This window comes from Solanum lycopersicum, chromosome 9 (genome assembly GCF_036512215.1).
Source record: "Solanum lycopersicum chromosome 9, SLM_r2.1".
NCBI classification, from domain to species: Eukaryota; Viridiplantae; Streptophyta; class Magnoliopsida; order Solanales; family Solanaceae; genus Solanum; species Solanum lycopersicum.
The window spans coordinates 29,213,446-29,357,624 of NC_090808.1; the positions used below are offsets into that span (position 1 = coordinate 29,213,446).

The window sequence follows — 144,179 nt, forward strand, 5'->3', positions numbered from 1 at the left end:
TGAGTTCCCATTGAAAGAGAGAATACATTATATGCCTTTAAAATAAAAAAAAGACTGCAAAAAAGAGATAGCTCCTTTCTTTTCTAGTTTTGGTGGAAGGAATGAAAATCCTATCTTATACGAAGGCCTTTATAAAAAAGAACTTTTCATATAATCCCAAGTTTCCTCCTATCTCCTCGGAGGCTGATTGCATCCCTTTTTGGAGCCCCTTACCTTTGAGTACAGCAATAGCCTAGACTAGATCTAATTAGGGGCCTAAACTGTAGAGTAGATTATCCATGTAATGGAGCTCACTCAAAGATAAGACTTCCCTCAACCCCCGTGTAGAAGTTCTACAAGGTAGAAGTAAATGAAGAGCGGTAGAAGAGAATAAAGTGTTGCACCCATGTTTTACTTTCATAGTTGGAGGAAATGGAAGGAGACATTGTGCAAGCCGAAGACTTTTACAGGTGTCAGTAGGCACGCCTCTGATAAGGGCTCGATCCTCAGAATAAATACCAATCGAATTTATGAAAGGGAGACCCTCTTTCCTCTTAATATTTAGAGTAGATATTATATGCAGGATAATAAGTCCACCGCGGTGTCAAAGAGAAGGCAAGATGAATAGGAATGTTTAAGGGACATAAGGCTCACCAATCTTATTTATTTGGGATTCTGAGATGATCGAAGAGGCAGAAAAATAGGAAGTTCAACAAAGTTGAGATATATATCATGGATATCCCAAGGAATATCGAAGAAGATGAATAAACGTTTGTACCAACCCCTAACTGGCACTATGAATCCAATCCCATCTACATAGATGTTTCTAAAAACGAGATGAGGGGGTTCTCTTTTACTGTTAAGTCATCTACATTTCTTCTTTCTTCACTTGTTTCTGCATAAGGTACGATAATTAGATAGAATCTCCTTAAATAATGAAAGGTGGCGCATAAATTGGTTTTTTTGTGTCGCAATAAACCTAAGGTCCTGATCGAGCAATTAGCAGTCTTATCTATCCACGTCTCCAAAAACAATATCTTGAGTGACTATGATGGTGACCACATGTGCTACCATATTATGTTTTTACATAGTATCAAGTCCTTGGAAATAGGAAAAGCTAGGTACTGTTATTACACTACGATATTGATGATTGCTTCCATAACTAACAAGAAACACACCAAATTCTCCTTTAGGTGCTTCAACTCTGGTATAGGTAGCAGGACCATGTACGGAAAAACATTTTGTACAAGGTTCGAAATGGTGATTTAAGGTAGAGTAGACCCATGATCCTATAGTCACTTTGCCGATTATTGAAATAAAAAGCCTGCATCTGCTTCCTCTATTATGTAGCAACTCTCATGTCTCTCCAAACCTAACACGGTAGTTTCCCATCATAGGGTTTCCTATCTATAGATTAAGCCATAACCAAGGACCTAATGCGTTCAGAACTCAGTTGACTTCTTCAATAGAAAAGGCAGAGCATCCTTGTCTCAACATTTTTGCTCATAGGTATTCAAATCTACTACAAACCATTGCTAACTCGAAGCGCTTCAATATGAGAATCTAGATTCTCTAGCGCTCAACTAATTCTTGAACCTTCGCACTAAAAGTTCACTTTCTCAGTAGAAAAAACGCTTCTCTTTGCTCTTAACCTTAAGTAGAAGGACAAGAAAGTGATCATTGGGTTACTTTATCCCGCTTCCTTATCTGCACTAATCAAGCCAACTTTGCTATTCAGGAGGTAAAAGAGATGTTAAAGAGGACATTTATAAATGACAACGTCGAAGATATATTTCATTATATAAACGTTTACGGTTATCTCATACTGAATTCTAGAAAAAGCACCCTACTTTGGGGCAGTGTATACTTATAGTCTATACAATAAGCAAGTGAATCTGGCACGTGCATGGGGAATGGTTCATAAAGCAATTTATTGCATCAACTCCCTATATAAGAATAAGGGTAGTTTGAAAATTTTGTATAAAATTCGCTCCTGATTGTGATAGCCCCCTCAATTCCTTATTGGAGCATTGTAACTTGTGGAAAAGTTCCCATCCTATCTGACTTTCTAAAGTGCGCGGAGCCCCAACGAGGAAGGTGTTAGTGCTTTTCATTGGGTCAATAAGGCTAATCCTCTTTTTGTGCTACTTCTTAGGGCGGGAAGCAGATCAGAAAACACGAAGCGTTCTCTTACTTTCCCAAGAAATTGTTTCTAAAGAATGCCCTCTCTCATCTTGATCTTGGTTAAGACTACAATGAGGATCCCGTATGCAACAACCAAACCTATACAAAGGGCATCAAAGGCCTTTGACTAGGTTGGAGCTTTAGAGCGTACCTTATTATTTATTATTATTAAAAAGGGAGAGGGATTTTCCGCTTGTGCACAGGAACACACTTTCATTTTCCCTTAACTAGTACGGGGTCCTGTGGTTCCTATTTCACGCGTTTCCTTGTCCTTTTCTTTTAGTGCTTTGACCAACAGCAATAAATTCTAGATAGTTCAGTGGATAAGATGGTTCCGTCCATATCACTCAAGAATGGGACATCAGTGGCCATAGATAAGCTCATTTTGATCTTGCACGCAATACATTTGAATCTTTATGCACCACCATGAACGCTATCGTGCGTCCATATGTAGTGCGGTAAGCCACCACACTTTTATGCAAGCAGCCAACTCCGATGTGTTAGCTTAGTTATCCTCATCAAAACACTTACGTAGAGTCTAGCTTCCCAATTGGTAGATACTCCCCTTTCCCTTAAATCAATGAAGAAGCGAGACATAACTCAATTCTTCAAAAGAATCGGAAGCGAAGAGCTACTTCGCGTGGGGGGACTAAAAAATTAATGGCTTTGAAGAAAAAAATTGGTGTTCCCAATTTCTTCTCCACAGTTAACAAGATGTGCAAACCTTAGGATTATTTACTCCTAACTCCACAAGGTTTCGAGATGGATCTTAACATGAGTCTCAGTTAAGGAATGCGATGATATACGTTACACACGTCATATGATTCTATGGATAGTTTCATTCGAGATCGTGATGGAGGACATATCTTAAGATCATCGGCTTTGATCATTCCAGTAGGCATTTGATTATTATATTGCACAATGATTTAAACACTTTATCGCATCTCTTTGACACAAACATAGTAACCATCATAGCGATCTCTTCTTGTACCTACTGGTATGTCCAGATCCAATTGTCCATGAACATCGTAAGGTCCTGCTTTTTGCAAATCCCAGCATACCCAAGAACCTCTTAGAATTAAACTACAAAATCCTCAATCCTTTGCTTTTTTTGCAGTGACAGTACCAATATTTAGTAATCGTTGTTTCCAAATACGATTGCCGATTCACATCTCCTCTAATTTGTCGATACGAAAAGAAAATTGTTGCGTTAATGAATTAATATATATATATATATATACATATGCTAAGAGGCTGATCTTGTGCAACTCTACCTGTTCGTATGAAACTAGCATGTATCCTAACTACCGAGACCCTTTCATAAGAGTTGATGCGCATACATCAATAACATGAGTAGTTAATGCAAGTGAATGAATTTAAATTCGAGATTCAAGATTTGGTTGCTTACCATGACATAAGTCTATCCTCTGCCAGGTTATCACAAAGGTGAGGTCTTGAGAGGCATTACATCTAGATACAATATTAGAGGCAGTTTTTTGAATGCCTTATAATATTCACCTAAAACAAGTTCTTGCTAACGTAAAAAATTGGGGTTGAACATAGGGTCTTGTTCTAATTTTATCGATGTGTGTTGAATGAGCTCCTCCTAATAGTATCGGTTGTGAAAATGTTTGCTCTTTTTTCCATATTAAGGTTGGTATGATCAATTAGATAGAAACGAGAAAATAATATTTATCTTTTGTTGGGGATTTCCGAGAAAAAAACATTGCATATTCCTTAAATTTGACAAGCGTCGGTGAAGATTATAATCAAGGTTGGTGATATGGCAGTAGGTTTCTAAGAATATGCGTTAGTGTAGCTAATATTTTGTATGCGCATATATTTTGTTGCTCCATTTCCTTGGTAACCGAATCAGAGAACTCTTCAAAGCAAGTTGGAATGTTTCAATTCAATGTTGCAGTTAATCAATTCCCATGTGGCCGACATATATCTACACAGAGCACTACACTTTGTCAAGCTTAATAGTGATGGTGGCTATAGATATGGTATCCGTGGAGGTGGTAGTGTTGTTAGAGATAGTATTGGTGCTCTTATAATTGCTTACTCCATTCTATTGGGTGACGGAAGAAGGTTGGGATAACACCCGATTGAGTGAGCGTTGTGGTTATGGCTTCCCCCCTAAGTATAGTGACCGGTTCCGTGTTTTCCCTTAATTTCATCAATTCCATTCACTAACATTGATATTCATCAAAACATAATATCAAATTTTCAATAATTATAAATGTCAATGGACTGATTTCGACCATATACCAGAAGAAAAGAGATTCCTGGTATGGCTTCAAAAAATGTATTCATTATATAGATATCGTTTAATGAATTGCCCGATAGCCAATTCACTGCACCCACATTGGAGTAATCCAATATGTGGTTCCGTGCTTTTAACTTCACAACACTCAAAGAAGAATATATACCTGACACTATAGATTTGTCAGTCCCTGGGCTTGGAAAAAGACATACCCAGCATACTAAGACTACAATAATTATCTTAGTTCTTGATCCTTTGTATTTTGATCTTTTTAGTAAACTGATAGGGCTTGCGGAGCAATTAATCTAATTATTATATAAATAAAATTTGTAAACTATAGGACTTTCACATCCTCTTTAAAATAATATGATCCTTTTAGTTTTTATAGTGGCCCTTACAACTTTCCCTAATAGCGGTTTAATAGATAAAAAATGCTGGCGTAATAAGGGACGGGAAAACCATGCCAATGCAAGCAAAGTAAAAGTGTGCACACTATACCTTTCATTATTTACCCCAGACTGTGTTCTATGAAAGAAAGTAGGAGAACCCACAGGTTCCCGTAATACATGATGGATTTTTCTAGGGTGTGTGAACTACTTAATATATTCAGCCGAGTGAGCCATGAATTACTTAATAACGAAGTTCAAAATTAAAGGTTACGATCCTCGTTGCAAGAAGTATCATATATACTAGCATGCATCTTTGTTGCAATCATCAATTTTCCCGAGAAAGGCTTTTTTGTTATGCTACTAATATTTGCTCTGCTATTCTACCCAAGCCTGGATAAGGAAGAGTTACGGGGTGTGATCCTTAGTAATGATGACCCTCTCACTCTTCCACAGACTAATACATGTATCGAATGCTCATACATGAAAGTTAACTCTTTGGACTGCAACCTGGGGGGTTTGAAGAATAGTGACAGTGACACATATTTCATTTTTTTTTAAAATAAGGAAAGGAAATCGTAATAATCAGGTAAGACGGTATGAAGACATTTAGAGTGCAGGTTTGTCAAAGTCAATGGATTAATACAACATGAACACAGGACACATTAATATTCTAAAACATAGACGATACTAAATAGGCTCCTGTGTTTCGCCATAATACTTTGTTTGAAACCTATTCATATGGCACTAGATACAATAAATTTCTTGTTGAAGGTTAAGGAGAGGGGAGAATCATTTTTCTTATAATTCTCTTCCATTCGATCTGCGAGTGGCCCATCTTTTTCTTACTCGAATGAAGAAAGACAAAACCTCTCTTTTCAGCCACAACAAGTAGTTCTCTTTCCAATAAGATTTCTTGTTCCACTACGAATGTTTTCATTTTTCTCGTTCATTCTCTTTGATAAGAATATGAATATGAAATAATACAAACTCCTCTTCGATAATCCCGCCTTTTTATGTTCTATAGAGTTTTATGTAAGTATTTATAGCTAATATATTCTACATAATGTGACTATTCCACCAAAAACTTTGCTTTTAGTTCAAAACGATCTCAATATTGGAAGAGCACACCCTCGTTTCTTCGAGAAACAACATCCGAAACTCTCTTAATCAGGAGACTTTTTTTTATTTTTAATGGATCCTTATTGTCAAGCAAAGTTATCTCAACCCTATTAAATACTTGTATAAAACGAATTGAAAAAAATTTGTAGTCTGAACAATAAGGATCTTAGATGGAGAACGAAGAGAAGAAAGAAAATAAGAATTACCAGTCATCTTCTTCGATGCACCCTATCTCCGTATTTCATTGTTTGTCTATTCTAATATATTGTCCAAGAGCTTTCAATTTTCCATTCGTTCTATTAGTTCCTTTTTTATTCGTTCTTCTGTTGAATGCAATCTTCTTGATCAGAAGCCCCTTTGCTCCTCACTGATAGACTCCCAACCATAGGAAATAGTGGTTGATAATAGGGTTACTCTAGGGGTTCGGCTACATGTCACTTCCTTAATGAGATAGTCAATTTTAGCATATTTGAAAAATAATATTATATTAAATCAAGAATCCGATCATTGAATTGATTAAATTAAGATTAGAAATCTATCATGTCCGAGTTCTACGATTCAATTTCAGAGTGAGTTTCAAGTAAATAAAGAAGTGGTGCTTCTTTCATGTACTCCAACTTAGTAGATTATTCCAGATAAGCGAGTGCATTTACCCCAAGGAACCCAGAATTTTTATGTTGTATTTCATTCTATGATATATATACAATCCATATATATAGAAATGATCATCTAAATAAAAAAAAGTCGTAGGTTTTTGAAGAAGCTTGTATAGTTATGGAAGGGGTTTTTATTGATAAAAAGAAGAATTTACTCTTCTACCCCGAGCACACGTAATGGAACAGTTGACAGTCAAGTAAAGTTTGAATAAACGCTTATTATTTTATTTTATTTTATAGTAAACCGAGCTTAAGATGTCACAACATCTTGTTGATATTGATTGAAGAGTTTTGACGGAGTTTAGCTCACTAAATCTATAAACGTAGAATGTTTCCATCATTGGTACTTTTTTTTTTTGAATTTTACTCTTAGGTAGGTATCGGTGGGTGTGTCCATAAATTATGAGATAAGAAAATATTTTTGCTTTCAAAAGAATATAAAGAAGATATTAATCGTATAGAAAATGGAATTTACGCAATATATGGAAATCCATATGAGATTAATTTAGAATACATGGTCCCTGATGATTAGTTTAGCTAGTTGGCAATTGTATTTTCCTAGATTAAATATAAGAATCCAATTATGCCTTTCTTTGGATTGATTCATTCATTAGTGTCCACTTTTGATTTGACCTACGACTGATGTAAGGATATATCACAAACAACTACTTTCATTTACTTAAGTGTTCCTACTCGAGAATAGAACTGTCTTTTTTGCATACTTTCCTCGGTTACGTTGCTACCGCGGGATTTACGCAATATCACAACATGAGTTAGGTCATACGTTCATTCTAATGGAGTGGTCCGTATGCCCCTCCCCCTCTCCAACCCTGAAGAAAGGAGAAACTTAGATACCTCTTTGTTAACTATATTCCTTGTTTGCTAAAAGGGTCCTTGGTCCCAATCAATCTCTATACTGTTGATGCATTGGATTCCCCAAAGCCACTAAATCGCTCTCTTCCACCTAATTTTAAATGAACCTTGTTGTAGTGGTATTTTCTCCCATTTGAAACTGAAGGAGAGATAAAAAGAGTATTATGAAAGGCAGAGACTCTTTCTTCCTTTGTTGAACTGCCTTGACCTGCTTTTCTTCGCTTACTGGAGAGCCTGCGGCATTTGCAGCTAAACTTACGGAGGAAGGAGGAGGGGAAGGGTGGTACAAAGAGGAGTTTTGCGAAAGATCTCCTGAAAAGAATAAATAAACTTCAATTATTTTATTACACTAAAGGAAAGAACATTCCCTTTTAACTCTCCTCCATAAAGGAGAAAGGAAGACTCTTTTCTATTCTCTGGTAATACGAGGCAAACCTAAAAACTTTGCTTTTCGAAGTAGACAAATCTTCCGTTCAACCCCTCTTACTCTCTCTCTATATAAAAGAGTTGTTTGTAGCGGGAAAAGTTAAGTCACTAATGTCGTCGGCCGAAATAGGTACGCGCACGGGTAGAGAGTCTGCTTAAGTCGTGATCCACCAGGTAGCGCCTAATTTAGTGCAATACCTGAGTTCCGCCTTCTCTTTGTTGAGTTTTGCTTCGGTAACACACAATAACGAATCCTGAAAGACAACTCTTTGTACCTTATTACAGGGTTATTGCTTCATTGATATATAAACACATATACTCTTTACCTGCTTATGCATTCATAAAACAAGACATTACTACTCAAGATAAGTCAAGTGGCTTTCAACTCCTTTCCGACTCATCCCTGCTATCAAAAAAAAATTTGTTTTTCTACGCTAGAGAAGATGTTTTCCCCTAAGGCACCAATGGACCATAGACTTTATATGTATATCACCCAATATTCCCTTCTTGTAGCAATTCCAGAGCGGCAATAGTGGAGCTTATTTCTGTTCTTCATTCACCTCTTCTTCTATCAGAATGTTTTCCTGTTGACATCTTTCTAAAAGAAATTTCTACCTCAAGCAGATGCAATTGAGACCCCACCAGGTAGATTATTTATGATATCCTTATCAAGATCAAACTCATAGAATATACAATTCATTTCTTCTTCACACTGCTGCTCGCTGATTTATATGAAGTTTCTTCTCTAAAAGATGCCCAATCAAGATGGATGCTCCACAATGAATAATAAGCAAGAATAAGATGATCTTTAAGCCATTTTCACTCCTTTTTTTCTTTTTTTTTGCTTCTACTCCTAATGATAGGAGTAGTAGTGCCAAAAAAACATTCGTTAGTAAAGAATGAGAAATATTGACCAATCTCATCATATTCCATTTTATATTCATATGCCCGATTATGAATCAAGAAAGATGGGATATAAAGGCACGCTATTCTTGATCTTTTTAGATTTTTGAAGGACATCGATCTTTCACCTTGCACAAAGATATATATCTTTTCTTACACAACATAAGGAGAGAATAGTCCACTTAGGGGGAATTGGAGGCCTTATAATATGATGATCAAGTCGATTCCACGAATATGAGTTCAGGTGCTATTGAATCTTCTTGTTGAAGGGAATTTTAAAAATTAGATGTTATGGGTCCGCGAAAGTCGTAGCCCATAAATTGCTTATGGAAATCGACATTATTTACTCATTGTTTTTCTATTCATTGGTTAACCTATTTATGTATCAGATTCCATTCACCCCACGATTGGGAATTAATGATTGTGTCTATCTTGCAAGAGCTTCTTCTGGTTTTCAGATAGAAACTCCAATTTATCTTTCTACAAAAAAATATAAAAGTAATGGAAAAGGCACGTACGGTAACGAGGGGGTTCGCGGCTATAGAAAAATTTTACATATTTAGAGGCAATTATAGATCCTGGAAGACAATTCTTATTGGTCAATAAGAATTGAGTTCAATGCAATTTTTTAATTTTTTTCATGGCAAGTATAGTAGACTTCATCCGCCCGTGAAGGTGAATGGAGGAAATTGTGAAGCTTGGAATTGTAATTACCATTTAGTGACTATAAAAATAGAAAGACTTCTAGCTCATAGTTCAATTGTATATGTACGTTATATTCGTACTTGTTATTCATGTGGAATCATAGAACAAATTCAATCAATACTACTTGGTATATTTATTTATTCACTGAAAGGAAGGTGCATAGTATTTTAGTGTAAGCACGCTCTACGTTTTAAACTTCAACAAAGTCATTCTTTGTAGCTACAACAATACTCCATCTTCATTGACCTTATTTTTCACGATGCTCCACCAAGAAATAAGCTTTCTCAACAAAACCGTGTTTGATCATCGCATACATACTCAGTTACAACTTCGTGTATGCATCAATAAATTGAAAAATCTTCTCGTGCTCTGCCTTAAGAACTTGGGGAAATCCAGACGTATTTCCAAAATATATGATCTTCTAGAGGTATGTAGATGCAACTAAAACACACCTACTTTATATAACCCTTCAATTTGAATTATCAAAACAAATGTCTTCTGTCCTAACAGCCAAGTGGTGGAACACCTTTTCTTGTTTGCACTTTGCTTTGCTTTTTTGGACAAAAAAGAGTCCAAATGAGAGTGAAAGTCCAGGGCAAGCAATAGAAAAGTCCCTCGCAGCTAGAAAGGAGGACAAAACGAGAAAACCCACATGTCCTGATAAGAAGAAGAAAGAAAGAGAATGGTGGCACGAATGAATTCTACTCTTTTTGCTTTCATGCTCCACCGAGGGCGAACTCTTTTCCATACTAAGACATGAATGTTTATGTCTATATTGTCTTGTACTCCTATTTAGAATACCAGACCACCTCCTGCTTGAACAATGCATATTTTTTTCACTAAAAGCGACTGAAGAATAGGCGTGCTTCTTTGGCCATCATATAAAATTATATAGGGTCCACGACGGAATGAAGAACAAAACATTACGACAACTTTTTCATAGACGTTCACTTGTATCACATAAATGACGGCTTTGTGAACCCTACGACATCTGTCTTTCATCGGAGAGCATTCTATTTAAAAGCAAATGACGGCCCAAGACAAGGTAAAACTATTGCGAATGGGACAATTAATTAAGAGCAAGGACCACTATTAATAAACAAAGGATATATTAAAGTGAATCCCACACTAATCTTAAACCTGGTGGCTCGTTACCGAATGGGATGTTTGAAGATGGAGACCCGGTTTGAACCTTTGCCTGCCCGCTACCAGTGAAAGCAAGCTAGTCCCATATGTTTGAAAGTAAGGGGAAGAGTGAATTTCCATCGCTAGATCAGCTAGGGGAGGCTAGGTCTTTTAAAAAAGATGGAAGGCTATTTGTGGAATGCCAACTCATCCGGGAAAAATGATTTCTGTATAATAACAAAACTACTTAAGCCTTGAACCATATATTACATAATACTATTCCCATTGATTGATATGTTGTGGGTGTGAGGAGGGCTTTCTAAGCAAGGCCTAATCATAGTCAAAAGCGGAAAAGAGATGGAAGCAGTCAACATGATAAGTAGATAAGTTGTATTTACAAAGGAAAACAATTATATAGGTTTTACACTTTTCTCAACTGAGGTCCTCCATATAGGTATAAAACTATATTTACCCTTCACTTATGATTTTTGCTACTTTTTTTGCAGACCAATTATCATATCGGTCGTATTCTTTAATTTTAAATAAAAAGAGAAGTAATGCTTCCTAGAATAGTTTCAACGAAACCCCACCTAGTATTGACATTGTGAGTCGTAAAGAGTTCGGAGATCTTTATTTGAATATGTGTCGTACCATTCAAATTTTATGTAGAAGGTGCGACTAAGTTAATCCTTCAATTAATAGTGTCCGTGAAATTCTTGGACAACTGAAAACTTCTTGAAAAAAGCTTCGAACAATTTGTCTTTTACATCTCCAATCCATACCTCTTGAAAATGGTATGAATTGGAAACCTAACTGGAAAAGTACTCCATTACTCGATAACTTTATCCGCGGGTTTCAATATTCGGTGGATAGTGTTATAGACAAAGGATACAAATTCAACACCCAATCAGAGTTAAATAAAAAGCTTAGGGATTTGTAGTCTTCTTCTTTACTCAAATAGAGTTAAAAGATAAATAAGGATGGGAAGTAGCACCGCAACTTTGGATTTATAGAACAAATGGCAAGCTGCGGTGTAACAAACAACTCAAGGCTATCAAGGGAAAAACTTGCAGGGCCGCTGTTCTATCTAGGATCTACATAATGACCTATTTCTTCCGCAAATACCGCTCTTAGTGCAGGTTGAACGTGAGTTTGGATATCGAAGGTTCATTTAAAGCATTTTGGATATGGAATCTGTATTGCCGGAGAGGTTCTCCTTGTCCCAACAACCCATTCTAGAATCTCCATCTACTCTCAGTGTAGGTTCAACAACTGTTAGTGCAGGTTCAACGTGGGGTTGGTTGTTTAAAAGATTGTCTCTTTACTCTTTGCATCTTCATATTTTTTAAAGACAAGACCATTCTCAAGAAGGATCGACCACTATTCTAAAAATAGTAAGATCGAGAATTGATGTTCAGTGGAGTGACAAAGTGCGAAGGTTGTTCCCATCATTGAAGTTAGTATGTGGGACTTAGCCTTCCAAATCTCTTCCTCCATAAAAAGGCTCTGAGCCAGCTACATAGAATGAATTTGTCCTTTTCGGCCTACTTTAGCCTTTATATGATAAACTAATTCATGAATCATAAAATTGCAATAGAAGGTTGCGGATGGGAACCGTTGTAGGAATGTTAGAGGGTTCTTGACAAGAGGGTTTGAGTCTAGTCTTCACACCATCATTCATTTTTTACCGATGTTGAGGATCGTTTGAAGACAATCAATCATTGAAGGGCTAGAGGCCGGATCTCTCACTCAACAATTTCTTGTTCTCCCAAGAGAATGAAAATTATAAGTTGAATGGTCTGGTTCTACCTAGTAACCCGAATCCGCCTACCCCCTTTAACACGCTAGTAGGCTTTTTATTTATCCACCAATTCATATATTATGTAAAGGGGTAGGTGTAGGATTTCTAATATATCAGGAATAATTTAAACCAAGGTAATTGAAGAGAAGGCAACGGACGAATAATTCATAACTAAAGCTATTGACTAGGTTCTCACTCTAAGCCAGTATAAGTAATTTGAAGAAAAAAAATGTATAGTAAAGTAATCTTAACATAAGGTTTCACTCTAAAATTATCTTACTATGGTTACTGAAGTGAGATTTGTGGAACTAATTTCCTTTCTCACCACCCCATATGCCTTTTTTGCTTATGCCACTGGTGATGAACTCACTATGTATATTCAACGCCAAAGCAACAGTAGTATTTATATCATTATTTGATGCTTCTATCTTCCCATGAGGTAATATTATGATTTTCTCTTTCTTCCCTAGCCAGGGATTAGTCATTTAAGGATTAGTTGATGCACTGGATGGAAGAATGTTTTTTGGTGCTCCTCCGGGATGAACAATAAAGGCACATGAAGGTATTGGCTCTTAATATCGATCGGATGAAGAGTACCGCAACACTTTACCTACTAATATCTAAAGGTGAATATCTGTGTTCAAATAGCAAGTTTACTTACCTAGGTCCTATGTTTTTCATTACTTGGTGAGGCCTTATTTTATCCCTAGTAAAACTAATCTCTCCGGCGGATGGATAATGGTCTCATATTAGCAATGTTTTGATTGTGCTACTCTATTATTGAAAATGAACCAATTCCCACGATAAGTTATCCCTCTTAATCTTAAGGTGAAGCACCTTTTATACGGTAGGAGGAAGGGTGCGTTAGCCCCCCTGCAATCAAAAACACTTTTCATAACCTTAGTACTAATAGAAATGGGAAAGATTAGTTCAATCTCTTGCTTTCTTGCTCCAACGTAGGAGTAGGGGTTGAAAAGATTTTTCCGCAGGCTGCTATGCGAGTTGTAGTGCAATAGTGCTTTAATAATAAAATCGAAAGGCAAGTTAGTGTTATGGTACAGCGGAACTATCCCTTTCCTTATAGTCTAGTGGCTGAACACCCATCGAATCTTTCTTGAGTTGACGTTGCTGGGACTTCTACCACTCGGATCCTGCCTTATTAGTCATCCATAGAGATAAAGGTAATTTTGGAAGCCATTCCCATTCCCAAACAGAAATACAAACCAGGGTGGCTATTTGTAAAGTCCTACCCCTAAAAGAAATGAGGAATTGCTTGCCCACTTCGCCAAGTAATAGAGAGGATCTTAGGCGAAATTCTCGAATTAAGCAATGAATGATAGCGCCTCTCTCATCGTAGTAGCAGTCCCCTTTCCATACAGTCAACTGGCTCTCCATACCATCCTGCTTTCTTTAGTCTCAAATAGTGTGAAAATTGTGGTTAATAGACTTGACCGAACCTACCTACATCAAGAAATTTTGGCTCTTCACAATGAGGATGTAAAAGGAGAGAAAGGGGCGTCTATCTAGGAGGAGTCCTTTAGGTTGTATGCCACAAAACCTAGTTTTCATGACATGGAGTGAAATCCACCCTTGCTTCTTGTATTATCCTACTTATTAATGCAAACTTTCTCGGTAGGAGCTCAACTTTTCAGTTAAATAGTATATTTAGAAGTAAGTAAAGACCCGCCCTATGTTTCAGTATGAATGAGTCCCCGAGACCCCAAGACATTGCCTTCCGTAAACAATGAAATATTAAGTATCGTATGCCGCGGTTATTGTACATTATAGCCTATAAGTGATTTAGCTTTCGCTTTTGGGAGATAAAATGTAGCTCAGCTTAGCTCCAAAAACTGATTGACAAGAATCACACTTTTGATCTCTTATGTATGGCGGGAGGTTTCTTTCATATCAAGCAGATCTCTAAGATAAAAATTATTGATTGAGCTTTCTATGTCTTAGGGAATCATCATTAATAGGATCAAACCTTATTCCATGGTTCTACCTGAGTTTCCTCTTTAACAATGTCCCTGAGAGTGCTAATATGATCTATCTTTTTTGTTTCATATTTCATTTCTATTTCATTTGTATTGAGAAATCTATCAGAAGTTTTAACTAATAAGAAGCCTAATAACATTAAAAAGGATCAAAACCTAGCATAAATCACATATTTTTAGATACACTTTCTCTTAGTGTCAGTGTCGACCCAGCAAAGTGCTTTTTCCATTAGTGTTCTTTTCGATCTCTATGCATTTCACTGCTCCAGACTCACTCCCTTAATCACTGTCTTATATTCACCTCGTTTGTTTTGGAAAAAGAGTCACAACTGATAGTCATCACCTTTCACATTAATTCCGCTTTAGTTGGTGTGAAATGAGCTGATTCTGGTATACTAAGTGTCTTTGTTATGTTTGTAGGTATCACTAGTAGTCTTCAATGCTTCCGTTGTTCACTTTGCAATGTTGTGTTTAGTTGTGTGGATCCTGATAGCCAGCAATCACTCAACAATGAACACTAAATGAAAGCGGCAGCGCCCTTGATGCTTTATCTCTTAATATTCTTCATTGTATGGTTTGTATGGACTTCACCATTGCTCATCTCAGAAGTGGATTCCTCTGCAAGGTTATTTTTTATCTTAGCCTTTTTTTGTCAAGTTGCTGTAAGGTTTTGATTAGATCCTTAATAATATCCTAAAAAATTCATGATTAATTCTAGAAAAAATTAGAAAATCAGCGCTGTTTGATAAGCCTGCATAGTATTAGTTAGGTTGTCAACTCGACCATCTCTCACCCTGATTACGATAATGGTGTATTGGGTCAATAAGGTGTATATCATAAGGGGCAAGATCGAACACCCATATACCGGGACCATACAAGCCCATTATCTTAGTGTTCGAAGTTGCAAACTGCTCGCCTTGTCTTTTTTTGACAGTCAAGCGACCCACCCTACTAAAGATGATCGATGCAAAGATTAGATTTCACAACCTCAATCAACTCAAATAATACTATTTGATCTAAGTACTTGTTCGTTCTATAAGATATCCTTCTTATTCTCGGAGAAGGAATCGGAGTTTCTATAGAATGAACATCTTACTATTTAATAGCAAGAGCCGCAATGAGAAGTTTTCCTCTGCTGGTGCATGTTCACTAGGGATGGGAGACTCTAAGGCTGGTTGGTTTAGACAAGCTTTGAAATTGGCTCCTGAAAGTGTCATTATATTCTCATGTAGGTTGGAAGATGGCGGGAAAAGGAGGGGGACACTGGGTGACACGTTTGGAACAAAATAAAAAATATCATCATTTTGAAATTCCATTGAACTTTATTGGAGTAATGTATTATAGGAATCAACTTCTTTAAATCAAAGATCTATTTCAACGATTCCACAAAGTTTCTTGCATTTTCTAATGTCGTTGGAGACAACTCGGAAAGATAGGGAACTACTTTCTATAAGTTAGTACCATTGCGAGTTGTGCTTCTTTAATCGGTCCACTAACTTGTTTGCGCTTTGGGAAATGAACTTGGTCGGAATTCCAATTTCAAAGAAAACACATGCGAAAGTAAAGACATTGAGAAGGTCTTTTTCTTGAAATAGATTGAACATTAGCAGGGAAAATGGAAATTCATATGGTATAGTCATCTAGGAAGCACTAGTGGCTTACTACTCAGTTGATACATAAAGTGAGCCAGCCATGATCACTAAACTCACATAAGTAGAAGCATATGCAAATTGGAAACGCTCCAAGCTGAGTTCGTGTTGGGGTTGGGTTGGTTGATTTCCCAAAAAATGATTCTTGTACCCACGCTCCTATTTAATATTTTCTAGAACCTGAGGAAGTGTCCTGTCCGGCTGCAAGAGAGGTTTTCCTCTTTGGCCGTCCAAAATTTTTTTTAGTAAAAAAAAAGGTAAAAAATAGGCAGAGTAGATTTGATGGCATGCCACAAGGTTATCCGAGTTCACATGTCTCCTTTCTTTCCCTTAATAGTCTAAGGGGAACAGAATGGCAGAAACGAAGTGAAACTATAAATAGACCACTCAGTCCTTGACCTCTTACTATAGTCTATAACAAAGGCTTTCAAAAAAATTCTTGTACAATCGAGAATTATATTTTCATTCTGTACATGCAAGATCATGAATTAGTAACTACTTCAAATTTCAAAAAAACATACCAATTATATTGAACTTTCGGTGGAGACAAAGTAAAAATACAACATCCTTTGCCCCATACTTTGAGATACTCTTCTCCTGTTTTACGAATCCTATAACTGTGTTTAATGAGCGAAACTCCGTCCATATATCTACTAGGGGTCACAGAAACTAAAAAACATAAATCCTAACAAGCGAGCCATGCTTCCTTGAAATTTACCTTAACTTTCATTACCTATGGTTGATTAAGATAAAAAACAAGAAACAAGATACCTTGTTTTTTTTTCAGTTTCTGATTCTAGAATGTTTGCATCTAATCTTCTTGCTATGATTCAACTTCCATGTATTTAGCTATTGCACCTCAAGGTTATGGGGATATGTTAAAATTTTTAATGATGTTGATTGGAAAGTCCAGACTTCTCTATCGACAATAATAATTTTGATCCGCATGGCTGTGACCAAAAGCGTTATACGGAATAGGGATTCGGTTATCAACTCATTTTGTTTCACATGGTTCAAGTTACAATAATAAATTATTAATTTTCAATTTAGGAGGACCCTTTCACGAGACACGAAAGACCTTATTGTTAGGACGGCCTTCCGCATCCGTGACTTACTTCCATTTACGGGTGGGATAAAAGTCATTTGGCTATCTTTCAACTGTGCTAGTAAATCATTAAATAGTAGGTAGCATGTTCTAGCAAAAGGGTATCTGCGGTTGAATACGTAAAGGCAATAAAGGACAACATAATTTGAATCTCGGCGTGGATTTCTGGTCCTTGACGAATAGCCAACCGCTTTATTCCTAAAGCCAAACTCTGGCCTCTGTAGGTGGCAAGCTGTTACATAGATACGATGCTTTGCCCGTAGAAGCTTTTCTAGATCTTGCAAGAATTATATGGGTGTCGCCCTTACTTGGGGACTGTGCCACCCTACCTTTCTATTCAGTCCAAACACAAGGACCAAATTTGATTATCTTCCTACATATGTATACTACTTTACCTAGTCAGAAGCGCCGAAAAAATATTAATGGACAAATTAACAGACCTTCATGCAAAAGAAGAGAGAGGATATCCTGAATTGTATTGAGATTGCATCAGCAAGAAAACGGCCAAAAAAGGATATCTACCCCCATTCTACAAGTTTTTGCCCTACTAAAAGGAACATCGACTCCCCTTTTTTTTTCATCTTCCTTATTCCTCAGGTGAGAATTGTCCCACGTCCAAAGAATTTTTTTCATCTTCTAGTCGCATGAGATTCACAAACCTGTTACATTCAATCATCCCCTTGCTTTAGACGATTCTTTCACGTATAATCTTTTTTGTGAATTCAACATCAGTGTTCGTAGACCATCCTTTCTTCTTTCCACTCAAAAAAGGAGCGAGTCATAGGCAGTGGCTTGGTTAAGGGATCTTACTGAAGCCGTAGAAAAAGCGAGTCCGTAATCGTCCCTGCTTATGGACCCAAATCTAGGTGATATATCGATGAAAAGGATGAATCTTGGGTGAAATAAGTTGCTGTCTGAACTGATTGATGTTGAAGAATCAGCGGATGACATGTAGTTACGGGTGAAATACGACTCGAACCCAGAGCTAGATGGTTCCCCCTGAAATGCATTGAAGCGAAGCACTTGATAATAAATCATGGGGTGCATCACTGTTTCAAAGCGGGCCGCGAGAGCAGAATAAAATCAAGGAAAACTTTGAATACAAGATATGACCACAAAAATCAGGGGCTCCCCATGAACCGCTTTTCTGTATTCGTTATTGTCTTTGCTAGATTTCGTGACCGCTTAGGCTTGGATTACTTTTGTTATTAAAGAATGGGGAGTGAATAAAATTCCGTCCGTGTTCTAGAGACGCCATAGCCCCTACTTTTTGCGGGATCGATGTGAAGTTCGAACAGAGAGCTTTGACGCAATTCAAATTTAACAGCAAGATTGAAAACATAATAAATGTCTGCAGGACACAATAAAATCTTCAATTCCTAGGTTTCATTTGCTAAAAAGACAAATCAGCGGTGCTCTATCAGAAGCAAGATTCAAATGCTAAAATCCCACGGTGCTCTATCATTTCATAGAAAAACAAAATCACAAATTCTAATTCACTGGTATTTTTTCTCTATCATAAATAGACATACCACTTAGTATTTTAAATACTAACAATAAGGACAAAAAGAAATTGTACAATTTATTTCTATATTACATTCAAGTTTATAGAAAATCAAAAGTACAACATTGACTTATTATGTGATGTTTTTATATTGTTCAAGTCCACTGAATTCACAGTGTCCCCTTAAGGAAATTATTCCCCTCTAGTATCCGAGGTTTGATTTGGAATATGACCTCCCAGCATAAAATGATCTCAATCACCGGAGTATAGATACCAAAAACTTTGGTGTCAGCGAACCACTCAACGGCAGTAAAGTACACTTAGAATACTAAATTTAGTAGTTGAAGAAGAAGTCCATGAATTCTTTTTTAAAATGAGAGGAAATCCCTCAATTTATAGAAGACAAAGAGTTGTGCGAAAAGGTTCTTATTATGCCTTACCGGAAAGGTCACAAACCTTTGGAAAAGTCATAATCTTTGAGAATGGTCGTCACCTTTCATAAAAATCACAACATTCCATAAAAGTAACAACTTTTCATAAAAATTGTAACTTTTCATAAAAGTCACAACTTTTCATCAAAGTCGCAACATTTCATAAAAGTCACAACAATTCATAAAAGTCGCAACTCTTAATTTTCCATTCACACCTTTTTTAATATCCAACATTGGGGTTGGACTATTTTAGTCCTTTATATGTATCACATAATAGAAAGTCTTTATTGCACATAAATATGATTATTTAATGGTAATTCCTATAACAATAAACAATTTATTCCAAAACACACAAATGAAAAAAAAAAGAGGCAACAACATATTAAACAATTGCTATTTTTTTATAAATCATATTTCAACCAAAAGTCACTTATACTGTGTAAAGCATATTAAGAATAGCATAATAAGAGCAATACTGTCTAAAATACTTGAAGAAGTCTTCAAAAAACAAGTGAAGCAAATCAGAACATCTGATTTATAAACAACTCATGTGGATTAAATGTGCCTTCATCATCAACAACGAGGGTCTAAACTGTGCCATACTCCACCACCAAAGTATGATGATGGGGCAAAGAGAGGTAACCGATCTTGAGCCTCCCCTGCAGCTGCATAAACTTACATTCCGGTTTGAGCAGCTGATGCTATCCCAGCATCACAAGTTCGTGCTATCCCAACATAAAAAATAAAATTGATATCATTCTATTCATCCATGAGGTGACTGAGTAATGCTTCAAGTTTACTCCCAGTTCTAGCGATAGAATGACCGCAACTTTTACTGTAGCATTAACATTCTCAAAAGAATTTTCGCCTGACAGCTCTCCTCCACTATTGCTATCATTTGCTCAGAATTGATGCCTTGTCGATGACACATGCTCTCAGTGCTAATGTCTGGCATTGCTGGTGATCCCTAGCAAGTGTGAAATTAGGTCTTAGGACTTACTCACACCCCAAAAACTAGCTTTTGGGGTGTCACTTAGTCCTAAGACCCAATTTCACATGATATCAAAGCAGGGTCAGTCTCATCTGTTGTTGGGGTACCCAAAATTAAAATTGTCACGCACCAGATACTAAGAACTTGGCGTGAGGTGGGGTGTTAAAGAATGAAAAAAGTCTCACATCGGTGGTGAATGAGATGGGTGGACACTTTATAAGGCTTGGACAATTTTCTTCCCTTTGAGATAGCTTTTGTCGTGTGGGTTAGGTCTAAGACCTAATTTCACATAGGAAATATGGAAGGAAAAATAATATCATTAGAAAATGCTCAAGTTTATTATAGGCTACTTAAGGCAATTTTAGATGATTACAATCATTAACTACATAATTATTTATACTACTTTAAATAAAAAATAAAAGGTCTTGCACAAATAACTAAATATATGTATCACAATTTACTAGATACATTTAGTACGAATTCTAAATAGACTTCTTGAAAAACTAAGAGACAATTTTAGAAGACTAAACATTTATGCATTAATTCCAATACTCCCCCTTAATGCATTTGCTTGATTACTCCAATGAATTTTCGAGGATAGCCAAATTTTTCTCTAAGAAGTGCTTTGGTGAAGATGTCATCAAGTTGTTCTCCTGTCTGACAATAATGCAACTGAATTTCACCTTTCTCTTGTGGTTCTCGGATAAAATGATACTTGATGGAAATATGCTTTGATCTTTCATGGCTGACTTGATTCTTGGATATCGCAATTGCTGATTTGTTATCACAATACAGAACAGTTCCTTTTTATTGTTTTTCACCAATATCTTCAAATATTCTTCTAAGCCAAATAGATTGAGAAGTCGCCTTGGATGCTGAAACATATTATACTTCGGCAGTGGATTGAGCAACAACACTTTGTTTTTTTGATAACCAAGAACAAATGCTTGATTAAAAATAAGAAAGCATAACCAAAATTACTCTTCATGTCATCTATACTTCCAGCCCAATCTTTATCAGAATAACCAATTAAGTTCAAATCTCCACCAAATTTGTATATTATCCCATAACCCGTTGTTCCTTGCAAGTAGCGTAGAACACGCTTTGAAGCTCCAAAATACACCAAGCTCGGTTCTTTCTTGAATCTGGATAATAAAGTAGCAACAAAATAAATATCTAGCCTTGTTGAAGTAAGATATACCAAACTTCCAATCAAACTCCTAAAGAGTGAGCTATTAACTTTCTTTTCTCCATCGTATTTTCTAAATATCTCATTTGCTGCTAATGGTATGGCCACATGAATTTTTGAAGAATACTTTTAGTATACTTATTTTGAAAAATGAAAATTCCTTCTCTCACTTGAGAAACTTTGATGTCCAAGAAATAATTTAGCAACCCAAGATCACTCATTATAAGCTTGCATCATATGTTTTTTGAAATTTTGCATCATCTTTACATCATTTGCTGTAAAGAGCAAATAATCCCCATAGAGACAAACAATGATATTGTTTTCATGTTCTTCCTTCACATACAAAGTGGTTTCACTTTACTTCTATGAAAATTATTTTTCAAAAAGTATGTATCAATTTCATTGTACCAGGCTCTTGGAGTTTGCTTCATCCCCTAAAGAGCTTTTTTTAGCCTATACACCTTTTCTTCTCCCCCTTGAACAAACAATCCTTGAGGTTGCTCATAATAAATCTCTTCATCATGTTTTCCATTAAGATATGTTGATTTAACATCATGTTGAAATATCTTCTATTTCTTTTTTGTAGCAACAACAATTACAGTTTTAATTGTCTCAAGACGAGCAAATGGAGAGAAAGTTTCATAAAAATCAATAGTTGAGTTTTGCGTGAAGCCTCTAGAAACTAACCTTGCTTTGTGATTTTGAATATCTCCTTCATGATTGAGTTTGATTTTGTAAATTCCTTTTAGTCTTCCAACTTCTCTTTCTCTAGGAATACCCATAAGTTCTCAAGTATTTTTTTTCAATCATTTGGATTTTTTGTTCCAAACATCATGCTTTATTGATTCTTCATAATTTTCTGGCTCAACACTGGCAAAATTACATCTTTGATAAGTCTCACTCAACATTTTTGTTCCTCTTGGAGGCGGTTCTTCATTAACTGAATCTGGAACCTCTCCCTGTTGAGAGACATCTTCATCTTTCTTATCCTCTTCTTGATTTGAAGATATGATAGTAGTATTTTCTATCTTTTTATCCTCCCAATTCCATGTTGTTTTTTCATCAAAAATGAAATCTCTACTAACAACAAGTTTGTTAGTTTTGACATCGAGAAGCCTATATCCTTTTGTCACATCACTATAATCAAGAAAGACACATTTTTGACTTTTTTCATCTAATTTTGTTCTTTTCTCAGTAGGTACATGAGCATAACAACACCAAAAAATTTAAAATGACTTGTAGAAGGTTTTATTCTACTCCAAGTTTCAACTTGTGTCTTGCCCTTTAGTGCCTTTGTAGGACAAGTGTTAAGAATGTGAACTGCTGTATACACTGCTTCTGCAGACACATATTTCGGCAGCCATTTCTCCTTCATCATAGTTCTATTTCTTCTTTCCGATACACCATTTTGTTGAGGAATATACCCTGCTCTAAGTTGCTTTTCTGAATGACTTCATTTTTTCAATATTCCTCAAATTATCGACTTGTGTACTCAACTCCTCGATCACTGCAAATGGTTTTGATGCTGAACCTTTTTGCTTCTCAGCAAGGGCTTTAAATTTCTAAAATGTAGCAAATGCTTCTAAATTTTGTTTCAAGAAATAAACCCAAGTCATACATGAGAAATCATCAATAAATATTAGAAAATACCTTTGACTTCCAAGAGATGGAGTCTTAATTATTCCACAAATGTCGGTATGAATTAGTTCCAAAAGTACATTTTCTCTCTAAGACACCTCTTTTTGAAAAGACTTCTTGTGTTGCTTTCCTATTATACAACTTTCACATGTATTCACCTCATTATGTATCTTAGGAAGGCCTTGCACCATGTCCATTTGCTTGAGAAACTTTAAACCATGAAAATTCAAGTGACAAAATCTTTTGTGCCAAAGTTGTAAATTATCTACAATTTCATTTTTTAATCCATTGTAATGAAATTGTAAAGGAAAGTTTTATTTTTATCATCTTTACTTCAACAATGACTTGATTTGGCTCAATTTTTTCATAAATCCTGCAATAAACATCAATAACCACAAGAGAATAACCATTTTCCATGAGTTGACCAACACTAAGCAAATTTTCCTCCAAGTCAGGAACATAAAGAACATCACGAATTTGCTTACCACATCCTTTCATGTTGATCGAAATAGTACCTTTACCTTTCGCATCAGCTAAGGCTCCATTCCCCGTCTTCACATTAGTAGTGATGCTATTATTAAATAAGAGGAAAGTCTTTTCATCTCCAATCATGTGATTACTACAACCATTATCAACATACAATTCATTGCTTTTTGTTGAAGCATCAGATTTAGAAGTAAAGAAAACCATTTCTTCCCTTTCTTCCTCCAGTTTTTCTCAAAAAGTTTCTTTCTCCTGTTTCTTGTGCCAATAATCCTTTTAAACATGGCCAAACTTTTTACAAAAGTTACATTGGGGCTTGCCTTTGTGCTAACATTTTTCGTCATTGCGATTAGTTTTTTTGCGAACTTTACAAAAAAGACTAGAGTTTTTCTCACCTTTTTCTTCAACCTTCTTGGAAAAACCATCATGATCCTGCTTCTTTTTGGGCTTGTGATTTTACTTCTAATGATTTTTTGAGAAATTTTGAGAATTCTAATTTATTTTAGACTGGAAAGTCATCTTTTTGGGTTGATCTTCACGAAAACATCTTCCCTTCCCGTGTGCACGAAATGATCCAACTAGCTCTTTGATGGAAAGTTTAGAAAGATCTTTTGTCTCCTCAGTGATAGCAACGATGTACTCATACTTTTCTGTTACACTAATTAGAATGTTTTCTACAATTTGTTGGCCTGAAATTGTATCACTATGATTTCTCATTTCATAAAAAATATTCATGACTCTTGTACAATATTCATCAATTTTTTCAGATTCTATCATCTTTAAATTTTGAAACTCTCTTCTAATCGTTTGAAGATTTATAGTGCATACCTTTTCGTCACCATACACCTCAGTTTCTAGAAAATCCCAAGCTTCCTTTACAGTCTCACAAGTAGCAATTTTTGCAAAATATTCTCTTGAGACTCCCATTTGGATGTTGCTCAAGGCTTTTGCATCTTGACAATAATTAGCCTCAAGATTTTTCATCTCTGCTACTGTAAGATCACCATCGTTTTCTGGTTCTTCAATGCCATTTGCAAGAATAGTCCACAAACCTTCAGCTTTCAAATGTGTTCTTATTCTTATCTTCTAGTATTCAAAATCAGTTCCATCAAAAAATAGAGTAAGAACAACTGAAGAATCAGCACATTCACTTGTTTTGGATGCCATTTTTTTCTTCACCTAACCACAAATTAAGAATGAAAACCTACTCTGGATACCAATTTGTAGGAAATTGGAAGGAAAAATAATATCTTTAGAAAATGATCACATTTATTATGCGCTACTTAAGGACACTTTAGATGATTACAATCATAAACTACATCACTATTTATACTTCACAAGATAGAAAAACAGAAAGTCTTGCACAAATAACTAAATACATGTATCACAATTTACTGCATACATGTACTACGAATTCTAAAGAGACTTCTTGAAAAACTAAGAGGCAATTTCGGAAGACTAAACATTGATGCATTAATTCCAATATCAAGAAGGTCCAAAGTGATTGGAACTTGGGAATTACCACATAATGGAGCATCCACGCCAGTGATATCAAGAACACTTGGTTTTGCTCTTCTTTTTTTGTTCTCTTTTTTGTTGGCTTCAACGCACTTGAAATACTTCCTGGCAGGGAAACGCCATGCATTGTGGTTCATGTAATCACACAGTGCCTAGATATACTTCTCCAGTAAACTTTTTCATATATATCTAAGACCTGGAGAAATGTTCTATAGCAGGAAATATAGATAAATAAGTTATTATCCAAAAAAAATATTAAAACCTAAAAATGACCACACCCCCCAAAAAGACAAGAAAATAAACCCTCAAAACTGTACCAGGAAACAGACATGTGTTCCTCTTCTGTCCAAGTAGTCCCTCGGCACCATTTAAAATCTTCTTTCGTATTTTGGTTTGCATTGCTTTCTATTTGTGGATAATTAGGTAATGGAGCGCGTCTAGAATCGATGGCATCAATATATTCTAAGAGTATATTGTAGTGATCCTGGATCTCATCAACTGATTTTTCGAGAAGTGATTCATCCATCTTCATGAATTGATTGTTATCGTTAAAGTATATTGCTAGGATATTCTCAAAGATCTTATCCTCCTCCCTATTCTAGAAGGAGATATTGCAGGTCCGATTGGTGCTCATTTTCTTTTAGATCTACAAGGAAAGATCAAGCATGAATAAGGAAAGAACTTGAAGGGGATTCAGAAAACAAATGAGTGTCAATCATGGAAGGAACAACCTTGTACGAAGGGGGTTCAGATGAACCCTGTTTGGCAGAAAATTATATTATTGGTATAAGGTTAACATAATTTTAAATGTATGTATAGTAGATGTCGAACCCCCTTAAACTTCATTATGTGTCTAATTGTATAGATTGTGGAACCCTTCATTGAAAATTCTAACTACGCCTCTAGTGTCAATATATGAAAAAAGAAACCATAAATATTAGACATCTAATTTTTTTTCGTAACCCCTGACATTTAGTAAAAAAAAAAGCAATAGCAGCAATACATGCACGTATTCTTTTAAATAGGCTATGGATACTAAATGAAGTAATATGTGACTTGTAAAACGAACAAACATGAAGATACAAGTGGTATGCTACCCAAATAGAATCGCAGAGATACTTGCTATTTGATATTGTTTAGTCTTAAAGACAATTTAGTTCATTCTGTTTCTTTGTTGACTTTGTATATTGCCTTAATGAGGCCAGTTATTGTAGTGAATTATAGGTTGAACCGAAGATGTTTTATTTGACCTAGATGATTTTATATGTGACGTATTCTACACTTCTTATAAATCTATATTGCTATATTATGTATGTGAAATAAAAGTAGAAGTCTATGTATTACTTCTTGTACGAGGAGTCTATGTATACTCGCTAATTATATAGTATGTCTAAGCGAGAGGTCTAAGTAAACCTCAATGTAGAAGTAGTTTAAAAAGCTTTAAATTTTTTTGCTAATTTAACCTATGAAGTGTAATCACGAATGATAAGAGGTTAATCTTAGTCCTCTTCGAGGACGACGATACCGGTTACTTCTAGGGATACTCCCCGGATGTGAAAAACTTTGTGTCAGAGCATGAGGTTGAATATATTACGAATTGATGTCTCATTATACCACATCTATGTTGTTTCTATTCATAATTGTTAAGCGCACCACACTTATTAGTGAGAAGCTATATGATATTTCATAAATTTTCTTTTTTGTTGGAAATCCAAAATCGAGCCTCTAGAGTGTACTTTATGTGTGCTTTCACTTAAACCTTGTATTGTGGTCATAGATATGAATACTCAAAGGGCAGCCGTACGAAACTTGATGAAGAGATTGCTAATGCGGGAGTTCCTCCCCGTGGCAACTAAGATCCCCCTCCTAAATAAGTTGCTAATGATGATCAAGTTTAGGCAACTCCTCCGGCATTGTCAGATGGGGACATAAGGGTAGCCTTCCCTTAATTGTCCCAAGACATTACTACTCAAGCGCAAGCCGTCACTACTCAAGCTCAAGCCATGACGACCCAAGCTAACCGGGAGGTGGTACCTCGAGGAAACTAACATGTTAGCACCATGACCTCCCTCTTGAGGGATTTCACAAGGATGAATCCCCCTACTTTCTATGGGTCCAAAGTGAAGGAAGACCCCCAAGAGTTCATAGACGAAGTATACAAAATCCTCTATGCTATGGCGTTGACTTCTAGTGAAAAGGCCGAGTTAGCCACCTACCAACTCAAAGACGTGGCCCAAACATGGTACATCCAATGGACTTACAATTGGCCTTTGAGGGTGGTCACGTTACATGGGATATTATTGAGAAAACTTTTCTTAATAGGTTCTTTCCCAGAAAAAGGAGGAAAGCTAAGGTGGAGGAATTCATCAACCTTCGTCAAGGAGGTATGAGTGTGCTGGACTACTCGTTGAAATTTTACTAAGTTGTCTAAATATGCTCATTCTTTGGCTTCCGACCCCAGGCATGAGATGAGCCTCTTTGCGAAGGGAGCGCCCAATGACTTGAAAGAAGAATGTCGTTTGGCTATGCTACATGATAATATGAAAATTTCTCATCTCATGTTGATGCTCAACAAGTGGACGAGGCAAGGGGTAAGAGGAAGAGTAGAGATGCCAATAGGGCAATGCCATTTGATGGTGGTTCTTCAAAGGGTAGGCTTAATCACATTAATTTGCCTACCCACTCATATATTATTTTGGAGCCTTAAATGTAAATTAAACATTTGAAATCATCCTAAAACTAGAATAGTACGTAATACCTCACCAAGAAGGTCAATGAATTGCTTAGACAAGACTCTTGATCTTAGCTTCATTTATTTTCTATTTAGAATCCTGTTTGTAGGTAACTAGATCATCGAATGGAATAAATACCTATGGATATTAATGAGTATGTAATTATTACTGGAAATGAATCCTTTCAAAAATTATATCATGCCAATGAAATTGGATTTTGAGAATCTTAAATTCAGGCAAGGGATATCCTCCAATGTGTCAATGTATTAGGCGTAGTTGGACTACATTGTTAAAAATTGTAGTCGGAGATTGTTGATCTAGGAATGCTTTACAAGATATCTTTTTACTGTGGAAACAAAACCACACGTTTGAAAACTAATTTCCTGACCTTTTATGGATGCTAATTTGCAATGGTGTTGTCATAAATGTCTCCCCTAGTAAATTTATTGCATGTTTTATGGATCGTAGTTCCATCCCCGGAGGGAGGGGGGATTAAAAAGTTGTACTATGTTGATGATAAGAATCATGGCTTGTGAACTTATACTTTTGGGTTTCAGTACTTAGTATACTAAGTTATGCAACTCATATTGCCCCAAATTGACAAATAAAAAGATGCATGGACATTAAACTGATCAAATTGATCCATAATGTTGGGGTTGGACTATCTTAGTCCTTTCATACATATCAAGTAGCATAAAGTTGTTAATGCACAGAAAAATGACTATTTTGTCCCTCAAACAATTGTAAAAAACAAAGCAATTGCATATGTTTTTATTTTTGAAATATTTAAACAAAAATCCTCATGTCTAAAGCAGATTAAGAGTAGATAAGGAAGAGCAGTAATAGCTAGAATTAGAACATCTATTAAAAACAAGTAACTAAGCTGGAGCCTTTATCATCAATGGCAACGGTATAGATTGCGCCATACTCCATCATAAAAGTACGATGAGGTAATTGTGCTGGCCTGCCCTGCAGTTTCATGACAGGACATTCCGATTTGAGCAGTTGGTGCTATCCCAGCATCAGAAGTTGGTGCCAGCCCAACATTATTTTCTTCATCCATGGGGTGACTGAGTAATGCTTCAATTTCACTCCCAATTCTAGGGATAGATAACCGGATGTTCCAGTGCTGGAATCAACATTTACAAAAGCATTTTCTCGTGAGATCTCTCGTACGAGTTCTTCAGTCATCTGCTCAGCATCGGTGATTTCTCAATGACACATGCTCTCGCTGCTAATTTTCGGTAATGTTTGTGATCCCTCGCAAGAAGGTCCAATCATGTCTACAATAATTGGAACAGTTGGTTATTTGGTCTTACTCTTCAGTTCTATTTCGTGTTTGCTTCAACGTGCTTGAAATAGTTGAGGGCATGGAAAGCCACTTGCTTTGCGATTGTTATTATCACACTGTGCCTAGATACACTACTTCTCCAGTAACCTTTTCCATATATATATCCAAGCACCGGATAAATAATCTATACAGGAAAGATAGAGGAATAAGTTATTGTTCCAAAAAAACATTACAACATAAAAATGACCTCTGTTCGTCTTCTGTACAAGTAGTGCCTCTTTGGCATTTAGGATCTGCTCTCATATTTTTGTTAGCAGTGCTTTGCAGCTATGGATATTAGGCAATGGATGGCGTCCATAATCAATGGCATCAATATCTTCTAAGATTGTATTGTAGTGATCCTTGATCTCATCAACTGATTTTTTAGAAAGTGCTTCTTCCATCGTCCTAAATAGATCGTAATAGTTAAAGTTTAACGCTAGGTTATTCTCAAAGACTTTATAGTCCTCCCTAGTCCAGAAGAAGTTATTGCAGGTCCAATGGGTTCTCATTTTTTTTAGATCCTCAAGGAAAGGTCAAGCATGAATACGGAAAGTACTTTAAGGGGATTCAGAAAACTTATGAGTGTCAATATATGACAAAAGCAACCATAAATATTGGCTATCTAACATAAATTTTTTTGTGACCCCTGACATTTAGTGATAAAAATCAAACGCAGTAGGACATGTATTATTATAATAGGTAAGGCTACTAAGTGAAGTAATAAATGTTGTAAAACGAACAAGCATGCCTACATACGTAGCAAGAGATAAAAAAACATATTATGAAAGCATCTGCGTTTTTACCTTTTCTACCAGATAGAAGGTCTTATAGTAAGAAATAAGGTAACTAATTGTCAGTTAGACTAGAAAAAATTATATCAGTGAAACATGTATTTCTATTCTTGTTAGCGACACAAATTAAAAGATCTATGGCCTTGTAGCACATAACGGGAATAAATACCCTCCATCAAACACATGTAATCAAAAGAAATCGATCCTCATTTGGTTAGCGTTTCAGGATAAAACATTATTGTAGAGTAAAACCTGAACAACTTTCTCTCATGAAAAAAAAGAATTTAACAATTCGAATGTAAACAATATAGAATAGGAAAGTGTTATTTTGCATTCCTTCATATTCTACCCCATAATCCAAGTGTAAGTCAATTATTATGATGCTTTCAATACCGTCTCTCCGGTATCATCTTGTTATATTTATAAAGTTTGAAATAACAAATCGAAAATGAAAAAGCCATATACCTTTGTCACACAATATAACTATTTAAAGCTAGTGAATGTGCTATGAAAAATTATATCCAAGACAACAAATAAAAAGGAAAGCTATACATATTCTTATTTTAGCTTTTTGAATAATATTCAAATCTCTAGACATTTACTATCTACAACATAAGGCATTTTAAAGAAGAGTAGAGGCCATGATATTCATCTCTTCAAAATCTACCTCAAAGCCAATACCCAAATTAATCATTTTCTGATTGTCTGCAAATTTGTCAATTTGAATGGAAGATCTATATAACCAACAACAACATATCTATTAATCCCACAAGTGAGGTATAGATGGGTATGGTATAGTGTACATAGACCTTCTCCCTAAATTTGGAGGAGTTAAAATTAGTACTATTATGGAAATATAGATTTTTTGGAGAAGGGGTCAAGTTTTTGCCCTTATTCTACTCTAATTTTACCTTTAAAAAAACTATGAGTTGTATCTATATATACCTCTATTATGAGAAAAATAGACGACGAGAAAGGAAATATATTATTATCTTACCCTAAAATCCTACATGGTATTAAAGCAATCAGATTCATAAAAATTGAATACCCAACCTCTTTTTTTCAAAGATGGGTGATACTACGCCTTTTTCTGGCAAAACATGAAACCCTATACACTCAAATGTAACCCTACCTCAATTGTAGTTCAACAATAAAACTCACCGTTTCCAAAAGGAGTTATCCTTGATGCAAAAAATTTATCATTATGGTCTCAATTGATGATATGTGTATAGAAGCTCGAATAAAGGTTGCTTACCTAACCGGTGAAGCAAAGAAATCCGAACAATGTGACTCAGGGTATGCAATATGCATTGAGGACAATTTGGTGAAGAATTAGTTGATTGACTCGATGAGTCCCACCTTGATGCGGTGATATATTAGTCTTTTAATGACAAAGGAAATTTGGGAAGTATTTGCCAAAACATTCTATGATGGTTCTCAAGAAACCTGAATATTTGAACTATAAAACAAATCATTCACCATTATGCAAAAGAGAAAACCCTTGTCCATGTACTATAACGAATTTGTTGCTATTTTTCATGAAATTGATCACTAAAAAAATATGCACGATGAATCTATTGAGGGTATTCTTCAGATGCATTCTATGATGGCTAGTCGACAAGTTCATATATTTCTTAATGGACTTGATGCAGAATTAATATTTTTAAAAGTAAATTACCACTAGACAGTGTTTAGAGACCTTGTATTAAACATATAAATTATCAATGGGGACAAGTACAAGAAAGGGGAGCCAGACTTCTCTTCACTAATCATAATAAAATACCTAACTTTTGGTACCTATCAAACATGAAGAAAATAAGAGCTAAAGATAACTAAGTATGTTTTTATCACCACAGAGTTTGTAATACACTTAGTGATAATATTACAAATGAGAATGTTTAAATAATGTACAAATATGTAAATAAAGAAGAAAGTTGAGTTATTAAACTTAATCTTTTTATTACAAAAGAATGAATTAAAAAAATTATTGCTCATCAAAAGTAACTTGAAGTATTTTTCTTTTGATATATTCTTCAAACATATCCAACGACACTTGATAATTCATACCTTCTTCATGGATTTATTGGGTTTGTGGTGAGATTTTAATAAAGCATCCAAAGCCTGACCTTGGAAGTACATATGTGTATGTCTTAATTGAAGCTCAACAGAGGCAGACTATGGGCAGTCTTCGAATAATTCAAAAGGGTTATGCCATCGTTGTTCATCGCAGCAATTTTCTTTAAGGTTGAACTAATCAATCATTTAGTAAACCTACTTGGATTATAGATAGTGCGGCATTTGATGACATGACCAAAGATCCAAGAGAATTACAATTATTTAAACCATCTTCTCAACTATTTATTTCTACGCTAATTATTGTACTTCTCCAGTTATTGGAGTAGGACCAGCTCTCTTAACAGATGCTTCAATACTTGACATTGTTATAGTTGTACCTACTGTCACGACCCAAATCGAGCCGCGAGTGGCACCCACACTTACCCTACTATGTGAGCGAACCAACCATTCTAAACCCCACCATTTCAAGCATAATGAACAAAATACAACGCGGAATACTTAAAACTCATTAACTAAATCAATCAAATAACTTCTAAAATTTATAAATCATTATCCCCAAATTATGGAAGTCATCATCACAAGAACATCTATCCTCAAATTACTAAATCTAAGAGTATCTAAGAAGCTAAAATAAATAAAAAGCTAGTCCATGCTGGAACTTCAAGGCATCAAGACACGAAGAAGAAGACCCAGTCCAAGCTAGAAGCATTAGCTCACCCTGAGATCCGGTATAATGAAGACTGGCTAGAGTTGTGGTTGAGTTGAAGACGACGATACATTTGCTGCATTCCACAAATAACAAAGAAAGAAACATACAAGTAGGGGTCAGTACAAAACACAAGTACTGAGTAGGTATAATCGGCCAACTCAAAATTGAAAACAATATATATCAGATAATATCAGAAAATCAACTAATATTCTTAGCATGCGGCATTTACAATTACCATAACCCTTGGTCACAGCACCAAGCACATCAATGAGGACTCACGTCTCCTCATCATACTCATTTGGGAATTAGTTCTTTAAATTAAGTATATTAGCATATTTCAAGATTCATTATCTTTATTCCTCTCGTGTTGGTACGTGACACTCCGCTCCATATACTATCCTTGTGTCGGAACGTGACACTCCGATTCTCATATACTATCCTGGTGTCGGAACGTGACACTCCGATCCTCATATACCCTCCTTGTGTCGGAACGTGACACTCCTGTCCTCATATACTATCCTGGTGTCGGAATGTGACACTCTGATCCTCATAACTCTCTTGGTGTCAGAATGTGACACCCGATCCATATTCTATCCTTTTGCCGGAATGTGACACTCCGATCCTCATCATTCTATCCTGGTGCCGGAACGTGACACCCGATACTCTATTACTATCCTGGTGTAGGAACGTGACAATCCGATCCTCATATACTATCCTGGTGCCGGAACGTGACACCCGATCCCATAATCTCACTACTTTCGTTCATTAAGCCTTCTTGTATACCTAGGCATCATCGTTAACAAAGTAGATTAGGGTTTTTTCAAGATTTAGGATTCAATAGCCTCATCATGTTTATTTTATCACCATTATATAATCACATTCATGCAAGCATACAATTAAGCATATAGAAGGATTTACAATACTACCCAATACATATCATTCGCTATTAAGAGTTTACTACGAATAGCATAAACCATAACCTACCTCCACCGAAGATTCGTGATCAAGCAAGCAAATTTCCCAAAGCATTGTTTCTCTCTTCGTTCCTCTCTCTCTCGATTGTTTCTCCCTCTCTTGTTCATTCTATTTTTCTTATTCCAACCCTCTTTCTTTTACCCTAATTAGCATATAATTAAGTATAAAAGATGATAAATTAACCCCCTATTTAACTCAAGGTTATCTCCTTTAACCCCCAAGTAATTGAATTATTAATATTAAACCACTAACTTTATAATTATAAGCAAGAATAGTACAAAATGCCCCTTAAAATATTTAACAGAAATCCGACCCAGTCAAGGCTTACGTAGCCTGTAACGGCCCGTCGTGCCTGCAACGGTCCGTCCCGCCGCTTCCGTCACAAAGTTCAGAGACTCAATTTTCACTAAGGGTCTGTGACGGCCCGTCGTGCCCACGACGATCCGTCCTGCCATGTCGTCACGAAGTTCAGAGAGTCAATCTCAGTACCCAAATTTCAGAATTCTAAGTGTTTTGGAACGACACCCCCTCGACCGTCCGTCGTGCCCATGACGGTCCCTCGTGGGATCCGTCGATTCAGACAGTTATTACCAGAAAATACTCTACTGCTCAAAACGACTAAATAGGTCGTTATAATAGATACCAATTTACCCATCGTTCGTCCTCGAATGATCACAAGAAGAAAAACAAAGGCGAAAAGGAGTACCTGAATCTGTAAACAGGTGTGGGTATCTTTTTTGCATATCTGCCTCCTTCTTCCAAGTGGCTTCTTCAACTGGTCTATTCTTCCATTAAACTTTGATGGATGCAATTTCCCTTGACCTCAGCTTGCGGACTTCTTTATCTTAAATAGCAACAGGCTCCTCCTCATAAGTCAAATTCTCATCAAGCAGAACTGAATGCCAACGAATAATGTAGTTTCCATCCCCATGGTATCTTTTCAACATAGACACGTGAAATACCGGATGTACTCCTAACAGTCGTGGGAGCAAGGCCAATTCATAAGCTACCTCCCCCACGTGCTTCAGAACTTCAAATGGACCAATATACCTTCTGCTTAGCTTACCTTTTTTACCAAACCGCATCACCCCTTTCATGGGCGAAACCTTTAGCAAGACTTGCTCACCCTCCATAAATTCCAAGTCTCTAACCTTTCGATCTGCATATTCTTTCTGCCTACATTGAGCCGCTAAAAGCTTTTCTTGAATACATTTCACTTTATCGAATGATTCCCTCAAAAGGTCAGTACCCCAAGGTCTAACCTCAAATGCATAAACCAACCAATGGGTGACCTATATCTCCTCCCATACAGTGCCTCAAATCCGGCCATACCAATACTTGAGTGATAGATATTATTGTATGAGAATTCTGCTAAGTGTAGGAAGCAATCCCAATGGCCACCAAATTCTATCACGCATGCACGAAGCATATCCTCCAACACTTGAATCGTTCACTCAGACTGGCCATCGGTCTGAGGGTGGAACGCAATACTAAGGTCCAACCTAGTACCCAATTCCGCGTGCAATGTTTTCCAAAACTTAGAAGTAAACTGCATACCTCTATCTGATATGATGGAGAGTGGAACCCTATGCAATCGAACAATTTCTGAGATATACAGTTTGGCTAACTTCTCTTCATCGTAGGTCACCTTGGCCGGAATGAAATGAGCAGACTTAGTTAATCTGTCAACAATTACCCAAATGGAGTCATACTTACCCATTGTCCTTGGAAGACCAACCACGAAGTCCATTGCAGTTCTCTCCCACTTCTATTCCGGAATGGGCATTCTCTGAAGTGTTCCTCCAGGCCTATGGTGTTCATACTTTACTTGCTGACAATTTGGACATTTGGCGACAAACTCCACAATGTCACGCTTCATTCTACTCCACCAAAAATGTTGCTTTAGATCACGATACATCTTTGTTGCACCCGGATATATAGAATACCTTGAGCTATGAGCCTCTGTAAGAATAGTGTGAATCAAATGATCGACGCGGGGTACAAATAGCCTTCCCTTAATCCTCAAAACACCTTCCTCATTGATTTTTGCGTCTTTAGCCTCTCCTCGCAACACCTTACCTCGGATCCGGATCAATTTCTCATCAGTAAACTACTTTCCCTTAATCTTGTCTAGAAAGGAAGATCTTGCCTCCACACAGGCCAAAAATCCTCCCTTCTCATTTACTTCTAGCCTCATAAATTCATTATCCTGAGTCTGAACCTCTCTAGCCAATGGGCGTCTAGAAACCTGCAAGTGAGCTAGACTTCCCATGCTCACTGCTTTTCTACTTAACGCATTTGCCACAACATTAGCCTTTCCCGGATGATACAAGATAGTGATGTCGTAGTCCTTCAGTAGTTCCATCCATCTCCTCTGTCTCAGATTCAAATCTTTCTGAGTAAAGACATACTATAGGCTACGATGATCCGTATAGACTTCACACTTAACCCCATATAGATAGTGCCTCCGTTGCTTTAATGCAAACACTACCGCAGCCAACTCCAAATCATGAGTCGGATAATTACGTTCGTGCACCTTTAATTCCCTTGAAGCATAAGCAATTACGTTCTTCTCTTGCATTAGCACTGCACCCAAACCCAAATATGATGCAATACAATAAACAATGAAGTTCTTACCTTCCACTGGCAAGGTGAGAATGGGTGCAGTAGTCAACAAAGTATTGAGCTTCTGAAAGCTTTGCACTCGTCCGACCATACAAATGGAACATTCTGCTTATTCAAGCTTGTCAATTGGGAGGCAATAGAAGAGAACCCCTTGACAAATTGGCGGTAGTAGCTAGCTAAACCAACAAAGCTCCTCACCTCTGTAACATTAGTGGGTCTTGCCCAACTCTTCACTGCTTCGATCTTGGAAGGATCCACCATCACTCTATCCTTAGAAACCACATGCCCCAAGAAGGAAACTGCATCTAGCAAAAACTCACACTTAGAGAATATGGCATAAAGCTTTTTCTCCCTCAACATTTCCAATACAGTTCTCAAGTGCTGCTCATGTTCCTTCTTCCTCTTTGAGTATACCAATATATCATCAATGAATATAATGACAAAGAGATCCAGATATGGCTTAAAAATCCCATTCATCAAGATCATGAAAGCAGCAGGGGCATTCGTAATCCCAAAAGTCATTACTAAGAACTCATAATTTCCATACTTGGTCCGAAAAGCAGTCTTGGGCACATCTGTTGCCCGTATTTTCAATTGATGGTAACCGGATCTCAAATCGATTTTTGAGAAGGTACAAGAACCTTGTAATTGATCGAACAAATCATCAATGCGAGGAAGAGGATACTTGTTCTTAAAAGTTACCTTATTCAGTTGTCTATAATCTATGCACATACGAAAGCTTCCATCCTTCTTCTTCACAAACAAAACAGGAGCACCCCAAGGAGATGCACTTGGTCTAATGAAACCTTTACCTAACAACTCTTGAAGTTGGGCCTTTAATTCCCTTAACTCCGTGGAAGCCGTTCTATAAGGGGGTATAGAAATAGAGCGAGTACCTGGTTCAAGATCAATGCAAAAATAAATATCTCTATCCGGTGGCATACCAGGAAGATCTGCAGGGAACACATCCAGAAAATCACGGACTATCGAAACCGACTCAATTGAAGGTACTTGAGTAGTGTCATCCCTGAGATGTGCCAAGAGAGTTAAGCACCCTTTACTAACAATTCTCTTAGCACGAAGAAAGGAGATGATACGAACCGGAGTGGAAGTGTAGTCGCCCTCCCATACTAACGGGTCTGTCCCAGGCTTGGCCAACGTTACAATTTTAGCATTACAATCCAATATTGCAAAATTTGGAGAAAGACAAGTCATACCTAGAATTAAATCCAAGTCAACAATTTCTAAAATAACCAAGTCTACATGAGTATTGCTCCCTACAAAAGCCACAGGACAAGACCTATACACCTTTTCGACTATCACAGACTCACCCACCGGAGTAGAAACATGAATAGACATGTCAAGCAATTCACAATGTAAACTAAGACCAGTAGCAAATGAGGAAGATACATATGAAAATGTTGAGCCAGGATCAAATAATACAGAAGCCATGCAATCGCAAACCAAAAGATTACCTATGATAACAGCATCGGATGTCTCCACCTCAGACCGCCCGAGGAAAGCGTAACAATGGGCCCTATCGCCTGTCTGTCTGTTGCCCCTACCATGTTGTGCTGTAGTGTCTCTAGTTTTGCCCATCACCCCGGCCGTTTTGGTGACCACAATTACCTCGACCACCACGTCCTCCAGAATGACGGCCTCTTCCATGACCACCTCTACCTCTGACTATTGGAGGTCTGTAGCTTTGTTTTGGACAATACCTCTTAATATGTCCAGTATCCCCACATCCATAACACTCTCTGGATTCAAGCATCGGCCTCTGTGAGAATGATGAAGGCTGGGGATAACCTCCAAACTCAGAGAAATGTTGACCGGTCTGCGGTGGACCCCCAACTACAGTCTGCAGTGAAGACTGAATAGGTCGGGCTGGATAACCTCCTGAACCCCGCCCTCTGGAGTAAGAACAATTAAAATCACCTCCCTTACGAAACCTTTTAGATGTCTATGCCATGGTGAAGTAATCTAGCTTCACTCCCTCCACCTCTATCAGGAAGTCTACCACTTCCTGAAAGGATTTGGGTGTAGCCGCTACCTGTAAGGCTGAAATCCGCAAATCTGACCTCAACCCCTTCATAAAACGGCGAATCCGCTCTTGTGGAATTAAGCAAGGCTGGGTGGCATACTTAGATAATGCACGAAACTTAGCCTCATACGAGGTCACCGACATCTTGCCTTGCTCTAGGCTCAAGCACTCATCTCTCCTCCTATCCCTCAAGGTCCGGGGGATATACTTCTCCATAAATAAGCTAGAGAACGACGCCCAAGTCATAGGTGGTGCCTGTGCGGGTTGACACTCAACGTGTGACTGCCACCACATTTTGGCATTTCCCTGAAACTCATAGGTTACAAACTCAATGCCAAATAGTTCCACTATGCCCATTTTATGTAGTAACTCATGACAATCAACCATAAAATTATAGGCATCCTTGGATTCAGCACCCTTGAAGACTAGAGGTTTCAATTTCAAGAACTTACTGAAAAGTTCATGCTGATCGCTTATCATTATAGGCCCTGTAGTCAAACGAGGAAACGTCCCTATTTCCATTGAGGCATCCATGTGGGGAGCCTCAGCAGCGGCCTGTTGTACTTCCGGAACCTGAGGTGCTGGTGCAGAAAACACTGGAGGTGTCTGGCCTTGATCAGTTCACCCTCTAAGATAAGCTAGAACCTGATTAATCATCTCTGGGGTAGGTTGGGGTGGTAATTCCTCATTCTGCACTTGCTAACTTTCCCCTTCCTCACCCTCTCTTACTACTTCCTCAGTCGGTGGAGGAGTCACCGCCCTAGTACTAGATGGGACAGGTGCTTGTCCTCTTCCTCTAGAGGACGTCCTCCACGACCTCTACCACGACCCCTTGTCACTGCTCCTCTTTGAGCTACAGCCCCAGTTGCTGGCTCAGACGCACACTGTCCTGCCGGTGCTGGTGTTGGCATAGTCGTTGATCTAGTTCTAACCATCTGCAAAATAGAGTGAAGATGGTCAGATACCAATTTGTATCACCTAGAAACCAATTGGATCCAAGTAATAGAACGAAAGAAAATGGAATTTTCCTAAAGTCTTGTAGCCTCTCAAAGAAAAGTAAAGGCGTCCCCCTACCGTTCCTCAAGACTCTAATAGACTCGTTCTTGTCTGATGAGACCAACGAACCTAATGCTCTGATACCAAGTTTGTCACAACCCAAATCGAGCCGTGAGTGGCACCAACACTTACCCTACTATGTGAGCGAACCAACTAATCTAAACCCCACCATTTCAAGCATAATGAACAAAATACAATGCGGAAGACTTAAAACTCATTAACGAAATCAATCAAATAACTTCTAAAATTTATAAATCATTATCCCCAAAATCTGGAAGTCATCATCACAAGAACATCTATCCTCAAATTACTAAATCTAAGAGTATCTAAGAAGCTAAAATAAATAAAAAGCTAGACCACGCCGGAACTTCAAGGCATCAAGACACGAAGAAGAAGACCTAGTCCAAGCTAGAAGCATTAGCTCACCCTGAGATCCGGTATAATGAAGACTGGATAGAGTTACGGTTGAGTTGAAGACGAAGGTACGTTTGCTGCATTCCACAAATAACAAAGAAAGAAACATACAAGTAGGGGTCAATACAAAACACAAGTACTTAGTAGGTATCATCGGCCAACTCAAAATAGAAAACAGTATATATCAGATAATATCATAAAATCAACTAATATTCTTATCATGCGGCATTTACAATTACCGTAACCCTTGGTCACAACACCAAGAATATCAATGAGGACTCACGCCTCCCCATCATACTCATATGGGAATTAGTTCTTTAAATTAAGTATATTAGCATATTTCAAGATTCATTATCTTTATTCCTCTCGTGTCGGTACGTGACACTCCGCTCCATATACTATCCTGGTGTAGAAACGTGACATTCCGATCCTCATATACTATCCTGGTGTCATAAAGTGACACTCCGATCCTCATATACTATCCTTATGTCGGAACGTGACACTCCGATCCTCATATACTATCCTGGTGTCGGAACGTGACACCCGATCCATATTCTATCCTGGTGCCGGAATGGGACACTACGATCCTCATCATTCTATCATGGTGCCGGAACGTGACACCCGATCCTCTATTACTATCCTTGTGTCGGAATGTGGCACTCCGATCCTCATATATTATCCTGGTGCCGGAACGTGACACCCGATCCCCTAATCTCACTACTTTCGTTCATTAAGCCCTCTTGTATACCAAGGCATCATCGTTAAAAAAGTAGATTAGGGTTTTTTCAAGGTTTAGGATTCAATAGCCTCATCATGCTTATTTTATCACCATTATATAATCACATTCATGCAAGCATACAATTAAGCATATAGAAGGGTTTACAATACTAACCAATATATAACATTCGCTATTAAGAGTTTACTACGAATAGCATAAACCATAACCTACCTCCACTAAATATTTGTGATCAAGCAAGCAAATTCCCCAAAGAGTTGTTTCCCTCTTCATTCCTCTCTCTCGAGATCGTTTCTCCCTCTCTTGTTCTTTGCATTTTTCTTATTCCAACCCTCTTTCTTTTACCCTAATTAGCATATAATTAAGTATAAAAGATGATAAATTAACCCCCTATTTAAATCAAGGTTATCTCCTTTAACCCCCAAGTAATTGAATTATTAATATTAAACCACTAACTTTATAATTATAAGCAGGAATAGTCCAAAACGCCCCTTAAAATATTTAACAGAAATCCGACCCAATCAGGGTTTACGCAGCCTGTGACGGCCCGTCGTGCCTGCGACGGTCCGTCCTGCTGCTTCCGTCACAATGTTTTGAGACTCAATTTTCACTAAGGGTTCTGTGACGGTCCGTCGTGCCCACGACGGTCCATCCTGCCATGTCGTTACGAAGTTTAGAGAGTCGATCTCAGTAACTAAATTTCAGAATTCTAAGTGTTTTGGAACGAGACCCCTTCTACGGTCCGTCGTGGGATCCGTCGACTCAGACAGTTATTACCAGAAAATACTCTACTGCTCAAAACGACTAAACAGGTCGTTACACCTACTAGAGATCATAATTTTCTATTTGTTAGCGAAGTTACCTCCTGTCATAATTGCACAGTAACCTTTTGACCTCTTTTTTGTTTCTTTCACGATATTCCTACTCAGGGGAATCTTCGTTACGATGTTAATCAACCTATATCTAGTTTCTGAAATTTACTTAAGGTTGAGAGAAGAATTTGGACATGCATTTTGCACATACGGGGTTGAGAAATCATGGGACCATGTATAGTTATGGCATATAAGGCTCAGACATATCTCATTTCGTTATCTTCAGAAACTCAAAAAGGATTTGTTTTTAGTGTTAGATAACTCAGTTTTTCATTTTTCCATTTGTGAATTAGCGAAAAAATCATCGTGTTCCATATTTACCAAGTTTGAATAAATTATCTGAACCTTTTGCTATTATACATTCTGATATTTGGGGCCTGTGAAAGTTTAAACTCTATCACAAGATCGTTATCTTATAACTTTCATAGATTAATATATTAGGATGACATGGATATCATTACTTCGAAAAAAGAGTTATGTGTATATTTCATTCTAATATGTTTATAGTATTGTATATACTCAATATCGACGACCAAATCTTTGTTTGGCAATCTAACAATGTCATGGATTTTATGAAATCTAATATTGACGAATACGTTCGGCAATAAGGTATATGATATCATACATCCTGCATATACACACCGCAATAGAATGCCTAGTTTAAAGAAAAATAGATACATTATGGAGATTTTCTATGCAACTCTCTTTTGCATGACTATGCCAACTTTTTATTTGCGGGAAGCGGTTAAGCCTCTGGCTTATGTTATTAATGGGTTCTATCTTGAGTCATTAATTTTGAGACTCTGTAGCGAAAGCTCCATTCTCTTTGTTCTCCTCCACATCTACCAAATATAGAGCCAATGGTGATTTGTTGCAAATTATTTACACACATTCCCATAGCTCTACGAGGAAAGTTTGATTTTTTTGAGTCAGAACCATATTATCGAGGTGGAGTGAGACCTTCATCTCTTCAGGGGGAAAATGACATAGATGGGACTAAGATGAATCGAGATATAGGGGGAGAAAATAAGTTCTTGGAATTAAATGCTCATACTGATATCTCGAATCAAGACATTGTCATACATGAACAAAATGAAGGAATCAGGGATGAACGAGATAACTGTAAGAAAGCTACATATAAAGACAATTAAGGAGTTATTCCAGAAAGTACAACAATAACTCTATTAACCAATGAACAATGTCAGAATGTTCTACTTGATCATATACCTTAGGTACCTCTTAATTAATCATGAAATTAACGTGAAACTATGTCTAATGATTCTCATTTTCTACTTCCCGTTATCCAATAAGAAAAACTAAAGGTATACGGAGAATACAATATGAACATGATCTTAATGCGAATTGAAAATACCATATTATGAATTATACCTCCAGCAAAAGATTTTCAACCTCATATGCTCTAAATGTGAATCAATTATCCTAAGTGTCTATTCCTAAAGGTATGCAGGAAGCATTAGCAGAATCATAGTGGAGGAAAGCATGAATAAAGAAATGGAGACCTTGTGGAGAAATTAAACTTGGTAATTGGTTTCTATATGAAGGTAAGAGGATTGTAGGGTGTAAATGTGTGTATATTGTAAAGCTTAAAGTAGATTGAAGTATGGAAGGTACAAGGCAATGCTGGTAGAAAAAGGATACACGCAGAAACATAGAGTGGACTATTAGGAAACATTTGCACCAGTGACTAAATTTAATAGTATTTGTATCCTTATATCCATTGAAGCAAATAGATGATGGACATTGAAACATTTGAAGTAAAAAATGCATTCTTAAATGGTGCTTTAGAGGAAGAGGTTTACATGGATCTCCCACAAGGAATATTGCAGGAGCACAATGTAACATTCCGAAAAGTCTAGACCTAAGATAGAGACTCACAATTTCATTTAATGCTGATTATACTATTTTAATACCTAAAATAGTGTGTATAAGTCATTTGGGAACTTTTAGAGCCAAGACGTCAAGGAGCGTCCATGACGTCCGAAAACTAACTAAATTGAACTAGTTGACGTTGTTATGTTTGGTGAAGTTTTTGAAGGGTCAAATGAACTCTAAAATTTGTAAAAAGAATTTAAATAGGTAAAAATCTACTATATAGGGTCTTAAAATTTGATAACGACTCCCCAAGGACCACCCAAAATGTCCTTGAGGACGACCCCAACATGGGTAGGCAGGCTGCTAAAGCAGCCTGTGCGAAATCAAGATTGAAGGAGCTTCTGCGCGACGTGCAGACCACACGAGGTCTAGTGCCTCAGTTCACTTTTCAATATAAACATTGGGAATTATCCTTGCGACGCGGAGTCACTTTCAAGATTCGTATAAATTGTATTTTAAGCATTTTGACTTCACAAAAAGACCATTTAAGTGAGGGGTCTTTTAGGAAATTTAGCGGGGTGATTATATATAGCCTAAGGGTCAGTTTTAAGTCATTTATCACTTACCTTAACTTAATTTCCAAAACAAACCCACAAAACTCTCATCTCTCTCTACTTTCTCTCTACCAAAATCCTCCATTGACGGAAGAACAATGCGTTAAGAAGAAGACCATTTTCGCTATGATTTCACTTCAACTTCCTAGATTAATCTTCATTAAGCTATTAGTTCTTCATTCTTGGGATTACTTTCCCCAAGTGGTCCTTCCAAAGTTGATTTCTAAATCACCCAATTCAAAGAGTTTTCCTATTCTAATATGTTTTCTTCTAAACTTACAATTTATGATAGATTTTGAATGCATATGACGAATGAAGTGTAGATTGTTTGTCAATTTATGTTAATTGATCCAATTTCATGTAGACAATGTCCATTTCCAAAATTCTCCGAATCTTAGATCTTGCTTAGGAGTTGATGGGAATTGATGAATGTATTAATTGTTAGATTTGTTTTTATATATTATAATTCATCTATGGACTGTCAAGGGTAAAGAATTATTTGTATTATATCTATTTTTGAATATTTAATGATGAATCCTAGTTCCCCTAACCCTAGGTTATAAATTGAAGTTAATTTGGATAGAGATGATGCAATTGATCTAGTTATCATATTATTTACTATTAAATGATGTTACTACACCTATTATTGGATGAAATTGGTTGGTTGACGGTAAGAAAATGATTATTGCTTTTGAAGGAGATTGGGTATGTTTTTATGATCCTAACCTTTACTAAATTATGATGGCCTGTAAGTGATGATGTAGTTCAATTGAAGTATGCTTGTGATTAGCGTAAGTACTTGTGGGTATGATGTTGAATTTTAATATCTTGATTATGTTATTGTGAGATTATGCTTAAGATGTAATGATATAAGGTGGTTTATTAAGTACCTATGTGCCTTACTATGATGTAATGAGGTGAATGTAATAATTTCCCATATGAGGGTTGTATTGAAAGCATGATCTCATGCAATTCTTATTGAGATAATGACTACGACCTAATCTAGTCTATGATTTATGAAGAAAGAAATTTCAAAAAGAGACTTAGCTTAGAACTGAGTGAACTTGACAATAAGAGGTATTAGCTTCCCATGGACGAAGATTAACCATATAGTTTCATTTATGGTGTTGACTCCTCTCTAAGGGACACTCACCTTATGGATTCTTATGAGATAAGGGATACAATTTCCACAATAGGAATACTAAGCTAGTTGATCCACTTTTGATGCTAGGTATATGTCTAGTTCTACTTTGGGCGGTAGAACACCTTGTTTTGGTTTAAGGTTTCACAACACCAGATTCCACACTTAGATCTTATGCTCTATGTCGGTTAAGGTATGTGTTTGCTAAGGTAAAATTAAGTAATTATGTGAACACTAACTTGGATGACTAAGGGGGTTGACTTAGTATAGGTATGGGTATGGGACTCTACCTAGTAATTGCAATAGTTCGCTTTGAGGGAAGTCCTACAAAGTTGTTCTTATGATATTATAAACTGAATGTTATGCATATGTTGACTTTACATGTTGTTGATCCGATATGATATTAGTTTCATTTATGAACATGCTATTGATCTATATTTCTAAATATAATGATGACTACTATTGATGCTATGTTTTGTAGAAATAGACATTACTTGTGATCCTTTGATTGGTTTACTTGATTGAGTAAGGTTATGTGGATTTTCTTGGTCATTGAACTTGTAGGATAAAAGGTGGGTTATGAGTAATTGTCTTGCTTATGTGATGAAGATATGAATTCTATACATGTTGACTTGACTATTACTTGTTGAGGTTGGTCTTGTGCTGTACATTTTGTTTTATGTATTATGTAATTTTTGGTCTATATGAGTTCATGGTTGTGCATAAGACTTTTCAAAGTACCTTAGCATTGTTTTGAACAAATGTCCTCTTTAGCATGATTTAAATTGTTTTATCTGCATATACTCAAATTATGTTACAAGTCTTCTCTATAGATGTTTATGCTTTACTTTACCTTGGTGCTACCTTATATTTTGTTACTCCCTTGATAGCTAGTAAGTTTGATATTTTTCCTGATATCTTGAATAAACCTTTTATGGTGTCTACCCTGGTGGGTTAGACGGTGGTTACAAAGAGGGTATATAGAAATTGTCCTATAATGTTGCCCAATAGAGTTACTTATGTTGAATAAGTAGAAATTCATATGGTCAATTTTGATGTCATTTTGGGAATGACTTGGTTTCATGATTTTTTCGCTTCCACAGAATGTAGAACAAGGGTGGTGAAGTTTAACTTTCCAAATGAACCCGTGTTAGAGAGTCGAAGGGGGGAAATTCTATTCCTAGTGAGGGAATTTCCAATGATCTTTTTTGTAATCCTCCCAAATAGGAAATTGATTTTGGTATTGACATGCTATCGGATACCAACCTCATTTCAATTCCTCCTTATCAGATGGCTCTGACCGAATTGAAAGAGTTGAAGGCTTAACTCAAAGACATACTAAATAAAGGATTCATTAGACCTACTATTTCTCCATGGGGTTCTCTAGTATTGTTTGTGAACAAGAAAAATGGGTCCCTTAGAATGTGCATTGATTATCAACAATTAAATAAAGTCATTATTAAGAAGAAGTATCCTCTCCCTTGGATTGAGGAATTGTTTGATCAACTCCAAGGGGAAAGCTACTTTTTAATGATTGACTTGAGTTTAGGGTATCACTAACTTAGGGTGAGAGTTGAGAATATGCAAAAAAATTGCATTTCAAACTAGATATTGCAACAATGAGCTTCTTGTAATGTCATTTGGTCTCACTAATGCCCCAACCTCATTTATGGATCGAATGAATAGGGTGTTTCAAATTTTCCTAGATTCATTTTTCATTGTCTTCATTCAAGACATTTTAGTACATTCAAAAATGAGGATGAACACATGAATCATTTGAGAGTGGTATTGCAAGTGCTTAAGGAAAACCAACTATTTTAAAGTATAGCAAATGTGAGTTTTGGTTGAGGTCGATGGCGTTCATTTGTCATATCATCTTTAGTGAGGGAGTTGAAGTTGATCCAAGAAAAATCGAGGCGGTCATGAATTGTACTATACCATTGAGTCCAACAAACATTAGGAGTTTCTTGGGTCTTGTGGGATTCTATATGAGGTTTGTGGATGAATTTGCGTCCATTGTGTCTCCCTTGACTACGTTGACCCAAAAGAGTGTGAAATTTGAGTGGTCGGAGGCATGTGAAAGAAACTTCCGATTCTTGAAGAATAAGCTTACTTACGCTCCGATGTTGACTTTACATGAGGGTACCAATGGCTTCGTTGTGTATTGTGATGCATCCCGAGTGGTTTTGGAGTGTGTGTTTATGCGACATGGGAAAGTAGTAGCTTATGATTATAGCCAACTTAATGTGAAATACCCAACTCATGATCTTAAGAAGAAATACCCAATTCATGATAGTGAGTTAGCGGCCGTGGTGTTGCTTTAATAATATGGATGCATTACTTGTATCGTGTTCATGTTGATGTGTATACCGACCACAAGAGTATTCAATATGTGTTTTATCAAAAGGATTTAATTCTCTTACAAAGAAGGTGGTTGGAATTATTAAAGGATTACAACATGAGTCTTCTCTACAACCCCAGCAAGAAAAATATGGTTGTGGATGCTCTAAGTCATATGACCATGTGTAGTGTGTCTCATATAGAAGAATCCAAGAAATACCTAGTGAAAGATGTTCATAGGTTGGCTAGATTGGGTGTTAGATTGGAAGATTCTCCAAATGGTGGTTTTATGGTCCATCATAACTCTGAATCGTCTTTGGTGGTTAAGTTGAAGTAATCAATACCTTGGTCCACCATTGATGGAGATGAAGTACTCATTTCTTGTTAAGCTTAATGAGTCATTCTCCTTTGGGGGGATGGTGCCTTGAGGTATCAAGGAAGGTTGTGTGTTCCCAATGTTGATGTTTTGAGAATCCGGATCCTTGAGGAAGCTCATGGTTCACGTTTTACCATTCTTTCGGGTTCTAAAAAAATGTACCATGACCTAAGGGAAGTGTCTTTGTGGGAAGGCTTAAAAGGGGACATAGCAAAATTTGTTGCAAAATGTCCAAATTATCAACATGTGAAATCCGAGCAAAAAAACCAAGTGGTTTACTCCAAGAAATCCAAGTTCCAACATTGAAGTGGCAAGACATAAATATAGATTTCGTGGTAGGTTTGCCTTGGTCATAAAAGCAACATCATTCTATATGGGTGTAGTGGATAGCTTGACCAAATTTGCTCATATTATTCCCGTCAATTCCACATACTCGACCGAAGATTATGAAAGGATCTTTATAGATGAGATTATGTTTCACCATGGTATTCCGTTATCCATAATATCGGAGAGGGGTGCACAATTAACATCCAGGTTTTGGAGGTCGTTCCAAAAAGGTTTGGGTACCAAGGTGAATGTAAGAACCACATTTCATCCCCAAACGGATGGTCAATAGGAGCGCACTATTCAAACCCTTGAGGATATACTTAGATCTTGCATAATTGATTTCAAGGAAAATTGGGAGAGAAATTTTCCATTGGTTGAGTTTTCTCATAATAATAGTTACCATTCATCTATAGTTATGGCTTCTTTCGAAGCCTAGTATGGTAGGAGATGTAGATCTTCAATTGGATGGTTTGAAGTGGGTGAATCTTCACTCTTTGGTACCCATCTGATTTATAAGATTTTAGATATAGACAATATATACACAACTGATTGAAAATAACCTATAGCCGGCGGCAAAAGTCTTATGTCGACTATATGAGAAGAGACTTAGATTTGAGGGAGGTGATAATTTGTATCTAAATTTTCACTCATGAAGGGAGTGGTGAGATTTGGCAAGAAAGGTAAGTTGATTCCTCATTATGTGGGCCCTTATGAAATTTTTCAAATGATTCGAAAGTCTGCATACGACTTGAAATTGCCTAGTGAACTATCTTTGGTTCGTCCGATTTTCCATGTATCAATGCTTAAGAAGTGCGTTGGCGATCCTGAGTTCATACTTCCTATTGAGGGTTTAGGTATGTAAGAGAACCTCATTATGAGGAGGTATGGTTGAAATCCTTGATAGACAAGTGAAGAGGTTGAGGAACAAGGAGGTGGTTTCCGTAAAGGTGGTTTGGAAAAATCACCTAGTTGAGGAAGCAACACGGGAGACCAAGGCTGATATAAAGTCCCGTTATCTTCATCTCTTTGCTAATTAAGGTTAGTTATTCCTATAAATAATAAACATATTGAGTGTAATTTAATTTTGACTTTTTTTCCAAAGATATGAATTATATATGATAAAAGGTTTATGCTAAAATGAACTGTCACGGAAAATTACTTTTGTGCTTGAATTGCACTTATTTGTGTATTTGGTATGTGGTTTCCTTAATAATGTGGTATTGATCATGTTTCTATGTTGAGAAAGGATCTTTGGCATAATCGACTCTTTAATGTTATGTTTAGCCCATGTTGTTGTGAGAAGGAAATTCCTCATGTTGTTATTTTAAGCTCCTATGTGTGAAATTTGATGTTTTGAGTCATTTGTGTAAATGTCATGATTATGTATTGAATGGAGTTGTTTAACACTCCTTGAGTTGTAACTCATGTTAATGATGATGTTGTATATTGTTGGTTGGGCTGCTAGTCTTGAGTCTATCCCTTCCCTTTTAAAAAGTTTAGTGTCATTTGGGGATGAATGTTCCTAGAGGAGGGGGGGGATAATATAACATTCTATAAAGTCAAGACCCAATCTAGAGCATCACAAGTTAATTTAATGTTGGTTATACTGTTTTAAGACCCAAAATAGTGTGTATAAGTCTTTTGGGAACTTTTAGAGCCTAGACGTCAAGGAACGTCCATGACGTCCGAAAACTAGCTAAATTGAATTAGTTGATGTTGCTAGGTTTGGTGAAGTTTTGGCATATTCTAATGAGTTCTAAAACTTTTAAAAATACTTAAATAGTTAGAATATAGTATAGCGGGTCTAAATGTTCGATAACGACTCCACAAGGACCACCCGAAGGGTCCTTGACGAGGATCCCAACATGGGTAGGCAAGCTGCCGATGAAGCCTACGCGAAATTAAGAATAAGCGTGCTTCTGCAATGTGCGGCCCATCCGAGGTCCACAATTTAAGTTCAGTTTTTTAAAAAAATTGGGAATCAGCCTCGCGATGGGGAGCTACTTTCCAGATTCGTAAAAATTATATTTTAAGTATTTTTACTTCACAAAACTACAGATTTAAGTGAGTGGTCTTTTGGGTGATTTAGAGGGTAATTATATATAGCCTAAGGGTCAGTTTTAAGTCATTTTACACTCACCTAGACCTAATTCCCAAAACAAACTCAAAATCTCTCATCTCTCTCTACTTTCTCTATCCCAAAATCCTCCATTGAAGGAAGAGCAAAGCTTGAAGAAGAAGACCAATTTCTCTAGTATTGCACTTCAATTTCGTGGATTAATCTATATTATGGAATGAGTTCTTAACTCTTGGGATCCTTTTCCCAAGAGGTCCTTTCAAATTTGATTTCTAAATCACGTGATTCAAAGAGTTTTCCTATTCTAATAGGTTTTCTTCTAAACTTCAAATTGATGATAGTTTGTGTTTGCCTGTGACTAATTAAGTGTAGATTGTTGGTTAATTGATGTTAATTCATGTATATCATTTCCCATTCCCAAATTCCCCAAATCTTGGATCTTGCTTAGAAATGGATGAATGTATTAATTGTTAGATTTGTTTTATCTATTCTTATGAATATATGGAATGCCTAGGTTATTGAATTGGTGGGATTTCATCTATTTCTTGAAGATTTTATGATTAAATCTAGTTCCCCTAGGCCTAGGTTATTAATTGAAGTTATTTGGGATAGTGATGATGCAATTGATCTAGTTATCATAATATTTACTATTAAATAATGTTGCTATACCTATAATTCGATGAAATTGGTCGGTTAATGGTAAGACCATGATGATATCTTTTTAAGGAGAATGGTTAAGTCTTTGTGATCCTAACATTTACTCAATTATTATGGCTTGTAAGTGATGATGTAGTTCAATTGATGTGTGCCTTGAGATTAACCTACGTAGGTGTTGGTTTGATGTTGAATTGAAATGTCTTGATTTGTAGTTGTGAGATTATGCTTAAGATTTAATGATTTAAGGTGGGTTATGAAGTACCTATGTTCCTTACTATGATGTGATGATGTTAATGTGCTAATGTAACATTTGAGGATTGTATTGAAAGGATGTTCTCATGAAATTTCTATTGAGATAATGACTATGACTATAGAAGGAGCTATTCTTGTATGACCCAAATTAAGCTATGATTGTTGAAGAAAAACATCTCAGAAGGGTGTTTTCTTTGGACCGAGTGAACTATATAATTTGGCTTCCCGTGAAGGATGATTTACCCTATAGTTTCGTTTAAGGTGTTGACTCTCCTATAAGGGACACTCAACCTACGGATTCTCATGAGATAAGGGCTCCAATGTCCAATAGGCATGTAAAGGGTTCAATACATATCTCATAGTTCTCGAACTATGTTGCCACTATAGGAATACTAGCTTGTGGATCCACTTTAGATTCTAGTATATGTTTGGTTCTACTATGGCCGGTAGACTACCTTCATTTGGTGTAAGGTTTCACAACACCGGATTCCAAACATAGATCTTGTTGTCTATGTCGGTTAAGGCTAGTGTTCCCAATGTAAAATAAAATAATAATGTGAAAACTAACTTGGATGACATAAGGGGTTGATTTAGTCTAGGTAGGGGTATGAGACTCTACCTAGTCATTGCACTAGTTGTCTTTGAGGGAAGTCCTAGAACGTTGTTCTTATGTTCTTATGTTCTTATAAAGTGAATATGATGCATACATTGACTCTACATATTGATGATACTATATGATGTTAGTTTAATTTATGAATATGTTATTAATCTATATTGCTATATGATGATGACTACTATTAACGCTATGTTATGTAGAGTTAGACATTACTTGTGATCCTTTGTTCGTTTTAATTGATTGAATGAGATTATGGGAAATTTCTTGGTCATTGCACTTGTAGGATAAAGGATGGGTTATGAATAAGGGTCTTGCTTATGTGATGAATATATGGATTCTATACATGTTGACTTGACAATTACTTGTTGAGTTTGGTCTTGTGTTGTACATGGTTCTGATTTTCGTATTATGCAATTGTTGGTCTGTATGGGTTCATGATTGTGCATATGGTTTTTCAAAGTACTTTAGCATGGTTTTGAACAAATGTTTTCTTTAGCATGATTTCAAATATTTGATGTGCATATGCTAATACTTATTACAAGTGTGTACTTACCCATCTTTTATATTTAGTACAAAATGTAGGTTCCAGACATCGATTTTTTAGAGGGCATTGAAGAAGGCTTGGAATCGTATTCTCCAAGTTAGGTATATCCTTACTTTCGGAAAACTATGTCACTATCTTTCTATTTGATATTGTTTAGTTTTAAAGGAAATTTAGTTCATTCTCTTTCTTTGTTGACTTTGTATATGCCTATATGAGGCCTTTATTGTAGTACAGTATGAGTTGAACACAAAAAGTTGTATTCGACAGATAGTTTAATATGAGATGTATTCTAGATTTCTTATAAATCAATATTTCTATATTATGTATATGAAATAAAAGTAGAGTCTATGTATTACTTGTTATACGAGGAGTCTATGTATACTCGCTTATTATATACTATGTGTAAGCCAGAGGTATAATTTTACCTTAATGTAGAAGTAGTTTAAAAAGTTTTAAAATTTTTCCGCTGATTTTGACCTATGAAATGTAATGATGAAGGCTTAGAGGTTAGTCTTAGTTCTCTTTGGGGACGATGAAATTGGTTACTTCTAGGTACCATAAGAAGGTTAGGTCACCATGCCCTAAGGCTTAGGGAAGTGTTTCAGGCACCAATAAATAACCAACTTTCCCTAAGTGCAGTAACAACCATCCAGACAAGTGCCTCGCAATAAATGAAGGATGATTTAGGTGTGGCCAGTCCGGTCACAGGTGGAGGGATTGTCCTGCTAAACAAGGTGAACAAGGTGGTAATGGTAGATCTTAGTCAACAACTTTAATATCACCAGCAAGTCTCCCGACTCTGTAGGGTAACTAATCTGGTGCAGGTGGCGTTTAGTGCCAAAACAAGTTTTATTCTCTTCAAGCTCGCCATCAGGAATGTTCTCGTGATGTAGTCACTGGTACGTTACGAGTATTTGACTTTGATGTTTATGCATTGTTAGATCTAGGGGATAATCTTTCTTTTGTAACTCCTTACATAGCAGTCAATTTCACTCCAAAAACTCTCTTGACACTTTTCTTAGACTCTACTCCAATTTGTGAACTAGTTATAGCTAGACGGGTCTACAAAACTGCCGTGTCACAGTATCTCAGAAAGTCACCTAAGCAGATCTCGTATAGTTAAAAAATGTAGACATCAATTTATTTCTAGGCATGTATTGGTTACATTCCTATTATGCCTCAGTCGATTATTGAACTAAGATTGTTTGTTTTTTTTCAGTTTCCAAACGAACCAATCTTAAAATGGTAGGGCTTCTATGGGATAATGTATTTCTTACCTTAAATCTAGAAAGATGTACTCTAGAGGTTATCTTTATCATTTAGTTCGGGCTAAGGATTCTATCTCTAAAACCCCATCTCTTGAGTCTGTTCCAGTAGTAAGTGAGTTTCTAGAAGTGTTTCCAAAAGATCTTCCCGGTGTTCCTCCTGAAAGGGAAATCAACTTTGAAATTGATCTCCTTCAAAATACTCAGCCTATTTCTGTTCCTCCTTACATAGTGGCTCCAGCAGAGCTTAATGAATTGAAAGGGCAGTTGAACGACCTTCTAGATAAGGGCTTCATCAAACCTAGTATTTCACCATGGGCTGACCCAGTGTTGATCGTAAAGAAGAAAGATGGTTTTCTCAGAATGTGCATTGACTATAGACAGTTGAACAAGGTCACAATCAAGAATAAGTATCCCATCCCTCGTATTGGTACCTTTTTTTGACTAACTTTAGGTTTCTAGCGATTTCTCAAAGATAGACCACCTCATATTAGTTTTTCATCGGCTTAGATTAAGAGATAGAGATATTCTGAAAACAAACTTCAGGACTTGGTTTGTTTATTATGAATTTGTAGTTATGTCATTTGTACTAACCAATGCTCTTGTAGATTTCATGGATTTTATGAACAGAGTGTTCAAACTGTACTTGGACTTGTTCGTTATCGTCTTTATTGATGATATCCTCATTTACTCTTGAAATGAGGAAGAACATATTAGTTATTTGAGAGTTGTTCTACAGACTCTCAAAGATCGACAATTATTCTCTAAGTTTAGAAAATGTGAGTTCTGCTTGCAACCCATTGCTTTCCTTTGTCACATTGTATTTAGCAAGGGGACCCATGTAGATTCGTAGAAGATAGAAGTACTAAAAGAATGGACTAGACCTACCTCTACTACATATATCAGAAGTTTCTTAGGTCTAGCAGGTTTTACAGAAGGTATGTGAAAAAATTTTCATCCATAGCCTCAGCAATGACTAGATTGACTCAAAAGATGGTCAAATTTCAATAGTTAGATGATTGTGAGTTTTGCAGAATTGAACACCAGATTGACTACAACTCCTGTATTGACCCTACCAAGGGTTGAGAGTGTTATGTGATCTGTTGTGATGCATCTAGAGATGGCTTTGTTTGTGTGTTGATGCACGAGATAAGGTTATAGATATGTATAACTTATTTGGGTGAGTTGAGACATCATATTTTGGCAGAAGTCCATTACTCCAGATATTCGATTTACCCAGGTGCCACTAAGATGTACGGCAATCTGCGAGAAGTTTATTGGTGGAATGACATAAAGAGGGCTATAGAAGATTTAGTGAGTAAGTGTCCCAATTCCCAACAAGTCAACGTAAAACATCAGAAACTAAGGGGTATGACTCAAGATATTGACATTCCTACTTGGAAGTGGGAAGTGATCTATATGGATTTAATCACACGGTTACGGCGTACTCGCAGACAACATCGCTCTATTTGAGTGATAGTTGATAGGATTACTAAGTCTACTCGTTTTTTAGCGGTCAAGAATACCGATTCGGCATAGGATTATGCCAAGATTTACATTAATGAAATGATGAGGTTGCATGGGGTTCCTTTGTCTAAGATAGAGGACATCAGTTTACCTCTAATTTTTTGAAGTCATTTCAGAAGGATCTTGGTACTCAGGTGAACATTAGCACAACATTTCATCCGTAGACGAATGGACAGAAAGTGTGTACCATTAAAACCCTAGCAGATACGTTGAGAGCTTGCGTGATCAATTTTAAGGGTTGTTGGAATGATCACCTTCCTCGTATTGAGTTTGCCTATAACAATAGCTACCATTCCAGAATTCAGATAACCCCTTATGATGCTCTGTATTGTCGTAGATGTATATCTACTGTTGGTTGGTTTGAAGTAGGTCAAAAAACTTTAATAGGGAAACATTCAGTCCTTTATGTTATGTAGAAAGTTCAACTCATTAGAGATATACTTAAGACAACCAAGATTTGTCAGAAATCTTATGCAAATGTAAGGAGAAGGAAGCTACAGTTCTATGTTCATGATTGGGCTTTCCTGAAAGTGTGACCTATGAAAGGGTTGATGAGATTTGTCAAAATGGGAAGATCAGTCCTAGCTATGTAGGCCCTTACAGGATCTTGATAAGGGTTGGCAAGGTGGCATATGAGTTAGAGTTGCAAATAGAACAAGCAATACTTCATCAAGTCTTCCACATTTCACTCTTGAAAAAGTGTGTGGGTGACCCAACCTCTGTAGTGCCATTAGAGAGTGTGGAGGTGAAACTAGTCTTTCTTATGAGGATGTACCAGTTGAGTGTCTTGACCGTAAGCTAAGAAGGCTGAGAAACAAATAAGTAGCTTTGGTCAAACTTTTGTGGAGGAGTCTGTCCGTAGATGGATTTATTTGGGAAGTAGAAGCAGCCATGAAATCCAAGTATCCTCACCTCTTTCCTTCCGATTCCACTCCAGCTTTAGGTAATAGTTCCTCTTTAGATTTCAGTTATTCATGCGTGAACTAAGCCTTAGAACCATGTTCCCTCAGTTCTACTTGTATTTTCAGCATATTTTCATGTTCTTTGAACTTAATTCAGTCAGAAACTCAGTCCTCACTATTTAGTAGTAGGGATTGCAACTCTCTCCCTCTATCTGAGCTAGTTTAATCTTCATTTGAGGACATATGTTCTCAAAGGGGAGATAATGTAACACCCCATATCCAAAACAGACCGAAAATCAACTTCTCATAAATATGCAAGTGCAATCGACGGTCACTATCGACGGATCATAGTCTGGTCTACTGCCTGTAATGCGCATCCGCCGTTTTCCACTGAAACTCTCCAAAAAAAACTCAGCTAAAAATAATTGACAAAGTCTCGACCCGCAGACAGACCTACGGTCCGTAGTCTGTGTTTGTAGATCAACAACCCTTTGCCCATCCTCTGACATGAACCACAATTGACCAGTACATTCCTCAGATGTACCTACGGACCTTAGGTGAAATTTAGCAGTCAATAAGGGGAGAAATGATTTTGGGTTTACTTCAAATAGTCATAACATTTAGCACAAAATGAATTAAGTGTCACATGACTGATGAAAAGATATATAATTGAATTATCTTTCCATAGCCACCATGTTTTCTAAAATTCAACCTCCGAGTAAAAGTTTATGGCCATTTTTGTTAAGGCATGTCTAGTAGACCCAAACGACGCACCTTTGATTGAATGACGGCCCGGCTGTCCAGGTCGTCATTTGGTCCGACAATAAAATTTTCAAGGGTCTTTTGGTCTTTTCCTAGTTCGTTTAAACCCTAAGACATATTGGTTAAGCTCTGAATCATCATATTATAGTTAGTTTAAGCTTACAAATATAAAAAGAACTTACCTAAGTCAAAATGATAAGTCAAAACTTAAAACATTAGAAGCAAGAAAGGAGAAAAAGGTCAAGAACACTAGTTCAAGAACGCAACAACGTTTAGCAGTTCTAGCCTTCATTACCAGACATGTGGGATTTCAGTAGTTTGTTGTTTTCAATTATAAGGTCCCTAGTTTTTAGTCAGATCTTGATTCATTTATAATGGATAGACCTACGATGTCTAGAATTACAATATATCATCACGAATTAGTTAGATGTATGTTCTAAATCAAATTGTGATTTTATTCTTCATTTTATCGCATTAATTTTAGAACTCTAGCTATATACTTATTTAGTTCTTGAGTTACACATACTAGGTAAAATATTTACGCTACTTCATATATACATGATTTAGTTATTAATGCATAATTGTCAGATTAATTGTTGCATTCTCAATTTTGCATGTTCAGTTTTGAGTTATCTAGTATTTATAGACATTCAGTCATAATGTCTTAATCACATAATTCATTGGGAGTATCATAATGCCGATTTGTAATAGGGTTGAGTGTACAAAAATAATCTCTGAACTACTAGCCAAGTAGGTTGTAAGTCCCCTTTGTGGACATCAGTTTAGTTATCATGCCAGCATGCCTTTATACCTCTGGCAAGGTATATTGGGTCCTGTTGGTGGGGTGAATACATTGGACTACACATTTAAATCATTTGATTTTATTATAGGTTATTAGTAGCTCCCGCAGTTCAGTCCGACTGTATTGCATTGACCATATTTACAGTTAAATTAGTATTCAAACTTAGTATCTTATAAATTTTTACATCGCATCCAGTTAATTTAGAATTAAGTATATCATGTTTAGATTATTGAACTTTCTTTTGTGCTTGTTCAGTTATGATTTGTTTCATCTTTCCTCTATCCTACATGCTCAGTAACTTTCAAGTACTTACGCATACGTGCGCTACATATTCTGGTGATGTAGGTTTCTCAGCATCAAGATCACGACCAGATCTCCAGTTTAACAGAATTAGTAGTGAGTCCGAATTCTCCGAGGACAAAACTCATGACTTCATTTCAATCTTTTAGTCATTTAATTCCAGCTAGACTTAGCTAGTGCTTGTCCTAACATTTCTAGTTAGTTAAAGGCTATTTTCAGACATAGTTAGTTTCAACTTAGTATTGAGTTAATTTTTCCTTTGTTTAAACTCATTGATTTTAAATATCTAAGTTATAGTATATGGTTATTTTCCCATCTTTTCATTTTATTTATTATTTTGCTTTAGTTTATTATCTTTAGTATGCTCATGATCATGCAAGTAGGGTTACCTTGAATCACTCGTGGTCCTAGGTTCCATGTTCGCATTTCGGGGGTAGCTCGGGGCGTGACAGTTACGGTAAATATTCATATGGCACTTTCTCAGATTTTTTATTGGAAGACTTGCAAAGAACAATTTTCTAACAAACAAACATACACAATCTCACTCTCTTATTTTCTTTGGGAAAATGCATAAGTACTCCCAAACTATGCCTGAAATGCCAATGAAACACTTATACTATACTAAGGTTCTATTACCTCCTGAACTTATGTTATAAATAATTATCTACCCCTTTTTAGCACGTAGAACTATCTTCTTGGGCCTACATATGTAGATGATTTTACCAAGTTATATGGTTGATAGTGTCACATAGGCAGAAAAATTGTAGAAAATGATTTATAAAATATGTTTGGAGGGAAGGTTGATAATAGGACCTTAGTATAGTATAAGTGTGTCTCCGAGATGTCGAGCATAGGTTGGGGGTACTTATGCATTTTCCTTATTTTGTTCTTTTGTAGACTTATGCAACAATGTTTAAACAACAAGACTTACTAGTGCCAACAAATAGGCGGGTTGAGTCAAATGTGGGTGTGGTGAAAATGGATAAACATAAAAGGGTAATCATTTAACCCGCCCATATTTCATATAGGGAAAAATGGATTGGGTAAAATACTAGTTTATCCATATTTTCAAGAACAAATAGTAGTTTACTCAATAATTCAATATGGAGAAGATATATTAGTCCCTTTTTAGATGAAAATGTTTAACATGCTTTATTTAGTTTTATTGTATCATAAAAATTAAAAAAGACATCCTATAAATTTTCAATATAAAATAAATTTATGTAATAACTAGATGGAGATATTCGTAATCTCAAAGTAAATGAATATTTGAATTTTAGGACTAAAACATACTAAATGCATTTTAGGCAATGTTAACAATAATACATGGTTTTCTTATTTTACACTATATTGATTATCCAATATTGTCATGACCCAAATCCGGGCCGCGACTGGTACCCACACTTACCCTCCAATGTGAGCGAACCAATCAATCTAACCTTAACATTTCAATGTAATAACAACAAAAGTAATGCGGAAGACTTAAACTCATTAATAAAAATCAATAATCAACTTCTATAACTCAAAAACTTATCATTATCCCCAGAATCTGGAAGTCATCACCACAAGAACATCTACAATCAAATGACTAAACTAAGAGTATTCTAAAAGCTAAAAATACATAAGAAGCTAGTCTGTGCCGGAGGTTCAAGGCATCAAGACGTGACGGAGGAGATCCAGTCCAAGCTAGAAGTGTTAGCTCACCCTGAAGATCCGGTGTGACGAAGACTGGCTTGAATTACTGTTGAGTCGAAGATGACGACACGTTTGCTGCATTCCACAATTAAACAAGAAGAAAACAATAAAAGTAGGGGTCAGTACAAACACGGGTACTGAGTAGATATCATCGGCCAACTCAAAATAGGGAACAGTATATATCAAGTATTATCATAGATCAACTATAAAACTCAACATGTAACAACAAGAAGTACTATAATAGTCAATAAGTACCATCAAATTCACACATGAGGACTCAAGCCCCAATACCATACTCATTTGGGAATCATGTTCGTTAGATTGAGTATATTAATATCTTTCAAGATTCATTATTTTTCCTCCTCTTGTGTTGGTTCGTGACACTCCGATCCCCTAATTCTATGTGTCGGAACGTGACACTCCGATCCCCTACATATTTTGGAACGTGACACTCCGATCCCCTACATGTGTCGGAACGTGACATTCCGATCCACTAAATCTATGTGTCGGAACGTAACACTCCGATCCACTAAATCTATGTGTCGGAACGTGACACTCCGATCCCCTACATGTGTCGGAACGTGACACTCTGATCCACTAAATCTATGTGTCGGAACGTGACACTCCGATCCACTAAATCTATGTGTCGAAACGTGACACTCCGATCCCCTACATGTGTCGGAACGTGACACTCCGATCCACTAAATCTATGTGTCGAAACGTGACACTCCGATCCACTAATATCATTCTGTATATCATCAAGCCTTCTCTATACCAAGGCATCCTCAATCCCAATACTTTAATTCATCAAGCCTTCTTCTATACCAAGGCATCATCATTAATAATGTATATTAAAGTTTCTTTTAAAGATTTGGGATTCAATATTTTTGATCATGCTCATCTTATCACAATCACACAATCATATTCATGAAAACATACAATGAAGCATATAGTAGGGTTTACAATACTACAAATACATATCATTCTCTATTAAGAGTTTACTATGAAAGCATGAAAACCATAACCTACCTCCACCGAAGAATTGAAATCAAGCAAGTTAATCCTCAAAGCTTGGTGTTTTCCTCTTCTTCCCTATCGTTTCTCTCTCTCCCTTATTGTTTTTTCTATTTTCTTTATTCAAACCCTCTTTCTTTTACCCTAATTAGTATATAATTAAGAATAAAAGATTGCAATAATACCCCACTAATTAACTTAGGGTTACCTCTTTTAACCCCTCAAGAACTTGAGTTATTAATATAAACCCACGAACTTTATAATTAAGGCAAGAATAGTCAAAAACGTCCCTTAAAACTTAACCAGAAATTCGACTCCAACTGGGATTATGCACACTATGATGGGTTGTCGTGCCTGCGACGGTCCGTCCTGCATGTCGTCGCAAGGGTCAAAGACCCAAATTTCCACCAAGGGTCTGTGACGGTCCGTCACACCTGTGACGGTCCGTCCTGCCATTCAGTCACAAAGTTCAGAGAGTCGATTTTCAGTACCCAATTTCAGATTTCCTAAGTATTTTGAAACGAGACCCTGCGACGGTCCGTCGTGCTCATGACGTTCCGTCGTGGGGTCCGTCGCTTCTGCCAGTTTTTCCAGAATTGAAGTTTGTTGCTCAAAACGACTAAATGGGTCGTTACATTAGATACCAATTTACCCATCGTTCGTCCCCGAACGATCAAAAGAAGGAAACAAGGGCGAAAAGGAGTACCTGAATCCTTAAACAGATATGGGTATCTTTCTCGCATATCCGCCTCTTTCTCCCAAGTGGCTTCTTCAACCGGTCGATTCTTCCGTTGCACCTTGATGGATGCAATCTCTCTCGACTTCAACTTGCGAACTTCTCTATCTAAAATAGCAACAGGCTCCTCCTCATAAGACAAGTTCTCATCAAGCAAAACGGAATCCCAACGGATAATGTAGTTTCCATCCCCATGGTATCTTTTCAACAAAGACACATGGAATACCGGATGCACTCCGGACAGCCTTGGAGGCAAGGCTAACTCATAAGCCACCTCCCCTAGTCACTTAAGTACTTCAAATGGACCAATATACCTTGGGCTAAGTTTACCTCGCTTACCAAATCGCATCACCCCTTTCATTGGCGAAACCTTCAACAAGACTTGTTCACCTTCCATGAACTCTAAGTCTCTAACCTTTCGATCTGCATATTCTTTTTGTCTACTTTGCGCCGCTAGAAGCTTTTCTTGAATAGACTTCACTTTCTCTATCGAATCCCTTAAAAGGTCAGTATCCCAAGGTCTAACCTCGAATGCATCAAACCAACCAATGGGAGACCTACATCTCCTCCCATACAATGCTTCAAATGGGGCCATATCAATACTTGAGTGATAGCTATTATTGTATGAAAACTCCGCTAAGGGTAGGAAGCTATCCCAATGGCCACCAAACTCTATCACACATGCACGAAGCATATCCTCCAACACTTGAATCGTTCGCTCAGACTGACCATCGGTCTGGGGATGGAACGCAGTACTAAGGTCCAACCTAGTACCCAATTCTACATGCAATGTTTTCCAAAACTTAGAAGTAAACTACGTACCTCTATCTGATATGATGGATAGTGGAACCCCATGCAATCGCACCACTTCCGAGATGTAAAGTTTGGCTAACTTTTCTGCATTGTAAGTCACCTTGACCGGAATGAAATGAGCAGATTTAGTTAACCTATCAACAATCACCCAAATGGAGTCATACTTACCCCTTGTCTTCGGAATACCAACCACAAAATCCATTGCAATTCTTTCCCACTTCCATTCCGGAATGGGCATTCTCTGAAGTGTTCCTCCGGGCCTTTGGTGTTCATACTTTACTTGTTGACAGTTTGGACATTTGGCAATAAAATCCACAATGTCACGCTTCATTCTACTCCACCAAAAGTGTTGCTTTAGGTCACGATACATCTTGGTTGAACCCGAATGTATAGAATACCTTGAACTATGAGCCTCTGTCAGAATAGTGTTGATCAAATCATCGACGCGGGGTACACATACCCTTCCCTTGATTCTCAAAACACCTTCCTCATCGATTTGTGCTTCCTTAGCCTCTCCTCGCAATACTTTATCTTGAATTCTGCGCAGTTTTTCATCATCAGACTGTCTTCCCTTAATCTTGTCAAGAAAGAAAGATCTTGCCTCCACAGAAGCCAACAATCCTCCCCTCTCATTTACTTCTAATCTCATCAAGTCATTAGCTAGAGTTTGAACCTCTCTAGCCAGTGGGCGTCTAGAAGCTTGCAAGTGAGCTAGACTTCCCATGCTTCCCGCCTTTCTACTTAAAGCATCCGCTACAACATTCGCCTTCCCCGGGTGATACAAGATAGTGATATCGTAGTCCTTTAGTAAATCCATCCATCTCCTCTGTCTTAAGTTCAAATCTTTCTGAGTAAAGACATACTGAAGGCTACGATGATCCGTGTAGACCTCACACTTAACCCCATATAAATAGTGTCTCCATTGCTTTAATGCAAACACTACCGCAGCCAATTCCAAATCATGAGTGGGATAGTTACGTTCATGCACTTTTAATTGTCTTGAAGCATAAGCAATCACACTCTTCTCTTGCATTAGTACTGCACCCAAACCAGAATAGGATGCATCACAATAAACAATGAAGTTCTTACCCTCTACTGGCAAGGTAAGGATAGGTGCGGTAGTCAACAAAGTCTTGAGCTTCTGAAATCTTTCCTCACATTCATCCGACCATACAAATGGGACATTCTGCTTAGTCAAGTTCGTCAATTGGGAAGAAATAGAAGAGAATCCCTTGACAAATCGGCGGTAGTAGCTAGCTAACCCAACAAAGCTCCTTATTTCTGACACATTAGTGGGTCTTACCCAATTCTTCACTGTCTCAATCTTAGAAGGATCCACCATCACTCCATCCTTAGAAACCACGTGCCCCAAGAAGGACACCGCATCTAGCCAAAACTCACACTTAGAGAACTTGGCATAAAGCTTTTTCTCCCTCAACATTTCCAATACCATTCTCAAATGCTCTTCATGTTCCTTCTTGCTCTTTGAGTATACCAATATATCATCAATAAATACGATCACGAAGAGGTCCAAATATGGCTTAAAAATCCCGTTCATCAAGCTCATGAATGCAGCAGGGGCATTCGTAAGACCAAAGGACATCACTACAAATTCGTAATGGCCATACCTCGTTCAAAAAGCAGTCTTTGGCACATCCGTTGCCCGTATTTTCAATTGATGATAACCGGATCTCAAGTCAATCTTAGAGAAGACACAAGCACCTTGTAACTGATAGAACAAATCATCAATGCGGGGAAGAGGATACTTGTTCTTTATGGTTACCTTGTTTAGTTGTCTGTAGTCTATACACATTCGAAAACTCCCATCCTTCTTCTTTACAAACAAAACCGGAGCACCCCAAGGAGATGCACTTGGTCTAATGAAGCCTTTGTTCAATAACTCTTGAAGTTGTGCTTTTAACTCTCTTAACTCTGCGGGAGCCATTCTATAAGGGAGTATAGAAATGGGGCGAGTACCGGGTTCAAGATCAATACAGAAGTCAATATCCCTATTCGGTGGCATACCAGGAAGATCTGCAGGGAACACATCCAGAAACTCACGAACTACTGAAACCGACTCAATCAAAGGTACTTGGGTAGTGTCATCATTGAGATTTGCAAAGAAAGCTAAACACCCTTTACTAATCATTTCCTTAGCACGAAGAAAGGAGACGATGCGGACCGGATTGGAAGTGTAGTCACCCTCCCACACTAACGGGTCTGTCCCAGGCTTGGCTATCGTCACCGTTTTAGCATTACAATCCAAGATTGCAAATTGCGGAGAAAGCCAAGTCATACCCAGAATCACGTCAAAATCATCCATTTCTAAGATAACCAAATCTACGTAAGTGTTGCTCTCCACAAAGTTTACCAAACAAGACCTATATACCTTTTCAACTACCACAGACTCACCCACCGGAGTACAGACACGAATAGGCATATCAAGTAATTCACAATGTAATTTTAGACCATTAGCAAATGAGGAAGATACATAAGAAAACGTGGATCCAGGATCAAACAGTACAGAAGCCATGCAATCACAAACTAGAAGATTACCTGTGATGACAGCATCAGATGCCTCCGCTTCAGACCGCCCAGGGAAAGCGTAACAATGGGCCCTATCATTCGTCTGTCCGTTGCCCCTACCATGTTGTGATGTAGTGGCCCCAGTTTGCCCATTACCTCTGCCGTTTTGGTGACCACTATTACCTCGACCACCACGCCCTCCAGAAAAACGGCCTCTACCATGACCACCTCTACCTCTAGCAATTGGGGGTCTGTAACTTGGTCTGGGACAATTTCTCCTAATATGTCCAATCTCCCCACATCCATAACAGTCTTTGGAGTCGAACATATGCCCCTCGGAGAAGTGTTGACCGGTCTGAGGTGGTCCCCATCCTACAGTCTGTAGTGAAGACTGAATTGGTCGGACTGAGTAACTTCCCGAACCCTGTCCTCTAGTGTAAGTACCGTTAAACTCACCTCCCTTTCGAAGCCTTTTTGATGTCGATGTTGTGGTGAAGTCGTCTGGCTTCACTCCTTCCACTTCTATCACAAAGTCTACCACCTCTTGGAAGGATTTTGCCGTTGCCGCTATCTGTAAGGCCGAAATCCACAATTCTGACCTCAACCCCTTCACAAACCGGCAAATCCGCTCTTGAGGATTGAAACAAAGTTGAGTGGCATATCTGGATAGTGCACAAAACTTAGCCTCATAAGCATTAACCGACATCCTACCTTGCTCTAGGCTCAAGAACTCATCCCTTTTCCGATCCCTCAAAGTCCGGGGGATATACTTCTCCATAAACAAACTAGAGAATGAGGCCCAAGTCATAGGTGGTGCCTCTATTGGTTGACACTCGACATGTGACCGCCACCACATTTTGGCATTCCCTTGAAACTGATAAGTCACAAACTCCACACCAAACCGTTTTACTATACCCATCTTGTGTAGTAGCTCGTGACAGTCAACCAGAAAATCATAAGCATCCTCCGATTCAGTGCCCTTAAAGACAGGAGGTTTCAATTTCAAGAACTTACTGAAAAGTTCGTGCTGATCATTTGTCATTATAGGCCCAGTAGTCAGACGTGGAAACGTGCCTATTTCCAATTGAACATCCATGCGGGGAGCCATAGTAGCCGCATGTTGTACTTCTGAAACCGGAGGTGTTGGCGCAGAAAACACTGGAGGTGCCTGACTTTGATCAGATAACCCGCTATGATAAGCCAGAACCTTATTGATCATCTCTGGGGTAGGTTGGGGTGGCGTTTCCTCATTTTGCACTTGTTCAGTTTCCCCATTCTCCCCTTCTCTTATTACTTCCTCAGTCGGTGGGGGAGTCACTGCCCTAGTATCAGATGGGCTAGGTGCTTGTCCTCTCCGTCTAGAGGACGTCCTCCCACGACCTCTTCCACGGCCCCTTGCTGCTGTTCTTCCTCGAGCCACAGCCCCAGTGGCTGGCTTAGTTGTTTCTTGTCTCGCCGATGTTGGTGTTGGAGTAGTCGTTGCTCTAGTTCTAACCATCTTCGAAAGAGAGTGAAGATGGTCAGATCCAATTCGTATCGCCTAGATACCAATTGGACTCAAGTAGTAGCACGAAAGAAAGAATGAAAGAGTGAAATTTTCCTAAAGTCTTATAGCCTCTCAAAGAAAAGTAAAGGTGTCCCCCTACCGATCCTTAAGACTCTACTAGACCTGTTCTTGTGTGATGAGACCAACGAACCTAATGCTCTGATACCAAGTTTGTCACGACCCAAATCCGGGCCGCGACTGGCACCCACACTTACCCTCCTATGTGAGCGAACCAACCAATCTAACCTTAACATTTCAAAGTAATAACAACAAAAGTAATGCGGAAGACTTAAAATCATTAATAAAAATCAATAATCAACTTCTATAACTCAAAAACTTATCATTATCCCCAGAATCTGGAAGTCATCACCACAAGAACATCTACAATCAAATGACTAAACTAAGAGTATTCTAAAAGCTAAAAATACATAAGAAGCTAGTCCGTGCCGGAGGTTCAAGGCATCAAGACGTGACGGAGGAGATCCAGTCCAAGCTAGAAGTGTTAGCTCACCCTGAAGATCCGGTGTGACGAAGACTGGCTTGAATTACTGTTGAGTCGAAGATGACGGCACGTTTGCTGCATTCCACAATTAAACAAGAAGAAAACAATGAAAGTAGGGGTCAGTACAAACACGGGTACTGAGTAGATATCATCGGCCAACTCAAAATAGGGAACAGTATATATCAAGTATATCATAAATCAACTATAAAACTCAACATGTAACAAAAAGAAGTACTATAATCATCAATAAGTACCATCAAATTCACACATGAGGACTCAAGCCCCAATACCATACTCATTTGGGAATCATGTTCGTTAGATTGAGTATATTAACATCTTTCAAGATTCATTATCTTTCCTCCTCTTGTGTCGGTTCGTGACACTCCGATCCCCTAATTCTATGTGTCGGAACGTGACACTTTGATCCCCTACATGTGTCGGAACGTGACACTCCGATCCCCTACATGCTTCGGAACGTTACACTCCGATCCACTAAATCTATGTGGCGGAACGTGACACTCCGATCCACTAAATCTATGTGTCGGAACGTGACACTCCGATCCCCTACATGTGTTGGAACGTGAAACTCCGATCCACTAAATCTATGTGTTGGAACGTGACACTTCGATCCACTAAATCTATGTGTAAACGGAACGTGACACTCCGATCCCCTACATGTGTCGGAACGTGACACTCCGATCCACTAAATCTATGTGTCGGAACGTGACACTCCGATCCACTAATATCATTCTGTATATCATCAAGCCTTCTCTATACCAAGGCATCCTCAATCCCATTACTTTAATTCATCAAGCCTTCTTCTATACCAAGGTATCATCATTAATAATGTATATTAAAGTTTCTTTTCAAGATTTGGGATTCAATATTTTTGATCATGCTCATCTTATCACAATCACACAATCATATTCATGCAAACATACAATTAAGCATATAGTAGGGTTTACAATACTACCAATACATATCATTCTCTATTAAGAGTTTACTATGAAAGCATGAAAACCATAACCTACCTCCACCGAAGAATTGAAATCAAGCAAGTTAATCCTCAAAGCTTGGTGTTTTCCTCTTCTTCCCGATCGTTTCTCTCTCTCCCTTATTGTTCTTTCTATTTTCTTTATTCAAACCCTCTTTCTTTTACCCTAATTAGTATATAATTAAGAATAAAAGATGGCAATAATACCCCACTAATTAACTTAGGGTTACCTCTTTTAACCCCTCAAGAATTTGAGTTATTAATATAAACCCACGAACTTTATAATTAAGGCAAGAATAGTCAAAAACGTCCCTTAAAACTTAACCAGAAATTCGACTCCAACTGGGATTATGCACACTGTAACGGGCCGTCGTGCCTGCGACGGTCTGTCCTGCATGTTGTCGCAAGGGTCAGAGACCCAAATTTCCACCAAGGGTCTGTGACGGTCCGTCACACCTGTGACGGTCCGTCCTGCCATTCCGACACAAAGTTCAGAGAGTCGATTTTCAGTACCCAATTTCAGATTTCCTAAGTGTTTTGAAACGAGACCCTGCGACGGTCCGTCGTGCCCATGACGTTCCGTCGTGGGGTCCGTCGCTTCTGCCAGTTTTTCCAGAATTGAAGTCTGTTGCTCAAAACGACTAAATGGGTCGTTACAAATATAAAATTAAATAAATAAATAAAATGTAATTAGAATTGACCATAGAAATATGCATTTAAAGAATACATTTAAGTGGGTCAAAGACTTCACCTTTTCAATTTGAGAAAACAATAGTTAATTCTATAGAATAACATAAAAAGGAAGACAAGTTGCGCTATTTTTAATGGTGTCATGAATTTTCAGTGAATAAAAGTTTTAAGTTTAACCTATTTGGCTAATTCATACTTTACTGTACCCATATTTTAACCATATTTTTATGGGTCAAATATGGGTATCGACCTATATTGTACCCATGTGAAAAATCACTCATACAACATATTAAAATATAGGAGACTTGGACGGGTCACCAAAATGAGGGTTCATTTTGCCAACACTACCACTAACTATTATGATATATTGGTCAGATGATTAAATTAATAGTCAATTGATCTCACGTAGTAATGTTTATTTTTGTTGCATTTCATCTCAATAGAGAATACATCGCTACTATGCTAAACACTTGTGACGATTCACATGCATGTGTTTACCTATAGTTACGTAGTTACAAACACAGATTTTTAGCGTATTCATATAGAAAGCCCACAGTTCTAGAAATTAAGATAATAAATTCAGCAATTATGTTATATCCCAAATGAAGAAGCGCCAAAAACCAGTTATCTAAAAGCTGTGGAAAACTATATTATTTTTTCAATACATATACAATAATACTTATTAATATTTAACAGATAGGCAAGCAATCCAGTGCACATAGCCTACTGAACTAGACATTATCGATAAGCAAATATATCAACACCTAGATGACATAGCGGCTACAACAGGGTTATTGAGCAAATATGCAAGAAATATTAACAAAAACAAAATATGTCGGATATGAGTGATCAAAACATACAACATTAGTACTTAATTATGTTTAGCTTCCAAAAAAGCAAGAAAAAGCCATCAAATAATTAACCAGAAAACTTAAAGAAAATTGTTTTTCTCAAACTGAAAATTTTTCCTAATTTTCATGTTTCGCTAAATTTTCTTGAACCTTGCCAAAACAATTATGAAATAACAATAATAATAATAATAATAATAATAATAATAATAATAATAATAATAATAATAATAAAAGAAGAAAGAACCCTAAGAACTATAAATGAACAGGCCGGTGCACTAATACTCTCATTATTTGTAGGATCCGGAAAAATAAGTCGAGTAATAAAGATTTGTAACGACGCGTTAAAACGCCAGATATGTGTGAAATTTGGAAGAGAGTCAAAGTTCACAAGGATATTACTTTTATCTTGTAGATATAATAAAATTAGATATTAAAAAATTATATTGTTATATAATATGTTTGATTTTGTTTGTTCTATATAATCTATGGGCATATTGGACAAACTAACATATTGTATGACAATTTCTTTTAATTTCTTATTTTATTATCTACGAGATAAAAATAGGATCTTCGTAATGTCTGACTCTCTTACAAAATTCCCACATATCGATAGTCTTAGCGCGTCGTACAAGTATTTATAAGTAAACTTCTTTTCTAGTATCCTAAATAGAACGAGAGTCTTAGTGCACCCGTCTATTGATTTATTGTTCTTAAGGTTCTTTATTATTAATATTATTATTATTATTATTAATATTACTATTATAATTATTATTATTATTATTATTATTATTTCACAATTAATATTCATAGTAAGTGAGTATAACTTCGCATCATCTCTCTAGAATCTACCTCAAAATCAATATCTAAATCAATAATTTTTTGATTGTCTACAAAGTATTTTCATTTGAAAAATTCACATATATATATATATACATTTCATAAACACAGAGCAGTTTAAGAAGATTAATGTAAAATTTCAGCAGAACTATGGTAGAACTTGATGAAAAAAATGCAGAGTCAAAAACGCTTTTGGATGAATCAATATACAATGATAAGATTTTTCATGTATATATACAAAAATTTGACAAAAAGGAAAACACACACCCATGAGTGCACATCCCCCCAACCCCAACCTAACACACACACACACTATCAAGAAGAAAAAATTAGAGAATTTTGGGCAAAGAGATTCATTTCACACTTGCAATTTCAAAGAAATTCTAAAGCTTATTATCATACTTTTTACTTCACCTGAAGTATTGCAAATCTATTCTTAAATAGAAACAATTTGAAAAATTATCAATCGTCGAGAAAACCAAAAACTTTTAATTTAACCACATAGTAAACCTAGTTCATATCCTCTACACATCCATATCTTCCACCCTATTTATATTGTCAAAACTAAAGATTTAATTATATAGAAAAATAAAGACATAATCTTCAACAAGCTGTGGTTAGATCTCACTAAATCTAAAGCACAAAAAAACACAACAGAAGAAAGAAACAACGTAGGGAGGTTCACACCATGAAGTTTTTCTTTCACAAAAAATCCTATATAAGTAGAGATCGATATACACTAATATCGATGTGAATCGAGAAGTAAATTTCTTTCACTATAGTGAAAATAAATGGGAGAGGAAAAAAGAGGCTATGGACTATTTAATAGAAGATTCAAAATACAATAATTAGGTTTCAAAAATTTATGATAAGAACACCTTAAAACAAGATACAGCAACCAAAAAATAAAAACAAAGTTAAAGAAAAAGTCAAGATACTGAAATTCCATAAACACTTTTGTCTCTAGCCTAATAGGTAGAGAATAACATAAGAAAAGTATAATTGGAGAATCCTTCCTTCTAGCTAAAGACCAGTAACTAAACTAGATCTAGAGAAACTGTATTTTGGATAAAAAGAACTTGTTATAGAACAAGCCTAGTTAAATTGGATTTTTCTGAGGTGGTAAACAAATGGCTAAAGTCACACCTATTTATACTTGTGTGGGATGATTCTAGATATTACAACATCTTGACTATTCAATCATTTACTACAAATATCTAACTCTTTAGAATGTATAGTTATTTCTTCAAGGTAACTTACCTAGAATATATAGATATTTCATTTAATTATTTCAGATACTACACTAGATTATTCTACAAACTATACTACAAAACCTTTGTTATTCCAAAAATCAACTTTATTTTTTTTTACATTACATACTTGTCTTTTTCTTAAATTTCTCATGTTTTTTTGTTTTCTAAGGTTTTAAGGGGTATGGATTGTTGGGTATGTAGCAAGAATTGATGGGAAATAGAAGGAAGGAGAGGAATTTGAAAAGTTTAGAACTTGAAAAGTCCTCTAATGCTTTAATGAAAAAAGACAATTGTCCCTCATTGGTAATGGAAATGAAAATAGGAGAGTTTAAATAAATAAACACTCCTATTAATTGTTAAAATGGTTTGAAAGAGGGACCCCCCTCGCGCCGTCGTCTTCGTCGCTCACTCGCTTCGGGTTCGGCTAGGGCTACGGCTACGGCTTTGGTTTTCGCAAATGATCGATCGAGATATAACTTTTTGGACAAATTTATTTTAATTATCTATTTAATTAATTAAATAGAAAAAAATAATTTTCAATTAATTAGTTGATAATAGAAGTTAACAAAAATGTTTCAACTTTTTAGTTAACCTAACCCGATTCTGATCCGTGCGCGTGACCCGTTTTAATTTCCATTATATTTAAAAATTCCAGCCATGACTGTTTTGAAATATTGCAACTTTCAGGAATAGTCAATACCATTTGAAAGTTTGCAACCTTTCATTAATGGTCGTGTAAATTCTGAAAGGGTTGCAACCTTTCAGAATATATTCTTCTTCCCTATAAATACCATTAAGTCCTCAGAATATTTCCCTACGAATTTTTCTGATCTTCATTCTCCTTAAAAAAACACATATTTCTTTGTGTACTTTCCTGATGTGGATTGATTCGCTGACAATAGAGTTTTTGGTATCTATACTCTACTGATTAAGATCATTTTACCCTGGGAGGTTATATTCCAAATCAAACCTCGGATACTAGAGGGGAATAATATCCTTAGGGGGACACTGTCAAGTCAGTGTACTTGATTTTCTTCCTAAATTATTAAAAAGAGCATTCCAGATTCTGGTAAGTTTTTACAGATTCAATTATTTTTTACAAATAAATTTATGTTCATCTTACTTACTGGTTCTAAATATCTCAGTTAATTCGTGTTTCTGAACTATTTATTACAACCACTAAATTCTGATTTTCATAACACAGATTGGTAACAATATTTTAAGGAAATTATAAATCTTTGTTTCTGGTGGAGACAAAAACCTTTGTGATTTTATACTCCTTTAAGTAGTTTATTGCTTACTTATATTGTATCTATTTTGTTTATCAGAAAGGGAAAACGCTACTGTTACAGTGGTTGTTGCTGCACCAACCCGAACTGTTGTATCACAAGCAGCGAAACCGGGTAAATTCACAGGTATGAATTTCAAAGCATGGAAGCAACGAGTATTTTTCTGGCTTACCACTCTTGGTCTTTAGAAATTTACAAGTGAAGATACTCCCGTTCCTACTGATGATATGCCAGACAGGGAAAAATTTATGATTGTTGTAGCATGGAAACAATCAGACTTCCTATGCAAAGGTTACATTTTGAGTGCTTTAGAGGATAACTTATATAATGTATATAGTGCAATAACAACTTCAAAAGAGTTGCGGAATGCACTTGATAAGAAATATAAGACAGAAGTTGCATGCTTGAAAAAGTTTATGGTCGCAAAGTTTTTAGACTATAAAATGGTAGATAGTAAAATTGTTTGATCACAAGTGCAGGAACTTCAACTCATATGATCTTATTGCTGATGATATGGTATTAAATGAAGCTTTCAAGTGGCTACAATGATCGAGAAGTTGCCTCCTTCATGGAACGATTTCAAGAATTATCTAAAGCACGAGCGTAAAGAAATGAAGCTTAAATATCTTGTGATTACGCTCAAGATTGAGGAAGATAACAGAAATACAGAAAATAAATTGCGTAAGAGTTCAACAATCATTGGAGTTAATATTGTTGAAGAAGCTCCTACAAAAGACAAAAAGAGAAAGAAGTCAAACGGGCGGAAGTCAGAACAGGCCAAGAAGAAATTCAAAGGATACTGTTATAATTGTGGCAAGGCTGGTCATAGATCTTATGATTGTCATGCTCCAAGAAAGGACAAAAACAAAGGCAAAGGAAAAAATCAAGAAAACATCGTGGAAAGGATGGAATATGCAGATGACTTGTGTGCAATGATATCGAAGTGTAACTTAGTTGAAAATCCCAAAGAGTGGTTTCTTGACTAAGGTTCCACTAGACATATTTGCTCTGCGAAAGAAGCATTTGCAACGTAAATTCGTGCTGAGTACAATAATGATTTATTCATGGGAAACACAGCAACAACAAGGATTGCAGGAACTGGGAAAGTAATGTTGAAAATGACATCCGACAAGGTGTTGACTTTGAACAATGTTCTGCATGTCCCTACTATTAGGAAAAATTTTATTTCTGTTGCACTACTCGTTAAGAACGGGTTTAAGTGTGTCCTTGTTAGTGATAAAGCTGTAATAAGTAAGAATGAAATGTTCATAGGAAAGGGCTACCTCAATGAGTGTCTTTTCAAATTTAATGTAATGGTTGTTGACAGTATTAATAAAAATTCTGCTTCTGTTTACTTATTGGAGTTAAGTGATTTATGGCATGCCCGTTTGGGACATGCAAATTACAAAGCCTTGTGAAAATTGGTTAATCTAGAAGTATTGTCTGCTTTTAAATGCGATAAGTCGAAATTAAAAATTTGTGTGGAAAGTAAGTTTGTTAAACATCCTTACAAGTATATTGAAAGAAATTCTAAAACTTTAGACTTAATTCACACAGATATATGAGATATGAAGTCAACACCATCTCGTTGTGGAAACAAGTATTTTATAACTTTTCTTGATGACTACACTCGATTTTGATATGTATATTTGCTTAATAGTAAGGATGAAGCAATTGATGCATTTAATAAATGCAAAAATTATGTGGAAAACCAATTGAATCTAAAGATAAAAATTATTCGGAGTGATAGGGGTGGAGAATATGAATCTCCTTTTGCAGAGATATGTTTGGAATATGGTATTATTCGTCAATCTATTGAACCTTATACACCACAGTCAAATGGTTTGGCAGAATGGAAGAACAGAACATTAAAGGAAATGATGAATGCCTTAATGATCAATTCTGATTCATCGCGAAATCTTTGGGGGGAAGTAATCCTTACAGCTAATAAAATACTCAATAGAGTAACCCATCGAAAAACACAATCAATTCCACATGAGTTGTGGAAAGGAAGAAAAACCAACTTGAAATATTTCAAAGTGTGGGGGTGTTTAGCCAAGGTAGAGGTTCCTTTACTGAAGAGGGTTAAAATTGGACCCAAAATAATAGATTGTGTCTTTATTGGGTATGCTGTGAATAGTAAAGCCTATCGATTTTTTGTTCACAAATCTGATATTCTTCAGATTCATGTTAATACGATATTTGAATAAGATAATGCTGATTTTTTTGAAAACATGTATCCCTATAAAACTGAAAGTGAGTCAAAAAGTGAAAGATCTAAACGACCAGAAGAATCAATAGAAAATATTCTAAGTAGTGAGGAACCTAGGCGGAGTACTTAACAACGAAAATCTGTTTCTTTTGGACTTGATTTCTTAGCACTATTTCTTGAAAATGAGCCTCAAACATTTAAAGCAGCTATGTCCTCATCAGAGTCAACTTATTGGAAAGAAGCAGCCAATAGTGAGATTGAATCAATTTTAAGCAATCACACTTGAGAATTGACTGATCTTCCTCCAGGAAACAAACTGTTAGGATCAAAGTGGATATTTAAAGGAAAATGAAACCTGATGGGTCTATTGACAAATATAAGCCTAGACTGGTAGTCAAAGTGTACAGACAAAAGGAAGGTCTGGACTACTTTGACACATACTCTACAGTAACAACGATAACATCAATTAGGATGTTAATAGCACTAGCAGCAGTGCATGATCTTAAAATCGACCAAATGGATGTAAAGACAACCTTCTTAAATTGAGAATTAGAGGAAGAAATTTACATGGAACAACCTGAAGGTTTTATAGTTCATGGTAAAGAAAAGAAATGGTGCAGACTTGTGAAGTCACTTTATGGACTCAAGCATGCACCCAAACAATGGCATGATAAATTTGATCAAATAATGTTGGCAAATGGATTCAAGATTAACGAATGTGATAAATATGTTCACATTAAAAACGTTATCAATCATGAAGTCATTGTTTGGTTGTATGTTGATGACATATGTTAATAATCAGTAAAGAAATTGCCGATATAAATGCTACTAAGCGCATGTTGTCCAACAAATTCGATATGAAAGACTTAGAAGTTGCTGATTTGATCTTAGGGGTCAGGATTATCAAAACTCCCCAGGGACTAGCATTATTTCAATCTCATTATATTGAAAAAGTATTGGATAAATTCAATTACTTGAATTTCAATATAGTCAAAACTCCAATTGATTTAAGTTGTACATTTAAAAATAATGAATATCAAAGTGACTCTCAATTGGAATATTCCAGAGTGTTGGAGAGTTTGATGTATATTATGAATTGTACGCGACCATATATAGCATGTGATATTAGTAAACAGAGTCGGTACACTAGTAATCCGTATCAAACTCACTTGATGTCTAACAAATGTGTGTTGGGTTATCTAAAATGGACACAACATTATGCTTTGCATTATAATAAATATCCTGCTGTGATTGAAGGATATAGTGATGCAAATTGGATCATCGGGTCAAATTATGTAAAATCCACGAGTGGTTATGTATTCATACTTGGTGGAGGATCTGTCTCTTGGAAATCATCCAAACAGACATGTATTCCTCGCTGCACAATGGAATCTGAATTCATTGCTTTGGATAAGGCTAATGAAGAAGCGGAATGGCTCCGGAATTTCCTAGAGGATATTCCATTCTGGCCCAAACCTGTTGGACCAATTTGCATACATTGAGATAGTCAAGCAGCAATAGGTAGGGCAGGGAGCGTTATGTACAATGCAAAGTCTCGTCATATACGACGTAGACATAACACCGTAAGACAACTGCTCTCTAGTGGAATTATCACAATTGACTATGTAAAGTCAAGAGATAATGTGTCAGATCCACTAACAAAAGGCCTAGTGAGAGAGGCAGTTGAAATATCATCTAAGGGAATGGGTTAACGGCTTAAGACAAATCAGCATGACGATAACTCTATATAGCAGACTGGAAATCTCAAGAGCTAGATTCAAGGAGAAAAATAAAGTTGTGGCTGACGATTCGACATTGTCAATTAACTCAATCCATTCTCATGATGAAGACAATGTTCAGGAAAAGGTTAAGACTTTAAGGCTTGTTAATGAGGTAATAAAGCTTAATGTTTTTTAATGATTTGCTATGTATGGTAGATTTGACCAAATAGTGCATCTACGAGATGACACGGTTAGAAATCACCTATCTAAGTGTGATGTGGAGGCCGTTTCAAAGAAAATTCTATGTCAAAAGCCTATTCTCTATACACTCATGAAACCAGGAGGTGTTCATGGCTGAAACGAACACAACCGTAAGAATCATAAACAGTAAAGGGTTAATTGTGTGACATATGGTTGTATAGGTATACACCAATGCTCGAAGGTTCAAAGATATCACATCTACCGATTTACCGAGTATATCTGATATATGTTCACTATGGAAAGTCCAAACAGAAACCTACTTATGCAGATGCAATTAATCCTTGCTTGTAAAGTACACAATTGTCCGTGCATTCCTATGTTATAACTATTCCCTATAAATATGGGGGATTGTTGGGTATGTAGCAAGAATTGATGGCAAATAGAGGGAAGTAGAGGAATTGAAAAGTTTAGAACTTGAAAGGTTTGGAACTTGAAAAGTCCTCTAATTCTTTAATGAAAAAAGGCAATTGTCCCTCATCTGTAATGGAAATGAAAATAGGAGAGTTTAAATAAATAAACACTCCTATTAATTGTTAAAAGGGTTGGGAAGAGGGACCCCCTCGCGCCATCGTCGTCTTCGCTCGCTCACTTCGGCTTCGGCTGCGGCTACGGCTTTGGCTTTGGCAAATGATCGATCGAGAGATAATTTTTTGGACAAATTTATTTTATTTATTTATTTAATTAATTAAATGGACAAAAATTATTTTAATTAATTAGTTGATAACAGAAGTTAACCGAAATATTTTCAACTTTTTAGTTAACCCGACCTGACTCGGATACTAGAGGGAAATAATTTCGTTAAGGAGACACTGTCAATTCAGTGGACTTGATTTTCTTCCTAAATTATTAAAAAGAGCGTTCCAGATTCTGGTATGTTTTTACAGATTCAATTATTTTTTACAAAAAATAAATATCTGTTCATCTTACTTACTAGTTCTAAAAATCTCAGTTACTTCGTGTTTCTGAACGATTTATTACAACCAGTAATTTCTGATTTTTATAACACAGATTTGTAACATGGATATCTAGTAATAGGAATTCACGGTCATTTGCACATGTAGTATCATTTTGTGGATTGTGCATCTTTTGTACCCATTTAAGAAATTTATGTGAAAATAATATATTAGAAGTTAAATGAAAAAACTTAGACTATAATAAACCCTCCTTTGCCACAAATTAACTTGAATTTTAAATCAATCACCTATAAGATTCACATCAAGTAATTTACTCAACTGAAAAACTAAAAGACCTTTATATTTCTTAAACAAATGTTCTATATTTAATATTTCAGGATGATCATCACATAACAAGCATGATGTATCATGATACATATATTCATCGGTCTTAGTCAATTGTACAATGTCAACAGTCTTCTATCCATTGAAATTTATGAGACTATGCTTAATGATATTTTAATATAGTTGTTTTCATTCATTTCCTTTGAAGGCATGGAGGTGGTGTATGACCCCAAGAATTGCGAGGGAGATTTTCACTAGCGCAAATTATAAAACTTGATTAATATTAGACCTTTTTAGGTCACATTGAAGCGTACATATTTTGTAAAGTTTGACATAATATCCCCAATTTCAAACAAGTTATTTGCTGCAATGCGAGTAAAAATGACTTTATATCTTGAGCAGTTACATATTTAAAAACCTTGACACAAATAGATGCATAAGAATTTTGTAATCAGGCAACCAAGATGAAATCACACCACTAACTATTATGATTGATTGATCAGATCATTACATTTTTTTGTTTAGTTGATATGATGTATCAATGTTTATTGTTAGCTGCATTTCATCTCAATTGACAGTACATCACTTTTAGATATTACACACTTGTAACGATTCACACGCATGTGCTTACCTAAATTTATGTAGTTACAAACGTAGATATTTACCTACATTCATATAGAAAGCCAACAATTCTAGAAACTAAAATAATAAATTCAGCAATTATATTATATTCCAAATGAAGAAGCATCATATAAAGAGTTATCTAAATGTTGCAGAAAATTTTGTTTGTACATATATGTTGTAACATCTCGCAAATTGAAATAACTAGGAAGAAGCTAATAATTGAAAATAGTCATTTTTTAAAGAATGAAAATTTGGAAATTCTGTTATGTTAGAATACGTTGAGTTTTGGATAACTTCAAATGACCATAACTTCTAGATCAAGACTATTTATAGTTACTTCAAAATATTGTAGGAAAGATCCTGGAAATATCTTTCCAGCAACAGTGAGTTTCCACGATTTCGAGTTCGTATGACTGAGTTCTACCATATGGATGTCGGGTTAATGGAATAAGAAAAGTCCGATCCGGGTTTTTTATGGGTAGTTTTGTATTTTACTTGCACAATTATGTTATTTCATTTTTGGTAATTAATTAAGGGTCTAAAAAGAATTAGATCAATTTACTCTTTTACCAAAATACGCCAGGACTTGGGCGAAAAGAGAAAAGAAGAGGAGAAAGAAGAAGAGAAGCAAGATTCGTCAAGATTATCGAGTTTACCTTGTGGATTTCGTCAAGGGGTGATTCCTACAAGGTATGTGAGATCACATAGCATTGGGTTAGTTCACCCACGCGCCAACCATGATTCATTTCAACAAATTTAAGTCATTGAAAGTTTATAAATTTAGTTCTTGATGAACATTGTTGAAGTTTCGCTTGAATTTGTTGGTTTTGTTATTTATAATTCTTGCGATTTGATTCATGTTTCGTGGTGTTAATTAAATTTGAATCTATCATATATTTATAGATTAATGATTGTAAGTGTTTGGGGAAAAAATCAATGAAACTGGGAGGGTTTAGAGATGAAAAATAGATAAGAAAAGTTGGGGGTCATCGGAGGGTCTTGGCTCATTGTACCCCTCATAGCCCCAAAGAGGGACCTCTAAACTATGAAGTCTTGGGCTCTACGCCATCCATATCTACCCAAGTCATTTTCTGAACTTCGAGGACTTGTGTCACGCACCTCTCAGAGCGCCAAGTACGTCAATTCTCCTCAGTTCTTCCCTACCTTTTCGTACTTCTTCCTTAGCAGTGTACTTATGTTTCTTAGTTTATTTCAACACTCAAACTTATATCTAAATATCATGAATTCATCCATAAATATGACATAATGAACCTTGAATCCATAATACAATTAAAGGATTGATAAGATAAAAGTCAAGAGAAGTAATAGTACTCAAGAGATGTTTTTTAGAGTTTTCTAAATATCTTTTGCAAATGTTTTAACTTTATTTTGATACTTAAATTTCAAGTTGAGTAAAGAGTAAAGAGTAAATATTAAAGTTCTTTTCTTCAAAAGTATATCGGGACTATGTGTTCCCAAAGGATTTAAAATATTTTCACATTTAAACAAGAAAGGAATCCTCAATTTCTACAAAAGCCTTCGGACTAGTTTTCAGAAAAGAGTAATTACTTTCTAAATGAAAAAAGAGAAGAAACTTTGATTTCCAAGATATCCTTTAAGTTAAGTTTTTGAACACGAATTTCAAATCACAGAAAGAAGTATGATTGTAAACATAAAAGTTAATATATGTTTTTTGTGAGTAGTTTGCGCACCGATATGGGGAGAGTTCAGTGAATCATAACCCCCCACAAACCATGTTGCAATTATGGGTTGAAAAGCTTCATACTTTTTAGATGATTCATTTAGTGTCTTTTATCATAGACTAGTGGATCAACTTAGTAGTTCAGATTCTATATCCTCAACAAGGTATAGGATGACCCTTACATTGTTATCATCATAATAGCTCTTACGTGATGGTTCTCAATTAGAAAAACTCCCACATAAGTAATTGTATTCTTATATGCACAGTTATTTGTAATTTTACATACATTTTTTAGTTATGTTTATACTTTCATAAACACAGAGTTGAAATCATGTTTTAAAACAATTTTTCTTTAGCTTGCACTTGTTTTAAACTAATTTATATTAAATAAGTTCAGTTATGTTTAGTTGAGTTTAGTCAGGTAAGATCTTCATTTTCTCTTCAAGCTTAAGTTGTGGTTAGAATTCTAAATTGCATACTCTTACATTCAATTTAAGGATGCCAGTTGGTCTGCATTTTATTAGGATGCAAATATAAGTAACTAGGATCGAGATCCATCGCATTGTTGATCAAGTAAGAAGTTTAGAATGTGTTGGTGAGCCTCCATGCATTTTGAAAGAATCCTTTGTTATCATTTTGTTTTCTGTAATTCATTTGTTAGGATGATTGGGGGTTCTCTCCGGACATCCCTCGCTTCATAGATAGACAATCAGATGTTAGTTATTTAGTCTTTTCATGGTCATTATCTTATTATAAGACTTCAATTTTCCTTAATGGCTAGTTGAATGTTACTTTATAACATTCTAGTTTATTTTTACAATTATTTTTATTGATTTAAGTTTTTCGATGAGTCAGCAAGCAAGGCCATTGATTTGCTTGTGACCAACAATTGTTCTCGAGTGTCTCCCACTCCTATGGTGTACACTTGAGGTGTGACAGACTTGGTATTAGAGCATAGTGAGTCTATGAAGCTGGCTATATAGAGTTCTAGTTATAGGTGTGAAGCACGCGACATAATTAAGAGGCTGCAACATTTATGAATTTCATTCACTTTTTTTAAACTCATTTCGTGGGATAGAATGTATCTTTATACAATTTCATGGATATATCGAGTCTAATTGTATATGTGCATTGGGTTGAGGAGGACAAGCTAAGGGATAAAGAAGAGTTTAAGAACAAGATATATAAGACATGGAACCAGTCGGGAAGTAAAAAAATAATGTCCATTTGTCATCTTTCAAAAATAAATAGAAGGGAATTGTTCCATCATTTGCTAGTGCACCTGCACCTAGAGAAAAGGTTAGTACAATAGTCAGAATTTCAAAGCTAAACCTGCTTATTCTCATGTACGTAGCGAACCTAACAAAATTAAATAGGTAAAACTAGAGCTTCACATGAGTTTTATGAGATATTAATGTGTATAAATATAAAATAATAGATATATAAACCAGTTTGATGAGTTTAAAAGTGGAACATCAAAAAACGACCAAGTTTGGAAACTAGCCTTGTGTGTGCTAGTGTGTCCTTGTTTGTTATGCATGTTTTTAGGTGTTTTTGGAGTCTAAAACAAGTGGGGATTAGACAAGAACCTATAGGTACATACCAAGGGTCAAAATATTTGAGTATGACACCCCGGGGACCACCCTAAGTTTCTAAGGAGGACCCAAACGTTGGCGAAGTAAGCTACCGAGGCAGCCAAGATTTGGAGCCAAAGGCGCGTCACACATGTAGCACTTGATGGGTAAATTTTTCCCTAAAAAATTGGGCAAACACGAATCATTCTGTCCCATAATAAATTCTAGAACAAAGATGTGGAGGTGTCCCCATAACGTGCAGCCAAGTCCCTGATTTGGTCTTGTTGTTTTTAAGTCAAATTAGACTTTTGAAAAGGGTCCAACAAGTGTAGGGGTATTTTAGGAACTTTGGAAGATTATTTATGAACGATTTCTAGGTCACTTTAAACCCCAATTCATCCATCAAATCAAAACCCTCAAGTTAAAAACAAAATCTCACCAAAATCCTTTTATCCAAAAACCTCCATTTCCATGATGCCTTGAAGCTCAAGGTAAGAAGGTCCAATTCTTTAATTTTCAACAGAAATTTTCTGGGATTTTCTTAAAATAAGGTACGGTAGGTCATACTTGATTCCTCTCTCATTCAAGGAACAAATTCAAAGGCATTTCAAAAAGGTTTGAATTCCAAATTCTTCTATTTTGAGTTCTAAGCATGAGTCTTTGCATAAAAACGTTTTAATGAATGAAATATGATATTTTCAATGTTCGTTGATTATTTTAAGGTCAAAAACTCAATCAACCCATGCTTATGCAAATTCTCATTTTTTGACTTATGACGTGGGTTTATTATATATGATAAGATAGTGTTAGAGTTGTGTTTCCTTATGTTGTATTTTGAATATTTACTGTCATTTATGCTTTATATTGGTGATTTATTGGAAATATTGAGAAAAGGTGGCCAATGCTCGGATGAAGGGTAAGTTGGTTTATATTGTTTAGTTCTCATTGAAGTAATCTTGACTGGAATGGTCAATCTTTGGTAGCGGTGTTTACTTGAAGTATATGAATATATATGTGTGTATACAGTATGGATGAAGGCAATGGAATGTGTAGTAAGGATATATTATAATGTATATGCATGATATGTCTTTTGAAGTTGAAAATATGTTTGAAGATGTTATTTCTAAATGAAGTATATGTATACGTAGTGTGTGAATTTTGAAGAGTGTAAGTATCAACATGTGTAAAAGTTAAGGTTACGAATATGGTTATTATGTGAAAGGTGGGCTCACAAGTACTTACACATACTTTTAATAAATTAATGAAGTTAATGAATGAAAATAAGGGATTGTAGGGCAGACCTTTTTAGTGATTAGAGATGAAGTGTCTAAACCGTCCCTACTATTCCTAAAAAAGTCTAGTAATGAAAAAGGGGAATTTAGGGTGAAAACTCTTTGTGATTTAAGTTGAAGTTTTTAGTAGCAACCTCACTATTTCAATGAGATTTCTAAGATAGGTTGGAGGTTGGATACACTTCGTGAGTTGTTCAAAAGTAACCTCTAAAAATAAGTACTCTTCATTATTTAGATGGGTGCTAAATACTTATCCCTTAACCTATAGTAAATAAATGTTTCAGACTCCGTGGGGAAGTTAGGCTTAGCACCGAGAGGAGTCGAAGAAGGGGTAGGTACACTTCTTGAGTAGAGATTTTGCATCTAGTGTACCTCTTTAGATGAGTTCTCCTCATAACTAGGGAATGAGTTACTTAGAAGAAATCTCTTTATCCCGTAACTATGCACCCGCATAGGTGTAGCTATTGCAGTATGACTCTACCCTAGGCAACTAGGGATCCCTCATCCGGTAGGGGTTAATACCGGGATTCCATGTCTAGCTCTCATCGTCTATGTCGGTTAAAGCTAGCCCCCACAAATGAATGTTATGATTTAAGTCTTCTTATTTATGTCCTACTCATGGTAGGTGGTGGAATATGATGCTATCTATCCATTGCACAATTAGACATTCAGAGGAAGTCTTGGTGTGTCCTTAGATGAAAAAAAGTCAGGAACATGTACGTTGCATGTGTGAGTTATGTTAAGTTATATCATTCTTAGTGCAGATACATTTGTAAAGCAGTGTTGTCATGAGTGGATGCATCATTATTGATGTTGTAGAAGCATACATTGTGTTTATTAGTGTTATGATGATTACATGAGCTCTTAGTGATCTCGTATGACGAAAAAGATTTAACTTATGCATTTAATAATATATTTTTGAGTGTTTTGCTCTTTTTTTATTTTTATGCCATGCACCTTTACCTATAGAGAATATCAAAGGATATTGAAGAGGATCATAACAATTAAAATAGTTTTCTACTCTATGTTTGTACCCTTAGAGCTCATGAACAATTGTTTCTCGGTCAAAAAGTGTATGTGGATTGTTTCAATTGATCCAAATTGCTGCTTCTTAACATATAGAGGGTGTATACCCGTTGATCAAAAGACGCATTTGTTACAATACGAAGTTTGAAATTATGGAAACTTAATTGGTATATTAATTGGCAAAATATTTGCGCATATGGTTTACCCTCTATTACCTCTTTGATCTTTTTTGAAATTTGGTCAGAAAGAATTCCATCATTCACCTTTGATAGCTTGTTGGTGAACTCATTGTCTGTATAAAAAATGTATAGTTGAAAGTAACATGATTGTTATCAGGCGGTACTAATGATGGTCGATCGTCATAATTTTGACGTTGTGCCCCTAATGTGTGGACTCCTTTTCTTGTAGATGCAAATTCCTTATAAACGGTAACACCAAAAGATGTAAAAGCAAAGATGTTATTATATGCATGAATCATTATTAAGAAATACATATAGGGTAGGATGTGCATACCTTCTTTTTTGTATGAGGGTATAGATTGCTGCAGAAAATTGTTGTTGATCTGTTTTGATGTAATAAATTTTATACATTGAATGTTTAGTGAATAAGTTAATCAAATTCATTCATATAGGATAAAGTAAGTGAAAAATAAAAGTAATGTTAGGTGAAGTTGTTTGGTGAAAAAAGGAAATTAGCTTTTAAATATTAAGGAGATAATAAGCATTGTTAGTTAAAAAATAAGGGAATTTTAAATCAACTTATATTAGTTTTTTTACTCTTTGATCTTCATTTCCATTGGATATGGCATGAGGTTTTTCCTTTAACCTTCCTTTTCCCTTTTCTTTGTATTTGAATTAGTGGGGTTTCATCGTCACTTTCATCTAGTATATTCTTATTTTCTACCTCAGGTATAATCACATTCTGTGGATTTTCAACTGCAATGGCTTTCTTAATTTTCTTAGTCTTGTTGTATCTATTTGCCTTTTATTGACTTTGAATGTCAGTTTCAACAGCTGCAATAACTTCTTCAACATGAGGTATGTCTATAGCTATTTCTTAATTTTTTTCATCATCACATCGTTTCTTCATCCTTTTGTTTTTCTGATTTTAATCGACATTTTAACCTAGGTTTGATCTGCTGGAATTATTTTTGAAATATCATGTATCTACATAACTATCACATTCATGTTTATCTCAACATCTGAGAATTTACGATCAATCTTCACAAGGATACTAAAATTTTCCCCTTACTCAATACCAACTTGCGTTAGTATGTTGATTCTTCTTTCAGTGGAATAAGAAACCGTATACATTAGTCTTTTAGTTCAAATAGGTTAAAGTTATATATATAGGCTAATATTACCTTTTCAGATGTAGAGAGAACATACTCTTTTACGTCACAACCAAAATAGTATTTGCAGCATCGAACATTGTAAGACATAGAAATTGATCCTCAGCACTGACATCAAACTTTAGCTAATATCTAAACCAAATTGGATGTTTTAATCAGTATGACACTAATTATTTGATAGCGATATAGTAAACTTATTAGTTAATGATTAATTTTTTCATGCATCTGGTGGAGTAAGAAATATTTGTTGTTGGTTGTTTGTATACTTTACCTCGCCAATATTCAACATCTTCATTTCTATAGTAGGTACAAGTTGCACTAGTATTTATAACAGTAACCCAACTGTAGCATTTCTTGCAAGGAGGATACCATGGTTCGGTGTTATTGCCAATGTCAGAAATCATATCATCAAACTTATAGTACATGTCCAATACATAAATTTATTAAATCACTTAATTACATTTGAAACATATAATTGTAGTACATGTTGATTGTTGTATAGTAAAGTACCTTCACAATGGCAAGTGAATTGTTCAATATATTAGTAATTTTCACTTAACGGGTTGTTTGCATTAGTCTGCTTGGCATTATTAGACTTATGTCAATCTTTTGTGCCTTCATGTTGTCATTCCTGAAATTGTTAAGAAATACAAAAAACAAATAATGACGTAGCATGTGGGTAACCTCGAATAAGTGTGATGAATAATGTATTAGTTTCCATTCTTGGAGATTGTTTGCTTTTTAAAATTGTGGATTTATAAGTAAACTACTAGGAGGAGTTGTGGAAAGGAAAAAATCCCCTATTTTTACAGGTCAAATTAATTAAGTAATACTTTTATGTACTTTGAAACTTGACTCAAATATATCAAGTGTGGAGATCTATACCTTGATAAATGGATGATTTTACATCACAAAAGGCAAGCACTAGTTTGTGACCTTCAAGGCTTTGTAACATTTGACCTTCATTTTCAGTGAAGTCTCCCCATAAATTTATGACTTTTCGATCATACCTATACATGTAACAAAAAGTATTTTTATGACAAATATTTATTAATGTGAAATATTTATATGTAGGATGCATAAAAGGTAAATGTTACCTTTCATTTGTAATGATTACTTCGGGTCGAATGTTTCTTCCTTCACTAGATTTTGCTTTTACTGTGAGTAAAATACACACCACATCTAAACAAACAATATGTTTCAAAATTCCTATTTTCTTTATGTTTGAAACAAACAAAAAACATTTAGTGAAATTAACCGAACAAACTCCCATTGGTGATTTTTTCAGCTTCATCAAATGAAATAAATCCATTTAAAAATTGTTCAGTCTTAAATTGACTTTTGTCCTCAATTACCTTTGTATTTTTTATAAATGCTAGTTCGAGCTCCTAATGCACATATAACAAGTTTGGTTTAGCTCCATTTGATTTTGTATTTACAGTGTAGTATCTTTGATTAAGTTAAAAAGACTTGTTCCATGCATGAACATCTTTGTTGAAAAGAGTCATTTACATTATTGTACTCTGTGGTAAGGAACATAATCATTAGAATCGCAAAAAAGTCAACATATAATGAATATTCCAAAATATTAAAATAGAGTTACATCTTCGTCGACTAATATCAGTTGCCAACAAATACCCTCACCATTTGCATTTTTATACTCTTTTGTTAAACTCCGTCGAATGATTAAGACTTTAATAACCCATTCTTTTTCATATTTATCCAACTTTCTAATTGGTAAACATTGGTTCTCGAGCTCTTCTAGACATGTCATTGTATTGTTGTAGTACATAGGATTCACTAATACAATATATATTTGTGACGTAAATGCTATTTATTTTTATATAATTAGTGTTCTTTTGGTCTAACAATAAAGACTCTTAAGAATGTATTATTCACCAAGCATAAACTATTTTTTTCATTTTTCATTTTAAAAGCAAGCAACTTCAACTAAAAATAGCGTAAATATCACAATAACTGTAGCAAGTTAATCCAAGGTGGAGAAATGTTACCAATTTTAGTGTTGCCGAAAGCAAGAAACCTGTTAAAAATATTAGAACATGAAGACATACTAAACATAAATTCACATTGAAGTAAATCAATAAAAATGTAACAAATTATTATGATGGAAATATTGCAAACGTATAGACTTCAAAATAGAAAAGTCCTTGGTGGACAATCTGTTGGCATGTTATGGCAATAACTTTATTTTGTAATAGCTTAACTGACAAAAATGCTATATTTTCTACTACAACATATATCAACGAAAGTATAGTTTTCAATTGGTAATGCTATGTGCTTCATGAGTAAAATTCCATGGAGTAAACTGGAATCATGAAATCAAAATCACTCATTTTCATCATTTTTAAGGTCATTATCTGTAATTTCCAGTATTAGATGTTTAACTCCATACTAAGAAAAGAACATTTATAAAAAGAGATTAAATGTCGTGGGGGATAATCTCATATCTTCAAATAACTTCATCATCTTGCTAGTTATTTCACATGGTAAGTATTCACATGGCATGAATTAAAGTTGCCTCAAAAGAAACATACGCAGCAAAATATTCTTTTATATGCCTTTATAATCGCTCATTGTTTCCTTCTTTAATGAAAGTCTTATTCTGCAAATATGCATCTTGCTTTTGTTGGTGGGGTTTTAATTTGCAGGGAAAGTTGTATATACTGCAGTATGGGTTGCAGACTTTTTATTGTTCATGGAAATGCTTTGTGTTTCTACACAGAAGTGGCTGACAGTTGGGTGTCTTGGGACAGTATTGCTCACTCTTGCTGGTTGTAAGAAAATCTGGGCATTTATTTTGAATTCCTAGGTGCTGCTGAATCAACTCTTATACTTTTCTCCATCTTATTTAGAACATTCTCACTATTGGTTGGATGGATATGTCATTTTTTACTAATCAAACACTAAAAATTTCTGATTATTTACAATCACGGTCCTTAGATCAACTTTTGCCACGACTAATTTTATGAGATACCAACTACCTCACGCTAGTACATTTACCAACTTACTAACTCTGTCTATAAAATTCATTTTATGTCATCTCAAACACCAGTTGAAACAGTAAAATAGAAGATCAAAAAATTTGAGTGACAGTCACTTCAATTAATAGTCAGCAATAAACAGTACAAATTTTACATTTAAAAAAGTCTATATAATGTACTAAGTTCCAGTTATATGGAGGTAAGGAATGGCAAGATAACAAATCTTACGTTTACTAAATGGAAATTATAATATGTTTGACAGTGCCCATGCAACCACCAGATTCAAGTTGACATACTTTAGTTTAAACCAAATAGCCCACAAACACCCCAATATATGATGAGAACAATCTTGAATTGTTAAAATTTCCTACTCTAGCATAGAAAATGTGATGAGAACATTCTTGAAACACCACAACCAACTTTATACTGCAAATTTAGGTCAGTTGAAGTCAGTATTTTGAAGAACTCAGCACACCCACAACCATAACCTCTATAAGGCTATAAGTTAGTACTTGCACAAAAAAAGCTGACCAAACTGATTCTTGTAATACCATAACCGCCAACATTACAAAGGCTATTCCACTTATTATTTTGACTCCTTAAGTTAAATAGGTAGCTTTGCAATATTTATTCTACAAATTGTTTCTCAAGTATATGACAGTTAAAAATTATTACCTGCAATAGCGTACCCTATCACTAAACATTAAAGTAATGCAGGCTAGAAGTATAAGTTATTATGTTCGTAATGTTTGTGAAAACCAGAAGCAACACTGTTACTGTGGGTTTTGGAACTATTGGTTAATGTATGCGCGTATGACAGTGCCCGGCAGATGCTTTACATTGGTCTTTAATAAGTTGCGGGGGAAGAGCAGCACTCCGTTGAACATCGAAAAAGTATATATGTGGGCAAAGTACTTCAACATGACATTCTTGAAGAGTATGGATTAATTTGAGAGTTTGTTAAATTGTAAAATACTATTGTAGCAGTAAGAAAACAACCCGTCAATCTACTTTCATATAGGAGTATATAATAGATATCAAGTAAAATTGATCACAATGTGCAAGGAAACTACGATTGTAAAATATATTTTAGATTAGCATAAAAAAGAGCAGAAGCAAAGTGCCAAGGTTAGGAAAGTAAATTAACCTTAAGAAAGGCCCCTTGCCTATTGTCCCCTACAGCAAAGTAAAACACCTGAGTTATTTAAAAACCACAAAAAGCATTTAACAGAAGTTAATGATTAAAAGTTAAAAAAATAGTCGATAAGATAAAAAGGAACAGAAAATTGCATAAACTGCAATAATTGTATTCCATCAAGGGTTGTTCATATTATCCTGGATAAAACATTCAACAATAGGATGCCACAAGGGAGTGATTTAATATAGTCGGCCATTCAAGCCAAAGTGGAACACGACAATTTGTATCATTTTACAACTAGCTTTAAACAACCACCTGTTTTTTCATTGCAAATTTTTTTCAAATTGTATGACATCAAAAATATAAGAGGTAATCTAGAGCCTAACATGAGGGTCAAGAGGTTTAAACACTTTTTTAAGGTCTAATTTTATAAATATAAGTCACTTAGGCAGTTTAGAAGTCATAACGTCCAAGAACGTTCATGACGTCCGGAAACTAGTTAAAGGAGGTGCAAGCGTGCCTTAGCCTATTTGACTAGCTTTTAGGAGTCGGATTATAATGAAAATTGATGGAAGGGTGTCTAACACGTATTAGATTAAGTTCATAGTCGGAACTTTCGGGCACGACTTCCCAAGGAATAAACAAGGGCCCTTGAGGAGGACCCTTGCGATTTGGCAAGAGGCTTCCAAAAGGCAGTGTGCACCATCAACTGAAATTGACAACTCCTGTGTCAATCAACGGGGCGTCAATTGCCTCAGTCGATGGAAACGGATAATATCTGGATAAGTTTGAGATTTTCATAGTCACTGAACTTAACAACGGACCAATAGGACAGTTGGTCCTTGTCCCATTTATTGACAAAGGAGGCTTCAATGTCGTCTCGTCTGTAAGACCACCGTTTTTATTGCACGTTTTCATTTAAGTAAATTAATTATTTGTATTATTTAGTAGGTTAACTAGGGGTTAGGGGAGTTCTTATGAAGTTATTTAACCACCTATATAGAGCCCCTAAGCGAACAAGACAAACCTAAGCTCTCATAATTCACAAACTCAAACATTCTTCTTTCTCTCTTCTCTCTATCTCTAGTTGAAGAACTCCACTAAAGACAAAGTTAGTTGTAGGTTCAAGGAATGAAAAGGGTCTCATTTCTCCATAAATATTCATCAATTAGTAAGGTATAATATTCCTTTCACCTTTGAGACCTCTTTCCTCAAAGGGTTCCATCAAATTGATTTCAAAAGTTGGGTTTTCAAGTGGATTTTCATCCAATACGAAATTGATATTGTTAATTAGTTTTTTTATGATTTGTTTTTTATATTATTAATATATTAAGATGTATTATAACTCAATTATTTTATTTCATGATGGATTGATCTAGTTTGTAGAGGATGACCTATTCCCCTTAACACTAGGTTATGATCTTGATATGAATTGTGTAATGTTGGTTAAATTGAATTGGTTATTGGTTGAATTACAACTAAATGATTATATTGTATAAATTATGAATATATTAGGGAATATTATAGTCCTATCATTATAGTTCTTGAGTGATTGATCTAGATTATGAATTTGATCTCTATCTTTTATTTTAAGCAATGAACTAGTGATAGATTGTGATGTAGTGATTCAATTAGCCTTGTTATCATGTTGGTTATTGTTATATGATAATATTACACCCTTATTGGGTTTATTTAAGGGTTGATGGTAAGACCACGAGGATTGATTATGAAGGAAACTTTGTAAGTCTTGTGATCCTTATTCTTTACTCCAATTATGGTTATTGTGGTTATGTGATGATGTTGTCTTGAGGTATGCTTGTATTAGGATTGATAAGGTTGGTATGATATAGAATTGAAAGGTATTGACTATGGTTTGTGAGTTGTTGTCTAAGATATAAATGTTATAAGGATGGTGATTATTTACCAATGTGCCTTATTATGAAATTATTTGTTGATGTGCTAACCTCACATATACGGATTGTAATGAAAGGAAAATATTCATGAAATTCTTATTTATCTATAACGATGAATTTTATACAAGGGATATACCCTATTACTTACATTAAGTTATGATAATTAATAAAGGTATTAATGACATTTCAAAAAGGGACTCTAGCTTAGCACCGAGTGAACTAGATTGAGGAGTGTCCATTCCCACATAGGGAAGGTAGGATAACTTATTTATTCTTGAGATTGGAGACTCCAATGCACTCAGCATAAGGAGGGTCCCAACTATATCTCCTAGTTCATGAACTATTTCGTCCCCGTAGGAATACTAGCTAGTTAATCCACGTAGTTTATATGTTCATGTTTTGGTACTACCTTTGCAAGTAGTCTTCCTTCTTTCGGTGTAGGGTTTCATGACACCGGATTCTACATTACCTCATGTGGTCTAAGTTTGTTAGGAAAAGATGTTCCCAATAGGTGAAATGAGGTAAAGGAATTAACTCTAACTAGGATGACCTAAGGGGTTTAGCTTAGTCTATGAAGGGATATCGGACTGTAACTAAAAATTGCACTAGTTAGCGTTGAGGGAAGTCTTAGGAGGATGTTCTTATGTATGTATATGCTTATAAATGCAAATGATATGTATATTATTATCTTACATGTTAATGACACTATGTGATGTTGATTACTCTTATGAACATTTATTTCGTCTCTATTGCTAAAATATGATATTATGTAATTTTGATGTTATGCTATGTGAAGTATGGCATTGGTTATGGTTCTTTCTAGGTTTACTTGATTAATTAAGGTTGTGGGGATTTACTTAGTCATTGCAAAAGTGGACTTAAAAATGGTCATGAGTAATGGTCTTGATTTGGTGATGTTTAAATATACTCATATTCATGCTTGTTGCAATTATAACTTGATGATAGAGTTACTTTGACAATGTGTTCAATTATGTAATATGCATGTTGAATTTACTAGACTTAGTGGTGTAGGTGATGTGATGTACATGTATATGCTTTAATTAATATGTCTTATTGATTGGTATGATCTTCTTGAATGTGCATATGGAATTTTAAATGTAAAAATAGCATATTTCAATGAACGGTCCCTTTTTAGCATGATTTCATGATATGTGTGCCTATGGTCTCATTCTTAGTTTAAGTGGTGTAGTTACCCTATTTCTTCTTTTTCCCCAATATGTTAGGTCCCGGTCATTGAAGAGCTTTACAGAGGACTTTGAAGAAGAACTGAAATTCTCAATCATCCAAGGTTGGTAGGTCCTTACTTTCCGAGGGTGTTGCCGCTGTAAAGCTTATGAAATTGTTTTAGCATTAAGACTCTTATGTTCGTTCCTTTTCATTTGGATACTAAACATTTTATGACCTATATATGGTGTTTTTATATTGATGTATGGGCTAGGCCAAAATTATTACACTCTTGTTAGATGGCTATGAGATGAGACATGCTTTTGAGACAATGTTATATTTTATATATCTATGTGCAATAAAAGTAGAAGACTAAGTAATCTTCCTATACAAAGGGTGTATGTGTACACGGTATAAATATTATGTGTATGTAGATGTCTATGTAAAACTCAATGTAGAAGTAATGAAAATGTCACGACCCAAATCCTGGCCGCGACTGGCACCAATACTTACCCTCCTATGTGAGCGATTCAACCAATCTAAACCTTAACATTTCAATATAATATCAACAGAAAGTAATGCGGAAGACTTAAACTCATTAATAAAAACCAATTCAATAACTATTATTATCCCCAAAATCTGGATGCCATCACCACAAGAACATGTATGATCAAATTACTAAACTAAGAGTATTCTAATAAGCTAAAAATATATAAAAGCTAGTCCATGCCGGAACTTCAAGGCATCAAGACATGAGGAAGAAGATCCAGTCCAAGCTAGAAACATTAGCTCACCCTGAAGATCCGATGTGACGAAGACTGGCTAGAGTTACTATTGAGTCGAAGATGACGGCACGTTTGCTGCCCTCCACAATTAAACAAGAAGAAAACAATAAAAGTAGGGGTCAGTACAAAACACGGGTACTGAGTAGATATCATCGGCCAACTCAAAATAGAAAATAATATATACCAAGTAATATCATAAAATCAACTATGATACTCAACATGTAGCAACAGCAAGTACTATATCATTAACAATTACCGTCAAGTTCACACATGAGGACTCAAGCCTCAATACCATACTCATTTGGGAATTATGTTTATTAGATTGAGTATATTAACATCTTTCAAGATTCATTATCTTTATTTCTCTTGTGTCGGTACGTGACACTCCGCTCCCTCATATTCATTAATCCTCTTGTGTTGGTACGTGACACTCCGATCCCCTACTACTATGTGTCGGAACGTGACACTCCGATCCCCTAAATCTACGTGTCAGTTCGTGACACCCGATCCCCTAAATCTACGAGTCGGTTCATGACACCCGATCCCCTAAATCTATGTGTCGGTTCGTGACACCCGATCCCCTAAATCTACGTGTCGGTTCGTGACACCCGATCCCCTAATCTCATTCTATCAACTCATAAAGCCTTATCCTTTACCAAGGCATCATCAATCTCATTACTTTAGTTCATCAATCCTTCTCCTTTACCAAGGCATCATCATTAAAAAGAGATTAGGTTTTTATCAAGATTTGGGATTCAATAACTTCATCATGCTTAATATAATCACAATTATATAATCACGTTCATGCATGTATACAATTAAGCACATAGCAGGGTTTACAATACTATCAATACATATCATTCTCTATTAAGAGTTTACTATATAAGCATGAAAACCATAACCTACCTCCACTGAAGATTAGTGATCAAGCAAGCAAATTCCCAAAGCTTTGTGTTTTCCTCTTTGTTTCTCCTCTCTCGATCGATCCTCTCTCTCCCTTTGTTCTTTCTATTTTCTTTATTCAAACCCTCTTTCTTTTACCCTAATTAGCATATAATTAAGAATAAAAGATGGCAATAATAACCCACTAATTAACTTAAGGTTACCTCTTTTAACCCCCAAGTAATTAGACTTATTAACATTAACCCACCAACTTTATATTTAAAGCAGGAATAGTCAAAAGTGTCCCTTAAAACATATAAAGAAATCCGACCCAGACTGAGATTACGCAGCCTGCAACGGCCCGTCTCGCCTGCGACGGTCCGTCCTGCTGCTTCGTCACAGACTTCATAGACTCAATTTTTTTGAAAAGTCTGTGACGGTCCGTCGTGCCTATGACGGTCCCAATTTTCTGATTTTCTAATTGTTTTGAAACGAGACCTTGCGACGGTCCGTCGTGCCCATGACGGTCCGTCGTGTGGTCCGTCGCCTCAGCCTGTTTTTCCAGAAGTAAAATCTGCTGTTCAAAACGACTAAATAGGTCGTTACAATAGATACCAATTTACCCATCGTTCGTCCCCGAATGATCACAAGAAGGAAAACAAGGGCGAAAAGGAGTACCTGAATCTGTAAACAGATGTGGGTATCTTTTTCGCATATCTTCCTCCTTCTCCCAAGTGGCTTCTTCAACGGGTCGATTCTTCCATTGAACTTTGATGGATGCAATCTCCCTTGATCTCAACTTGCGAATTTCTCTATCTAGAATGGCAACAGGTTCCTCCTCATAAGACAAATTCTCATCAAGCAAAACTGAATCCCAACGGATAATGTAGTTTCCATCCCCATGGTATCTTTTCAACATCGACACATGGAATACCAGATGCACTCTGGACAGCCCTGGAGGCAAGGCTAACTCATAAGCCACCTCCCGTACTCGCTTAAGTACATCAAATGGACCAATATACCTTGGGCTAAGTTTACCTCGCTTACCAAATCGCATCACCCCTTTCATTGGCGAAACCTTCAACAAGACTTGTTCACCCTCCATGAACTCCAAGTCTCTAACCTTTCGATCTGCATATTCTTTTTGCCTACTCTGCGCCGCTAGAAGCTTTTCTTGAGTAGATTTCACTTTATCTAACGATTCCCTCAGAAGGTTAGTACCCTAAGGTCTAACTTCAAATGCATCAAACCACCCAATGGGAGACCTACATCTTCTCCCATATAGTGCCTCAAATGGGGCCATATCAATGCTTGAGTGATAGCTATTGTTGTAGGAGAACTCTGCTAAGGGTAAGAAGCTATCCCACTGACCCCAAATTCTATCACACATGCACGAAGCATATCCTCCAACACTTGAATCGTTTGCGCAGACTGACCATCGGTCTGAGGATGGAACGCAGTACTAAGGTCCAACCTAGTACCCAATACCGCATGCAATGTTTTCCAAAACATAGAAGTAAACTGCGTACCTCTATCTTATATAATGGAGAGTGGAACCCCATGCAATCTCACCACTTCCGAGATGTAAAGTTTGGCTAACTTCTCTGCATTGTAAGTCACCTTGACCGGAATGAAGTGAGCAGACTTTGTTAACCTATCAACAATTACCCAAATATAATCAAACTTTCCCAATGTCTTTGGAAGACCAACCACGAAAACCATTGCAATCCTTTCCCACTTCCATTCAGGCATTCTTCGAAGTGTTCCTCCGGGCCTTTGGTGTTCATACTTTACTTGTTGACAGTTTGGACATTTGGTAATAAAATCCACAATATCACGCTTTATTCTACTCCACCAAAGGTGTTGCTTTAGGTCACGGTACATCTTGGTTGCACCCGGATGTATCGAATACCTTGAACTATGAGCCTCTGTCAGAATAGTGTTGATCAAATCATCGACGCGGGGTACACATACCCTTCCCTTAATCCTCAAAACACCTTCCTCATCGATTGTCGCTTCTTTAGCCTCTCCTTGCAACACTTTATCTCAGATCCGGATCAATTTTTCATCATTAAACTGCTTTCCCTTAATCTTGTCAAGGAAGGAAGATCTTGCCTCCACACAAGCTAAAAATCCTCCCTTCTCATTTACTTCTAATCTCATAAGGTCGTTAGCCAGAATCTGAACTTCTCTAGCCAATGGGCGTCTAGAGGCTTGCAAGTGAGCTAGACTTCCCATGCTTCCCGCCTTTCTACTTAAAGCATCCGCTACAACATTCGCCTTCCCCGGATGATACAAAATAGTGATATCGTAGTCCTTCAGTAGTTCCATCCATCTCCTCTGTCTCAAGTTCAAATCTTTCTGACTAAAGACATACTGTAGGCTACAATGATCCGTATAGACCTCACACTTAACCCCATATAAATAGTGTCTCCATTGCTTTAATGCAAACACTACCGCAACCAATTCCAAATCATGATTTGGATAGTTCCGTTCATGCACTTTTAATTGCCTTGAAGCATAAGCAATCACATTCTTCTCTTGCATTAGTACTGCACCCAAACTAGAATAGGATGCATCGCAATAAACAATGCAGTTCTTACCCTCTACGGGCAAGGTGAGAATGGGTGCGGTAGTCAACAAGGTCTTGAGCTTCTGAAAGCTTTCTTCACACTCGTCCGACCATACAAATGGAACATTCTGCTTAGTCAAGTTCGTCAATTGGGAAGTAATTGAAGAGAATCCCTTGACAAATCGGCGGTAGTAGCTAGCTAACCCAACAAAGCTCCTTATTTCTAACACATTAGTAGGTCTTACCCAATTCTTCACTGTCTCAATCTTAGAAGGATCCACCATCACTCCATCCTTAGAAACCACGTGCCCCAAGAAGGACACTGCATCTAGCAAAAACTCACACTTAGAGAACTTGGCATAAAGCTTTTTCTCCATCAACATTTCCAATACCATTCTCAAATGCTCCTCATGTTCCTTCTTGCTCTTTGAGTATACCAATATATCATCAATAAATACGATCACAAAGAGATCCAGGTATGGCTTAAAAATCCCGTTCATCAAGCTCTTGAACGCAGCAGGGGCATTCGTAAGACCAAAAGACATCACTACAAAGTCGTAATGCCCATACCTGGTTCTAAAAGCAGTCTTTGGCACATCTATTGCCCGTATTTTCAATTGATGATAACCGGATCTCAAGTCAATCTTAAAGAAGACACAAGCACCTTGTAACTGATCAAACAAGACATCAATGCGAGGAAGAGGATACTTGTTCTTCATGGTTACCTTGTTCAACTGCCGGTAGTCTATGCACATCCGAAAACTCCCATCCTTCTTCTTCACAAATAACACCGGAGCACCCCAAGGGGATGCACTTGGTCTAATGAAACCTTTGCTCAACAACTCTTGAAGTTGGGCCTTTAACTCTCTTAACTCCGCGGGAGTCATTCTATAAGGGGGTATAGAAATGGGGTGAGTACCCGGTTCAAGATCAATACAGAAGTCAATATCCCTATCTGGTGGCATACTAGGAAGATCTGCAGGGAACACATCCAGAAACTCACGGACCACCGGAACCGACTCAATCGAAGGTACTTGGGTACTGTCATCCTTGAGATGTGCCAGGAAAGCTAAACACCCTTTACTAACCATTTTCTTAGCACGAAGAAAGGAGATGATACGTACCGGATTGGAAGTGTAGTCACCCTTCCACACTAACGGATCTGTCCCAAGCTTGGCTAACGTCATAGTTTTAGCATTACAATCCAAGATCGCAAAATTCGGAGAAAGCCAAGTCATACCCAGAATTACATCAAAATCATCCATTTATAAGATAACCAAATCTACATAATTGTTGCTCCCCACAATGTTCACCAAACAAGACCTATATACCTTTTCAACTACCACAGACTCACCCACCGGAGTAGAAACACGAATAGGCATATCAATTAATTCACAATGTAAATTTAGACCATTAGCAAATGAGGAAGATACATAAGAAAATGTGGATCCAGGATCAAACAATACAGAAGCCATGCAATCACAAACCAAAAGATTAGTCGTGATAACAACATCAGATGCCTCCGCTTCAGACCACCCAGGGAAAGCGTAACAATGGGCCCTATCGTTTGTCTGTCCATTGCCCCTACCATGTTGTAATGTAGTGGCTCCAGTTTTCCCATCACCTCGGCCATTTTGGTGACCACCATTCCTTCGACCACCACGTCCTCCAGAATAACGGCCTCTACCATGACCACATCTACCTCTAGCCATTTGGGGTCTATAACTCTGTTTGGGACGATTCCTCCTAATATGTCCAGTCTCCCCACATCCATAACAATCTCTATAGTCAAGCATAGGTCTCTCAGAGAAGTGTTGACCGGTTTGAGGTGGACCCCCAACTACTGTCTGTAGCGAAGACTGAATTGGTCAAACTGAGTAACCTCCTGAACCCTGTCCTCTAGAGTAAGAACCGTTGAACTCACCTCCCTTTCGAAACCTCTTTGACGTCGATGCCATGGTGAATTTATCTGGCTTCACTCCTTCCACCTCTACCACGAAATCTACCATTTCTTGGAAGGATTTTGCCGTAGCCGCTACCTGTAAGGCTAAAATCCGCAACTCTGACCTCAACCCCTTCACAAAATGGAGAATCCGCTCTTGTGGACTGAAACAAAGTTGGGTGGCATATCTGGATAGTGCACGAAACTTAGCCTCATATGCATTGACCGACATCCTACCTTGCTCTAGGCTCAAGAACTCATCCCTTTTCCTATCCCTCCAAGTCCCGGGGATATACTTTTCCATAAATAAGATAGAGAATGAGGCCTAAGTCATAGGTGGAGCCTCCGTTGGTTGACACTCAGCATGTGACCGCCACAACATTTTGGCGTTCCCTTGAAACTGATAACTCACGAACTCAACACCAAACCGTTCTACTATTCCCATCTTGTGTAGTAGCTCATGACAGTCAACCAGAAAATCATAAGCATCCTCAGATTCAGCACCCTTGAAGACTGGAGCTTTCAATTTCAAGAACTTACTGAAAAGTTCATGCTGATCATTTGTCATTATAGGCCCAGTAGTCAGACGTGGAAACGTGCCTATGTCCAATGAGGCATCTATACGAGAAGCCATAGTGGCTGCATGTTGTACCTCTGAAACCGGAGGTGTTGGTGCAGAAAACACTAGACGGGCCTGACCCTGATTAGACAACCCACTAAGATAAGCGAGAACCTGATTGATCATCTCTGGGGTAGGTTGGGGTGGCAATTCCTCATTTTGCACTTGTTCATTCTCCCCTTCCTCACCCTCTCTTACCACTTCCTCAGTCGGTGGAGGAGTCACCGCCCTAGTATCAGCCGGGCTAGGTGCTCGTCCTCTTCCTCTAGAGGACGTCCTCCCACGACCTCTACCACGGCCTCTTGCCGCTACTCTTCCTCGAGCTACAGCCCCAGTGGCTGGCTCGGACGCTTCTTGTCTTGCCGATGTTAGTGTTGGCGCAGTCGTTGCTCTAGTTCTTACCATCTTCGAAATAGAGTGAAGATGGTCAGATACCAATTTGTATCACCTAGATACCAATTGGATCCAAGTAATAGCACGAAAGAAAGAATGAAAGAATGGAATTTTCCTAAAGTCTTATAGCCTCTCAAAGAAAAGTAAAGGCCTCCCCCTACCGTTCCTTAAGACTCTACTAGACTTGTTTTTGTGTGATGAGACCAACGAACCTAATGCTCTGATACCAAGTTTGTCACGACCCAAATCCGAGCCGCGACTGGCACCCACACTTACCCTCCTATGTGAGCGAACCAACCAATCTAAACCTTAACATTTGAATATAATATCAACAGAAAGTAATGCGGAAAACTTAAACTCATTAATAAAAACCAATTCAATAACTATTATTATCCCCAAAATCTGGAAGTCATCACCACAAGAACATCTTTGATCAAATTACTAAACTAAGAGTATTCTAATAAGCTAAAAATACATAAAAGCTAGTCCATGCCGGAACTTCAAGGCTTCAAGACATGAGGAAGAAGATCCAGTCCAAGCTAGAAACATTAGCTCACCCTGAAGATCCGATGTGACGAAGACTGGCTAGAGTTTTTGTTGAGTCGAAGATGACGACACGTTTGCTGCATTCCACAATTAAACAAGAAGAAAACAATAAAAGTAGGGGTCAGTACAAAACACGGGTACTGAGTAGATATCATCGGCCAACTCAAAATAGAAAACAATATATACCAAGTAATATCATAAAATCAACTATGTTACTCAACATGTAGCAACAGCAAGTACTATATCATTAAGAATTACTGTCAAGTTCACACATGAGGACTCAAACCTCAATACCATACTCATTTGGAAATTATGTTCATTAGATTGAGTATATTAACATCTTTCAAGATTCATTATCTTTATTTCTCTTGTGTCGGTACGTGACACTCCACTCCCTCATATTCATTAATCCTCTTGTGTCGGTACGTGACACTCCGATCCCCTACTACTATGTGTCGGAACGTGACACTCCGATCCCCTAAATCTACGTGTCGGTTCGTGACACCCGATCCCCTAAATCTACGTGTCAGTTTGTGACACCCAATCCCCTAAATCTACGTGTCGGTTCGTGACACCCGATTTCCTAAATCTACGTGTCGGTTCGTGACACCCGATCCCCTAAATCTATGTGTCAGTTCGTGACACTCGATCCCCTAAATCTACGTGTCGGTTCATGACACCCAATCCCCTAAATCTACGTGCCGGTTCGTGACACCCGATCCCCTAATCTCATTCTATCAACTCATCAAGCCTTCTCCCTTACCAAGGCATCATTAATCTCATTACTTTAGTTCATCAAGCCTTCTCCTTTACCAAGGCTTCATCATTAAAAAGATATTAGGTTTTTATCAAGATTTGGGATTCAATAACTTCATCTTTTTTAATATAATCACAATTATATAATCACGTTCATGCATGTATTCAATTATGCACATAGTAGGGTTTACAATACTATCAATACATATCATTCTCTATTAAGAGTTTACTATGAAAGCATGAAAACCATAACCTACCTCCACCGAAGATTAGTAATCAAGCAAGCAAATTCCCAAAGCTTTGTGTTTTCCTCTTCGTTTCTCCTCTCTCGATCGATCCTCTCTCTCTCTTTGTTCTTTCTATTTTCTTTATTCAAACCCTCTTTCTTTTACCCTAATTAGCATATAATTAATAATAAAAGATGGCAATAATAACCCACTAATTAACTTAAGGTTATCTCTTTTAACCCCCAAATAATTAGACTTATAAAGTTTAAAATGTTATTAAATTAAAGGTTATCTCTTTTAACCCCCAAGAAGCTAGTCTTAGTCCTCAAAGAGGCCGCTGCCGCCGGTTAACTCTAGGGGGTGCTCCTGGGATGTGAAAAACTTTGTACCAAAGCATGAGTTAGAATATCTTCGAGTCGATATCTCTCTCAATGTCTATGTAGGTTTGTATTAGTAATTATATAGCGCGCCACACTTATGAATAGGAATCTATGTGATGCTTACGAAACTCTCATTTTCTTGGAAGTCCAATATCATTCATCTTGAGTTTAGCTCTATGTGATTCTAGCATTTAATACTATTATTGTGATTATTGGCAATAAATACTCGAAGGAATGTGGCACAATGACTTGAAGAAGAGATGGTTGTTGTCACCAAATTTTGGACCTCCCTGATGAATTAATTAACAATGTTCTTAATTCTAAATGATTTGAAACAGTTATATTTTATAAAATTTAAAATGTTATTAAATTATTTTAAATTAATCTCATAATTTTTTATTATTTTTTAGATAATATATATGTTTTACGTAACAATATACACAATCAATTTATTTTATGATTATTCGAAAATTGTCTAAAAAGATTTTACTTTGTTTAAATATTTTTACTAACTAGTTTAGTTATTGAATAGTTTACTTTTTTTAGGATTAGTTATTTTATAATTAAGTCGATTATTTTATTGCCTTAAAATTATTAAGTTTATAGATTAATTTATATTAATTCATCTTGTAGTAGCTTAATGTTTAACCCATTTGGACAAACCATTTTTTGGCCCCATTTTCCCAAAAGTTTCAACAACCCTGTCAACCCATCCTCTTCCCAAAAAGAGGAATACCCAATTCTTAGTTAGGTTTCCCTAGCCGACCCATTTTCCAATTCACAAAAAAAGATAGCAGATACTTCGCTGTAGCAGACATCTTAACTTCCAACTTCAACGAAAACCTAACGGCATTGCACATTAACGAGGAAACAAATTTTTACGCGCCTCACCTCTCCTCATGCCATACGCGAGAAGTCACAACGATGTTAAAATACATGTCAACTTGGAAAATAGCAGCAACGACACTAAGCGGAGTCAAGTCGCACAACTTTTGTTGGTGCTATTGTTGTCTACATCAGTCTGAAGGTTTGTCCTTGCAGCTGCGAGATAATACCACATCAAGCAACAAGAACAAGAAAATGATCAAGGCCGCTCACACATCTTTCATCTTTTTGTGTTTTTTTTGAAAATTGGAAGTTTCTCGTACAAACCCAGCCTTCTCCAAAGCCCGGTGAGATTTTAAATTTGGAATTTGTATGGATTTTTGTTTGTGCCCTTGCTCCTTGATACGCTCAAGCTTTTTCTTAAAAAATAAGTAAAGTGGCGATATCAGGTAAAGAACCCATCTAATAAGGTTGGGGTCGATCCCACGAGGAAAATAGTTCAGACTTAACTTTATTCTATTATTACTATTATTTAGTGAACTATTTCTCTAGACAGCAAAAGACAAAAAATTGGGTTTTTATTTCTAAATTAATGAAAATAATTAACTAAATTAAAGTAAACAACTTACAGATTCAAATCTCGGAGCTTAAATAATTAATAAAAGTAAAGAGGGATTAAGTGTTCCCCACAAGTTCCTAACTTTATAATTCTAACTATAACAATTCTTTTCTAGTATCTTGCATGTAAAGTGATAAGTTATGCATCTCTAAATCCTTGGTCCGGCATCTAGAAAATTTCACTCCTCACCTTGGTCCGGCAATGTGTGTTGCTATACTAACCCTTACCTTTACCTCATATTAAGCATTGTATTCGATATTTGACTAAGTTATTACCTTGTACAAACCTAAACTAGCCTATTAGATAGTGTACACTAAATCTATGATGATAATTCTTTTCCTATTATCTACCTCCTTAGTCCGATAAGTAGCATTAAGGCGAGTTCTAACGTTGTCCATCCATTAAAAAGACATTTAGATGAAAAAATTATCAAAACATGCAAGACAATATTCTAGAACTTCTATTTTAATTAGATTTTACCTCATTATTCACCCATGGTTCCCACAACCCTAGTTATGGAGCTGAGTTACCCATGGTCATAATCATACTATTCATATATTTAATATAAAAATTCATGCACTTACTTTAATGAGAAAGAATAAAATCCATAAATTCACTTGATTAATCAATAAAAGTACCAACAATCAATTCCAGAAAAAGTGTATCAATTATTGAAATTAATCCTTCAATACTTGAACAAGAGAACTAAAAATTATCTAAAAGTCTAACAAAAACTCTCAAGTCTAACCAAAAGTCTAACCCAATAGATGAGGTTTTTCCGAACTATTTGCAAAAACAAAAATTAATAAAATAATGATTCTAATTACTTAAAATCTGCCAAAACGCGTCTGAGTAGACGGAATATCGTCAACAGGAAAGGTCGTCATGGTTTCCGAAGTCTCATTAACAAATTCTTCCGCTACTTTCTTCATTACTCTCAACGAACAGGTATGACGGACTGTTCCAAGCATGACGGACCGTCGAGGGTCTCCATTCCATAATAATCTAACTTCATGAAATTCGGGTACTGGACTACTCTCTGATCATTACGACGAACCAGCAGGATGGACCATCGTGGCTATGACAGTCCATCATGGACTTCCGTAATCCCACACTAGGTTAGACTTCCCCATCTTCCTTCAGCAGCTTCTCTCCTCACTACGATGGCATCTACGGACCGTCATAGACTCGACGGACCGTCATAAGCTTTGTAGGTGGTCTCTTTTGCATTTCTCGCACAAAAACTTCTGCGTTCATCTTTGGACAGAGTTCCTGCAAATAAGGAGAAACTTACATAAAAATCAATAAAAAAAGGATTTTGGACACACACTAAACTTAAGGAAAAAGCATTAAAAATATCGTGAAATCACAGTACATCAACACCCTCAATTTAAATTTGTTGTTTGTCCTCAAGCGACACACTATGACTCACTACAAAATCTTTGTACAAGAGTATCCATATTTTATCTTTCGCATTCATTTGGCTATCAATACCGATCATTCACATCATGTTTATGCATGTTATCACTATTAGGCTTGAATTATGTGGAACCAGACCATTACACAGAGTCACCATGCACTGACACCTATCCTCTTCATTTTTTCACCGAGGTGCTAATATTTTCGATATTGCAACTAGTGTCCTATCATGAAAACAGTATCCTCATTTTTCACACCATGATTTCAGTTTGAGTTTAATGATTACTTTTCAACACTCACTCTTAGAACAAATTCACAACTCATTCATACATATTGCCATAAGCTTGCCCTAATTTTAATGTTTTAAGTTTGCCATACAACTCTTAGGATCGCGATAGGACTTTCTTAGGTTTTAACATAGGCTCAGGGTCTGGTAGGGTATATTTAGGTATACTTTAGTGACTTGTTGACCTCCTTAACATATCGGCTAAACGTACCACCTTTTTATCGTTTTATTTAGCCCAATTTCTCAATTTTCTTTTTATCTTGTTGTTTTCCCTTTCTTATCCTTATATGTAAATGACTTTTCTTTCTTTTTTTTAGTCAATTCTGTTTTTTTCTTTCTTTGTCTTCATTCTTTCAACCCCACTTTCCGGATTATTTCTTATAACTGCCACCCTCAACTCATTACTTTGCCATGAGTCAAGGTTCACAATACCACGGTTGGGTCAAGGCCACAACAAGGTTGTTTTCTGCTAGCCACTCTCAACTTATGCTTTTGGCATAAACTGAGATGCACATATCCAAGGAGGGACCAGGGCCAACACATTGTTCCTGGAGAAGATCAGTTGTGGTGAAAAAGAAAGATCTATTTTTAGGCTCAAATCATTTGCATCAATACGGAATTAACTTCATATGTTTTTTTTGTTTGGGATCAACATTGACTATTTCGAACAAAGGGCTATGATCCTTTCCTAATTGTTCATTTTGGCTTACTGTTAGCAAGACTACTAACCAGGCAAGTTCTAGCTCATTATCAACGGTGGATCCTTCAAATTTTCCTCACACTCACTTGACATTCATTACATTCCCAGATTATTAGACACCTAGTTCGAGTCTTAGATTCAAGGTCATACAGTGTTGTATCTCTATGTCATGTTTAGAGCCACACAATAATCAATTACTATGCCTAGTCATGCATCATTTTCATATCAGGACATCATATTTGTTTTAGCCATCATGCTGCAGAGTTATACTATAAACACAAGATATAACATGTCGGTTCAACAATAAAAGTAATCAGTCCTTTGGGGAAAAAACACAGGCAAGAAACCCCCAAAAGAGGATCGTGAATTGGGCTACTCAGACTACACCCTAGAGCTCACTTTCCATTTACCCCACCCCAACAAAAAGATATGCATTTGTCCTCAATGCATAAAAAAACTGATATACGAGAGTGGTAAGTGAAGAAAACCTGAGGCGCAAAGCGCCGGCGATCAGCAAGCTTCTGGGTCTGGTTCCTCGGAACTCACCATCTCTGTAGTCTTGTCACCCTCAATAGTGTCCTCATTAGCAACAACACTATCTGTCGTGCCTCCCACTCTCTCCACATCTCTTGAGTAGTAGTGAAACACGACGTACAAGGTGACATCCCGTCGTGAGTATGACGGACCGTCATGGGGTCCATCATATCTTACTTTAACAAAGTTTATTTGGAGACCCTCAAATGGAATGTCTCTTAAAATTATGACGACTAAGAAAGATGGAGCATCGTGATAATGATGGTCCATCGTCAATGTCCATCGTGGGGCACTTAGAAAAAGTATGGAGACCTGTAGTAGAGGGGTCTTTGACCGTCATGATGGTTGTGGAGGACGGACCATCTACTGTATGACGGACTTTTATAGATGTCCTTTAGTGGACTCTTAGTAAAAAATGGAGAACCTTAAGACAAGGATCTCTGACAACTATCACGGTTAAGCAGGTTGGACCGTCGTTCTTATCGTAGATATTCGTCCGAGGACACTTAGAAAAAGTTAGAGATCCATAGGAATAGGGTCTCTGACAACCATAACGGTTGTGCAGGACGGAACGATGGTCCGTCGCATATGTCCGTTGAAAAGAAATGAAAAACATACCTGACATGACGAATTCATGCGACAGTCTATCGCAAGTTTGACGGTCCGTCAATGTATCCGTCAGTGAATGTTGCGGAGTGATTTTTTGTAGAATTTCCTGGTGATGTGCTATGAATTGGGTTGCCTCCCAACCAATGCCTGATTTAACGTCGCGACACGACTGAAGACACTTAATTACTCAGACTTCATAAAAAAAATAGTACCACCCTTTTCCGGCAAGTCTATCTAACATCTGATCCATCAAGGGCATAGGAAAATGGTCTTTTTCGGTCCATGCATTTAATTTATGGTAATCCATACACACCCTCAATCGAGTAATGGATCTCATTGGAACAAGTTCATTTTCACATTGGGGACCACAGTCATTCCCCCTTTCTTAAGTACACACTAAACAGAGCATACCCAACTACTATCGGTGATCTAATATATTACTCCGGCATCTAACCATTTGATGATTTCCTTCTTCACGACCTCTCGCATAGGTGGATTTAGGATTCTCTGGTGCTCAATACTTGGCTTATGATCGTGCATGAGTTGGATTTTATGAGAATAAATACCAGGAGGGATCCCAATAATGTCCGCAATAGTCCACCCAGTAGATCTTTTGAACCTTTTTAGCACTTTCACCAAGCTCTGAACTTGTTGTTCAGTCAGGTCTGATGCAATGATTACCAGCAAAGTATCACCATTTCCTAAAAATTCATACCAGAGATGAGGTGGGAGATCTTTTATTTCTAAATTTGGATCCTCCTTTATAGATGGTTTCGCGGGTGGAGACTCGTGATTCTTCATCTCTAACTCATATTTCTTCGGTTTAAACCAGACATCACCACGATAAAGAGTCGTGACTAATGACCCATACTCTTCAATGCAATGGTTATCAAAATTCATTATCACTGTCGCTAATGCTTCTACACCTTGACTTTCTTCTATTTGTGTCTCAGATGACTTACAAACTTTGTAGAATATAGCATATACCTATTGGAGCTCACCGCTCTTCCTCATGGACCTACAAAAGTTGAAGGTCATTTCTTCATTGTTCAACCGAAATTTCATCTTCCCCTTTTCCATAACAACTAAGGCTCTACCCGTAGCAAGCAATGCCCTCCCAAGAATGATATGCACTTTAAAATCGACTTCATAATCAAGAATAACAAAATCTGCCAGAAGTATGAACGACTCCACTTGTACTAGCACATCGTGGAGTATCCTTATAGGCCTTTTTATTGGTCTATCAGCCATCAGTAGCCGCATCGCAGTGGGCTTTGGATCACCCAAACCCAACTTATTGTAAATCGAGAAGGGCATGAGATTTATGCTTTCCCCCAGATAACAGAATGCTTTTGCAACATGTAATGACCCGATTGTACAAGGAATAGTTAACACACCTGGATCTTCTTTATTTTGTACTAGAGATCTTGTAGCAATAGCACTACAATGCTGCATTCTATCATCATCCTTAAAAGTGACCGATCTTTTCTTTATAACCAGATCTTTCATAAACTTGGCATAACCGGGCATTTGTTCTAGAGCTTCTACAAAGGGGACATTGATAGAAAGATGCTTCAACATTTTTGTAAAACTCCGATATTTACCATCTTGATCTTTTTCACTAATCTTTGAGGAAAGGATGGTGCTAGTCTAGGAATGTGAGTTACCTTTTTAGTCACTTCAACATCTTTTCTAGTGTTATCTTCTACTTCACCACTAACCTCTACCACTTTCTGACTATCTTTTATAACCTTTTCCTCATTAGAAGGAATGGGTAGGTCAATGGTTTGCTTACCACCCCGAGTAGTGATTTCCATAACGTGTCCAGCATCATTTTTTGGATTTTGGAAAGTGTTGCTAGGAACAGTGCCCGGTTGTCGTGTGTTCACAATCGCAGATAATTGGGCCATTTGCATCTCAAGCTGCTTAATCGATATTGCATGTGTATCGACTTTCTTCCTAATACCCGCTAAATCACTCCTTCACTCCTTAATGTACTCATCACTAAAATCGAACCTCCTCATCATTTTGTGCAACATATCCTCAACTTGCGCCATACAACCTTCATCAACCCTAGGAGCAACTTCATGATTTTAAGGAGGACCATAGGGCCCATTTCTATTACCATAGTTACCTTTACTGAAGTTGTTGTCGCGGTTGTAATTTCCATCCCGGATATAATTACCCTCACGGTTATAGTTACAATAGTTCCGACTTTGGTTTCCTTTACCTTGGCACCAATTCTCTTGATTTTAGCCTTGGGCATTCAGTCTGAACCCCCCGTATGCTCATTTACTACGTAGGAATCCTCCTCATAATAATATTCATCATTTGGTGGTGATTGCTTACAATGAATATGTTTGTGATGGGAGTATCTGCTTGGTGGAAGAAGAGTGTCGTACATAAATGGTCCATAATGATATAGATATCTCTAGACTCATAGTGTATGCTCAAAAAATTGAGGAGTCCAAGCTTAGGAAGACAAATACAGATGCATAGAGGTGTAGATACGATGAACCTAGTCAACCCAATTCTGAGAAGAGGTTTTATAGTAGAGAATCTTCCATGGGGAACACAGATAGTGTTTTAAACCAAAACACTCAAGGAGGGAGTGGAGGTGGATATACTTATGAGATGTCTAACTGTACTACATGTGGAAAGCAACAGTTGGGTAGGCGTCTTGCTGGAACTAATGGTTGTCTTAGATATGGTAATAAGGGTAATAAGATGAGGGATATCCCGGTCCTCAAGTAATAAATGGAAAAAGATCTACCAAGCTCATCATGGTGGTTTAGATCCTAATGCTCCAAAGAAGAATTGTTTCTATGCTTTTTGAGGTAAAAAAGAACCTAATCCGAAATGAAGGTCGTCTGTAATTCATTGTTCCTTATGGTTGTATTGATTTGATTTAGATGGGTTTACCCTAAGTGGGGAAGAATGAGTTGTGTAGTAAGGTAGTTGGTATCATTATCTTTTCCTTCTATTCCCACTCAAACTTAAGACCAAAATCCTTAGTAATTTTGTGTGTAGGAGTGGCAAACTAGTGAGTCGAGTCGAATATGAGTCGATAAAAAAATGCGATAAATAAAAGTGGGTAAATTACCTGACTCGACTCATATTTTAGACTTGGAGATCTTGTTAAAAAAGTTAAAAATAAAAAAGAAAAAAAATTATCACTTAACTCCACCCCTACCAGCCCCCTCCCCCCTAACCTCCCAAAAAATATTGAAAAAAAAACCATGTCCTCCCAACCCCTACAAGCACCCCCCTTCCCCTCCACCCTACCTCATCCCAAAAAAAATTTAACAAAATTTTTATTAATTTTCATTATTTTTTTAAAATAATAAAATAACCACCCCACCCCCTACAATCCCCTCACACCCACTACAACCCACACCTCCTACCCGCTACCAGCTTCCCACCCACACCTCCTATCCCCTACCCCCCCCCCCCCTCCCCAACAACCCCTTCTAACAATAAAAATATTTTTTTAAAAATAATTCACCACACCCTCAAACCCCTACCAGGCCCCCGTACCCCCTACCAGCCCCAGCCCCCACATTTCAACATTCCATCCAAAAAAAATTATCACCCCACCCCCTAAAACCCCCATTACCAATACCCATTACTAACTAATCCAACCACACTCCCACCACCTACACACGTACCCCGTGCAAACAAAGTTACTTTTTTTTAAAAAAAAAAAGTACCACACCCCCTACACCCTATCATCCCCTTTTACCCCCTGCCCCATTCGCTGACCCCACCCCCCAACACCCCATCCCAAAAATAAATTAACAAATATTTTAATTTTTTCATTAATATTTTTTACACCCCACCCCCTAACGCCCTACCAACCGCCCACCCTCTTACCCCCACCAACCCCAGCCCCCAGCCCCATCCCTACTACCCCCATTCAAATTAGGTATAAAAAATCATATTTTTTATACATTATTACAAAAATTTGTACTATCCAATCCTTTATCATATTTTTTGCTTTTACCCATTTTATACATTTAGATAGCCATTTTTTAAATGGGTAATATGGGTTACCCATTTTTTACCCATTTAGAAATGAGTTGGATACCAATTCATTAAATATGGGTAATATGAATAGATACCCATATTATTTACCTATTTTGTGACCCTACATGTGAGTAGGTGTTGCATGTCTCCTTATGTTATGAGTTTCATTGATGATATGATGGTTTGCATGCTCTTGATGATATCATGGTTTTTTGAATAGATTGGTAGTTAATCTTTATTTCTATATTAATGTGTAGCTAATGACATTTGCTTAATTGCCTCATATGTTGTTATGTTTAAGTTCCATTGTGTGATTTGAAAGTTATTAGATGTTGAGCTTTTAAATTATATGATGAGAATACCTAATGTTGGAGTAACTAGTTCCTTCAAAAATGAAATGAAAATGATGAAGTTACTGTGCACTTTGAATTGTGGAAATAGTTCCAAAGCTACTTGTATTGCTTAAAGTCGTAATGATATGATGTTTGTGTTCCTTATAAGTATGGAGCATTGACTAAAAATGTTATTTCTATTATGATTTATGTTGTAAGCTTCTAGTTTAGTCCTTGTTTTCCTTGAATGTGTTAAGTGACATTCGAGGACGAATGTAATTTTATGTGGGGGAGAATGTAGCGACCTAAAAAACAAAATGGGTCACCCTAGATCTTCACAAGAGTTTTACGAGTTATTAATGTGTTAAAACATTGAATAATATCTATAGAAATTAGTTTGATGAGTTTTAAAGTTGAACGTCGAAGAACGACCAACACGTTTGAAAACTAGCCTTGTGTGTGCTAGTGTTTCCTTGTTTTTAGTGCATGTTTTTAGGTGTTTTTTGGAGTCTAAAACGATTGGGAATGAGATTATAACACAAAGGGACATACCAAGGGTCAAAATTTCTGAGTACGAATCCCCGAGGAACACCCTAAAAAGGACCCAAATGTTGGCCAAGGAAGCTACCGAGGATGACATGATGTAGAGCCAATGACGCACCGCGCCTGCAAAACTTGATGGGCATATTTTTCCTACGGTGCATAGACAACACGAACCATTCTTTCCCGAAATAAATTCCAAAACAAAGATCTGGAAGTGTCCCTGTGACGCGTAACCAAGTCCCAGATTTGGTCACGTCATTTTAAAGTCAAATTAGACTTATGAAATGGGTGCAGTTAGTGTAGGGATCTTTTGGGAACTTTGGGGATTATTTATGGATTAGTTCACTTTAAATCCAAAATCACCCATCTAACCCTCATGTTCAAAACCCTTTTCTTGAAAAACCTTCATTTCCATGAAGCTTTGAAGCTTCAGGGGAAAAGGTCAAATTCCTCAAGTTTCAACCCAAATTTCGTGGGCTTCTCCTCAACTAATGTATGGTAGTTCATACTTGATTCCTCTAATATTCAAGGATCCAATTAAATGGCTTTTCAAAAAGGGTTTCAAATTTCAAATTCTTCTATTTTGAATTCTAAACATGAGTCTTTGCATAAAAACTTTCAATGAATGAAATATTATATTTTTAATGTTAGTTTATGATTTTAAGGTCAAAAACTCAATGAATCCATGCTTATGAAAATTCTCAAATTTTGACTTATGAAGTAGGTTTAATGTATATGATTAGAAAATATTAGAGTTGTTTTTCTTATGTTATATTGTGAATATTTACTGCCATTTATGCCTTATATTTCTGAATTATTGGAGATATTAAGTTAGGTGGACAATGCTTGGATGAAGGGTAAGTTGGTTTATATTGTTTAGTTCTTATTTAAGTAATCTTGAGTGGTATGGTCCACCTTTAGTGGCGGCGTTTACTTGAAGTATATGAATATATATGTGGATTTTGAATATGTCCTCAAGGCATTGAATGTGTAGTAAGAAGATTTTATAATGTACATGAATGATCTGCCTTAGGAAGTTGAAAATATATATCTTGAAGATGTTATGTCAAAATGAAGTATATGTATATGTGAAGCATGATAGTGTGTGAATTATGATGATTGTAGGTATGAGCATGTTTAGAAGCTAATGTTATGAACACAGTAATTATATGAATGATGTTCTCACATGTACTCACAAACACACTTTGAATATATGAATGAAGTTAATGAATAAAAATGGACGATCGTAAGGTACACCTTCTTCGAGAGTATAAATGAAGTGTCTAGACCATTAGCTACTATTACTAAAGAACTCTAATGATGAAAAGGGGGAATTTTGGGGTGAACAGTCTTTGTGAGTTGAGAAGATGTTTTTAGTAGCAACCTCGATATTCTAAAGAGCTTTCTAAGATAGGTTGGAGGTTGGATACTCCTTTTGTGTTGAGATGGGGTATTCAACAGTAACCTCTAGAGATAAGTACTCTTCATTAGTTGAGATGTGGTGCTAAAAAGTTATCCCTTAACCTATAGTCAATGCATTTTTAAGACACCGTAGGGTAGTTGTGCTTAGCACTGATAGGACTCAAAGAAGGGGTGGGTACACTTAGTGTGTAGAGATATTGTATCCAATGTACCTCTTGAGATGAGTGTTCCTGGTTAGTAGAGAATGATTTACTTAGAAGCAATCTCCTTATCCCTTAATTATATGCCTGCATAGGTGTTGCGATTGGAGAATCCATGTAAAGGTCATGAGTATGACTCAACCTTAGGCAAATGGCGATCCCTAATAAGATAGGGGTTGATAACTGGATTTCGTGTCTAGATCTAATGGTCTACGTCATTTAAAAGTAGCCCCCACAAATGAATGTTATGAACGAAGACTTCTTAAACGTGTGCAATTTAGGGCTGGTGGAGGAATGGGACATTATTTATCCATTGCACAAGTAGACATTCAGAGGAAGTCGTGGTGTATCCTTATATGAAAATGTATGAATGGGTCATTATATGATGTAAATGAAGAAATATGATCTTATGTCTAATGTTAAAGAAGCATGTTGATATTATGCCTTGTATGTTGAAAGCCATGTATATGATGAATGTGATGTGCCTAGTCTAAGAGAATTCTCAAGGAGCACTAAGGTGGGAGTAGTAGTATAGGATGCTACCTTCACATTGCAATAAGTGTATCTTGTGAGTTGTCGTGGAGGATAGTCTTTATGTGAAATTCCTAAATGCATGTATCTTCTTCAAGTATCTTAGAAATGATTGTTGACTTCTTAAATGAAATGAAGTATGCTTATCTTTGGTAATCTTAAGGATCACTTAGGTGTGTATTGAAGAAGTTTTATGGGAGGTCTCTTTATGTATTACCTAGGTAAGTGTTAGGATGAATTTTGATAGGAAAGAGTGTTTATAATAAATGAGTTTATGTTAGAGAAGTATAGAACTTTTACCCTATGTTCTAAATGATGAATTGTATAATGCTTTGTAACTTGATTCATTAAGGTTTTACTCAAATAGCATGAAAGGTTTATTTGAACTAAAATGTACTATTTTGCATGTTTTTGCATAATATAATACTTAGTATAATGTTTGTACTAACTCTATACTATTCTATATTTCTATAAGTATAGGTGGAAGGGAAGTGAATGTTCTTAGAAGGCAAAGCTTGGGAAATTGACTCTCTCAAGAGTGCTATGTCCTCATATATTTGAGGACATAGTTTATATTTCTTTTAGTTTCCTCTTCTAAGACTTGTATAAGACTTAGTATGTTCATCTTTCAATTTAACGGGCCGTGACCCTAAGATATTCAAGATGTGTCTTTAAGTTGGCTTGTGATGATCAATATTGTTCCTTAGTATGTATAAAAGAGTTTCTTCTTAATATTGTTGTGAAAAGTTTTAATAACACACGACTTTTCATACTTATGTAATCAAAGGTAGCAAAGAGGATCGTGCAAGACCTCCTTGAGGTCAAGTAATCATATGATGACTCGAAAGTGTTCTTTATTCTAGGGGGGGTGCTCTCGGGGCGTTAGAGGGTTGTATGGTACAACAGGGTTATAATCCTCCTTCATGCGCCAAGTGTTATAGGGACCACTCAGGCACTTTTCATGAGGGTTCTACTGGGTATTTCAAGTGTCGTTAGAATGTTCATTTCTGGTGACAATGTCCAATGAAGAAGGGTAATTATAATGGTATAATAGAGCCTAATCTTCATTAGTTGCTCCACAAGACAGAGCTGCACCAAGAGGGATACTTCTGGTATTTGTGGAAGAACAAACCGTTTATATGCTATCAACAATCGGCAAGAGAAAGAGCATTTGCATGATGATGTCAGTAGTATGATCCAAGTCATTGACTTAATTGTTTGTGCTTTGCTAGATCCACGAGAGAGTTTATCTATTTTAACTCCATATGTTTCAATGAATATTGATGTTATTCTTTAGAAACATAGTGAACAACTTAGTGTTTCTACACCTTTTAATGCGTCCATTCTAAAATAGAGAGTATATCGTGATTGTTCCATTTCCGTCAATCACAAGAGTACCATGGCTTATTTAATTGAGTTACACAAGGTAAATTTTGATGTCATTATTGGTATAGACTAACTTCATGCCTATTATGCCTTATTTAGTTGTAGAACTCGAGTTGTCGAATTTCAATCTCTAAATGAGCCAGTCATAGAGTGGAAAAGTAGTTCATCAATTCCTAATAGTTGTTTCATTTCATACCTTAAGGCAATGAAGTTTGTTTGTAAGGGGTGTGTCTATCACTTAGTCCAATTTAATGATAAAAGTGTTGAGGTACCTTTTATTAAGTTGTTTCAGTAGTAAAAGAGTTTTCAGAAGTCTTTCATGATGATCTTTTTGGAGTCCTTCTTGAGACACAAATAGACTTTGGTATATATATATTCTTCTGGATACTCGTCCTATGTCAATTCTGTCATATAGAATAGCACCAACAGAGTTGGAAAAACTTAAAGAACAGTTGAAAGACCTCCTTGATAAGTGCCTTATTTGACCAAGCGTCTCACATTGGGGCACTCCATCTTATTTGCGAGAAAGAAGGATGGTCCCTTTAGGATGCATAGAGATTATCATTAGTTGAAAAAGGTTAACTTCAAGAACAAGTATCATTTTCTAAGAATTTATGATCTTTCGATCAACTTCAAAGTTTCACTTGTTTGTACAAAATATTCCTCAGATCTGGCTACCATCAGTTAAGAGTAAGGGAAAGTGACTATCCAAAGACAGCATTGAGTCCGTGTTATGGTCATTACGAGTTCCTAGTTATGTTCTTTGGTTGACCAATGAACGTGTAGCATACGTGGACCATATGAATAGATTATTAAATCTTTATATATATATTTTTGTTATCATCTTCATTGATAACATACTAATCTACTCAGGGAATGAAGAAGATCATGCTAGTTGTCTCATAATAGTTCTCCAGACTTTAAAGAATGGAGAGTCTTATGACAAGTTCTCTAAGGGTGAGTTTTTTTGGAGACTATGGCATTGTTAGGCAAAATTATGTCTAGAGGGATAATTAAAGTTGATACTCATAAAATTGAAGTAGTTCAAATTTGGCCTAAATCCCCATCTCCAACTAATATTAGAAGTTTGTTGGGTTTCACTATCTATTATATAAGGTTTATAGAGGGGTTCTTGTCGATTTTGTCTCTTTTGACCAAGTTGAGTTAGAAAATAGTGAAGTTTGAATGCTCTAAAGCTTGTGAGAAAAGTTTTAAGGAATTGAAAAAAGAGGTTGACTACCACCCAAGTTTTTACCTTATCACGAGGTACTCAAGTTTTTTTGTGTATTGTGATGCATCTAGAGTTTATTTGAGTTGTTTAATGCAAAATGCTGAAGTTGTGGGTAATTCCTTAAGACATTTGAAAGTTCATGAGAAGAAATACCCAACCCATCAATTAGAGTTTGCTATTTTAGTATTTTCTTTGAAGATATGGCATATTATTTGTATGGTTTTTTATGTTGATTTATTCAATGATCACGAGAGCTTTCAATATGTCTTCACTTAGAAAGATCTTAATCTAAAACTAAGGATGTGGTTAGGATTACTCAAGGATTGTGACATAAGTATTCTTTATCACCTAGGTAAGGCTAATGTTGTTGCTGATGTCTTGAGTAGGTTGTCTATGGGTAGTATGACCATTTTTGAGGAAGAAAAGAGAGAGTTAGCGAAAGATGTGCATAGACTTGCACGATTAGGAGTCTGACTAAATGGATTCCACAAAAAGAGGATTAGTGGTCACGAATGGGGTTGAATCTTCTTTAGTGTCAGAAGTAAAAGAAAAACAAGACCAATATCCTATTTTGTTTGAACTGAAGGCAAATGTTCATAAGAAAAAGTATTAGCTTTAGAACAAGGGGGGAGATGGTCTATTGATCTATTAAGGTAGATTGTCTTAACCAATGGTTTATGGAATCCAAAAGAGGATCATGGAGGAACATCATAACTCCCGACATTTCATTCATCTGGGTTCTACAAAGATGTATCGTTACTTGAAAGAGGTGTATTGGTGGAATAGTATGTAGAAGGGCATTGCAGAATTTGTTGCTAAGTGTTCCAATTGCCAACAAATTGAAATAGAGCCCCAAAGGCCCTGTGGCTTGGCTCATAATATATAAATTTTGGAATGGAATGGTGAGATTATTATTATAAATTTCATCACAGATTTACCAAGGTTTTGCAATAACATTTTTCCATTTGGGTGATTATAGATAGGATGAAAAAATTACCGCATTTTTTGCTTGTAAAGACCACCCATTCGAGACAAGATTCTGCAAAATTGTATCTTCAAGAAGTATTTAAATGTCATGGTGTTCTGGTTTCCATTATTTCATACAGATTTGTGCAATTAACTACACAATTTTTGAAGTTATTCCAAATAGGCTTGGGTTCAAGGTGAACTTAAGTACCACATTTCATCCTCAGACACATGGTAAAGAAGAGTGCATTATCTATACCTTGGAGAATATGTTGAGGGAGTGTGTGACAAATTTAAAAGGTAATTGGGATGATCAACGACCTCTTATCGCGTTCTCTTACAACAATAGTTACCTCTCTAGCATACAAATGGATCTTTATGAAGCTCTTTATAGGAAAATATTTAAATCTCCTATTGGATGGTTTAAAGTTGGTTAAGAAGGGTTGATAGGACCATATTTAGTTCAGCATGCTTTGGAGAAGGTGAAAGTGATTTAAGAATGGTTGAAAAGGATGCAAAGTTGTCAGAAATCCTACATTGTTGTTAAGAGAATGGAGTTATAGTTTGAGGTAGATGATTGGGTATATATAAAAGTTTCACCCATGAAAGGTGTTATAAGGTTTGTTAATAAGAGAAATATTAGTCCCCGATATATTGGACCTTATTTAATATATAAGGGGATTGACAACATATCATATCAGTTGGAGCTACCACAACAGTTAGTTGCAGTTCATCCGGTGATTCACATCTCTATGTTGAAAAAGTGCATGGGCGATCCTTCATTTATCATACCAACTGAACATATTGGGATCAAGGATAACTTATCTTATGAGGAGGTCCCTTTTCTGATTCTAGATCTCCAACTTTGCAAGTTGAGGACTAAGAAAGTATTAAATGTCAAAGTCCTTTGCAGGAACCAATTTGTTGAGGAAGCTATTTTGGTAGTTGAGGAGGATATGAAGAAGAGATATCCACATATCTTTGAATCCATAAAAGTTCCAAATAAAGGTACAAATCCTTTCTTTTTATTTATTTATTAGTGGCCATGCTCTTTAGCATTTTGTAATGGGTAATTGAACTCGATGTTGCATGTTACTCCAATGTCCTAGTACGAGTAATCTCATCAGAGAAAGTGTTCGCAATGGAGGATATTGTAACATATCCTAAATAGAAATTACTAGGAAGAAGCAAATAATTGAAAATAGACATTTTTGAAACGAATGAAAACCTTGAAATTTAATTAATTTAGAAAATTTTGATATTTTGCAAATTTCAAACGTCCATAACTTCTAGTTTAGGCTGAGTTAGAGGTACTCCCATATATGGTAGTAAATCTCTGGGAAATATCTTTTTAGCTTTACAAGGTTTGCATGATTAGAAGTATGTATGACTAAGATATGACCTTTGGAAGTTGGGTTATTTGAATAAGGAAAGTACAAGCCAGATTCGGAGAAGGTATTTTGGTCTTTTCCTTGCCTAATATTTTATTTAGTTTTTGGTAATTAAGTTAGAGTTTACTAAGAATTAGATTAGTTTACGCTATTACTAAAATACTCTAGGGCTTGGAAAAATGGAAAAGAAAAAGATAAAGGAGAAGAGAAGTAGGATTCGTCAAGATCGTTAAGTTTAGCGTATGTAAGATCACATAACGTATGGTTCGTTCATCCACGTGCAAACATGATTCAATTCAGAGAATTTCACTCCATGAGAGTTTAGAAATTGAGTTGTTGATAAACATAGTTGAAGTATTGTTTGAATTTCTTGTGGGTTGTGTTGTTGAGTTTCTTATGATTTGATTCATGTTTTCTGGTGTAATTTGGGAGGGTCTTGGAGCGTCAATCCACTCATAGCCCCAAAGAAGGGCCTCTACACTTTGAACTCTAGGGCATCGCACCATCCAGAACTCCCCATGTCATGCTTTGAACTATGAGGATTGGCGCCCCGCGCCTCTTTAAGTGTCTTGATCACCAGTTCTCCCCATTTCTTCCCCACCTTTTCATACTTTTTCCTTGGTAATGTACCTATCTTTCTTACATTATTCCAACACTCTAAGGTACATCAAAAATCATGAAATGATGCCTAAAAATTAGATCATGAACTTTGAGTTCATGATCCAAATTAGGAAAAGTAATGGTCAAAGTCAAGAGAAGTAAGACCCGAATCAAGATAAGTTCTTAGAGTTCAATAGAAGTCTATTCCAAATATTTTAAATTTGTTTCAAAACTTAAATTTAAAGTTGAGTAATGAGTAAATTGAAGTTCATTTCTATTGAAGTGTATGGGGACTATGTATTCCCAAAGGGTTTTAAATGTTTTCAAATATTAACAAGAAAGGAAAACTCGATTCCCATTGAGCCTTCAAACTAGTGTTCAGAAAAGAGTAATCGCTTTTTAAATGAAGCAAGAGAGGAAAGTTTCATTTCATGGTATCATCTGATCTAGGTTTTTGAGCACTAATCTCAAATCAGATAAAGAAGTATGTTTTTAAACATAAGAGCTAATTTAATATTTTTTGGAGTTGTATTGAGCACGGATATGAGGGAGAGTTCACACACTCACAACCCCCATAAACCATGTAGCAATCACGGATAGAAAATGGTCATATTTTTTAGATAAATCCTTTAGTGTTCTTTAGTGTAAACTAGTATATCTACTTTGTAGTTCAAGTTATATACCTTCATCAAGGTATAGGACGACCTTCACAATGTTATCATCATAATAGCTCTTATGTGATGGTTGTGGTTAGAGAAACTCCCACAGAAGTAATAGTATTCTTATATACACAATTGTTTGTATTTTTACATACATTTAACAGTTATGTTGTATCCTTTCTTATACATAGTTAACATCATGTTTTTAAACAAATTTTCTTTATATGTACTTGTTTTAACTACTTTCTATTGAAATGAGTTCAGTTATGTTGAGTTGAGTTGGTCCATGTAGTTCTTCACTTTATTTTCAAGCGTAAGTTATGTTTAGAATTCAAATTTTCACACCCCTACTTTAAATGTACCAATGCCAGTTGACATGCATCTTATTATGATGCAGATACAGGTAACTAAAATCAGTATAAAACTCATTATTGATCCAACGAGAAATTCAAAGTCTTTTTGTGAGGCTCTTTGTATTTTGGAAGAGTCCTTTGTTATAATTTGATTTTTAGTATTTCATTTGTTAGGATGATCGAAGGACCTGTCCTTAAATAAATCTCAGTTTCTTAAGAGGCTTCATAGATAGACAGTCTCATGTTAGTTCTTTAGTCTTTCAGTTTAATTTTCTTACGTTAAGACTTCAGTTTTGCCTTAATGGCCAATTGAATGTTGGTATATAACATTCCAATTTATTTTGTAGAATAATCTTTATTGAGTTAAGTCTTCATTTGAGTAAGTAAGTCAAGTCAAAGGTTCTCTTGGTGCCATCAATGGTTCTTGTGTGCCTCCCACACCCAGGCTGTAGTCTTGGGGTGTGACATATGTTTTCAATAATCATATCATATATTTATATAAAATATTACCCTAGGCCTGCCTATCTAGAACCACCACCAAAAGGAATTTTCTTTTAAATTTATTTATTTTCAAAACTAGCCTTCCTCTTTCATTACAATATGTGACTTTTATGAAAAGTTGCATTTTTAAAGAAAAGTTGCGATTTTTAATCAAAAGTTGTGACTTTTATCTAAAGTTATGACTTTAATGAAGATTTGCAACTTTTATCAAAAGTTATGACTTTGACAAAAAGTTCCGACTTTAATGAAGAGTTGTGACTTGATGAAAAGTTGCAAGTTTATGAAAAGTTGTGAACTTTTCGAAGGGTTGTAACTTTTCCAAATAGTTAAAACGTTTCTGATAAGGCACAACAAATATTTGTTACACTACCCAGTATTATCTATAAATAGTGGGATTGTCTCATTTTAAACAACAAAATCTATTACCTTCTTGTTCTACTTGCGCAAAATTAAATGTTTGTGTACTTTGCTCATGTTGTATGACTTATTAACACCATTGTTTTTGCATCAATAAGTATTTCAATAAAATTGTTTCATCCTAAGAGGATGTAATTCGTTAAACCTCTTGTATTTGAGGGGAATAGTTTTCTAAATAGAACATTGTGCATTAGGTTGACTGAAATTTTTCCTTTCTATTTCATTCTATTTACATATCAAGGTATGTATATTTATACTCATTATTTAATGCTTATGATATTAATTATTATTTTTGAGTACATATTTTAAACTCTATTGTTTATGTGTCTCAAAAACTATTGTCTCCGGTTAGATTAAACATATACACATATAATATGTATATTCATTGTGTAAAAACTAATTATTGTACTCAGTTCTAAGAATACATGCCTTATACTCTAAGTTAAATACTATAACTTAAAAGTACTAAATATAAACTTACATATCACCTCTTTTTACATAAATATGAAATTTCTCACTTATCAGTTGAAGAAATTCATAATGCGAGTTCAAAAGTTATAATAATATTCATATTCAAGCGTAATTTTTTATTTTAAATATGTTAATAAATTTTTGAATTTTCTCTTAAGACATATATCATAATTGTATAATCTATGCAACTTAATTCCAATAGTCCCACTTAATCTACTTGCTTAACTAACCCAATGTGTTCTCGAAGATAGAAAATTTTTCCAGAAATGGCTTTGGTGAATATGTTAGCAAGTTGTTCTCTAGAAATAGTGTAACTGAATTTCATTTTTATTTTGTGCTTCTTAGATAAAATGATATTTTATGGAAATATTCTTTGATATTTCATAATGGATTCTTGGCAATTTTAATTGTTTATTTGTTATCACAATACAAAACAATCCCTCTATTTTGTTTCACAAATATTTTCAAATATTTTCCTAAGCCAAATAGCTTGAGAAGTAGTCTTAGCTTCTGAGAGATATTTTGCTTCGGCAGGGGATGGACCAATAACAATTTGCTTTTTTGATAACAAAGAAAACATACGCTATCCAAATAAGAAAGCATAACCAAAAGTACTCTTCATGTCATTTACATTTCCTGCCTAATTACTATAAGAATAACCAATTAACTTAACAACGAATTGATAAATTATCTCATAATCAATTGTTCCTTGCAAGTAGCATAGAACACGCTTTGCAGCTCCAAAATGCACTTGTCTTGGTTCTTGCATAAATCTGCATAATAAACTAGAAGCAAACATAATGCCAGGCCTTGTTGAAGTAAGTTTTCAAAAAATTCCAATCAAGCTCCTATAAAATTAGCTATTAACTTTTTTTCTCCGTCATCTTTTCTGAAGTTCTCCTTTCGTTCTAATTGTATGACCACAGATCTGCAGTATCCATCATTTTAAATTTTTTAAGAATACTTTTAGCATACTTCTCTTGGGAAATGAAAATTTCTTCTTTAACTTAAGAAACTTCGATGTCCAAGAAAGAATTTAGAAACCCAAGATCACTCATTTCATAGGTTTGCATCAAATGTTGCTTGAAGTTTGCATCTTCATATCATTTCCTATAAAGAGTAGATCATCCACATAGAGACAAACAATGAAAATGTTGTCATGTTCTTTCTTCACATTCAAAGTGTCTTAACTTTTACTTCTATATTTCAGAAAGTATGTATCAATTTCATTGTACCAGGCTCTTCAAGATTGCTTCAGCACATAAAGAGGTTTTTTAGGTCGTACAACTTCTCCTCTTCCCCTTGAAAAAAGATCCTTGAGGTTGCTCAACATAAATCTCTTCATCAAGTTTTCCATTAAGAAATGGAGATTTAACATCAACTTGAAATATCTTCATTTCTTTTATGCAACAACATCAATTACAGTTCTAATGATCTCTAGACAAGTAATTGAAGACAAAGATTACTAAAATCAATACCTAGTTTTTGCGTGAAGCCTCTGTCAACCAACCTGTCATTGTGCTTTATAATATCTCCTTCTTGATTGAGTTTTATTTGTGAATCCATTTTAGACTTACAACTTCTTTATCTCTTTGTATAGCTACAATATCCCAAGCATTTTTTAATCATCCGAATTTCTTCATCCATGGCTTTCTTACAAACATCATGCTTTATTGCCTCCTCATAACTATGTGGCTCAACACCAAAAAATCCTGATAGATGTCACTCAATATTTTTGTTCCTCTTGAAGGCGGATCTTCGTCATATGAGTCTGGGATTTCTCCCCATGTATGGACATCTTCCGCTTTCTTATTTCTTTCTTATTTGACAGATCTTATGATATGATAGAAGTATTCTCTATCTTTTTATCCTTCAAATTTCATGCTTTTATTCAATAAAAAATGATATCTCTACAAACAACATGTATATAACCAAGTTTAGACTTTCGACACCTAGTAACTACGTTGTACATAACCAAGTTTATGTGGTGGTAAATATCTAGAAATGGGAAATACCAGTATATGGTAGAACAAGATTTGGGTACTGTTGAACATAAGGAAATTGAAGAAGAAGATTTTGGTGCTACTGGAAATCATGAAATTGGATAACTTAGTCCAATATCACATGAATCCCTCACCCAACAAGAAACTGATGTACCAAATCAATCATCGCCAACTCAGGATGTTTTTGATTGTGTACTTCAACGATCAGTCAAACAAATACAAGAATGACCCAACAGTGGTCTTCCTAAACCTACATATGAACAAGAAATTTCTGGTAAGAATAGATACCCATTGAACCAGTTTGTGTCTACTCATCGTTTGTCGGAATCAAATAAGTCATTTAAAAATAAATTATGTTTTGTATATATTTTTAATAATGTGTAGGAAGCCTTATCTGATCCTAGGTGGAACACAACTATGGAGGAAGAGATGAAATCCTTGAAAAAAATGATACATGGGAACTTGTCGATTTTCCACCATGAAAGATATAGTTGGATGTTGATGGGTGCATACATTCAAGTAAAATAAGATGGTATGGTAGAACTATTCAGAGATATATTAGTGGCTAAGGGATATTTAGACCTATGGAATTCACTATACCGAAACATTTGCACCAGTTGCAAAAATTAACATTGTCAGAATGCCATTATCCTTGGATGCATATTTTGATTGGCCACTACAACAATTTGATATGAAAAATGTTTTTCTACATGGTGAGTTGTCTGAAGAAGTCTTTATGGACTACCCTCCAAGGTATAAGATACCGAGATCACATGATTATAGAGTACACATATTTAAGAAATAACATTATGGACTGAAGCAATCACGAAGAGCGTAATTTAGAAAAGTCACAAAATCTATAAAGGCATTTGGCTATACTCAAAGTAAAACATATCAAACATTGTTCTTGAAGAGACAACAAGGTAAAATTACTACCCTTATTTGATATGTTCATGACATGGTGGTAAGTGTAAATGACCCTGAATAAAAGAAAGTTGTCTAAAGCTACCTGTCTAAAGAATTCGAGATGAAGGACCTTGGTCCATTATAGTTTTTCCTTTAATTGAAGTGTCTAGATAATCTAAAGTAATTTTCTTAACCCAAAAAGAATATACTTTAAACTTTTTAAGAGAAAGTGTCCTTCTAGCTCACAAAATGGTCGAAACACCTGTTGTAGAAGCACGTGTTTTGATTTATGATGTCTTGAGTATTGACAAAGAAATATGAAACACTATAGTCAATATAGTTCAAATATACACTGTCAAATGCTGTTGAATTCGAGAAAGCTTTTTAAATGAATAAAGACAAGATGCAGAAAAAAGGGATGAATAATTTAATTTTGTGAGAAAAGTTGAGGAAATTAACATCTGATGAATTGAAGAGAAAGAATCAATGATTTTGATTTGAAGAAGGACTCTAAAGAGGCAAGGAGTTTTAATTGAAGAAGGAGTCTCACTTAAAGTACAACTTTTCATGTTACTACTGAATTGATGTTTTGGAATTTGACTACAATACAAAAGAATCAGTGAATCAAATTTAAAGAAGAAGTCCAAGAAATTAGGATTTTGAATTGAAGAAGGAGTGTAACTTGAAGTAGAACTCTATGTCAAGAGAGATCGAGTTAATAAGGAGGTTGAAGTGAATGATAACTCTATGAAGAATTGTTTTTAAATAGAACTAAAGTTTTCCAGAATATGTGTGCACTTACAGAGTAAAAAAAGCAATTGAAAGATTGACTTCGCAAGTGCTACCAGCGAACTAAAGGAACACATCGAAACACTTGATCCTTTAATAGAGTTATGTATTAGGATTTTTTCTTTAAGAATGAGTCTTTGATGCAACCTTAGTTTAGTGAATTATAAACTAAACTAGGAGTGTTGTTTTCAGGTTGTGATAAATCGAAAAGTTTGGAACACATACCCAGGGAGGTTTCTGTTAAAGTTTAGGAATAAGAGTTAGTTTCCAGTGTTACAAGAATTGTAATCATAATCTATAACTTGAAGTTAAGGTATATTGCAAAGTTTGTAACCTATCTTCTATGGAGGCTCAATGATTTTTGTGAAGTTGGAGTTAAATCATGTAGGGGTACATGTCATGATTTTCAAATCTTTTATGTCGGGAGTTTTCCATGTAAAAATATTGTGGTTTTACTTACTGTCCTTACTGCTTTGTTGGAACATGTAGGCAACATGTTTTTAACTTGGCAAAAAGATAAAATCAGCAAAATATAACGTCGTGTGGACTAACAGCTTGAAATTAAGTGTTGAGATTAATCGAATTACAATTGATAAAGTAATATATCAGAGACATGTAGGAAGATTTATGTACCTAGAACACACAAGACTAGACCTTGCTTATTCTTTTTCGTGTGGTAAGTCAATTTATAATCCTGGAGAGAAACATATGGATGCAATTATGCGCATCTTCAAATATTTGAAGTCTTTTCCAACAAAGGGAATTTTCTTCAAAAAATATACATATCCTCTAGTAATAAATGTATATACGAATGTTTAATGATCTGGAGATATTCATGAAAAAAGGTCAACTTCGGGATATTTCACTTTTGTGGGAGGAAATCTTGTTACATGGAGAAGAAAACACACAGTGTTGTTGCTTGCTCAAGCGCCGAAGCGGAATTCAGAGGAATGACCTTTGGAATATTTGAAGCATTATGGTTGAGACTTCTCTTAAAAGATTCGGGTTATCCACCTAAGGCACCAATTAAACTATATATTGATAATTAAGGTTGGACATGATATTGCACATTAACCGGTACAACACGATCGCACCAAGCATGTACAAAATTTTTTATCAAGGAAAAGTTGGATGGAGAGATATTAGAGTTTCCCAAGATTTGATCTAAGGACAAATTGACTGATCTTCAAAGTAAAGCATATTCAAGTAAAATGTTCTCCAAGTTTGGGAGCAAGTTGGAAATTTTCGACATATATACACTAACTTAAGGGGTAGTGTAGAGATATTTTAGGTTTTGACTACGGAATATTTATTTATAAAGAGGAACTCAATTCTATTAATCTTTGTATAATAGGAAGATATTTATTCTTTCCATATATTGTAACTTAGTAGTTATATAATCATGTATATGCTCATCAAACTACTTGTCCCAATTCAAAAGAAATATTATGTTTAAGATTTGAACTAATGATGTCTTGTGGTAAAAATATAACACGTTTATTATTTTATCTCTACAAAATATTAATTTGAGAAGGAGAAAAGAACCTTATTTTTTTTATATCAACCGTGCAAATAGGTTTAGCTTTTGAAGTCATAAAAAACACAAGAAAACACACCGAGTTTACCAAAGAAAAACTAAAAGACTAATTTTTCTCAAACTGAGGACGATTCCTTATTTTAGGTTAAACTCAACTCTCTTGAGCTGAAGAAACCAAATGCAAAACGATACTACTCCAGTAGTCAGTTCAGGCATACTTCCAAGAATGACAAGGTACATGTAGAGCAATTGTTCCTTATGAAAGGCATCAATCGTGCCTAGACATTTCATTTTAATAGTTTCTCTCAGCTATTTGTAAAATTACTTTTTAACAATGTTCAATATATATATAGATCAGATGCTCGAGCATGGAAACAACCACGTAGTCTGTCTACACCATACTCTTAAGGTGTGGCGTTTCCTCGGGCCCTACTAATGCAGGATGCTTTGTGCAACGGGAAGCCCTCTAATGTTCTATTTATATGTGTAATTTTCTGTTTATTTCTTGTGATTCCTCAGTAATTCAATTATTCTTCTGCATAATTAATCATTATATGGTAGTCTATTTTGTTTCTTGAAGGAGTACTTTCTAAATGCCTTGAAGTTTGAATTTTCAAGTCTTACATTCTATCCAGATGGGTTGTAGTCTCGTAAAAACATTGCCAAAGAAATACAATATTAGATGCACCTGTGTCGACTGTCTTGTTAAACCGTATTGGCGACTAAGGGACCTTATGTACTTTTGAAGAGAGAAAGTCATGTTGCATGTAAATCGATTTTAGACTTCTGATATCTGTGATCTTTGCATCCTTTGTTATTTGGAATGCAGTATAGAACAATTAAGCACTTTTTTGAGCTATCTTTCGGAGATAACATTGTAAACAAAGATATGAAAAAGTAGAATACACTTTATTCCTCCAATTTCTTTTCGAATATTTATATGAAATAACTTATGCCACTCATATTTCCCCGAATTGACAAATTAAAAGAATCTTGCGTAAGAGTCTCTTGTGTAAACATCAATCTGCTTCTCGATAATCAGTGGACTTCAAAATGATCAAATTGATCCCTACTGTATGGGGTTGGACTGCTTTAGCTCATAATATGTATCACCCGTAAGAGAAAGTCCTTAATGCACGGAAAAGCAGATTGCTATTTTTTTTTAAAAAAATTTATTAAAATCTAGAAATACTGTCTAAAGCAGATTAAGAATACATAAATAAGAGCAATACTGTATAATATAATCGAAACAAGTGCAGCAAATCAGAGCATCAGATCTAAGAACAGATCATGCAGATTCATCAATGGCGAGTGTCTAAACTGTGTCATACTACATCACCAATGTAAGATGAAGGGGCACAGGGAGGTAACTGGTTCCTCCCCTGCAGCTGCATAACCGGACATCCGGTTTGAGTTGTTTGTGCTATCCCAGTATCAGAAGTTGGTGACAGCCCAACATCAATAATCAAATTCATATGATTGTCTTCGTTCATGGGGTGACTGAGCAATGCTTCAAGTTCACTCCCAATTCTAGGGATACAATGACCTGAAGTTCCACTACTAGCATCAACATTCCCAAAAGCATTTTCGCCTGAGAGATCTCCTCGGACTACTGCTGTCATCCGCTAAGCATTGGTGCTATCTCAATGACACATCCTCTTAGTGCTAGTGTTCAGCACTGCTTGTGATCTCTCACAAGCAGGTCGAATCATGTCCACAGTGGTTGGAACTTGGGAAGTACCACCGAATTCAGCATCCATGCCAGTGATATAAAGAACACTTGGTTTTGCTCTTGCTCTTTTTTCTCTTTTTTGTTGGATTCAACACGCTTGAAATAGTTCTGGTCATGGCTAACCACTTGCATTGTGGTTCTTGTTATCACACATTTCCTAGATATAGTTCTCCAGTCATCTTTTCATTATATATCTATCCTCGGAGAAATGACCTATAGAAGGAAAGATGGAAATATAAGTTATTAACCATGAAACACAATTCAGGACAGCATTTAAATAAAAGATTTACTCTCTCAAGGACGAGCAAATAGACCCTCGAATACAGCACATAAACCAACCTGTACTCCTCTGCTGTCCAAAGAGTCCCTCTTCGCCATTCAACATCTGCTTCCATATTTAGGTTGGAATTTCTTTGCAGTTCTGGATATTAGGTAATGGAGTGCGTCCGGAATCGATGGCATCAAATATCTTCTAAGATTATATTGTAGTGATCCTTGATCTCATCAACTGATTTTTCGGAAAGTGCTTCTTCCATCATCCAGAATAGATTGTTATCGTTAAAGTATATCGCTAGGATATTCTCAAAGATTTATCATCCTCCCTAGTACAGAAGGAGCTTTTTCAGCTACGATCGGTGCTCATTTTCATATAGATCTACAAGGAATGATCAAGCATCAATAAGCAAAGTACTTGAAGAGGATTCAGAAAATGTATGAGTATCAATATATGGAAAAAAGCAACCATAAATATCGGATAACTAAAATAAACAAAAACAATCGTAGCAGGATATGTATTCTTATTAATTAGTATAAATACTAAGAGAAATAATATTATTGTGGTAACAAAAAAACGTTAAAATAAAAGTGGTATTACCCACATAACTATATATAGCTACAAAGAAAATTATGAAAGCATCTACATTTTACCTTTTCTAACGGATAGAAGTTTTATTGTAAGAAAGAAGACTACAAAGACGACAACTATTTGTCGGTTAGATAAGAATAAATTATTTCACTGAAATATGTATTTTTATTCTTGTTAGTGACAAAAAATTAAAGATTTATGGCCCTGCACCACATAAAAGGAAATAAATATCATTAATCCAACATATGTTATCAAAAGAAATCGATCCTCATTTGTTAAGAGTTTCAGAATAAGAACATTATAGTGTAGTAATACCTGAACAACATTCTCTCCTGAAAAAAATAGAATATTTAACTGGACGAATGTAAGCAATATAAACTAATAAAGTGTTATTCTACATTTATTCATATTCTACCCCATAATCCAAAAGTAAGTAAAACATTATAATGTTTTTAATACGGTCTCTCCAGTATCTTCTTGTTGCATTTATTAAACGTGAAATAGAAAATCTAAAAAAAAAGTCATATTCTTTTCACGCGCAATATAACTATTTTATGCTTGTGAATGTTAAATAAAAAATTATATCTAGGACGAATTTTAAAAGGAAAGCTATAAAAATTCATAATTTTCCCTTTTTGAGAAAAACTCAAATCTCTACACATTATCTTTCAACAACGGGAAGCATTTTAAAGAAGAGTAGGGGCCATGATATTCATCTCTTCAAAATCTACCTCAAAACCAATATATAATTAATCATTTTCTGTTTTTCTTTAAAATGGTTCATTTGAATGGAAGATTTATAGAACAAACTACAACATATCAATTAATCGAAGAAGTGAGGCACACGTATAGTATATTGTACATAGTTATTATACCTACCTTGTGAGGTGTTGAAATTAGGAGTATTATATAAATATATATATTTCTTGGAGTATGGGTCAAGTATTTGTTCTAATTTTAGTCTAATTATACTTGTCAACAATGTATTAGTTTTATCTATATATATCTCTACTAGTTCTCGACACGTGCTTTGCACGTGAGTCTAAAGAATATATATATATATATATATATATATATATATATATATATATGTATATGTGTATATATATATATATATTATTTCTATTCAAACAAAAACATATTTTGCATAAAATATTCAAGTTTTATCAAAGTCATCATGTATTAATAGATGTTTTGTCAATTATATGTCACATAAAAGTGTAAAAGAAAAATATAATAACATAAAAATATTATTTATACTTGAATAGCATTTTAAAACACCTTTTTGTTTTAGTATTTAAGATAATATTATATAATTATTATTTAATATGCAATTGCTTAGATATATTACAACATTTTGAATTAAGATAGGGACAAAATAGTATTTCAACTTTTAGTTTTATGTCTTCCAACTTACAATAATATATGATTATGAGATGAATAAACGACGTGAAAGGAAAAATAACACTAAAAGCCTACATGGTACCAGAGCAATCAGTTTCATAAAACTTGAATACCCAACCTCGTTTGTTCAAAGATGTGTGATACTACGCCTTCCTCTGGCACAACAAGAAACGCTATGAACTCAACTCTAAGAAACCCTACCTCAATTATGGTTCAACAAGGCATCATCCTTTCCAACGGAAGTTATCCTTGATGAAACAAATTTTTTATTATGGTCACAATTGATGGAGATGTGTATCGGAGCTCGACAAAAGGTTAATTACCTTACCGGTGAAGCACAGAAACCCGAAAAATTGACTCGAATTATGCAATATGGATTACAGTGAATCATAAGGTGGAAAGCTGGTTCGTTAACTCAATGAGTCACACCCCTATGAAGTTCTATATAGGCTTTCCTAGACTAAGGAAATATGGTAAGTAGTTTCGAAAACGTCTATGATGGTTCTGAAAAAACCTGTTTGTTTGAACTAAATCACAAATTAATCCTTCAACACTATGTACAATGGAAGACCTATGTCCACATACTTTAATGAATTGGTTTCTATTTTTCACGAAATTGATCACCTCAAAAATATAATAAGGATTGATCTGTTGAGAGTATTCTTTAGAGACAGGTTATGATGGGAAAGCTACGAGTTCATATACTTCTCGATGGACTTGATGTAGAATTTGATCAAGTTCGTGGTGAGACTCTAAGAAAGGATCTAAAGATTGACCTTGAAAGAAAATATTCTTATTTTCGAAGAGAATCTTAACATTGGCAGACTAGAGGTAGTGCTCGGATAATTCATGAGAGTTCTTCCTTGGCTGTCCATTGAAGTTCTGCTAAAGGTAGAACAAATCAGTCATTTAGTAACCTACTAATATTATTTGTTTTCGTTGTGGTGCATCATGATACTTAAAACAATGATTTTACGAGATCAATTGCTATCTTGGTTGGTGGGGTTTCTCAAAGAAGCCCCGCAAAGTTGTTCGAAACAGAATTGTATCCACTATTACATCAGGAACCAATCAACCAAACAATGATGGTAAAATAGAACCTCGCTTCAGTATGATGCAGCCAGGTATTATCGGTAATAACAATATTAATCTTAATGTTATTGAACCTTCTAGGAACAGTACTTTAATTATAGATATTGGAGCATATACTACAATCATTAAAACCATCTTCTAAGTTCTTTATTTCAACCGCTAATTGTGGTGTTTCCCCAATTATCGATGAAGGACTAGTTGTCATAACAGATGATTTAATATTTGAGATTGGTTTTGTTGTACCTACTATATAATATTCTTCTAATGTTAGACAAGTTTCCACCTCTCACAATGCACTCTACCCGTTTGACCTATTTTTATATCTTTCAGGACATTCTGACTTGGGGGACTCTTGGTTAAGGTGTTAAGCAACACAATCTCTACTTTATGATATTGGCTAAATGTGGAAAGATGAATTTCTGCCATGCATTCCGAACATATAGGTTGAGAAAGCACAGGACCACATAACTCAAATAATATTTCTTTTTACGTTTAGATAACTCAGTTATTTCATTTTTACAGTTGTGATTTAGCAAAAATCATTGTGTTTCAAATGTACCAAGTTTGAATAACTATCGCGAACCTTTGCTATTATATAATGTGATATTTGGGGCCCGCAAAAGTTGAAAATCTGTCACAAGCTAGTTATTTTATGGCATAATACATAAATGTGCCATTTAACTTGACTTTCAAATCACATTTATGTCCTTCAACTTTGGAAGTGCAAAAATAGACACTTAAAATTGTATAAAGTTGAAAAAATAGACACATATGTCCTACATGTCATCCTACATGTCGTTTTTTGTCCTACGTGGTGCTCTACGTGTATTGTGCCATATAAAATTCATGTATTTATTTATTAAAAAAATTGGATAATTAAAGTGTATGTTAGTGCATTATGAAAGTTGGAGGTTAAAATTAAAATTTGAAGCCAAACTTACGGTCCAATATATGTATTATCCCTTGTTTTATTACTATCGTAGATGAATGTACTAGGATGATGTGGATATCATTACTTCAAAAGTAGTGTGTTGCGTTATTGCATTCTAAATTTCTAATATGGTAAGCACTTAATATCAACAACAAATTTGTGTTTGCTAATCTCAAAATGCCATGTAATTTATACAATCTATTGTTGATGGATACCTTCGCCAACGAGGTATACGTCATCAAACATCTCGCGCATACACAACACAAAACAATGGACTAGTAGAAAAAATAGATAGATTATGGAGATTGTCAGTATCTCTCGTTGTCATGAATATGCCAACTAATTACTGGGGGAGCGGTTAAGTCTGCGGCTTATCTTATTGATCAGGTTTTGTCTCGAGTCATTAATTTTGAGACTCAGAAACAAAATCTCCACTCTTTTTTGTTCTCTTATGAATTTACCAAACATAGAGCCATTGGTGTTTGGATGAACAGTATATACTCACATTCCAAAATCTCTATGAGGATTATTGGATTTGTGTGCAAAATGATATGTCTTTGTTGGCTATTTAGAATTTTAGAAAGGATACTGTTGTTATGGACCACAATATAAGAAACTATATGTTACTCTTAATACTTCTTTTTGTGTCATAACATTATTATAAATATGGAATGACACCCTCATCTCTTCAGGAATAGAATAGCATAGAAGAGACTAGGATGAATAGAGATTTAGGGGGAGAAACTGAGTTTTTGGAATTAGAAGCTCACAAGAAAAGATTAGATGCACATACTAATATATTTGAACAAGAAATTGTCACACATGAAGACAATAAAATAATCAGGGAAGAGGGAGATAATAATAAGGAATTCGCAAATTAAAACAATGAAGAAATTATTCTAAAATGTACAACAATCACTCCATTAACCAATAATTCCTTTCAGAATGTTCTATGTGATCATATACCTCATGTCCCTCTTTATTACTCTTCAAATGAACTTAAGACTATGTCTAATAATTTTGATTCTCATACTTCTGTCATGACCCAAAACCGGGCCGCGACTGGTACCCACACTTACCCTCCTGTGTGAGCGAACCAACCAATCTAAACCTTAACATTTGAATATAATATCAACATAAAGTAATGCGAAAGACATAAACTAATTAATAAAAATCAATAATCAACTTCTATAACTCAAAACTTATCATTCCCCAAAATCTGGAAGTCATTATCACAAGAACATCTATAATCAAATTACTAAACTAAGAGTATTCTAAGAAGCTAAAAATACATAAGAAGCTAGTCCATGCCGGAAGTTCAAGGCATCAAACCAACCAATGGGGGACCTACATCTCCTACCATACAATGCTTCAAATGGAGCCATATCGATGCTTGAGTGATAGCTATTATTGTATAAAAATTCCGCTAAGGGTAAGAAGCTATCCCAATGTCCACCAAACTCTATCACACATGCGCGAAGCATATCTTCCAACATTTGAATCGTTCGCTCAGACTGAACATCTGTGTGAGGATGGAACGCGGTACTAAGGTCCAACCTAGTACCCGATTCCGCATGTAGTGTTTTCCAAAACATAGAAGTAAACTGCGTACCTCTTTTAACCCCCAAGTAATTAGCCTTATTAACATTAACCCACTAACTTTATAATTAAGGCAAGAATAGTCAAAAACGTCCCTTAAAACGTATTAAGAAATCTGACCCAGACTGGAATTGCGCAGTCTATGATGGCCCGTCGCGCCTGCGACGGTCCGTCCTGTTGCCCGTCACAGAGTTCGGAGACTCAATTTCTCTGAAGGGTCTGTGATGGTCCGTTACACCTGTGACGGTCCGTCCTGCCATTCCGTCACGAAGTTCAGAGAGTCAATTTTTAGTACCCAATTTCAGATTTTCTAAGTGTTTTGAAACGAGACCCTGCGACGGTCCGTCGTGCCCATGACGGTCCGTCGTGGGGTCCGTCGTTTCTGCCAGTTTCTCCAAAATTGAAGTCTGCTGCTCAAAACGACTAAACAGGTCGTTACAACTTCCCATTATCCTAACAGAAAAACTAAAGGTATACCAAGAATACAATATGAACCTGATCATAATGCCCATTGCAAATACCATATTAGCAATTATACCTCCACCAAAATATTATCAACCTCATATGCTCTAACTATTAATCAATTGTCCGAAGTGTCTATTCCTAGTGGCATGCAGTAAGCATCAGCAGAATAACAATGGAGGAAAGCAATGAATGTATAAATAGAGGCCTTGCGAAAATATCTAACTTGCAAATTGGTTCCGCTAACCGAAGGTAAGAATATTTTTCAGTGTAAATGGGTGTATACTGTAAAGATTAAAGAAGATGGAAGTATTGATAGGTATAAGGTGAGGCCGGTAGCAAAAGGATAAATGCAGAAATATGGAATGGACTATATTGAATATTTGCACCAATGGCTAAACTTAATACTATTTGTATGCTTATATTAGTTGCAGCAAATAAAGATGGCCATTGCGACATTTGATGTAAAAAATGCATTCTTAAATGATGAATTGGAGGAAAAGGTTTACATGGATCCTCCAACCAGGAATAATGCAGGAGCACACTTACCAAAACAAGGTATACACATTAACGAAGGCATTATATGGGTAAAAACAGTCACACGACCATGGTTTGGACATTTCACGTCTACAATGACATAAGTGGATCAGAAACAGAGTAACTCAGATCACACATTGTTTATCAAACACAACGAAGGAAAGATAACATCTTTCATGTCATTATAGAAAATGTTTCCAATGAAGTGGATAACCTTCAGAACCATATTATAAAGGTGGAGTGACACCCATATCTCTTTAGTGGGATAATGGAGTTGAAGAGACTAGGATGAATAGAGCTTTAACGGGATAAAATAAATTCATGGAATTAGATGTTTACTAATAAAGTTTAAATGCATATACTGATATCTTCAAACAAGACATTATCACACATGACGAATTGAAAATGATGAAATCAGGGAAGAAAGAGATAACTGTAAGGAGGTCACAAATGAAAACAATGTAGGAATTATTCCAAAAAGTACAACAATAACTCCATTAATCAATGACTTGTCTCAGAATGTGCTATATTATTATATACCTCATGTATCTCTTAATTACTCTTCAAATGAACTGGAAACTATGTTTAATGATTCTCCACTTCTAATTGTGGTTATCCAGTTAAAAAAACTAAAGGTATACCGAAAATACAGTATGAACCTTATCTTAATGACAATTAAAAATATCATATTAGCAGTTATACCTCAACCAGAAGATTAACCTCACATGTCCTAACTACTAATCAATTGTACAAAGTTTCTATTACTAGTGGTGTGGAGGAAGCATTAGCAGAATCACAATGGAGGAAAGCATTGAATGAATAAATAGAGGCCTTGCAGAGAAATCGAATTTGGGAATCGGTTCTGCTAGCCGAAGGAGAGAGAATTGTCGGGTGTAAGTGGGAGTATAATGTAAGCTTAAATCAGATGGAAGTATGGATAAATATAACGTGAGGCTGGTAGCAAAATGATACACGCAAGAAATATGGAGTAGGCTATCCGGAAACATTTGCACTTGATACTATTTGTATCCTTATATCAGTTGCAGCAAATAGAGATTGCTCATTGCGACAATTTTATGTAAACAAATCATTCTTAAATGCTAACTTGAAGGAAGATGTTTACATGGATCTCCCACCGGGAATAATGCAGGAGCACACTTAACAAGGAATGCATATTAAAGAAGGCACTATATGGGTTAAAACAATCACCACGCGGATGGTTTGGACGTTTCATGTACGCAATGACCATTTTGTTTATCAAACACGTTGAAGGGAAGGCATCATCGTTGATTTTATATGTTGATGACATGGTCCAGACAGGAAATGATTCCAATGAAATGGATCGACTTCAGAAGTTTTTGGCATCAAAATTTGAAATGAAAGCCCTAAGGCAATTGCGATATTACCTAGGATTGAATTATCAAGGTCAACAAAGAGAATTTTCCTTTCTCAGAGAAAATATGTACTAGACTTCTTGATGAGGATAAGGATTCTAGCATGCAAGCCAACTCACACACCTTTGGAGACAAATGGTTCCACAAAAAAATGTCTATCAATGGATTCAAATGACTTTGAGTAGCTTTTCAATGATCCTATTAAGCATTAAGGTGCTTTAAATAGCCTACATAAAACACATAATCCGCATAGTATAAAATTGAAAAATTATAAAATATCTCAACAACTAAAACAATTTAACTAAAAGTTATTTTTCAAATTTATTGTAAACTAGACCAGTTATTTTGGTAAAAACTATTGCAGTAACTAAAAACAAACTTCAATACTCCTCTTCTTTTTTCTTTTTCTTCTTTTGATTGTGTGCTACAAAAGTACATTGCAATGACATTGTCTTCTATAGAAGTTTATTTGAAAGTTCTTTAATATGAACTTTTGTAGGATTGTCAAGGAGAAGTTGGAAGGGTTATTCATTAATCACAACATCACATATCATATAGGTTTCAAAATATGATTTTATTCTCACAGACAAAATTTAGTAGGTTTTGTCTGAGAAAATATTTTGAGAATTAAAAGATAGACTATTATTTGTAATTATTTTAGGTTAAAAATTGGTTTAGAAAAGCATGTGCATTGAAAAGAGAACATTTTTGAAATAGTATTCCTTACATGTTAGAATGGGTAGCTCTGATGTGTTAAAAGAGTAGATCTTACGAGTTAAAAATGGTATCATAGTTCTTTGAAAGAGTTTTCAGATCGTATAAGATCAATAAATATATTGATACATCTGTTGGTTGATTTATCAAATGGGGCAAAAAAATCAACTGACTGAAATATCTCTCAATGGATTGAAATGAGTTTTAATTGCTTTCCATAAATTTAACAAACCAATCGCCAACATAAAACACATAATTTGCATAATTTAAAATTCAAAATAATGAATCTCTCAAAAACTAAAATAACCTAACTAAGACTTCAAATTTCAAATTTATCTTGAACTAGACAACTTAGTTAGGTGAAAATTACTATAGTTACTAAAATCAACTTCAAAGCAAACCAAAAACTTGAAAACTCTTCAAAATAGGAAATAAAACATGCACACATATATCAACATCTCGTAGGGAAGTTAATTTATATGACTCACACAAGGATAAACATTGCATATGTTGTATGTGTTGTGAGTAAGTTCACAAAGAAACAAACAGAAGATTATATGGAAGTTCTCTGTAGAATTTTTTAATACATGAAGAGAGCTCCATGAAAAGGGCTATTGTTCTTAAAGAATGAAAAAAATTTCATGGAAGGCCAAACAAATGCAGATTGGGTAGGATATCTGTTGACCAGGAAATCAACCTTTGGTTATCTCACTTTTGTCTAAGCTAATATTGTCACGTGGAGAAGTACGAAGTAAAAGGTTGCTGCGAGGTCTAGTGCTGAAGTAGAATTTGAAGGGATGGCTAATGGCTTGTATGAGTAATTATGGATTATATATGTTCTGAACGATCTTTGAATTGAATGTACAAGATGTATAAACTTATTTATGATAACAAAGACGCAATTCAAATAGCACAGAACCAGTTTAACATCATCGGACTATGCATGTTGAAATTGATCAACATTTCATTAAGGACAAGTTAGATCATTTAGGACAAGTTGCAATGAATAAACGAAGAAAAAGGAAAAATATTCTCTAAACCTAAAAGCCTACCGTAGTTAGAGAGATGATTTTTTCGATAGACTCGGCTCAAAGAAAATCCTATCAATGCAGATTAAAAAAGATTTGTGTAATTCCACGAGTGAGGTTTGCTGAGGTATAGTCTATATAGGCCTGATCCCTACCTTTGGAGGTAGACGGGCTCTTCCTGATAAACCCAAGGAAAAACATATCAAATTAAATCGAAAAAGAAAATATTTACAGAATAAAATAATAAAGAAAGAACATACCCAGTGTAATACCACAAGTGAGGTGTGAGGAGGATAGGTAAAGAACTATTTATGATAGAACCTTAGCCCAAGGAAAACTATGTCGAAGAAGATCTAAAAAGGAAATATTTACATTACAAAAGAAAGTCATAAAAGGTCTTACTTTTTCTATAAGAAGTATTTTAAATAGACCTCCGACTTAAAGATAAGCATGTCAAAGCATATCAAGAAAAGAGAATATTTACAGAACAGTGACAAAAAATCAAAAAACTAATCCAAAAAATATCTTTCTTTTTTTAGAAAGTCATATGTCTATAAACTAATTTTCATAAACAAAAACATGTTAAAGAAGATTACTGTAAATTTTCGTCACAACTGGGGGAAGAACCGGATGATCACAAATCTAAGCACAGTCAAAAAAAGCTTTTGGATGAATCAACCTACACTGATAAGCTTTATCATCTATGTACGCAAGTATTCAAACACAAATATATATATATATATATATATATATATATATATATGAAGCTTGTAGAACAATAAAGAAACTTAGTTCGTTAAATAAATGCAATAACAAACTCAACTTTATGTATATATGAAAGTAATATAACTTTTATGGGAGATTCTTTAACAGAAAACCATCACTTTGAGCCTAAATGATGATACAACGTTTTATATCACCCTACTGAGGACCATCCTATACCTTGCCATTGGTATAGGAGATTGCTTAGATTAGTGTATCTTCTAGATTAACTTACGTGATCATCTAAAACATATGACTCGTCAATTCCCATCACGGCTTCATGGTTTACATGGACACTTGAGTTAATATGAAATCACATCCCCACATCGTTGCTCAATACTAGTCCAAAAATATACTTTAGCTCATACTTTTAATAAAACTTCCTTCCTTTGGGTTGAGATAATTAACTGAACCCTTTAGCTTTATAAAGATACATCTAGAATCAATATTCCCCTTTTAGTTTAAAACTCTTTTGGAACTCTTAGTTACATTTGACTTTAATGTGAAACATTTATAAACCTTTAGGGAAATACTTACTTCCAATATAGCATTTGAGCAATGAATTTAACTATTACTCTTTACTTGAATTAATCTTAAATCATAGGGAATACTTAGTTCTATTATAGATTTTGAGAATTAATCAACTCTTTACTCTTTCATCAACTTGTAACTTGAGAATTAAACGAAAGTTAAATTGATTGTTTAAGATCCTTTGAAAACTTTAAGAAATTACTTTGACTTGCTTCATAACTTTTTAACTTTACAAAGTTCTTTGACTTTGATCTTAACTTTCCTTGAATTGGATTATGAATTCAAGGATAAGATGTACCTTGGACTGTTGGAATAAACTAGCAATGATTGGTTTATCACTTGGGAACAAGTACGAAAATATAGGGAAAGAACAACGTCTCTAGGGGGTCTTGGAGCTTTGAGAGGCGCATAGTGCCAAAGCCTGTCGGAAAGACTCTGGTCTTAGGTGCTCTAGCTGGTGCGGTGCGCCAGGGCTTGTAGGACTGAACCTGCCCTGAGGGGCTCTTGCAGGCGCGCGCAGCGCACTAAGGAATAACAGAAAAGACCTCCGACTCTTTTCTCCATTTTTCATCTACAAAACTCCTAAAATTCCACTGATCGCACCCCAAAAACCTTAGGATATATAAATACCTCATTATCCAATATATTAGCCCTAAAAATTGTCCGAAATTAATCAAATCTACTAGAGATCAACTAAAAATCAACCAACAAGAATTTCATAATATTTCATCAACAACTTCCATGTTCATCATTAAAATAATCTCTAACTTTTTGAATTATATCAAATTTGGGTTTGGGTGAAAGGATCGAAAAAAGAATGATCTCATATACCTCGATAGGGATCACCTCTGACGAAATCCATGCAACGATCTTGGCATTCTTGAATGATTATTGATCTTTCTCTTCTTTTCTATTTTACTCACAAGCCTAAGAGTTATTAATTTTGTTCAAACTTAATTGGAATTTTTTATTACCCCTAAATAACCCTTAAAACGATTAGGAAATACTACGGTGAAAAGATAATTTTACCCTTCCTTAAATCCAGGCTGGACATTTCTTAGTCCAACAACCCAACTTCCATAAGGCATATTTCTCATCATAAGGCATTGGATTTGCACAAACTTAGAGGAGTTAAAAAGATCTTTCTATGAAATTTCCGACCATATAAATAAATTATCCAAACTTCTCATGAGATTGAAATTATGGCCGTCTGAAAATGACCAAAACTCACTTTTGAAAGCTGTCAGATTTCCCCTACTTATTCCCAAAATTGATTATTTTTGGTTTCTTAGCTTATTCTTAGTTAATTCCAGTTACGATATGTTACAATTTCTCCCCCTTTTAACAGTGGTCCTAGAATGAGAACTCTGTCACTAAACTAGGGGTAGTAACATCACCTTAACACTCAACGACAAAAACAAGTAATAACATGTTTACACATAGTCTTATAAAAAGTTAAGAAGAGAATTTAATATTGTGATCTGCATTTTCTACGGATTCGAAGAGATGTTGATATATACTCTTCATATCCTCTCCAGCTTCCCAAGTTTCTTGTTCAACAAACTGATTCCTCTAAAGGACTTTGACTGATGCAACTTCTTTTGTTCTCAACTTGCGAACTTGACGATCCAAAATTTGAAACGGAATATCCTCATAGGAGAAGTTATCCTTAATCCCAACATTCTCATTTAGTAAAATAATGAAGGATCACCGAAGATTTTTTCAACATAGACACATGGAACACCAGATGAAGTGCTTCTAACTCGTGGGGTAGATCCAACTCATAAGCCAGATTGCCCACTCTTTTGGATATTCTATAAGCTTCAATATATCGGGGGATAAGTTTCCCTTTCTAACCAAACCTCATAGCACCCTTCATGGGTGAAAATTTCATATACACCCAATCATCCACCTCAAACTCTAACGGCCTTCTCCTAACATTTGTGAAGGACTTTTGGCGACTTTGTGCCATTTTTAATCTCTCTTAAATCTCTTTAGCCTTCTCCATAGCTTGGTGAACTAGATATTGTCCTATCAAACCTACTTCACCAACTTCAAACCATACAATTGGAGATATACATGCCCTCCCATGAAGAGCTTTATATGAAGCCATTTGGATGCTAGAATGGTAACTAATGCTCTAAGCGAACTCAATCAAAGGTATGTGATTATCCCAACTCCCTTAGAAGTCGATCACACAAGCTCTCATATAAGGTCTGGATAGTGCGCTATGCTTGTCCATCTGTTTGAGGGGTAAAAGCAGTGCTTAATTTTGCCTTTGGACCCAAACCTTTCTATTTCGATATCAAGAATTGTGCAGTAAATTGTGAACCTCTATCTGAAATAATGGAGACTGGAACTCCATGAAGTGTCACTACCTCTTGAAGGTACAACTAAGAATAGTCCTCAGATTAATAGGTAGTCGTTACTGGCAAAAAATGACCTCACTTTGTTATTCTATCGACAATCGCCCAAATAGAATCTGCTGCCTGCAAGATATTTGCAAGCCTGTGATATAGTCCATGTTCATCATCTAACACTTCCATTCTGGAAGTTCTATAGTCTGAGAACCTTCAGTCTTTTTGTGCTATACTTTCACTTGTTGGAAAACTTGACAACATGCTCAACAAAATCTTTATTCATGCCTTCCCACCAATATACCTCTCTCCAATCGTGGTACATCTTGGTGGAACCTGGATAAATGGAATAACTGGAACTATGATCCTCCTCAGGATCCTCTCTTGGAGTCCATCAACTCTAGGTACACACGATCTGCCTTGGTGCTTCAACATACCATCTCCCCCTTGTTCAAAATCCAATACTCTTTGGTTATGGACACTTTCCTTCAAATCAAGAAAAATGGGGTCTTGGTCTTGCTTCTCTTTCACCTCTGACACTAATGATAACTCGGACAGATTGGTCTCCACTATTCCTCCTTCTTTGGAATCCATAAGTCTGACTCCTAAACGTGTAAGTCTGTGCACATGTTTAGCTAATCACTTCAAAAAAAACCTCAAATTGTCAACAAATTTAAGTAACAACTTAAGTTGGTTAGTATTCTACTAACAAATTACCAACATATTTCTAACCAAATAATATATTAAAACTTAACAACGAAATTCTAACAGATTAGAAACATAAATCTTACTAAGTATTTTAGTTGGTAAATGTGGCGGAAAAAAATGGCACCGAATTTAGCATCCTTCTATCAATGGATTACCAACAAAAATTTTACTAACACGTACCATTTATTGGCAATATTACCAACGAAGTATATATCGATTGGTAAATATGACAAAAAATTATTTATATGATTTATTAACATATTACTAATGAAATACTAACCAAACATTTACCAACGACAAGATTGTGTTGCTAATTTACCAACCATATAAATGTGTTGGTAAATTAGTAATGAAATGCAATTTGTTGGTAGACTTGCCAACCAATATAAAATTAGTTGGGAATTTTGCCGACGAATAAAAATTGTAGTTAGAAAATTACTAATATCATTAAAATAGTTGGTAATATACTAACCGATCACTAATCAACTGGTAAAATTAACCAATATATTAATTATAAGTTGGTAATATTACATATAAATGTTTATTTGAATAGTAACTATTACCAACTCTGATAAAATTTATTGGAAAACTATTACTTACTAACTTTTATTTTAATAGTTGGTAAATTACCAATTAAAGTTAAAAAAAAATTGTAAATCAACATCTAGTGTTGAGGCTTTCATACTTAGTTTGTGTCAATAGGCATTTTAACTTTTAAATTTTAATCAAAACTTGAATCTGTTGAATATTTTTGGTAAACGTGCTCCGTTTATAACTCTATCAGTGTCATTAGCTTCAAAAAGTCATTTTTTAGCTAACGGGAATGTTGGTTCATATTTTGAGGCTTTCATTTTTGTTTGTACCGTTATGTGTCTTGAATTTTATGTTAAGGACAATATTTGACTTTGGTCGATATTTTTGTGAACATACTCAGATGAAAATTTCGTTAGCGTAATCAACTCCAATGGTCATTTTTTATCTTGTAGGATGGTCGGTTTGAGTATTGAGGCTTTTATTTTTACTGTGTGCAGTTAGGTATTTAACATATAAATTTTAGAAAAAAATTAATTTTGGTCAATATATTTGATATAATA

The 144,179-nt window shown here is 35.8% G+C and overlaps 1 protein-coding gene and 1 pseudogene across 1 annotated transcript; one reads left to right on the forward strand and one right to left on the reverse strand.

Moving 5' to 3' along the window:
• Window positions 1-987: 987 nt before the first annotated feature.
• On the reverse strand, window positions 988-22,071 carry LOC112942212 (uncharacterized; annotated as a pseudogene).
• Window positions 22,072-53,360: 31,289 nt separating this feature from the next.
• Window positions 53,361-73,358, forward strand: LOC138338461 (uncharacterized). The gene is made up of 4 exons (XM_069289425.1): window positions 53,361-53,763; window positions 72,412-72,498; window positions 72,577-72,799; window positions 72,902-73,358. The coding sequence occupies exons 1-4, from the start codon at window positions 53,361-53,363 to the stop codon at window positions 73,356-73,358; spliced, it is 1,170 nt and encodes a 389-aa protein (XP_069145526.1).
• The last annotated feature ends 70,821 nt before the right edge of the window (window positions 73,359-144,179 follow it).

Excerpts from the sequence above, each read along its gene's own strand:
- LOC138338461 (XM_069289425.1), top strand. The coding sequence starts at position 53,361 with ATGTACTCTAGAGGTTATCTTTATCATTTAGTTCGGGCTAAGGATTCT. Across the intron at positions 53,764-72,411 it reads GTATCCCATCCCTCGTATTG|AAAGGGAAAACGCTACTGTT; the intron begins GTACCTTTTTTT and ends TTTGTTTATCAG. Across the intron at positions 72,800-72,901 it reads AAAAAGTTTATGGTCGCAAA|CTTTCAAGTGGCTACAATGA; the intron begins GTTTTTAGACTA and ends TATTAAATGAAG.